General features: G+C 41.6%; 1 protein-coding gene across 7 annotated transcripts; it reads left to right on the top strand.

The window, feature by feature from the left end:
* Window positions 1–4,362: 4,362 nt before the first annotated feature.
* PPP2R5E (protein phosphatase 2 regulatory subunit B'epsilon) lies at window positions 4,363–118,124 on the top strand. 7 transcript variants are annotated; one of them, XM_050952630.1, is made up of 15 exons: window positions 4,363–4,713; window positions 7,772–7,935; window positions 76,409–76,605; window positions 93,767–93,868; window positions 96,101–96,193; window positions 103,378–103,508; window positions 103,606–103,665; window positions 104,287–104,395; window positions 105,302–105,355; window positions 105,460–105,510; window positions 106,963–107,082; window positions 108,048–108,175; window positions 110,284–110,385; window positions 111,009–111,152; window positions 113,579–118,124. In XM_050952630.1, the coding sequence occupies exons 2-15, from the start codon at window positions 7,779–7,781 to the stop codon at window positions 113,676–113,678; spliced, it is 1,548 nt and encodes a 515-aa protein (XP_050808587.1). In that variant the 5' UTR covers window positions 4,363–4,713; window positions 7,772–7,778; the 3' UTR covers window positions 113,679–118,124. The 7 variants fall into 7 exon arrangements, with proteins under 7 accessions (XP_050808587.1, XP_050808585.1, XP_050808586.1 ...); XM_050952626.1 differs by having other exon boundaries at window positions 4,631–4,713; window positions 7,775–7,935; XM_050952628.1 differs by lacking the exon at window positions 111,009–111,152 and having other exon boundaries at window positions 4,628–4,713.
* Window positions 118,125–144,179: the final 26,055 nt, after the last annotated feature.

Here is a 144,179-nt window from a genome sequence, read left to right on the forward strand (position 1 = left end):
AACCCCGCAGCCCCACCCCCACCCCATGCATTTTGTTATGTACACCACCTCCATATTGGTGCACATAACAAAATTCATCCCGCACATGCATGTAAAAAATTAGAGGGAACACTGGTCACAGCACACTATTACTGAAAAATTGCTCACTCTCTCATTTTTTCTGTATGAAATTTTAGTTTGTACAGACTTAGCTTGTGCTTTTTACGTAGCCTGTTGTAAAACCAGGCAAATATCTAGATGAGTTGATGTACTGCATTGAATACCTCTGTGTATCCCCAAGGGTAACGTACCCCTGGTTGAGAACCACTACTTTATAGAGCATTATATAACTCTCAGTATGGACACACAAACCAGATGAAGTAGCCAAATAAAACTGTTTACTACCAAACAGAGCAAGACTTCCACAATGTTATCCATTCAGTGACCTTGTCTTTGGTAAAAGTTTTTAGATAAAGTTTACAGAGGGTTCTTCCCTTGTGCCAATCCGGGAAGGCAGCACTGGGCAGTGTGGCTTCCCTTTTCACATATTTAATTCATATTCTGTACCACAGACAGGTCCATGAACCCTAGATAGTGGATATTTAGTCATGCTTTGGAACTTCTAGGCAGACCAAATCTGGGAGTAATTGTTGCAGAGTAGGCTTTGCCCACCAGTATTGTTTTAGCACTATAGATGTTGAGCTGGACAGACCATTCTCCACAGAGCATTAGTGCCTATTGAAAACAAAACAAATGACCTTCGAAAATTTCTTTTAAAATCTGTTTTAAAGGCTTATAGTTGAACTTTCCTGAAAAAAAAAAATTAATTGGGCTCACATTGTGCAGCACGAATTGAACAGTGCAGTTATAGAGAACACCTCTCTCTATCATGACAACCTGGGATGTTTGAGATGACAGTCCTTCACCTTGTTCACTTAAGATAGGGATATATCAGTGGAGGAGTGCTACAGTCCAATAGAGTGCTTTTTCTGCCCCTAAACCTTTAGGGCACATTGAAAGGTTTATATATGAATACAGGCTTTTCCTTGAAGATGTTGCGGGTTCTCAGCTTTACTTGGTGCTGCTTATTTGGTAGCTTTTATTCTTGCTAACTATACATTTGTGAATTTTTAGGATTTTCTATATTGCTGCCTAGACACCAGAATATGTAATTTCTTGGAAATACAGATTTCACAAAATGTAAATCAAGCATTAAATGAAAAAAAGTTGCTGTGTCCCTTTAACATGACAACAGCTGTTCATGAGGGTGCAGACAAATCTCCCTGCACATTTGAGGACAAGATTCGTATTTCTCTTAAAGGAATACAAGAACTCATAGGACATGACCAGGAAAGAAAAGAAAAAATCTGTAAGAAAAAGGAAAGAAGAGTTGTGGAAAATCTGCTGGCCAGAAGACAAAGAAAAAGTAAGTCTCATTTATACATTGTTAGGTCTCCTGATTTTGAGATGCTCATCACCACATCAGACTGATAAATATTACAAAAAACAGTATAAACATGCTGGTAGCAGTCAAAATGGAAATAGCGAGTCCTTGTACAGCAATTTTTTAGTTATATGGAATACATAATTTAAATGTGATTTATTCATTTTCTAATATAAATATTATTAGATTACATAAACTTAACTTCTATAAAATAGTCTCATGACCTTCCTCTCTTGCTGTCTGCAGAGATGTGGATTGCAGTAGCCCTTCTATCACTAGGAACTTAGTTTAAGAATAATAACCTCTTATATACTGCCTTTCATCTGTAGATATCAAAGTACTTTACACAAAGGAGGTAAATATTATCCCCATTTAACAGATGAGAAAATTAAAGCATAGACAGGTTTAGTAACTTGCCTGTGGTCCCCAGCAGGCTAGTGGTCAATGTCTCCTGAGCCTCACTCCAGTGCTCTATACATGATCCAAATAGCATGGAGGACACTGAATTTGGATAACGCAGAGAATTTTAATTAATAGACATGGAGGGACATAACTATGTGAAACTCTCTGTTAACTGAAATAGTGAAGTCCTTCCCTCTATTAGAGGCTTGCACCGGTGTAACAAAAACTGATCTAGTTATACTGGTGCAAACCCCTAGAATAGATTCACTTAAACCAATTTAGCTTAATACCATACATTACTACAGTAAGGTAAATTGGTTGAAGTGGATTTAAAGTGATTTAAGTGTATCTGTATTAGGGGTTTGCTCCTCTGTAACTAAATGTTTTATAGTTCCATCAATAAAAGTTTTCTAATGTAGTTAAGATCTAAAGTCTATATTGTAGGGTTTTTTTTAAATAAAAGTTTTCTGGGGACATGACAAGCTAGGTAGTTTGCTACCTTTTTGTCCCATTACAGGAAATGACAATTGCTTGGTTGTCCACCTGTATAGCAATGAGAAGAATGAAGCTTTAAATATTTCATGGCTCTCACACTAAGTCAGTTTCCTAGCAAGGAAGCTGGCAATCAGCTCCTCAACTCTTCCTGTATTTAGTGTGGCACTACTGTATACTCCTTGATTATTGGGGAGACAATTATAAAGAACAAATGGGATGAGGGAAGACAAACGGAAAATGAGGCAAAGAACATCTATGTGGTCTTAATACTAGTAGCTACCCTGATTTTCAGTACGTTACCCATGCTTACGAACTACAAACATGTACTTTTTAGTAACTCACAAAAAAAAAATTAATTCACTCTTAAATAGTTCAAAGAGCAACTTTTTCAAAAAATACCTGTTAGAGGAGCAAGTGAAGGTGGGAGAGGGAGGATGACTACCTATATATATTAACAGTTGTTATAGCATTATACTCCCAGCCACTGTCTTGTGAAGTCAGTAAGGTTTGACCTTACTTTGTCATAGAATATCAGGGTTGGAAGGGACCTCAGGAAGTCATCTAGTCCAACCCCCTTCTCAAAGTAGGACCAATCCCCAACTAAATCATCCCAGCCAGGGCTTTGTCAAGCCTGACCTTAAAAACCTCTAAGGAAGGAGATTCCACCACCTCCCTAGGTAACCCATTCCAGTGCTTCACCACCCTCCTGGTGAAAAAGTTTTTCCTAATATCCAACCTAAACCTCCCCCACTGCAACTTGAGACCATCACTCCTTGTTCTGTGAGAACAAGGAATAATTTTGTCAAAATCATGGGGGAAATATTGCATTATATTTATAACATGAGACATATATATTTAACTATAATATGAAAGTTATTAGCTATTATTAAAAATACTCACTTTGTTGCACACATATATTTGTACCCATTAAAAAAACCCAATCCTTAGAAAACCCCAAGCTGACTGCGCTGGGAAGCCCAAGTGCCCTGTACCATAAGATGTGGAGGGCTGGCATAAATCTTATAACTTGGAGAATTCAGCAAATGTCTTCCCCATTTTTATTTTCACAATGGCGGGGGGAGGGAGGATGTTAAACAATACTTTTTAAAAGCAGTTTTATTTCTTCAGTTACAGGATATAAATTCACATTTATTCAGCACCTTTCCCTGCAGTCCTTGTCACGTACCCGGGTATGGTGTGACACTACACAGACCACAGGGAGAACAGCTGGGCAGCTCAGCTCACCCCACCGCCACACACGTGTGAGGCAGCGACGCCACAGGGGGAGTGGAGAGACGGAGGCAGAACATATTTATCCCGGCTGGACTACACGGTTCATGGCCCTCCCCTGCAGAGCGGGGCTCGGCCAGCAGCGCCTCCCCGCAGAAGGGCTGTGGAGCGCCCCGGGCTCTGTCGGGGAGGGCTCCGCTTTACCTTGCAGGCAGCCCCTCCTCGCTCGGCCGGGTGCGGGGGCCGGCGGGCCTTGCCCTTTCCGAAGGGGGGGTCTCTTTTCGGGGCGCGCCTTCCAGCACATAGGCCTGGGTGCCAGCTCCGCAGCAGGGCATGGGTCTCCCCGAGCTGCACGGCCGGGCGGGCAGCGCTACCCGGTCCGAGGCCTTGCTGGCGGCCTGCTCCCTGGGCAGGGAGAGTGGGCGAGGAGCCCAGTGGAGCACCGCCAGCCCCTGGGCGGGGAGGGAGAGCCCAGCTCCTCCTTCCTGGGCGCCGCCTGGCTCAGCGGCAGCGCCCGGTGTGCACCGCAGCCCCCGTCCCGTTCTGTACCTCTGCCGGCGGCGGCGCTCCCACATCCCGGCGGCGGGCGCCAATGAGGCGGCGCGCCCCGGCGGCGGCAGGCTGAGTGGGCGTGTGCGGGGGGCGGGCTGTGGGCGGCGGCGGCAGTAGCAGGGTTGGTTGTGTGTGTGCCATGGCCGGAGCCCAGTGAGAGTGGCTGACAATAGGAGCCAGCGAGCCTGAGCGCGACCCCGACACAGCCGGGACCCCTAGCTTCCCAGCCAGCCACCGGCAGAGGAGGCCATCAGCGCCAGCCGCCGCGCCCGCCCGCCCGCTCTACCGCGGCTCCTCTCCGCTCGGCCCGCGCTCGGCCGCCTCTCCGCAGGCCCCTCCGCCGGGAATGTGAGTGAGGCAGCAGCCATCGCAGGCTGGGGCCCGCGCCGAGCGCACGGGACTGAGCGGAGCCCGAGCAGCCGCCTGCCCCTGAACCCGCCGCCAACGCCGCCCTGCGCTGAGGAGGCCGCCGCCGCCGCCGCCGAGGCCTACAGGCTCCTGCAGCTGCAGGGACCCAGCCCGGCGCGCACAACGCTCCGGCCGCTGCCGCCAAGCCCAGCTCACTCCGCCTTCTCCTCCTCGGCTCCGAATTCTCTGCCAGGAGGGGCAAGGTAACTTCACCCCCAGCCCCGAGCGGGCAGCCACCCGGCCGCGGCGCGGGGGAAGGGCTGTGGGGGGAGCGGGAGGATCGGGGGGCGCTAGAGAAGATGGGGACCACGGGGCGGGGGTGGGAAAGGACAGAGTCCAGCTGGGCTCCTTATCCCCTGGTGGATGGAAATGACATCCCACAACACCCGTCAGAATGCAGCTAATTACACCCCTGCTTTCGCGGAGTGCTTAGTGGAGGCGCTTGCAGTGACATCCATCGGTATTTTCACATTCACTCGCGTTTCCTCGTATTGTCCCCAGCGGTGACAGTGTCTAGTGTATGTCGCTGTGCATTTACCAAAATATTTAAAAATTTCCCGTGTTATAAATAAACACTTTCGTATTGAGAAAGCTATAGCTATAAATGCAGTTATCCAGCGCTTGTGCTGCACTCGATAAATAACCTCATTCCCCCACACATGGAAATAGTGTTTTTCAGTGCATTTAAATGATCATTTAGGGATGTGAAAAAGGGATCAGTGTTTAATGTAATGTTGTAAAGGCTGGATGTAGTCTTGTTGAATTAGAATTAGAGTTTAATAATTTATAAATGAGGTGAGAGAAACTGTTAATAAATTTACAGCAGAGAAGTGTGGGTAAAGTGTGTTGCTGACAGAATGATCCTGCAATTTGAATGATCTGTTGTAATATTTGTCCCTTAATGTTGTTAGCAATTCCATTTTGAGACTGTACAAACATTTCTGGATAAATGGTTAGATTTTTCAATAGTTACACCAGTGATAAGGAGATGAAAACATTTTTTTTTAATGAGGCAAAATAGGACTAACAAATCTAGAATCTAAGTGTCATTTTTTGTTGATGTTTCCAGAATCCTGCTGACGTAACAGGTAACTTTTTGTGTTTGTATATTTTGAGGGACTCTTCTTCTCTACCCTTACTTAGGAATCACAGATTGGTTTGTTGAGGTGAAAGTATATATCCATTTCTCCATATAGTTTGTCTGACTTTCCCATGAATCTTGAATAGGGCCTTGATGCCATGGGTGATGTTGGCATCTGTTACAGTTGGTAAATAACATCTGTTTCAAGTATAGAAGTGTGTTGCTCATAGTCTATTAAATGTAGGATGTATTATTTGGGATAATAATGAAGCCACACCTGAGGAAAAATTAAGTTGGTACAATAAGAATTGTTTTTAGATGATGCCAGCTTCACTGTCCAATATCAATGGATTCCTCTTGGTTCCTTTAAGAAGTTATGTATTTTATATTTTCAATAGACTTTATGTCTGTGTGTGTGTATATATACACACATAAATGAAACCCTCTCAACTTAAATATGTGGAAAATTAATAGCTCTCATTTTTCTAAACATACATAATTTAAAAAAATCATACTTATAAAGTATTTTGCATAATAAGAAAAATCCAAATAATGTTGATTTAAATTATTTATGAATCGGATCAGTCCCCAAATATTTTAACAAAATGAGGACTTCAAGCTGCACTGCAGGTTGCAAAATCATCTCCCATCAGCAATAGTAGTCCTTTTGGATAATTGGAATCAGTGGACATTGTGCTCTCAGGACCTACCAAAAACATGCTCTGAGGCCCTGATCCTGCAAACATTAGTCAAGTTAAATGTGTGTAAATGTGAGTAGCCCCACTGATTAAAGTTGAACACCTGTAAGTGTTTGCTGGATCTGGGGCTAAATCTTTTTTCTTAAATCTGTTCTTTCCACTTCACTGAGAAAATGTGGTATAACTTTTTTGACTGAGAAGGTAAGCCTGGTAAAAATCAAGAATTTGGTTGTTGAATTAACCATTTTAGTATTTTCTTTTAATCTTCCAGAAGTAGCCTGGAATATGCTCCAGAAATATTAGAATGTGAAAAAGGAATTTGCAAAGAGATTTACAATATGAAAGCTGGATATTTCTAGAGTGGAGAATAAATAAGTGACAAGTTACAGGATTATCTACACTTAAAAGGTAGCAGTGGTGCAGCTGCATCATTACAGCATGCACTGTAGAGCTTCAGCGAAGATGATACCTACACTGATGGGAGGGCATCTCCTGTCAGAGTAGGTACTCCACCTTAACATAGCTACCGCCTCTCTGGAACAGGTGAGCCAGGACCCCCTTTGACATAGCACTGTCTACTCGAGAGTTAGGTCAGTATAACTGCATCCTCATGGAGGTGGATTTTCCACACCCCGAGGGATGTAGTCACACCAGCATAACTTGCTAGTGTAGACCAAACCTAAGTCTATCAAGTCTAGTGAACTTTCTTTGGTTTTAAAGCATAGCAGTATATTTTAATGAACTTAATGTTTCCACAAAACACACACCTTTCTTTATGGATAGTAAACTGAATTTTATTTCTGTTTTTAATTGTCCTAGAAAATAGTTGCGACTTTAGTATTAAAATTTTTATTATTTTTGAGCGCCTAGAAGTGTGCATGGTGCTTTGTGAAAACAAGTAAAAGATATTTTGTGACCCAAAAAACTTGTGATCTAAGGTTTTGATCCTGCAGACAGGTCTACACAGGCATACTCCTGGACCTCTGTCGAGTTCTAGAGACATAAGCTGATCTCGGTGGATACACAGGTGTCTACATGTGGATCTGATCGCAGAATCAGTGCCTAAATTCAGACATGATGTAGAAAGTGAGGACCATAGACGAAATGGAGAGGATGGACAATAATTACAATAGTACCATGAAGCTACACCTCTACCCCGATATAACGCGACCCTATATAACATGAATTTGGATATAACACGGTAAAGCAGTACTCCGGCAGATCAAAGCAAGTTTGATATAACGCGGTTTCACCTATAATGTGGTAAGATTTTTTTGCCTCCCGAAGACAGCATTATATAGGGGTAGAGGTGTACTTCATAAGATCTATATGTAAATTGATGGACCATCTCTCTTTGATGTCAGAAGTGAGTTTTTAGGAGAGATGTGAATGAGGAGAAGGAGGTGTCTCTTGACAAACTCGTTTAATCTTTACCTGTTTTCATCCACTGGGAATGTATTTATAATGTTTGTTTCCCTTCAGTAGGGATATGTCCGCAGCACCAACCACTCCTCCGTCAGTGGATAAAGTAGACGGATTTTCTCGGAAGTCCGTCAGAAAAGCCAGACAGAAGAGGTCACAAAGCTCCTCCCAGTTTAGGTCTCAGGGCAAGCCTATTGAATTAACTCCTCTGCCTCTTCTAAAAGGTAAGGCTCAAGACCAGTTATATGATTAAAACATTTTTATTTTACAACAGACATCTAAATTCTGATAAAAAGTATTGTTGTAACAGAAATTTGAGGGGGAATTTGGCCTGTGAGTGAGAAACAGTTCATGCCGTACAAGGATTTATTAAGCTAAAAAAATTGGCATCAGTTAATATATTTAAAATGAAAACTTGCATCTGTGAATGGATATGTGTTTACTGTTTGCCATAGTTGTGGAAGTTCTGAATGCTAATACTAACAGAACCATTGCTGGCAGTCTGAAGGCATACAAGCTTTTTGCACATATTTTAGGTTATCAACCTTTAACATTTAATCCAATGTGGCAATAGTTTTTAAATGAGATGATTCATTAGCAGGTGTGAACAATATTAATTTAGCATTGAATTCTCTGATCTGCCAAGCACTTTCTGCGGGGAGCTAAGTGCTCTCAACTCCCACTGATTTTTAGTACAAGTCTGGGGGGCAGCGCAGTTTTTAGAATTATGTCCTTGCAGGGAAAAGGACCAGTGTATTTTTCATTTTCTCATTCATTCAGCCTTCCAAAACTGTTTTTGAAGAGGTTTATGTGGTCAAATGCAGATTTCTACATTTTATCATTCTTTTTGTTTACAAATGAAGAAAATAAGTACAGTTAACTAAAGTTAATATTAGAGTTGGTCATTGTGGTAGTTGATATTGGAGTTCATAATTCTGGACATTGTCAAGGGTTAGTAGGTTTAGGCCTATCACCTTTGTTTTGTTTTGCAGATATGTACATTTCCCACATCCCTTCTCTCTACCTGTCTGATACTTTTGTAATTAGTCAAAGTATTTAAAATATGTAAAGGACCTGCTCTGACCAGAATCCTTCCACCCTGTTTGCTCACAAGAATGCAGTAGACACATGAAAAATACACACATATATATGCATCTATCAATTGAGAGAAAAACAGGTTGCCTGAATTCTTGTTAGTGGATTACTCAATGGAGTTGTCATTTATTTAACATGTCGGAGAACCTTTTTTTGTGGAGCTTCTAGGGTTTTTAACATCAGGAGCCAAATAACTTTTTTAAAATAGTATTTGAATGGCAGGTTAAATTTTCGGCCTGTCATCCTTGACACTTTCCTTTTGAAATACCTACGGCTCTGGTTCATAAAGAGGGACAATTTGCCCTTTGGTTAAAATGACTAAAATTTGGAAATTAAATAGATATACATTTTATATAAAAAGAACAAACTGTTGCTGCTACTGTTATTTCTTATTTGTATTGCAGTGGTTCCTTGTGATTCATTCAAAGAACGCACTAGGTACTTTATGCACATATAACAAAAATTTGGTCTCTACTATCTAAGGCCCCAGCCCTGCAAACACTTACTCATGGTAGTCAAGTTTAGAATGTGTAAGTGTTTGCAGGGTTGGGTCCTAACTGTAACTGCAAGAGACTGTGTGTGAATCTGACAAACATAGAGCATTAAGTATTGGTGAGAGAATTACGATTAGTGTAATAAGCAGTAGTAACAGTGCCCTGTCTTACAAACTGAAGATTTGATCTTGTAAGTTATTTCTCATTGATTTGATGGGGAAGCCTTCATGCTGACACAAGGGTCCACCTGTGATGATTCATTTGTGGGATTTGGGCCTAATACTGCAGCTTCAGATAGGTTATATCCCTATTGAAGGGACACCATCAACTAAAATTCACACTTTTGCTAGAATATACTTTATTTATTATTGTTACCAGTAATACCCAATATTACTAAACCTGAAAGGAGTGAAAAATATGAATACATATTTAACTTTTACTTACCATGTGCATTGCCAACCCTTCATGTATAGTCAGTTTCACCATTTCCCTTGGATAGGCTGTTAGGTCCCAATTCTGCAAACTGTTTGTCTTGTCTTTAACTTGAAACACAAGGGTAATTCCATGGACTTCAGTAAATTTCCCATTGACTTAATAATTTCCCCTTTTGTTTGTATAGTTCTCTCGAATAGGAATAAGAACATTAATAAGAGCAGGTGATTTAAGATATTGGTAGATTTTATGGATTCCTGTGTTGCAGGGGTGGCCAAACTTAGTAACTCTCTGAGCCACATATGACAATCTTCAGAAGTTCGAGAGCCGGGGCACGCCTGCTGGGAGTTGCTGGGGGAGCTGCTGCTTTTTCTGATGCCTGTCCATGAAGAGTTACTACCTGGGAGCTGCAGAGAAGAGCCACTGAGGGATAGGCTCTGACTCCGTGGGTGCTGGAGCACCAATGGGGAAAAAAATGGTGGGAGCTCAGCACCCCCGTGGATCAGCTCCTCTCCCTCCCCCAGCGCCTCCCAAGGGGGCGTGATTCAAGCTGTCGGGGTGGGGGACCTTTAAATTGTGCCCTCCCATTCTCAGCAGGCACCAATCATCTGTGGCAGAAGCCCCTAGCCCCACCAGCCTGCTGTAGGGAAGAAGCCCAAGCTCCCTCTCCCCTGCCCCGCTCTGATAAGTGGAGAATTGGTGGGTGTTGGGGGCTCCGCGAGCCGCACTTTTACTGTAAAAGAGCTGCAGGCGGCTCATGAGCCACAGTTTGACCACCTTGATAGTATAGTGTGAGTTCTGACTACCTTGGAGGCTGCCTTCTTGCCCTTTAAAAGGGGCTGTTGAGATCGTCAGAGCTGATAGTCCACTAGATTTGAGAGCTTGTGGGAGAGCAGTCTCGATGGAGAGACCTCATCTCAGGGATTTATGTTCCCATCTCAATCCAGTAGTCCAGCAACACAGCTTTAATTTGTTGATCTTCAAGTCTTGTCTGTTTAATCATGAAAGAATTGGTTTTGCTTGTGTGGTGTGTGATTTTTTTGTTTGTTTGTGTGGTTTTTGTTTGGAGGTTATTTTGTTTTAATTAACATTGGGTTGCCTCACACATTGTGTTGGTCTTATTGTAAACATATCTAGAAGTAGATCAATATGGGTGCAAGCTACAAAGGAGAAGTTGGTGAGAAGAAGGTAGAAAAATATACTGTATATATATTTTAAATATCAAGCACTGAAACCTAACCAAAATGCTGCTAGACTTTCCAGACTCTTTCCAGTGCTGCCTTATACTCGAATGTGCGCTTAAGAATGCGCCAAGTGGTGTACACTGAAATTGGATAGGAAAAGAATGTAGTGCACACTGTTTTTTCTGTCATTAAAAATGTGTCTAGTTTCATCAAGTAAAGCAATTAATTTCTCAGGGAAGATGAGGTACGTGACAAGTGTGAAGTTTTAAATTCAAACTAATTTGTATTACCAGGACACATTTAAAGTACTTCAGGAATAAACACCCCCCCCCCAGCCCATTCCATATTCTTTGATACGTTAGTAAAATTCTGTTTGCCTGCTCTTTGTTTTTCCAAGGGCAGATCTACACTTAAAATGCTATAGTGGCACTGCTGTAGCACTTTGGGGAAGATGCTACTACACTGACAGGAGAGCTTTTCCTATTGGTGTAGTTAATCCACCTCCATGAGAGGCGGTAGCTGTGTCAGTAAGAGAAGCTCTTTCATTGACATAGTGCTGTCTACACCATGGATTAGGTCAGTATAACTGCCTCACCCAGGGGTGTGGATTTTTCACACCCCTGAATGACGTAGTTATACCGATGAAAATTTATTGTGTAGACTTGGCCTAAAACTATTTCACATTTAGGCTGACAACAAGAACTTTCAGTTCAAAGATTAATTTTAATTTTGGAAAAGTTTTACTTTGCCCAAAACAGAGGGAAAGTCCGTCACCAATCACAATAGCTTTGCTACTGCAATATTATGAAATTTATTAAGGTTCTAATACATTTATCAGATTGTTTAATACCATGGAAACTATTTCTGTAACAGCAAAAAGGAAGCACTGTATACTGAAAACGGAACATTTTGTTTCATGTTCTGTTATATATATGATTTATTGTATTGTTTTCTTTACAGGTGAAGTTTTATTATGATCTTCTTATAAAAGGCTATCTTTAGGCTAAGTGCTGAAGGTGTTACTGAGGCAAAAATCCCAACAAGTTCAATGGGAGTTTTGCCTGGGTAAGGACTGTGGGATGTGGTTTTGGTTTTTCCAAGTATAACGACATTTGATCTCTTCTTTGTCTTATCGTAAGAATATTATTTATCTACCCTCATTATTATGTCATAATCCCTAATCCTGCAACAATCACATGTATATATTATTATTATTATTATAGTGAAAAACTTAGCTCTTACCTTAGTATTTCTGTTGATTTCATTGGGAATGGATTACTTTGCATTTATATGGTAATTTTCACTTTAGTTACTTGGAATGCTTTACAAATGTCAATACCTTAATAAGTGCCTAAGCAAGATACTTATTTCTAATGTACGGGTGGAGAAACTGGGGACACAGTGATTCAGTTACTTTCCCCGAGATCACACAGTGCAGTAGTGGCACAATTGGGAATAGAGCCAGAACTCCTGACTTACAGTCCTGTGATCTCTCCATTAGACAATCTTCTTGTATAATCGTAAATATTTGGGATTTAGTTGTGCTTTTCATCTTCAAATGCTAACTAAGATACCAGTCCTGCAATTGAATCTGCATATGTAGAACCTTGGGACCCTTTCAGAGGCTCATTGACTTCAGTGGCCTGCTTGTGGGCGGAAGGGTCCATCTACATCAAGAGGTGGACAAACTACGGCCTGTGGGCCACATCTGGCCCGCAGGACCCTCTTGCCCGGCCCCCTGAGCTTCTGCCCTGGGAGGCTAGTCCCTGGCCCCTCCCCTGCACTTCCTCCTTCCCCCGCTATTGGTGCAATGCTCTGGGTGGCGGGCTGCGAGCTCTTGCCATGGAGCGCAGCTGCAGAGCCCGGGCTGTAGTGCCACCAGCCACTGGTGCCTCAGGCAGCGCGGTAAGGAGGCGGGAACTGGGGGGAGTTTGGATACAAGGCAAGGGAGTTCGGGGTGGTGGTCAGGGAGCAGGGGTGTGGATAGGCATCGGGGTGGTCAGGAGATGGGGAAGGGGGGGGGTTGAATGTGTGCAAAGGTCCCGGGGGGCAGTGAGGAAGGAGGGGGGTTTTGGAAGGAGTGATGGGGGACAGTCGGGGCAGGGGTTCTGGGGGCAGTCAGGGAGGAAGGGGTGTATGAATGGGGCAGGAGTCCTGGGAGGGGCAGTCAGGAATGAGAGGAGGGGTTGAATGGGGCGGCGGGGGCAATCAGATGGGGGGGGTTCCAGGGACGGTCAGGGGACAGGGAGTGGAGGTGTGTGTGGATGGGGCAGAGATCGCGGGAGGGGGTCATCGGGGTGAGAAGGAGGGGGCAGGGGCCGGGCCATGCCTGCCTCTTTGGGGAGGCACAGCCTCCCCATACAATTTCCAGAACCCGATGTGGCCCTCAGGCCAAAAAGTTTGCCCACTCCGATCTACATACAAGGATTATGGCCCCAATCCTTATCTCTATGCTTTACCCCTGTGTCTTAAACTTTTACAGTTTTATCCCATGTCTTAAACTTTTACAGTTTTATTTTAAATACTTGTAAACATTACTTCATGGGTTTTCTTCAAATCTGTGGTGAAACTCCATCCATTTTCTTCCATTTTCCTGCTCTCTTGTTACTGCATGTGGATTGTTTAAATTGAATTTTTGCATTTGTATATCTGATAGTTATGGAGAGTCTGTTAAAGATGTCTTTAGCTGTCTCTAAAATTTGTGTGCTTTTGGAACATTCCATAAGTGAACTAAATTCCCTTTTTTTGAAACATTTAATATTTGTCTGTTGACTGGGTGTTCTGCTTGATCTCAAAGGCCCTATCGTTCATATCAGCCTAAAAAAATAAAGCTTTGAGGCTTCTTCCATTTTAATTTATATTCCCTTTGCTGTCATGATATCTTAGATGAAAGGCTAAAAATGGAAGTTAATTGTGAGTGATATGAAGAATTGAACATCCACAGAAATGATGTAATTTTCTTCCATATCTCTGGTAATGTTAAATGTGTGTGTAATTGTTTTCCTTTTTTTATTTTTCATTATGTATTCACAGGTAAATAGGTATAGTATAATGGGATACACTAGAAAAAGCCACTGATCCAAAACCTATCAGGAGCTCATATCTGTAAAAGTACTGGGGGTGGGGGGGGAAGACTACACACCTTTACTACCCCACCTACTTAATACTTAGTTAAAGGCAATTTACCATGGGGCAAATGCTGCTCCTTTCACTGGTTTAAGTTGCTGTGTAGTGAGGAGACTACTCATTCTGTTTTCTTCATTAGGCACTGTATTCCTTTTGAGAAGATGCTAAAAGAACGATTGCACCTTTCCTTTTTTAAAGTCATTGTTTTTTTTAGATTAAAGGTAACTCATATTCACCCAGTCTCTTCCATCAAACCTTTGTTCTTTCTTTGGCCCATTCCTTCAAAGACTTAGTTGTGTGTACTTCACATGTGAGTAGTTCAGTTGACTCCAATGGGATGTTAATAGGAGTGTTTAAAGGATTAGGGTCTTGGTGAGTGACAGGTTAATATTGATAACCTAAATATAAGCAAATGTCCCCACTTATTACTTCGTCTTTATTTTTGGGGAAGCCCTGTCCTAATTTTAGAGCAAAGATACAAGGGAACTCAATGATGGTCAGAGGGAATAACCTCTACCCTTGTTGGCTGTCTCTAGTCTGTAAAGGAATGATTGGTGATTCCAGATACAGAAAAAGGAGCATCATTTGCCCCTTGGTAAATTGCCTTTAACTAAGTATTAAGTAGGTGGGGTAGTAAAGGTGTGTAGTCTCTTCCCCCCCCCGCCCCAGTACTTTTACAGATATGAGCTCCTGATAGGTTTTGGATCAGTGGCTTTTTCTACTGTGTATACAAATTTGAAAATGTGCATGTTATCATATTTGGTTGTTTAATGAAGCAGCAGGCTTTTCAGCCTTACATAGAATGTATGAATCTCTGCCATTCTGCAGTATTCTTTGTACTATCATTGATTAGCTTTCTGTTAACGTTTGCATTGCTTGAAAAGTAATTATGATTTAATAGTCCTGTTTTTAAAAAGCCTCTTCACTTTTTTGTGCTGCGTTCTTATATTGGTATGTCTTACTATTTTTAAGTCACTATTGATTTCTTGAAAATATTGGGAAAAATTCTCCTCTCCAGTCCATGTGGTGAGTCTTAACTGTGATTTTTCTTTTTAGAATATCAAGTGTGTACATATGGAGCACTCATACTAATGTCAGTTTTGTGCATATAAGGAGCACAGTCTACTTGTGTTGGGATCTTCCTAGAGAACTGGAGAGGAGAGATGCTTTCCAAATATTTTTCAGCAAATTTAAACAGCAAGGAGAAGTAACAGGTGTGGCTGTACAACTTTATTGTTTGTGTTGCTGATTTCTTTGTGCTAGTTATTTAGTAAACATATAGGAAGAGATGGTCCCTGCCAGAAGGAGCTTGCTGTGTAATTTAACATAAGTAAGGTTATGTTTATATCACGGAGGTCATGGAAGTCAAGGAACTTCCAGAGACCTCCATGACATTCTCTGCTTCAGCCCAAGGGACTGCAGAACTCCAGAGCTAGCAGGCAGCAGGCCCCTGGCAGGGTTCCAGTGACAGGTGACAGACTCCTGAGGGGGTCCTCCTCAGGGTTCCAGTGGCGGGCGACAGCCTCGTGCTGGGGGGTGGGGAGAGAATGCCTTGGGCTACAGGCTCTTGGTGTCCCATTTTCTCTTTGGGGAAATATGGTCACTCTGCAGCTCCCAGCTGCTGTAGGAGGAGGGGGAGCCCCCTGCAGCTTCCAGCTGCCACAGGCAGAGAGGAAATCCCACAGCTTCCAGCCACCACCCCGTGGTGGGGGAAACCATGGAGCCAGCAGCAAAAGTCACAGACAGGTCGCAGCTTCCATGAACTTTTGTTTATTGCCCATGACACGTCCATGACTTTTACTAAAAACAACCATGACAAAATCTTAGCCTTAAACATAAGACATGGCCAGTGAATGTGGTGATTAGAAGAGAGGAGGAGGTAACAGCAGTAGGTTAACTTGATAATTATAAGTTAGTTTTGTGGACTGTTTGATTAATCTAAGTCTTTAAAAGTATTGAGTTGTTGTAGTTTAAAAAAAATTATTTTGGCACCTGATCTAGCTGTCGTCACTAGTTGACTGATATTTTGTAATTGGAGGGGGGTTGAGGGAGGATATCGAAGTGTAAGATGAGTATATTTCCAGTGTTAAAATATTCACTTTCAGGACTGATCTCCCAATTAGGGAATTTTAATTAAGCATTCTACTATAAAATTGTATTCAGAAAATGTCTGCTGCTGACGGTGTATGATCAGAAAGATAATTTGAAGTTGTATATTAGGTAGAGAACTGATATGTTTTCAGATTTTGATTAAAATAGTGAAATGTACATAACATTTGCATTCTTAATCCCTTATCTATTTTATGCTGTTTGTTGTAAACAGTAGTTAGATATAAATGTTATAGTTTAAGCTGTGGCAGGGAAACATAATTCTTAAATTACTCTTTTTCCATATGCTCAGGAACAGCTCACAGGATAAATCGTATCTCTTGCCTTGCAGTGTACTTAAAACTAGACTGCCTTGTAATGTATTTAAAACTAGATTTAAACCGGGAAAGTGTAAGGCACATTCTTCTGTGCCACTGAAGCCCATTTTGCCCTGGGGGAGGGGAACAACTTTAAAGGTGTCATAAAGCTTGTGGGCAAGGGTGATAAAGTACACTGTATCAGTTCTCACAGTGGAGAGATGTAAATAGTGGGGGTTTCCCAAAGATCTGTAGTGGGACCAGAGCTGTTCAACACATTCATAAACGATCTGGAAAAGGGGGTAAACAGTGAAGTATCTGGAAACACCTTTTGCAGGCGATAAAAAATTACTCAAGGTACCGGCAGTTAAGTTCAAAGCTGACTGTGAAGATTTACAAGGGGTTCACACTAAACAGAGTGACTGGGAGATGAGATGGCAGATGAAATTCAGTTTTGATAAATTCAAAGTAATGCGTATTGGAAAAAATAATCTCAGCTATACATACAAAATGGTGGGTTCTAAATTAACTGTTAGCACTCAAGAATGAGATCTTGGAGTCACTGGATAGTTCTTGCAAAACGTGCGTTCAGTGTGTGGTGGCAATCAAACAAGCTAACAGATTGTTAGGAACCGTTATGAAAGGTATAAATAATAAAACAGAAAATTTAATAATACCCCTTTATAAATCCGTGGTGTACACACACCTTGAATATTACATGCAGGAATGGTTGCCCCCTCTTAAAAAAGATATGCTAGAATTGGAAAAGATACAGAGAAGGGCAACAAAAGTGATTAGGAGTGTGGAGCAGTTTCCATATGAGGAGAGATTAAAAAGACTGGGACTTTTCAGCTTGGAAAAGAGACAATGAAATGGGAATGTGATAGAGATCTATAAAATCATGAATTGTATTGAGAAAGTGAATAGGGAAGTGTTATCTGCACCTTCACATAACACAGTAATTGGTGGGAAGGGGTCACCCATTGAAATTAATAGCCAGTAGGCTTAAAAAAAACATAAGAAAGTATTCGTTTACACAGTGCATAGTCAACCTGTGGAACTCATCACCATGGGATGTTGTAAAGGCCTAATGTATAACTAGGTTCAAAACAGAATCAGTAAGTTCATGGAGAATAGGTCCATCTATAGCTATTAGCTAAGATGGTTAGGGATACAATTCCATGCTCTGCATGTCCCTAAACTTCTGATTGCCAGAAGCTGGGACTGGACGAGAAGGGGATGGATTACCTGATGATTGCCTGTTCTGTTTATTCCCTCTGAGGCACCTGACATTGGCCATTGTTGGAAGATGTCGGGCTAGATGGACCATTGGTCTGACCCAGTATGGCCTTTCTTATGTTCTAAGGCAGGGGTTCTCAAACTGTGGGGGCGGGACCCCTCAGAGGGTCGCAAGGTTATTACATGGGGGGGAGTCATGAGCTGTCAGCTTGCACCCCAAACCCCACTTTGCCTCCAGCATTTATAATGGTGTTAAATATATAAAAACATATTTTTAATTTAAAAGGAGAGGTCACGCTCAGAGGGTTGCTATGTGAAAGGGGTCACCAGTACAGAAGTTTGAGAACCACTGCATTAAAAACACCTGACAGATATGATGATGATTTTCTTTAAAACTTTTTTTTTTTGTGGGAGTATGTGTTTGAAATTTTGTCCAGGTTCTGCTGGCAAATCTTGTGGATATCTTGGAGCTGTGTGTTGAGGTCTGACAATACACCACCCACTGCCATGCAAAAGAGTGATCTCACTGCTTTGTGTCACTTCATCCTGGCCCTTTTTCTATCACTAGGGACCTCTGCCTCATTTGCGCTGTCATAGGTCAAGTTTAACCCTGGTTTGATTTCTGGATACCAGAACTGTTATATTTTCAGGTTTTAAAATACTTGTTGCAGTCTGGTTCTTTGTGTGTGTTGCTTTCAGGGTTATGCAGGTATTGTTTTGCAGGTTATATTGTATTAGAAAGGGTACTGTGGATTGGATATATATTACTGTAAAATCAACTGGTATTTGGAATAGCTTGGAAATTGGGTCAGAAATGATTCAGGGTCCTTTTATGTAGAAGCTCTAAGCATTGAATGAGAATACATAAACTTCTATTTAGTTTTCTCTAGAAATTGTTTAGATTCTCTTAGGATGTTTTTAAAATTTCTGCAATATGGTTTAGATATGTTGTGAATAATCTTTTTGTAAAGAGACCGATCTCTCCTAGAAATATTGTACAGTTTTAATTTTGAACAGTTAACTCCTGTGGTTAATATGGTAGCATATATTTTCCATTTGTTCAGTTCCATTTGTTTCCCTTTGCGAAGTTTGAAAAACCTGTTGTTACAACCAGGCAAAATGTAGCCAGTGCAGCAAACTTAATTTATTTGCTGGATGTTTTGAGGGCTACATGCTGTAGATGGGAGGCTTATTATCGGAGATATTTTCAAATGGTATTTTAGTGTTAGGCTAGTCTTTGAGGAGAAGACTTACTTTTTCAATTAGACTAGCTGGTCTATGTGGAAAACACTCCTAAATTGGAGGATTAAGACAGTTATCTTTCTCCTCTTCAATTTTCCTTGCCAGGCCCTCGCCCTCTCCTTTCTTTTTATCACTTTTCTTTTCCCCGCTCCTTTTCTGTCCTCTGTGCACCGCAGTGTTTTTGCAGCCACTAGAGGGTGCTATGTTCCCTCGCATGTGAACAATACTATGAATGCTTGGGATGGGTTGGCAGGGGTTCTCAAAACTTCATTGCATTGCAACCCACTTCCAACAACAAAAATTGCTACATGACCCCAGTATCCTGTTTTTATTCTAGCGCCTAGAATCAGGGCCGGCATTTGGGGGCGATAAGCAGGGCAGTTGCTCATGGTCCCCTTCCAGAGGGGCCAAGTGAAGCTAAGTTGCTCATGTGTTGTCTTCGGTCCCAGGTGGTGGGGCTCGGGCTTCAGCTTCTGCCCCTGGTGGCAGGGTGTCTAACAACAGCCCTGGTGACCCCATTAAAAGAAACTCACAACTCACTTTGGGACGTGATCCACAGTTTGAGAACCGCTGGGTTAGAGTGATCCTTCCAATCACAGTCAATAAAATTAGCTGCTTGAGTAAGACAAAATAGTCTGTTCTTCATCTTCCTGAGGTCCACAGATCTGTTACAGTGAGCCTTTCAGTCTGCTTGCAGCTGCTTTGAAGGCTGGACCAGATTTATCAGACCCTTTCAGGAAGGGGTTTGTCTATCCCTCTGAAGAACACGCTAGTTTCATTCTGCCTCCATGGCTTCAATTAGACAGTTCAAGACTTCTCCCTGGCAGAGCTTCTTCCCCCTTTCCTCTTTGATATAATAATTTACCCACTCATTTCTTGAGATTGTGTATTGGCAGAGGGAATAAATGCAGTGTTTCCCTGGTGCTGAGACACTGAGGTGGCTGAAGCCTCTCCTTATCCACATGAAGTGCAGAATGGTGAACAAAGCATGGAAGAGGGAAATGCAAAAACGTGTGCCTCTCCACTACTGCCGTAAATGAGTGCCTGTGTCCACTGTTGGCAGAAACTAGCCCCTTCACAGGCAATTCATTCTGGGCGGGGATCACTCCAGTTACTTCTCCAGGTCAAGGAAAGGCCCACTTGGCTGCAGAGGAGAAGGTGCAGCTGAGGACATGGTCGCTGGTTCCCACTGAGGGGAGCAGTGTCAGAAGAGTGTCCCTAATGCGTTGGGGAAGGTTGCAGGTTTGTGGCAGAGCCATAGCTGTGGAACATGGAACAACTGAACAGTTGCCTCAGATTGTGGATGGAAGACAGTGCGTGAACCAGGGAGATTGTGGTAAGGGGCCTTATAAATAGACCTGTCTGCTTCCGTATACCCTCACTTCCTTCCACTGTACCAGAGCTTCGTTTAGCCCTTATTTTTGTTTGCCCTAAACCAGATGGGGTTTCCCTTGCAGCCTGCTCCAGGATACCCACTAAAGCTGCTGGGTTTGATATAGTTCTTAGCAGGAAAAACAGACTGCAGTGAACCCCTTAATCTTAGAGTAATGAGCACGTGGGATCTTTTCTCTGAGTCAGGCCTAACCTGGGGCCCTTCTATTGTCAGGAGAAGATTTGGGCGCTTGGTTCTATCTCAGGAATAGCCAAAGGAAGTCCTGGCAAGAAAAGGCCTCTCAGAAGAAAAGAGAAGTGAAACCACTGATCATCACTTGGATTGCAAAGAGAATTTTCTCTGTACCCTTCAGACTTGGAAGAAACTAAAAATGCCCCAAGAAAACAGCCTCTGAACACGCATCCAAACTCTCAAGTTTTCCCTACTTTCAGAGAAAGTGCTGGAAAATTGGAAGCGTACATACACAGATGTGTTCCCTTGTTCTCTGTAAGTCTTGGAATCTGATTGTCACAAGCATACCAGATCCATTAAGAATACAGACGTGCCTGAGAAACAGAGACATGATGCAGCTCACTCCTTGATCTGGGACAGGGGTAGGCAACCTATGGCACATGAGCTGATTTTCAGTGGCACTCACACTGCCCGGGTCCTGGCCACCACTCTGGGGGGCTTTACATTTTAATTTAATTTTAAATGAAGCTTCTTAAACATTTTAAAAACCTTATTTACTTTACATACAACAATAGTTTAGTTATATATTATAGACTTATAGAAAGAGACCTTCTAAAAAGGTTAAAATGTATTACTGGCACGCGAAACCTTAAATCAGAGTGAATAAATGAAGACTCGGCACACCACTGCTGAAAGGTTGCTGACCCCTGATCTAGGAGAAGAGCCTTAAGACATAAAATCTCAGGGCAAACTATTCCAGATAATCTTTTTAAAAATTTTTTTTTTTTTTAAAAAGGCTGTTAGCCCCCTCCTTTTTTTCTCTCTAGATGGAAAGACATAGGAAGTTCAAGAGAGAGTGGAATGAAACAATATGCAAGTATTTCCCTTCATATTTCAAACTATGCATCCCTGTAAATACAAACATAATGAATGCTGGGCATGCATAGGGAAACAACGCTAAGCAGATTAACAAAAAGGTTTTGAAATATCTGTCAGTCTACCTATCTATACTGCTCTTTCCTCTCTCAGAAAGGCTAAAGACATTTCCTTTGTAGGAGCTTTCCTAATCAAGGATTTTACAGATAGGAGGGCTGCTGTGACCCTTCAGAAGAAATTACAAAGTGACCTCAGTTGACTTCAGAGCGTCACTGTTCTTTTGCCCAGTCGATCCTAGTATGAACAGGCATGCTTTCTAATTTAAGTACTTACATGGCCCCCATCACTGTAGTATTTGGATGTCTCATAACTTACATCCTATATTTATCCTCACAGTTAGTATTGAGACACCCAAATACTACAGTGATGGGGGCCATGTAAGTACTTAAATTAGAAAGCATGCCTGTTCATACTAGGATCGACTGGGCAAAAGAACAGTGATGCTCTGAGGTCAACTGAGGTCACTTTGTAATTTCTTCTGAAGGGTCACAGCAGCCCTCCTGTCTGTAGAATCCTTGATTAGGAAAGCTCCTACAAGTAGGGTAGTGCTGTCGTCATATATATAATTTTTTTTTTTCAGGTGAGGCACTAAGGCACCGAGAGACTAAGTGACTTGCCAGAGGTCTCTCTCAAAGTTTGTGATGAAACAGGAAACTGACCTGATTCTCCAAACAAATTTGAAAAACACTGAAATTCAAGACAGGCAGAGCTAACTTTTCTATGTTGATGGATTTGAAGAGGCTTGATTACCTGTACGTCCTATTCTCCAAACCCTTAGCAAGTTCCTCTATTTTGCGTTTGTATGGCTTTATTTCTAAAAAAAAAATCTTGCCCTTTGGAATGGTCATAGTTCCCAGGGTGTTCATAAATGTGCTTGTGGTCTTCAGACGAGAAGCCCATGTATACCTTCCCTGGATGAATTGCTAAACTGAACTCAGCCCAGAGACAAAGCATTATGGACAATCAGCATGCAGCTTAGATCCTGGTGGATAATTCTTCATTCTAAATTTAGAGAAGATCCAGATGACTTATGCCAGTTGATTTTTTTACTTCAGAATAGAGTTAGGCATTCTACATTTTAGGGAAGAGGCAAGAGGACTCTTATGGGAAATCAACGAGAGAGAGATCTCAGTACAGTCTCTTTTGCTTGTCTTAAGAACGATGGTATCACATTTATATACACAACAGAAAGTCCAAGCCACATGGTGTCAAGTATCAGAGGGGTAGCCGTGTTAGTCTGGATCTGTAAAAGCAGCAAAGAATCCTTTGGCACCTTACAGACTAACAGATGTTTTGGAGCATGAGCTTTCGTGGGTGAATACCACTTTGTCAGATGCATGTAGTGGAAATTTCCAGGGGCAGGTATATATATGCAGGCAAGCTAGAGATAATGAGGTAGTTCAATCAGGGAGGATGAGGCCCTGTTCTAGCAGTTGAGGTGTGAAAACCAAGGGAGGAGAAACTGGTTCTGTAGTTGGCAAGCCTTTCACAGTCTTTGTTTAATCCTGAGCTGATGGTGTCAAATTTGCAGATGAACTGAAGCTCAGCAGTTTCTCTTTGAAGTCTGGTCCTGAAGTTTTTTTGCTGCAGTATGGCCACCTTAAAGTCTGCGATAGTGTGGCCAGGGAGGTTGAAGTGTTCTCCTACAGGTTTTTGTATATTTCCATTCCAAATATCTGATTTGTGTCCGTTTATCCTTTTCCGTTGCGACTGTCCAGTTTGGCCGATGTACATAGCAGAGGGGCATTGCTGGCATATGATGGCATATATTACATTGGTGGATGTGCAGGTGAATGAACCGGTGATGGTGTGGCTGATCTGGTTAGGTCCTGTGATGGTGTCGCTGGTGTAGATATGTGAGCAGAGTTCGCATCGAGGTTTGTTGCATGGATTGGTTCCTGAGCTAGAGTTCCTATGGTGCGGTGTGCAGTTACTGGTGAGAATATGTTTCAGGTTGGCAGGTTTCCTGTGGGCAGGGACTGGCCTGCCACCCAAGGCCTGTGAAAGTGTGGTATCATTGTCCAGGATGGGTTGTAGATCCCTGAGGATGCGTTGGAGAGGTTTTAGCTGGGGACTGTATGTGATGGCCAGTGAAGTCCTGTTGGTTTCTTTCTTGGGTTTGTCTTGCAGTAGGAGGCTTCTGGGTACACGTCTGGCTCTGTTGATCTGTTTCCTTATTTCCTCGTGTGGGTATTGTAGTTTTGAGAATGCTTGGTGGAGATTTTGTAGGTGTTGGTCTCTGTCTGAGGGGTTAGAGCAGATGCGGTTGTACCTCAGTGCTTGGCTGTGGACAATGGATCGTGTGATGTGCCCAGGATGGAAGCTGGAGGCATGAAGGTAGGCATAGCGGTCGGTAGGTTTTCGGTATAGGGTGGTGTTAATGTGACCATCACTTATTTGCACCGTGGTGTCTAGGAATTGGACCTCCCGTGTAGATTGGTCGAGGCTGAGGTTGATGGTGGGGTGGTGCTGTTGAAATCGTGGTGGAATTTTTCCAGAGTCTCCTTCCCATGGGTCCAGATGATGAAGATGTCATCAATGGTAGCATAGGTAGAGAAGGGGCGTGAGCGGACGAGAGCTGAGGAAGCTTTGTTCCAGGTCAGCTATAAAAATATTGGCATATTGTGGGGCCATGCAGGTGCCCATAGCGGTGCTGCTGATCTGGAGATATATATTGTCATCAAATTTGAAATAGTTGTGTGTGAGGATAAAGGCACAGAGTTCAGCAGCCAGTTGTGCTGTAGCATCATCAGGGATACTGTTCCTGACAGCTTGTATTCCATCTGTGTGTGGGATGTTTGTGTAGAGAGCCTCTACATCCATGGTGGCTAGGATGGTGTTTTCTGGAAGGTCACCAATGCATTGTAGTTTCCTCAGGACATCAGTGGTGTCACGGAGATAACTGGGAGTTCTGGTGGCATAGGGTCTGAGTAGAAAGTCCACATATCCAGACAGTCCTTCAGGGAGAGTGCCAATGCCCGAGATGATGGGGCGTCCAGGATTTCCGGGTTTGTGGATCTTGGGTAGTAGATAGAATAACCCTGGTCGGGGCTCTAAGGGTATGTTGATTTGTTCCGATGTTGGTGTAGGGAGTGTCCTGAGTAGGTGGTGCAGTTTCTTAGTGTATTCCTCAGTGGGATCTGAGGGAAGTGGCCCGTAGAATTTGGTGTTGGAGAGTTGCCTGGCAGCCTCCTTTTGGTAGTCAGACCTGTCTATGATGACAACAGCACCTCCTTTATCAGCCTCTTTGATGGTAACGTCTGGGTGGTTTCTGGGGCTGTGGATGGCATTGCGTTCTGCACGCCTTAGGTTCTGAGGCAAGCGATGTTGTTTTTCCACAATTTCTGCCTGTGCACGTCGGCGGAAGCATTCATTGTAGAGGTCCAGACTGTCATTTCGACCCTCGGGAGGAGTCCATGTGGAGTTCTTCTTCTTGTGCTGTTAGTGAGAGGGTACCTGTGTATCAATGCGCTGTTCAGTGTTGTCCTGAAAGTATTCTTTGAGTCGGAGACGGCGAAAGTAGGCTTCCAGATCGCCGCAGAACTGTATCATGTTGGTGGGGGTGGCAGGGCAGAAAGAGAGTCCCTGAGATAGGACAGACTTTTCTTCTGGGCTGAGAGTGTAGTTGGATAGATTGACGATATTGCTGGGTGGGTTGGGGGTACCACGGTTGTGGCCCCATGAGGCAGGTAGGAGTTTAGACAGCTTACAGTCCTTTTTTCTTTGTAGAGAGGTGAAGTGAGTTGTGTAGATCTCCTGATGTTTTATTTCCTAAATTATTTTAATGTATGGAGTATTTTTATATATTTCCAGGTACGCTGCCCAGGCTATGAAACTGGTGAGGACCTTTGTTCTTTAATGCCAGGGATGCAATATATACTTCAGGGCTGGGCATGTGGCAGATATCAATAACAGAATCTCTTGTTTTCAGTGAAAGAGCTTTTGGCTCTTTGCCCATAATGCAGAGTGGAGACCTAGAATAATGCCTGCCCATCTCTGGATAAGGTGCATTTGAGAAGTTTGGCACTGGTGGATCAGTCTTTGGCCTCAAGCACCTGTGGTGCTACCATGGTGGGCTTACCCAGTTCTTTGTCTTTCAGGGAGACTGCTGGATTCTCTGTGCCTCGTTCCTTCGGAATGTTCCTTCTGGAGCCTATGGAGCAAAGGTTTGCTCACTCCTCAGTAGCCTCATATATAGCAGCTATTTCATGCAGGCCCCTGGTGCAAGTACCATGATCCATGTAAGGATTTCATTCTGTGTCTACATAGGAGTCCCTTTTCTTGGATACTGCCCTTTCCATGGCCTTATTAGCTGTGGAGTCTGAGGTAGACCTCATCCTATAGCCTTTCTCATGGATAGCTTGAAGGATTTTGACCTTCATCTCCATTTCTCTAAAACAGATTCCTTTTGAACTGAATCTATGGTCTCCATGAGGTGACATGCTGTTTGGGCTGCCAAGTTGCCACATTGTCATCCTATTTCCATTGGTAACTTTTTGAATATTGATCTTCGGTTCTTGCATGGCTTACTTTCTCTCTCACTCAGTATCAGTTTTCAGCTGTGTAGGAGGAGGCACTCAGTTTTGTAGGGTAGGACCAGATAGTCTTTGACTCATTTAGGATCAGAGCCGCAAAGTTTGTTTTATGGCTGGATTTTCTGAGGTCAGGGATTTGGTAGGTAACACTCCCTCTCCTTTAGGACATAGGTCCAAATGGATTTAACTTTTCTTTCATCAGCTGGCAGAGTGGTTCATTACCTGGCTTTCCTATTCCTTCCCACTTTTTTTCCCTCCTCACGCAGACTAAAAGAGCTAGTGTCAGGAGGCCAGATGCTGAAGCGTAAGGGACGTTTCATGCAGCTCCACCTAGCTTCTTTGTCCAGGTGCATGTGACTTTCAGATGTTGGGGAGCTGATGTAGTCAATTAGGTTGTCTTTGAATTGAAAAGTGATTGTGGGGTATGACAGCTAAGGTCTAGGCTAGCAGCCTATGTAGTGATAGGTCATATCAGTAGTGTCAGAAATCTTTTCTTTCAGCAGTAGTTATTGGGTTGGTGGTTGGTGTAAGCTCAGGAGGAAAACAACTGTAAAGGAAAGGAGGGAAGGTTGAGAAAAGAGCCCCAGCTGAGGAAAAATCAAGGGTATGAAAAGAGAGGGGTTCCTAATGTCTAAAAAGCCACAGGATGATGCTGAGAAGCTTACCATAAAATGTTATGATAGAGCAGCATCTTGCAACATTGTGTGGTGGAGAGTGGGGCTGGAAGGCACTCTCTTCCGTCTAGCATGGCCATTTCATCAACTGCTCTGTGCCCCAGTTGGCCAATCAAGAAGCCTGTTGCAGGAACCTGGATTTACCCAGTGAGAGACCTCTTCCTCTTAGAGACTGTTTCCACAGGGCAGCACAGGGATATGGCCCTCTCTCTCACTGTTTCCCTGCACTCCCTCTTGACGGGGAAAGTTGGTGTTCCTTAACATGTCTGTCAGGGTTCCCATTCTAGTGAGGCAGGTTAAGAGCATTTCTGACCCACTTTCCCCAAGCACACAACTCCTCCACTCTTAACATCCGTTTAAACCAGGGGTTCTGGGCCCCTCAGGGCATCGCAAGGTTATTAGATGAGGGGTCCCGAGCTGTCAACCTCCACCCCAAACCCCTCTTGCCTCCAGTATTTAAAATGGTGTTAAATATATTAAAAAGTGTGTTTAATTTATTAGGAGGGTCACACTCAGAGACTTGCGATGTGAAAGGAGTCACCAGTTAAAAAAGTTTGAGACCCACTGATTTAAACCTCTGAGAGAGGTGCTCTTTTATACTTCATGTCCATCGGGGCAGCTTTTGTGACAGTCGCATTCATTAGAAGCGTCACCTTGCTAACATCAAACACAAACTATTCATCTTTGCCTTTAAGGCCTTTCATGACATATTCTCACCCTACTGCCTATCTTTTATGTTCTGTCAAGGTTTTGACTCCCACTTCTGCTATGCCAATGATGCTAGCCTTCATCACTCATATGTTAAGATTTCAAACAAACAGCTTTTGCTTTCTGTCATGCCACCTCCTCTGCTTGGGAAGAGATCTCTGTAAACCTGTGTAAAGTCACCTCATTGTGATTTCAATTTCCTCCTTAAAACTCTCCTTTGCTGTGTTGCCTGCAAAAAACTTGATGCTACTTAAGCAGCTTGTATGCTGTGACTGCCTTTTACCATGCTAACTAGGATTGTTTCATTATTTCCTTATGTTCCCCTGTTTGTTTGTGTCTTCCTGCAGTCTCTTGTTTTAGGGTTAGTCTACATTAGAAGCGCTACAGCAGCACTGTAGTGCATCTAATGAAGATGCTGTACGCTGACAGGAGAAAACTCTCCTGTCGGCATAATAAAACTACATCCCTGAGAGGTGGTAGTTCTCCTGCCAACATAATTCTGTCCACCGTGGCGCTTTGGATGTGACACAGGGTATGTCTACAGTACGGGATTATTCCTATTTTACATAAACCGGTTTTGTAAAACAGATTGTATAAAGTCGAGTGCACGTAGCCACACTAAGCACATTAATTTGGCAGTGTGCGTCCATGTACCGAGACTAGTTTCGATTTCCAGAGCATTGCACTGTCGGTAGCTATCCCGTAGCTATCCCATAGTTCCCGCAGTCTCCCCCGCCCATTGGAATTCTGGGTTGAGATCCCAATGCAAAAACAGTGTCGCGGGTGATTCTGGGTATATGTCATCGTCACTCAATCCTTCCTCCGTGAAAGCAACGGCAGACAATCATTTCGCGCCCTTTTTCTCTGGATTGCCCTGGCAGACGCCATAGCACGGCAACCGTATGTGTACTGGATGCTGCTGACAGACGCGGTACTGCAGAGCTACACAGCAGCATTCGTTTGCTTTTGCAAGGTAGCAGAGACGGTTACCATCCCTATTGCACCGTCTGCCATGCCATTGTAAATTGGCGATGAGATGACGGTTATCAGTCGTTCTGTACCGTCTGCTGCTGTCATGGGTGCTCCTGGCTGGCCTCGCTGAGGTTGGCCGGGGGCGCAAGGACAAAAATGGGAATGACTCCCCGGGTCATTCCCTTCTTTATGTTTTGTCTAAAAATAGAGTCAGTCCTGCCTGGAATATGGGGCAAGTGTCCTAGAGAACCAGAGACCACAGCCCCTCCGTGTCAGAGCCCCAGAGATCCCGCAGAAATGAAGAGCGGCATGCCATTCTAGGGGGTGCCCCTGCAACAAACCCACCCGTTGCTTCCCTCCTCCCCCAACCCTCCTGGGCTACCATGGCAGTGTCCCCCCATTTGTGTGATGAAGTAAGAAAGAATGCAGGAATAAGAAACGCTGACTTTTTAGTGAGATAAAATGAGGGGGAGGAAGCCTCCAGCTGCTATCGTAGTTCAGGCAGTACAGAATCTTTTCTTTAGACATGAAGGGGCGTGGGCGAGGCTGCTGATAGAGCTCAGCCTCCAGTTGCTATGATGAAGACGGTTACCAGCCGTTCTGTACCATCTGGCGGGAATGACTGGGAGTCATTCCCATTTTTACCCAGGCGCCCCCAGCCGACCTCACTGAGGCCAGTCAGGAGCACTCACGGGCTGATGATAAAGACGTATATCAGTCATATTGTACCATCTGCCATCCGGAAGGGGATGCTGGTGTTCAGCGCTGCAGCACCCCATCTACCAGCAGCATGCAGTAGACATAGGGTGGCACTGAAAAAAAGCAAGAAATGTTTTTTTTTCCCTTTTCTTTTGGGGGGGGGTGAGAAGGGTGTAATTTGACATATACCCTGTAACACCCGGGAAAATGTTTTTGACCCTTCAGGTATTGGGACCTCAGCCAAGAATGCAAATGCTTTTCAGAGACTGCAGGGACTGTAGGATAGCTGGAGTCCTCAGTACCCCGTCCCTCCCTACAGGAGTGTCCATTTCATTCTTTGGCTTTCCATTACGCTTGTCACACAGCACTGTGCTGTGGACTCTGTCTATCATAAAGTGGAGATTTTTTCAAATGCTTTGTCATTTCGTCTTCTGTAACGGAGCTCTGATAGAATGGATTTGTCTTCCCATACAGCGATCAGATCCAGTATCTCCCATATGGTCCATGCTGGAGCTCTTTTTGGATTTGGGACTGCATCGCCAACTGCGCTGATTAGAGCTCCATGCTGGACAAACAGGAAATGAAATTCAAAAGTTTGCGGGGCTTTTCCTGTCTACTTGGCCAGTGCATACGAGTTCAGATTGCTTTCCAGAGTGGTCACAATGGTGCACTGTGGGATACCGCCCGGAGGCCAATACTGTCGATTTGCGGCCACACTAACCCTAATCCGACATGGCCAATACCGATTTCAGAGCTACTCCTCTTGTCGGGGAGGAGTACAGAAATTGGTTTAAAGAGCCCTTTATATTGATATAAAGGGCCTCGTTGTGTGGATGGGTGCAGGGTTAAATCGGTTTAACGCTGCTAAATCTGTTTTAAACGCGTAGTGTAGACCAGGCCTACATGTCCTGGCTGTGTGAAGTGGCACTTAGTAGATTTGGGAAGCTGAATACCACCATCATCCCCCACATTTGTAACTGGATGTATACTCTTTGAGCCACTTTCAGTCTGCAAAGAAAACCATGGTGCTTTATCTGCATGGAAAGCCATGTTTACTTTATGTACTACCTTGGTATAATCTGCTTTCCCGGGCAGTACTAATTTAGTGTATTTTTCATAACTTACTTTTTGTGACTATAATCCAATTTAAGGCTTTTTCATTATTCTTTTCCACCTTTCTACCGACTGCACTACCTTTCCTACTGTGGTAATTTGGTGTTTCATCAGTGTTCTCATGTACAACAGTAGAAGGTTTTTGGCTAGACCATGGCTTTTTAGACTAAACATATAGTTAATTGCAATAATTTTCTTTGTGCTGCAGCAGACAAACCATTAAAACACATTTCCCTATATACAGAAGGCTGGAAACCTGAGTTTCATTAAGTGCTCTCAACATATTAACCAAGGGCTTTAAAAAATACCTAGTTATTGTTCCTTGAGACTGTTTTGTGATTTTGAGAAAATGCAAATTCCATTATTTCAGCGTTCTTCTATTCAAGGTGTGCTCCCATGTCATATTCATTGCCCTCCATTCAAACATTACTATGAAGACAGAACTATAAATTTTCTGAGCTTCTGTGTAGTACTCATCACTATAGTACAAGAGTGCTTCACAAACAATTAATAGTCTTTTAAAAATCGCTGTGAGGTGAGGCAGTAATATTATCCCCATTTTAAAGGTAGGGAACGGAGACGCAGAGAGATTGAAGTCAAAAGTATCCACTAAGTTTGGCTGTCCAATTTGAGATGCCTAGGACTAATTTTTCAGAGAACTCAGCATTATGTAGCAATGTATATGTTCAAGCACAGCTCCCACTGACCTCAGTTGCAGTTGAGAGTGCTCAACTCTCCTACAAATTAGGCCCCAGTGTTTCCAGCTGGGCAGTAAATAAATGAAGAACACACAATTAGTGACCACCTCTGAAAAGTTTTGTTTAAGTGACTTGATTAGCATCACAGGAATTCTGTGTCCGAGGCAGGGACAGAATCTAATTCTCCAGGGCAACATTCAGCTGTCTTAACCACGAGACCCTTCTTTCACTTCCTTCAGTCACCTACCTCATGCACTTCATACCTTCCAATTTCTTCAACACAAAACTGGGGTCCTACAGATTCATACAGTTTAAGGCCAGAAGGGACTAACATCACTTAATCTGACTTCCTGTTTATCACAGATCATTACATTTAACTCAGCTATCCTTGTATTGAGCTTAACAACTTGTGTTTGACTAAAGCACGCCTTCCACAAAGGTATCCATTCTTGATATGAAGACATCAAGACACAGAGAATCTACCACTCCCCTTGGCAGTTTGTTCCAATGGTTAATCATCCTCACTGTTAAAAAACTGTGCTAATTTCTAACCTGAATTTGTCTAGCTTCAGATTCCTGCCACTGGTTTTTGTTATGCTTTTATTCATTAGGTTAAAGAGCCTTTTAGTATCTGATTTTTTTTCCCTATGAAGGTACATATACGGTGTAATCAGGTCACCTCTCAATCTTCTTTTTTGGTAAACTGAACAGATTGATCTTTTTAAATCTCTCACTGTTACGCATTTTCTCCAGCTCTCAGATAATTTTCTGAGGCTCTTCTCTGCATCAGCTCCAACTTTTAAACATCCTTTTTAAAATCTGGACACCAGAACTGTGCACAGTATTGATCTCACTGATGTTGTATACAGCAGTAAAATCACCTCCCTATGTAGGAGCTGTGAGGGGATGAAGCATGCTCAGTCGCTCAGTCTATAGGGATGTCCCATATGTAGTTCCATCACTTGTAGATATGTGGGGTTGGAGCATGCTCAGTCACTCTGTGGGGATGGTACATGTAGTCTAGTGAGCACTAGAAGCTCTGCGAGACTTAAGTATGATCTGAGATGACAGAATCATCTGTGATTTTAGCTGTTAAACTCTAGCAAGTCTCTGATAACCTGAAAAATGCAATTTTTCAAAGGTTTATAACTCAAGCAAATTTGGGCAGATTTTCACATGGATAGCAAAAAGTATATTCTGACAAAAGGCCACCCACCCCAAATTTAAAGTCCTTACTCCAAAGCCTGGGAGCATTTAAAAGAAAAAGGTCAAAAGAATTTTTTTTAACATGGGCAAAATAATATATTTTCCCCTAGTTTTGGAAACTGCTAAACCATTTTGGCTGAAATTTTCCTTAAAAAAAAAAAAAAAAAAAAATCAGCCTGAGGCAGACAAAACTGCTACATGGAGAATTTCAGCCCAAACAATTGAGGTTTGGCAAAGTTTTATAAGTAACTGAAAACAAGGTCTTATAATGGGAAGTGTCAAGAAATCTTAATAATAGGAAGAGCTGCCAACCCTGCCTATAGTCACATCTGGATTCTTGGATATAGCATAACATGCTTTACAGACTCATTTGCTATTTCTGTGCTTGCATTAGAAAAATGTTTTGCTTCATTATGCTAAAATATCTGCATGGGATTAAAGTTCTTAGCTTCACTGGCAGTCAACCACAATGAAATGGTCATGCAATTGACCTTTGTGAGTAGGTGGGACATAGGCAAGAATAGTTTTAGTGTGGATTGTATTAATGGACTCTTGCCTGTCAGTATTATAGCTCTGGCTATGATTGAAGAATAGACAGCACATAAAGTTTTATTTTTCAGTACCTAGTATATAGTACCTAGCAGACTTCAGATGCACAAAATAAAAAAAAATAAAAAAATACAAGTTTAGAAAATATCAAGAGAGACCCTAAGAAAAACTCCAACCAACCTGAAAACAAGCTAGTTCAAATGTCAAGGGCCCTCCACTGAAAATGCTTAGCCCCACAGATATACAAATCTAGAGACTGTCAGCTCAAGCATCACGTTAGATCTCAATGATCAGGATAATGCCCTGACACAGAGAGAGATTCTAAGATACCTATAAAACTGCCATAAAGGGAACTGCACCCAGAAAAAAAAACGCAGGTCCATGGTCTCTGCTTGAACTACTATTATGGACTACTATAGTGCCTCCTGCACTTGCCCTCTGTGAGGAAAGGGGCTTCTTAAATCCTTTCCTCTATTTCCAGCTATGCCAGAGCAAATGGACTGTAAAATGGCCCTAATGCACCCTGAAAAAAAAAGAAACAGTTGAGATGTAGCTCATTCTATGCATCCCTCCTGCAGCCACAATGCATGAGGAATTCTGGGAACTGGAATGATGGGGCTAGAGAATGTCTACAAACACGTTGGCTTTGCAAAAAGGAAATAAATTAGAGCATCTCTCAGTGCCACTCTAAACTTCACCAGCGACTAAACTAATCTAAGGATAGTGAAGGTGGGATGCATGTCTCCTCTCTCAGTCTTTGCATCAGTGCAAGCATAAATTTGGGGTCCAGTCCTTAGCAAACAATTCCAATGCACAACTCTTCTACTTATAGGGCTCTCACGTATAGTATTGTGAAATGGATTAAATTCTTGTCAGTCTGACTGCTACCCACAGCGCTCCCAATAGCAAAATTGTAAATTGACAAGACTGCAGATCAATTTTCATTCTTTTGGATCTTGGGAAAGATATGAGTAGCCCAGATGCACTGGAGCTATCTTCCTGTAGATATCAGAAGACAGAATTGCATTGTTTTAAATTTTGTTTGTGTTTGGAAGGTTATTTTGACAACCCTAAGGAATAGAAACTTTAATGACAGCTTAAATTCTGCAGAAGCTGATGGTACTTATCCAATACAATGTAACAAATATGAGTGATTTTTCTTCAGCTCAAGGGTGGGAGGGAGAATTATATATTTTACATATATATTTCTAACACAATATGAAAATCAAATCCCAGCCAGCAAAATTTTTGTAAGTACATATTTAAAAATCAAAATAACTCTTGTTTTGTTACTTTTTTCCCCCCCCATTTCTTCCAGTTACTAAAAGGTCTTAGGAACGCAGCTGCTTAATATTTCCAATCCATTTTGGTCCAGATAGCATCTGCCAACCTCTCAGCTACATTTAGTATCCATCTACAAATGTAGACTAGCAGACTTATCCACAGATACTTTATAATGACAGTTGAGTATCATTACCTCCATGTAATTAGTGCTTCATAGCACATGGTTTAGGAATACAGAAAGCACAGTGTGAATTTAAGCAGTGAAGCTAATACCTTGGAAGACTACTTTTGGATGTCCTTTAAGGAATGGTACAAACTCTCAAATACAAAGCTTTAGTTATTTCCTCATTTAGAAATTATATTAAAAAAAAGTTTTATAAGGAAATGTATCCTGTAGAAATTTTGTTTTTTTAATTACATAATTGTGCAAATAAGCTTTATTTCAACTTACATCTCTGCAGAATTTTGAAAAGTATACTATTACACAAATGTGTGTTATCTATTGAAATCTGTGCAGAATTATTTTCTCTCCTGAGTTTTATAATACAGAGCTAGCATTTAAAAAAATCTCTCTTTGTATTTAAGATTCCACTAGTTGTATGAATAGCAAACATTTTTAGGACAGCATGTGCCAGCTTCCCTTAGAATTTCTGATCTTTAACTTATGCTGTAAGATGAACTAGAAAACTCCTGTGGATAGCACATGAATTGTGCCCCCCAAAATAAGTTTTTAGAAGCCATATCTCCTTAACAATTATGCTGTTCTACTAGTGGTCTTCAATCAGAAATCTGTATGCTGTACATCAGTTTGTAGTTTGAATTAAGCCTATGAAAATCCTAAGAAATGTAATATCTGTCAGTTTGCTATTTGAGAAAGTGTATTAACAGATCACTAATAAATTTCCAGTACCAAACAATCTTGTGATATCAGATGAACAATGAAACTTGCCTAAAGTTTAGCAACAGATTTTATAAATTTATTTCATTTCACAACAGTCTAGGATTTCTGTCACTTACCAAAAGTGAAAACAAGTGATACATTTTTAAAAAGAATCTATGAAGTATTAATACTTTAATTACTTACTGAAAAGTCAGTCAGCTAGTAATAAAGGTATAAAGTAATATACCTAAAACTGTCCTATAGAAATCTTTATTTTAAACTAATACATTTTTTAAAAATCTTATTCCAATATTTTTAGTGTTGATTCTCTATGATGGGTGCTCTCAATTTTCTCTCAACACAGTTAATAATTACTAAATTCAAAGGAATGCATCATCCCGGTGGCACTATCAATTTTGGCCAACTTTTAGAGATAAGAGACCGTATATAGCAGCAGTGGGCAACCTACGGCCCACCAGGGTAATCTGATTGCCGGCCATGAGACATTCTGTTGACGTTGACCGTCTGCGGGCACGGCCCCCTGCAGCTCCCAGTGGCTGTGGTTTGCTGTTCATGACCAACGGGAGCCGCGGAAAGTGGAGACGATGAATCACGGCCACTGGGAGCTGCTGGTGGCCGTGCCTGTGGCCAGCCAATGTCAGCAAAATGTCTCGCAGCCTGCAATCAGATTACCCTGATGGGCCGCAGGTTGCCCACCCCTGCTATATAGACTACAGACAATTTTTATTTAAATAGAAATACAAATTTTCCTCTCCATTCTTACAGTAAATCAAAAAAGCAAACAGGCAAAACCAGGCAATCTCTGGTATGGATACACTCCACATTAGAGAGGCCAGAAATTCAAATGTGCTGAAGTTGCTCCTCTAAAAACATTAGTTCCAAGCTAGTACACAAATTTAATGTAATCATAAGTGTTCACTGTTAAAAAATTCTTATTTCATTCTTATGGTGATACCTACCACAGGTCATACTGTTTAAGAGGTCTCTGCCAGAGAATAGTACATTTTTGCCCTTTTTAGGTAAACCGTCCCAGCTCTAGTTCCACTTTATACATTCTAACTAAAAGCAGATCAGCCACCTTTCCTTAATTCCACATATCTCCCACAGAATATGATGTGTGTAACTCACTAATTTAAACAGTTGATAAATGTGTAAAATTAGCAGGTTGAGTAAAATGTTAATTCAATTTATCAAAATGTGAAATGCTGAAAAAAAAACTGATTTGTATTTAAATCTCTTCCACAATAACTAAAACATCACCCGTGTTTAAGTGCTTTACGTAACCCGGGGCTTTATTTCTTCTGTTTGAAATGAATAAAGTTCTATTGATGCTGACTAATTCCATTTCTAATCCTCAGGACCTGTATTCCTTTAAATTGTACCTATCATAATATATTCTCCCCTATCCCCAAGATGTAGTTCCGTAAAGACGAAATAGATTAAAACGTATTGAGGATTATAGATTATAGAGTTAAAAACACAGGCGTGTGGTTCAAATAGCTGAACCTACAAAAAGACATCACATTCTGTTCTCATGATGATATATAAAGATAAAACTGCAGTCTACTAGTACATATTTTACTTTGGACAACTGCATTATTTAAATATAAAACTAAGAATCAAAGTGCAAAAGCAGTACATCGAAACCAAAACAAATTTTACAGCCAATGACACAGTTTCAGTTAATATTCTCATTGTGTCAAGACAATTTCTTCTGTACCAGCATTAGAAATAAAATCTCACTGAATCTTCCATCAAAATCCTACATTTAAAATTAATTTGAATTGTTTTGGTCAGGTAGAGGCCCTGAAACTGAATACTTGCTGAAAGACTACAACAAACAGTGTAAAAATAAATGACAATGTGTCAGACTGGAAAGAGGTGATTAGTGAGGTACTTCAGGGACCAACATTAGGCCCATTCGTTAATATCTTCATTAATGATTTAAAAATAGTAAAACAGCATGTAAATGACGTTTTGAAAACCACCAGCTAATACATCTGAGAAAAATAATTCTAAGCACAGGTATTCAATAGGAGAGAAAAACCTGAAAAGCAATAATGCAGAAAAAAATTGTGAATACCAAATGAGACATGAGCTGGCAATGCAATATGGCAGCAAGAAAGCCCAACGCAATTTGGGACTACACCTCTACCTCGATACAATGCTGTCCTCGGGAGCCAAAAAAATCTTACCGCATTATATTGAACTTGCTTTGATCCACCAGAGTGCTCAGCCCTGTTCCCCCAGAGCACTGCTTTACTGCGTTATATCCAAATTTGTGTTATATCGGGTCAGAGATGTACTTACAAAGAAGTATCACGTCACAAGAACGGAGGTGAATAGAGTTCTTTTCTGTAAGGATGTAGTATGACCACACATTAAACAGTGTTCATTCAAGGGAGTTTTGTCAGAAGGATACAGACAAACTGAAGCAAGTTAAGAAAACAATAAAAATGAAAAGAGAAATATACAGCTACAGGCATATTAGACTCTTGACAAGGAGACAACTGGGTTGTGAGGGGGAATACTGCCATGCCAAAACACTACAAATATTTCAGGAGCATAAACACTAAAGAGAGAGAAAAATTACTCTAGTACAATGGTCTATAACTAACAGCAATGGAACAAAATTAAGAAAGACTATTTAGACTGAATCCTGTGGCACCTTATAGACTAACAGACGTTTTGGAGCATGAGCTTTCCTGGGTGAATGCATTCATCTGACAAAGTGGGTATTCACCCACGAAAGCTCATGCTCCAAAACGTCTGTTAGTCTATAAGGTGCCACAGGATTCTTTGCTACTTTTACAGATCCAGGCTAACACGGCCACCCCTCTGATATTTAGACTGAATATCAGAAAGACGTTCTCATATCAAGCTTTCATAGATTCCAAGGCTAGAAGGGACCATTATGTTAATCTAATCTGACCTGTATAATACAGGCCATAGAATTTACCCGAAATAATTCATTTTCAATTAGAGCACCTCTTTAAAAAAAACAAACAAAAAAACCCAATCTTGACTTAAAAATTACCCGTGATGGAGAATCCAGCATAACCTTCTGTAATTTGTTAATTAGCCCCACAGTTAAAAATTTATGCATTATTTCTGGTCTGAATTGGCTAGCTTCAACCTCCAACCATTGGATCATGTTGTACCTGTCTGCACTACAATGAAGAGCCCATTATCAAATATTCATGCCCCATGTAGAAAACTTATATACTGTGATCAAGTCACCCCTTAATTGTTTCTTTGTTAAGCTAAATAATTTGAGCTCCTTTTGTCTACCACTATAAGGCATGTTTTCCAATCCTTTAATTTGGTTCTTCTCTGACCCCTCTCCAATTTACCAACATCCTTCTTAAACTGTGGGCACCACAACTGAACATACTATTCCAGTAGCAAATTACACTAGTGCCAGATAGATGTAGAACACTCTACTCCTAATTGAGAATCCCTTTTGTATGCATCCAAGCACCACATTTGCTCTTTTGGCCACAGAGTTACACTGAGATCACGTGTTCAGCTGATTATCCATCATGACCTGCAAGTCTTTTTCAGAGTCACTGCTTCCTCAGACAGAATCATGAAATGTACGGCTGGAAGGGACCTTAAGAGGTCATGCACTCCAGCCCCTTGCTCTGAGGCAGGACCAATATACCTAGACCATCCTAGAAGGTGTTTGTCTAACCTCTTCTTAAAAACCTCCAATGACAGGGACTTCACAACCTCATGTGACAGCCTATTCCAGCACTTAACTACCCTTTATAGTTAAAAAGTTCTTCCTAATACTTAACATAAATCTCTCTTGCTGCAGATTAAGCCAATTACTTCTTGTCCTGTTAGAGTCCTGCTGTCATAACTGAACCTACCAATTTACCCTAATTGTGAGCTGGAATGTGGACAAAAGCTTAGGAAATGTTCCAATCACATATAACAGGTGAATATAGATGGGAAAAGTGGCAAAGGAGAAACAGAAAGACTGACTTAGTCAAAACAAAAAGGCCCACTGTTATAACTCAAGGACTGCATTAAGATCATGTCTCATAATTAATTTTCCTATACTACTCGTGTTTAACCAAATTTGGGGTGTTAGAAATTAGGCCTAATTGGTAGACAAAATAGAGAGAAGATGGACTATTCCGCCTAGCACTCCCATTTGAAGTCCTTAAGAGACTAGGCTTTTGAGGTAAAAATCACTTACAGACAGAGACAAAAGACTGTGCACAGGGGTCGAACCTGATGACGTCTCAAGGTCCGTTCCAGCCCTACATTTCTGTGATTCTATGAGAACAGGACAGCGCAAGCGTTACCATCACGGCTGCAACCCCCGTCTCCTAGGAACCCAGGATCCAATAAGACACCATTGTGCCTTCTTCATCCTAATCCAGGGAGATGTCCTGAACAGAATGGGCTAAAGAGAAGGACCTAGATAACATCACCACTTCCACTGGCTCCAGCTAAATTCTGAATACCAACCTGGGATGTGAGACTTTGTTTCCCCTCACACCAATGTGTCCTTTTCCATCCCTAGTTCATTTCTTGTCTTTCCTATCCCTCTCCTTTTTCCTTCTCTCAATAAGAGTCTGGCTTAGCCTGACAAAACTGTATATTTGGCAACACTACTATAAGCCTGTTACCAGAAAGGCAGCTAAAAGAGATGCCTAACTCAGTCTGATGCTGGTAAAATTTTCAGGTCTTGAGTGGCTGCTAAGATTGTGTGCTGTGCCTGTGTTTTTCCAGCAGTGAGAGTCAAAGAGAGAGAGTCTTGTTTTGTTTTCTAGGAAACAGGCTTGGACTTTAACAGCAGTAGCAATGACAGCTCCAGCCTGTCTCAATTAACTTCTATACTAGATCTTGTCTGAGCTTGGAGAAGTGAGAATACTCCCATGTTGCATGCAACACTTTTTGAGTTAGGAAAGTGTCATATATAACCTTTAGAAATTCTGAGGATGTTTTAGTATGATACCATGAGACCTAAAGAATATGTTTATTCTGATTGTTCCCCACGATCAAGTAGTTTTTCTTCTTACACATTATAGATAAGTACTTAAGGAGACGGTCATTGTTCACTAGTGTGATTTGGTGGTCTATAGCAGAAATCAACGAGTATCCCATCTTGTGCTTTATCTGTTAGGATGACAGATAAAGAGCTTTATTAGGCTATGGAATAGTTTAACAAGGGATATGAGATAAGCTTGGGTCATTTAAAACTAGGCTTGACAAAAGACTAATATTTACACTTTGTGAAATGTAGCAAAATGCTTCATTGAGTTGAAGCCTAAAAAAACCTCCCCAATGTCAAACTGCAACTTCTTAAAAAAAAAAAAACAAAAAAAAAAAACAATCTGAGGGGGAAGGGGAAATCACATAGGTATTATTATTCTATATTACAAATGTGACACTGCACCCCATATTCTTCACAGTGATAGTATGATATGATTATGGCATAATTATGATGCATTTTGTACAAGACCAGTCATGTGGGATGTCTTTGGAAAATATATGAATTGCTGAATATGATTATCCCATTTGTATGCATGTAACATTTTTGTATCTAAAGTTAGGAATACTGACTATGTGTCTGTATTTCAATCGTACTTACTCTGGATGACACCCACAACTAGCCTTTCTGGTACAACAATGAAGAAGCCAGAGAGTAATGATGGCCCATCAGCAAAGACAATGGACCCTGGAAGAAATTAACCTTCCTGTGAACATCCAGACAGCTTGTAAGTAATGGCTGTTATGACTCAGCACGTTATGCAAGAGCATGTAACCAGGCCAGGTGATTCTGGACTCCATCTTGGGATGCCAGTGTTTTTTCACAAACTGAGTTTGAGACAAAAGCGTTCCCGCCATATGCTGAAGCTGTATAAGGCAGGGAGTGACATCATCTGTTGTTCACTCTCCACACAAGAGGATTCCTGAAAGCACCTGAGGAACAAAGACTGTACTGCAGGAAGTGCTGGACCCAGGCTAACGACATATCTAGCCTGTGTATGAAAACCTGGGGATTCCAAGCTGCAAAGCAAGTGTAGCTTGTGACTTAAGAATCTGCAATCTGCTTGTACCGTCAGTCAGGTATTAATTCAAATCCTATCTTTCTAGTATGTTACGTTTACTTTGCGTTTTTGTTTATTTACTAGGTAATCTGCTTTGATCTGTTTGCTATCACTTATCACTTAAAATCTATCTTTTACAGTCAATAAACTTATTTTATGTTTTAATCTAAATCAGTAAGTTTGCAGTGAAGTGCTTGGGAATCTTAGGTAAGGGGGCTGTTGTATTTCCTCTCCACATTGAGGGAGGGCCGAACTCTATAAGCTTATGCTGTACAGTTCCCTGTGCAGTGCAAGAAGGTGTAATTTGGGGTTTATACTCCAGTGGAGGGATCCTAAACTGGGAAGTTGATGGTTATTTTGGCTATAGCCTCTCTGTTGTTGGTTCATATAATGGCTCGTCAGAGAACCTGCATGTAACTGCAGCTGGGTGTGTCCCTACCTGTGTGAATGTTGGAGGAAGTGTAGAACCGGGAGCAGGTCTGCAGCTTGTCACAGCAGCACATTGTGAGAGGGAGACAAGGCTGGTGGGTCAGAGGGCCCAGTGGTACCCCAGTTCCAGGTGGTACCCCAGGGGAAACCCGTCACAATGTACTCATGGGGTTTTTCTATAAATCTGGTTTAAACTAATTTTTAAAATCCTCGAGCGTAATATTTCTTTGAAAACCAAGAAACCGCCTTCACCTCTGCTTGTTACTACCAAGAAGGTTCAGCACATTTCACCCTTACTGAAATAATTCTAAACAATGTGAAGGATGATAAAGCACAGAGGAGTTAGATTTACAGAAGAGTTTGTGCACTCCTGTACATCCTGAGAGCTCTATGTAAATCCAGAATGTGACATAGCTTCACTTTTGAAGAACGCAATGGTTTGGATTGGAAATATAGTAACTATCTCCTGCTTCTGGGAAAGACGGTGTGGACCTCATGAAAAACAGAATCAACTTTGAGGGCTAACTTGTACACATGGAAGTGTGACTGGCAGTACAGATGCCATAAGCCTCAGACAGTGATCTTCATCACCTTTCCCTTAGAACCCCCACCAAGGTTTCTCTACCAAAATGAGGAGACATCTGTCTGGAAAGAGGAAGCTTATATACAGAAGAATCCTCTCATGAGCTTGACGGATGAGGGCAGGGCAGCTGCAGCTAATTTACTGAAATTTATATAGAACAGACCAGTTGGAATGAAGGACTGAGGGTTGGCAGAGGAAAAACTGCTCTCTGTTCCTTCAAGAGGAAACTTCAAACGATATGTACTTTTTGTTGATGTATTTTATGTTATACATTTTATTTCTGAAGCAGCTCAAGGAAACGAGGGCTTGATAGAGGAGGCTTTAATCCTGCAAAAAGAGGAGGAGTACTTTTGGCACCTTAGAGACTAACAAATTTATTTCAGCATAAGCTTTCGTGGGCTACAGCTCACTTCTTCAGATGCACAGAGTGGAACACACAGACAGAAAATATTTATACATACAGAGAAATGAAAAGGTGGAAGTACCCATACCAACTGTAAGAGTCCAATCAATTGAGATGAGCTATCGTCAGCAGGAGAAAAAAAAACTTTGAAGTGATAATCCAGATGACCCATAGAAGGTGTGAGGAGAACTTAACATGGGGAAATAGATTCAATTAGTGTAATGACCCAACCATTCCCAGTCTCTGTTTAAACCTAAGTTAATTGTATCTAATTTGCATATTAATTCAAGTTCAGCAGTCTCTCTTTGGAGTCTGTTTTTGAAGTTTTTTTGTTGCAAAATTGCCACCTTCAAGTCTGTCACTGAGTGGTTAGAGAGGTTGAAGTGTTCTCCCACTGGTTTTTGAATGTTATGATTCCAGATGTCAAAAGATTTGTGGCCGAACCGGACAGTCTCTATGCAAAAGAATAAATGGACAATGTACATGGCAGAGGGGCATTGCTGGCACATGATGATATATATCATGTTGGTAGATATGCAGGTGAACGAGCCCCTGATGGCGTGGCTGATGTGACTGTTAAAATAAATTTAAGAAGCTTCTGCTCAGAATGTTTTTTTCCCCTTTTTGTATCAAACTAGAGATTTCTGCAACTTGACTGAGAGTCTCAGAACTGCCACAGGAAGGGACGGCATTGAATCTCTACAGATTCAGCTCCAACACACTCCAGCTCCAACACACAACACACTCTAGCTCCAGATTCAGCTCCAACACACTTATTAATAATGTGTACTACAGTAGCACCTGTATCCAGAACCTCAATCCTGGATAAGAGACCCACCATGCTAGACACTGTACAAACACATAAGCAGCAAATTGCTCCTGCCCCAAAGAGCTTTCCATCCAAGCATAAGGTCGTCTGTACACTACAGTTTGTTAGTTTAACTTATGTCACTCAGGGGTGTGACTGTGGCCTGGTCTACACTACGCGTTTAAACCGAATTTAGCAGCGTTAAACCGATTTAACCCTGCACGCATCCACACAACGAGGCCCTTTATATCGCTATAAAGGGCTCTTTAAACCGGTTTCTGTACTCCTCCCCGACGAGAGAAGTAGCGCTGAAATCGGTATTGCCATGTCGGATTAGGGTTAGTGTGGCCGCAAATCGACGGTATTGGCCTCCGGGCGGTATCCCACAGTGCACCATTGTGACCACTCTGGAAAGCAGTCTGAACTCGAATGCACTGGCCAAGTAGACAGGAAAAGCCCCGCGAACTTTTGAATTTCATTTCCTGTTTGCCCAGCTTGGAGCTCTGATCAGCACGGGTGGCGATGCAGTCCCAAATCCAAAAAGAGCTCCAACATGGACCGTACGGGAGATACTGGATCTGATCGCTGTATGAGAAGACACATCTGTTCTATCAGAGCTCCATTACAGAAGACAAAGTGACAAAACATTTGAAAAAATCTCCAGTCTATGATACAGAGTCCACAGCACAGTGCTGCTTGACAAGCATAACGGAAAGCCAAAGAATGAAATGGACGCTCATGGAGGGAGGGAGGGGGTACTGAGGACTCCAGCTATCCTACAGTCCCCGCAGTCTCTGAAAAGCAATTGCATTCTTGACTGAGGTCCCAATACCTGAAGGGTCAAAAACATTTTCCGGGGTGTTTCAGGGTATATGTTGTCAAATTACACCCTTCCTCCCCCCCAAAAAAGAAAAGGGAAAAAAAAACGTTTCTTGCCTTTTTTCAATGCCATCCTATGTCTACTGCATGCTGCTGGTAGACGGGGTGCTGCAGTGCTGAACACCAGCATCCCCTTCTGGATGGCAAATGGTACAATATGACTGATATCCGTCTTCATCATCAGCCCGTGAGTGCTCCTGACTGGCCTCGGTGAGGTCGACCGGGGGCGCCTGGGTAAAAATGGGAATGACTCCTGGTCATCCCCAGAAGATGGTACAGAACGGCTGGTAACCATCTTCATCATAGCAACTGGAGGCTGAGCTCTATCAGCCCCCCCCCCCCTTCATGTCTAAAGAAAAGATTCTGTACTGCCTGAACTGCCATAGCAGCTGGAGGCTTCCTCCCCCTCATTTTATCTCACTAAAAAGTCAGTGTTGCTTATTCCTGCATTCTTTCTTACTTCATCACACAAATGGGGGGGACACTGCCACGGTAACCAGGGAGGAGGGAAGCAACAGGTGGGTTTGTTGCAGGGGCACTCCCTAGAATGGCATGCAACTCTTCATTTCTGCGGGATCTCTGGGGCTCTGACACGGAGCAGCTGTTCTCTCTGGTTCTCTAGGACACTTGCCCCATATTCCAGGCAGGACTGACTCTATTTTTAGACAAAACATGAAGAAGGGAATGACCCGGGGAGTCATTCCCATTTTTGTCCTTGCGCCCCCGGCCAACCTCAGCGAGGCCAGCCAGGAGCACCCATGACAGCAGCAGACGGTACAGAACGACTGATAACCGTCATCTCATCGCCAATTTACAATGGCATGGCAGACGGTGCAATAGGGATGGTAACCGTCTCTGCTATCTTGCAAAGGCAAACGAATGCTGCTGTGTAGCTCTGCAGTACCGCGTCTGTCAGCAGCATCCAGTGCTCATACAGTGACAGTGACAAAAGGCAAAACGGGCTCCATGGTTGCTATGCTATGGTGTCTGCCAGGGCAATCCAGGGAAAAAGGGCGCGAAATGATTGTCTGCCGTTGCTTTCATGGAGGAAGGATTGAGTTGACAACATTTACCCAGAATCACCTGCGACACTGTTTTTGCATTGGGATCTCAACCCAGAATTCCAATGGGCGGGGGAGACTGCGGGAACTATGAGATAGCTACCCACGGTGCAACGCTCTGGAAATCGACGCTAGCCTTGTTACATGGACGCACACCGCCGAATTAATGTGCTTAGTGTGGCCGTGTGCACTCGACTTTATACAATCTGTTTTACAAAACCATTTTATGTAAAATTGGAATAATCCCGTAGTGTAGACATACCCGTAGATATGTGCCAAACTATCTGTGCTTTGCTAAAGCATAGTTTTTCCGCTGACCCTGTGTTACAGTATGTAGTCACTGACTGTGGTAATGTCTGACACATCTTTTCATTAATTGCCCCAATCAGTTTCTGTGTTTTTTTTTTTTTTTCTAACAAATGGTCTTAAAACTGTAACAAACCAAGCAAATGATCACCAAAAGGTAAGTAAACAAGCCACTGTCACAAAAGTGAAAATGCAATCTTAGAGACACTGATGAGATGTTGAAAAGTCAGTGTCGTATGATTCTGCTAAGTACAAATACCTTAAGTGTTGCTTTCTAATTTTGACATACAGTTGTACTAATTGGGAGATGTGATCAGCAGTGTGCTAGCAAATCTTGACCTCTTAGGGACTTCAAATACACTTTAATATCAGTAATGAATTGCTGAGAGAGAGCTTGTTGGCATATCTTGTGACTGATGGGTCTCATTTTCTGCAAATGCAGAATTGTAACTCAGTTCTGTCTTTCTAAAAGAAAACTTTTGGAGAAATTCTGTTTTAAAAAAAGTTTTAAAAAGTAGTATGTAAAATAGGCAAAGCAAAGGAAAAACAGAATTGCTCAACGTGCCTTTTATGTAAACAATACTCTGTTTTAAAAGGTGGTCAGAGGATAAAGATTCTTTCTCATGCTTAGTTGCTATTGGTTGCATGAGGCCGTCAGCCTTGTGGCTAACAATACGTAGGCATTAATCAGTAACATCACAATTCATGTCCTATCATGTTTTGTTGCTTAATCAGCTTATTGAGCACTGCCCATGCATAAATCGATGTCAATGTAATTTAGGAATGAAATTTTACATTTGTTCACAAGTGTTATTGTGCAGTAATCAAGTGGGTAGGGATTGATCACACACACTCTCTCTCTCTCTGAAAGGACTCTATGTTTATTGTATGTTTACATCCTAAACACTTGAGTGAAGGTGGAGCTGGTAGTTCAGCATGCCAGAGAGCAGCCTTCCACTTAGGACCATGGTTGTGTTTCTTCTTTTGCTTGACGTGTAAGGAACTAGAGGAGATAGACAGAAATATAAATCTGAGTTTACGCATGAGCATCTGAAGAAAGATCAGCAATGCCATTTTTTAACTTTGAAGTACAAAATCTGTCTATATGTAAATATATTTAGAATTATTTTCTTATAATAATACTGTCATTATTGTTTATATGTGGTATTTCAAATAGAATGGAAATGTTTTATTGTAAAATATCTTATTTATAGTGGTGTGATTTTTCAGAAATCCAAGTAAGTTGGAAACGCAAGATACAATATGAAGTAAAAAGGAAGGAAAACAGCATCATTTTTGGATTTTCCCCTTAAGTCTTTGCCTTTGCTATAAAAAAAAAAAAATTGAATGAGAATTTGTTATAAATCTGTGAAGTTTGAGACTGTTTTCTCAAATGCTTGTGTAAATACTTTCTCAAATGCTTGTGTAAATTATTTGTGACTTAGGCACTATAGCTTTCTTCTTTCTAGTGTGATAGTTTTTTTGGGGGGTGGGGGGCAACCATGTGGTAAAATATTGGAGAAAGCATGAGTGTCAATAAAATGGAGAGAGGAAAAAAAATCTGGAAGAATGAAAAAAGGAAATAGGTTGGATTTACTGAAGAAGTCTTTCCATTTCCTTGTGTACATACGATGTCATCTCTCTAGCACATAGACCCTTTGAAACACAAACTATGTCTGAATTTCTAAAGTTGATACCATATTCCTGTCACTATATGCATAACAAATAATAATGTAAATAAAATGGGTGGGGAGGAAGTAGAGGCTGAATAAGACTAAAAGCATGAACAATTTTGACTGTAACGATTGCTTAATTGAAAGGAATTATTTGCCATCCTGTTTGTGTGAGTAGGGAATTGTTTTCGCTTTAGTCACTGTTGAATTATGAATGTAAATCAATATGTATGTCTTACTATTATGTCCACCTCCACCTAATGCACATATTCACAGACGGTGCAGTTCACACAAACATTGGTATATCACTTACTGCGGTACCTTAGTAAACTGAGACTGGGACAGTATCTATGCTGCTGATCCAAGGAATGTGAGTTTCCTTAAAGAGGGGAGGCAGGAAACAGTGTATGAACACTTCTTACATATTTAACTGTAGCTTCCTTCAACTTTAAAAATATTGAAGCATTGCTTCAGATTTTTTTTAATTTTTCAAAAAGTAGATAGTCATTTTGGTGTGAAATTCACACCACATTAGTTTTTATTCCATTTGAATTTTCTGTATAGTTTCCGTTTGGTGTCTCTTACTTTGTTAATAGGAATACTTTGAATATTGGCTCTATCTGAGATTCTTCTTCAAGTGCTTGCTCACGTCGATTCCATTCTAGGTGTGCACACGCCCACGTGTGAGGTCATCGGAGATTTTTGCCTTAGGGGAATCTGTAGGTATATCAGGTGCACCGGCCCTACGCCCTCTCATTTCCTTCTTACCGCCCATGGTGGTTAGTCGGAGAGTTTTATCTCTTCTGACTTTGAGCCTTAGGGCCTTGTAAATAATTGTTTACTGTAGTTGTTAAGTGTAGTTAGAAGTTAGTCCCATTGGGGACTTAGCCCCAGGCGGGGCATGCCCCAGTCCCTGGGGTTTAAGCCCTGCACAGACTGTAACAGGCCTACCATATAATCATAGAATATCAGGGTTGGAAGGGACCTCAGGAAGTCATCTAGTCCAACCCCCTGCTCAAAGCAGGACCAATCACCAACTAAATCATCCCAGCCAGGGCTTTGTCAAGCCTGACCTTAAAAACCTCTAAGGAAGGAGATTCCACTACCTCCCTAGGTAACCCATTCCAGTGCTTCACCACCCTCCTGGTGAAAAAGTTTTTCCTAATATCCAACCTAAACCTCCCCCACTGCAACTTGAGATGATTACTCCTTGTTCCGTCATCTGCTATCACTGAGAACAGTCTAGATCCATCCTCTTTGGAACCCCCTTTCAGGTAGTTGAAAGCAGCTATCAAATCCCCCCTCATTCTTCTCTTCTGTAGACTAAATAATCCCAGGTCCCTCAGCCTCTCCTCATAAGTCACGTGCCCCAGCCCTCTAATAATTTTTGTTGCCCTCTGCTTTACTCTTCTGTGCTTGCATTAGAACATTTTTTTGCTTCATTATGCTAAAATATCTATATGGGATTAAAGTTCTTAGCTTCACTGGCAGTCAACCATAATGAAATGATCATGCAGTTGACCTTTGTGAGTAGGTGGGACATGGGCAAGTGGTAGGGGACCCAAACTTGTGGCGACATTGATGCCTTCCCAAGCTCCCCTGGCATCAAGAGAGCAGAGGCCTCCACCCACATGACTGGTACCACATGTGCCACAGGAAGCAGGAAAGGCTCCCTATGAGGGAAGGCCAGTCGCCAAGACCCTCCTAAAGGAGGTCCCTTGGGATATGAAAGGAAAGGGGTTCTATTCCTGCGACTTCCTAATCCTGAAAGCAAAAGGGGGCCTCAGACTCATTCTGGACCTGCATTGCCTCAACAAGTCTCTCAGGAAGTTGAAGTTTTGCATGGTCTCCGTGGCCTCCATCATCCCCTCTCTGGATGTGGGAGACTGGTATGCTGCCCTCAACTTGAAGGATGCTTATTTCCATATTCCAAGGTCAGAGACATTTCCTCTGTTTCATAGTGGATAGACACCATTTTCAATCCATGGTGCTGCCCTTTTGCCTCTCGGCCCCAAGGTTGTTCACAAAATGTATGGTGCCAGTGGCTGCTTACCTGAGTCAGTCATCAAGATATGGTAAGACCTGGACTCCTCGATGTCTCATCAAGGGCAGGTCTCGGGAATAAGTACAGAGGAGCCTCGATCTGGTGCGTTTCATCTGCTGTGACCTGGGCCTGTTAATAAACAAGAAAAAATCCACCTTAAGGCCAGTCCAGTGAATAGAGTTCATCGGGGTGGTTCTCGACTCCCTGCGAGTCAGAGCCTTCCTTCCGTAAGCACATTTTCAGGCCATGTCAGACCTGATCTCCCATGTGAAGAACCACCTGCTCATTATGGCCCACACCTGCCTACAGTTGTTGGGCCACATGGCTGCATGTACGTATGTGGTCAGTCATGCCTGGCTCCATCTCTGGCCTCTGCAAGCGTGGCTTGCGTCGGTCTACATTCCCAACAGGCCTAAACCGAATAGTCAAGATGGCAGATCACATCTGGTCGTCCCTGGATTGGTGGTTGAATCACAAGTCGGTGTTGGAGGGAGTTTCCTTAGCCGCCATGGCCCCATTGCTGATCCAGGTCTCTGATGCTTTGGACCTGGGCTGGGGAGCCCACCTGGGCGAGCTCAGCACTGAGGGCCTCTGGTTGCGGGATGATCTGGCCTTCCATATTGATGTCAGGGAGCTCAGAGCGGTTTGCCTGGCTTGCCAGGCTTTCTTGCCCCACCTGAATAGTAAGGTAGTGCAAGCCCTGACGGACAATACCACAGCAATGTATTATATCAACAAGAAGGGCAGAGCCAGATCGTCGGCCCTTTGCCAAGAAGCTCTCCGCCTTTGGGACTTTTGTGTGCGGCATGCCATTCATCTGGTAGCCGTGCACCTATCCGGGACCAGAAACGTATTAGCAGATCACCTCAGCAGGATCTTCTCGTCTCACCACAAGTAGTCAGTATAATCTTTCAGAGGTGGGGGACATCCCGGGTGGACCTGTTCACGTCCAAGCAGAACAGGAAATGCCATGTGTTCAGTTTGATTCAGAGGATGAACAGGGGCTCCCTGTCAGACGCGTTTCTCATCCTGTCGTTGGAGGCTCTGATGTATGCCTTCCCGCCAGTGCTGTTGATTCACAGGGTCCTTGTGAAGATCAAGCAGGATAAGGTGAAGGTTATCCTAATACACCCGAGTGGGCTCACCAGCACTGGTTCGGCATGCTGCTGATCCTTTCAGAGCCACCCTGCTGCAGCTATCCTTCTGGCCAGATCTGCTGTCCCAGAACCACAGCAGCCTTCTGCATCTGAACCTGACGGGGCTATGCTTGACAGCATGGCTACTGCATGACTAAACGCAAACCAACAGGAATGCTTGGCCTGGGTTCAGCCGGGCTTGTTGGGTAGCAGGAAACCCTGCACCAGAGTGGCTTACCTGGCCAAATGGAAAAGGTTCACGTGCTGGGCCTTGGAATGGCATATCCAGGCCTCACAGGCCTTGCTTCAGGAGTTCCTGGATTATCTTCTGCACTTCAAACTTCAAGGTTTGTCCCTGTCATCGATCAGAGTCCACCTGGCCGCTATTTTTGGCTTTCCATCCTCTGTTCCAAGACAGGTTGGTCTTCGCTCACAATATGACGACCTGGTTGAAAGGTCTGGAGCATCTCTACTCGCTCATTTGTGATCCCATCCCTCCCTGGGACCTGAATCTCGTGCTGTCGAGACTCATGGGGCCCCCCCTTCCAGCCCCTGGTTTCCTGCTCTCTCCTGCTCCTTTCCTGGAAGGTTTTGTTCATGGTTGTGATAGCGTTTACCTTGCTTACTTCACAACCACCTTGTACGGTATTCTTTGAGGATAAGGTCCAGCTGGGAATGCACTTGACATTTCTGCCCAGGGTCGTTTCCCAGTTTCATACTGGCCAGGACATATACTTACCTGTCTTCTTTCCAAAGCCTCATATGTCAGATAAAGAATGCAGGCTGCATGTTCTGGATGTCAGGAAGGTGCTGGCCTTTTACATAGACAGAACAAAGCTGTTTCGTAAGTCAACGCAGCTGTTCGTTACAGTGGCAGACAGAATGAAGGGTCACCTCGTGTCTGCTCAAAGAATTTTGTCCTGGATCACTGCCTGTATCTGCTATTGCTATGAGCTGGCAAATGTGCCTCCACCAGCAATCCTGACAGCGCACTTGACCAGGGCACAGGCGTCAACAATGGCCTTCCTGGCACAGGTTCCAATCCAAGAGATCTGTAGAGCTGCTACCTGGTCGTCTGTCCACATGTTCGCATCTCATTATGCACTTACTCAGCAAGCTTGAGACGATGCTGGTTTTGGCAAAGCAGTGCTGCAAGCTGCACGACTGTGAACTCCGAGCCCACCTCTATGGACACTACGTCTGAGTCACCTAGAATGGAATCGACGCGAGCAAACACTTGAAGAAGAAAAAACGGTTACCCATCTTTTTGTCACTGTTCTTCGAGATGTGTTGCTCATGTCCATTCCATTACCTGCCCCTCTGTCGGAGTTGCCGGCAAGAAGGAACTGAGAGGGCCGGCCTGATATACTGGTGCATGAGCACGGCACTCAAGGGGGCACAACAGCCAACCCTACAGATACCACTAAGACAAAAATCTGTGACCACACACGTGGGTGCGCGTGCACCCAGAATAGAGTCGACATGGTGGGTAGCTGGGTTTTTTGGCAGTTCCTTCTAACCCTATGATTCTGTGTTTTCATTGTTGACTGATGTTGCCTAAAAAATGCCTAAAGAAGTAAATCCTGAGAAGATTTGGAAGGGTAGGGTGGCTTTGTTTTTTAAAATAATTGTTGGATTTTAAGTAACTTTTTAATTGTTGTTTACGTTATAACTGAAAGTTTTTTGTGCTGTCCACAGAAGCCTGACATAAGGAGCTAGGCTCATGAAGTGTGATTAGCAGGTAGAGTAGGGCACATGGAATGTGGAGGGAGCTAGCTATACACATACCTGATTGATGGAGGATGGGCAGATGTCCATAAAACCTTCTCTCAGGAGTCACACCTTTCTGTCTGATTTTATCTTTCAGCAGAGGAGGGTTCACGTGCAGCTGCTGACACACAATGACATCTCACCCACAGAAGCCAGCCTTCTATTGCTGGCTTTAACCTCCCTTTTATATACAACTCTTTTACCAAACTACCCTCTTGCAGCACAACCAACTTCTACATCAGATATTTACAACTCCTAGCATTGGGGTGAAAAATAATCTGGTAAATGGTTGTAGTGGCAAGACAAAGGGAGAGAAGAGTTAAGGTTGGGATGCTTGTCTGTGATATTCGGTAATTGTGGTAGTGGTAAGGTGTGTGTGCTTGAGAATAGAGGCCTTCTGTCTGTGTGAGCTGTGATTTGTGTAGCTGTGCGTGTGTGTGTGTGAGAGAGAAAGGAATTGGTATTGGTTTGTGTTGCTGTCAGTGTAATTTAAATTTTTTAGTGGGTGGGCCTGATCCTGAAATATTTTGCCTATGTGGACTTCCGCTTCTGCACAAACACACAGGCATTGAAGATCTACCCCCATCCAAACAAATATTGTTTCTGAGCTGTAAAACCCTTTGTTTTTCAGATTTGGTGGTCCACTAAATCTGCTGTGCTAATCCATAAAGTACTGTATGTTATTGAAAATAAGCCAGTACTTCCTACAGTCTGGATTAGTATTTATGTTTGGAATTACTTCCCCCCCTCATTGTTAACAATGGTGCATTCTACTCTCCTCTGGCAGCCTTATTTTCATAATATAGAATTTTTCAGTTGTGTTTGTGAATCAAACTGATCATTTAACATGTTCAGTTACTATTATTTCTTTTTATATTATCTGATGAATTCAAGCAAGAGGGAGGAAAGTTGACTTAAATTAAGGGCCTGATCCTACATTTATTGTGCACTTGAAATTCCTGCTACTTTGGGAGTTGTAGGTTCTTAGAAATGTAGGATCAGATCTAAATGTAACTGTTTTTGTTGAGCTTGGAAATGAAGTCCCAGTTCTGTGGTCCTTGCTTATGCACATTTTATTCAGATGTGAGTTTTGCATGATTGATGGATTGGACCCAGCATTTTTAAGATTGGTATTAATGTAAATAATTATTAATTGCACGTTGAACTCTTTTTTTTTTCTGTTGTTAATTCTGGCTACAGATTTTTTTTTTTGTACGTAGTAACATTAAATGGCAAGAGCTGTATTCTGCTTTAGGGTTTTCAGAGGGAGCTGCATGTTACCATGGGCAAAATTTGAATCTAAAATGTACAGTGTTGGTATTACATTTATTTCTCTTTGCTCTCAGAAGGAAAAATAAATGCTATTAATATTAATTTTTCTTTCAATAAACTTTTTGTTGACATTTTGGGACAGCTTTTGAGGTCTGTGTTATCATGCCAGGGAGTCTCTCCCCTCCTCCAAAAATCAGAAGTGGAGTAATCTCTAGAGGATTCCAGCATATGATAATTTTCATTGGTGAAATAGGAGCAAATTGGCTTTTAAAGGCAGGGTAAATTTCTAGTTTTCCAAATCTTTGATTCAAAAATTCTAAATCCAGAAGCTTTCCTAGTATTCCTCTGTTTTAAATATACATTCTCTCTATGGAAATGTTTATTGTTTAGAAAAATACACTTCTGCAGTTAAAGCACAAATGGCCATACTGGGTGAGACCAAAGGTCGGTCTAGCCCAGTATCCTGTCTTCCGACAATGACCAATGCCAGATGCCGCAGAGGGAATGAATAGAACAGATAGTCATCAAGTGATCCATCCCATCGCTTCCTAGCTTCTGTCAAACAGAGGCTAGGGACAACATCCATGTCCATCCTGGCTAATAGCATGTATTGCATCCATGTATTACAACAGTAATAAAAAAAACTGATGTTTAACTTTAAAAAGAAATCAATTCAATTGAAATTTCATATGCCACATCTCAGCCCAGCATAGAATATTTTTGGGAGGTTTGGAAAACATTAGAAAAGAAGTTTTCTATGACGCATTAAAAAAAAAAAGGCAATATTTCTGTCATTGGTTGTTTGGCTTGTTATAACTCCAAAATGGCTTCTCTTAGAGACCCCCAAATGTTTAGAGGTGGGTGGAGTTGTTTTGTTTTATATTTTAGTACCCCTCAAAAAAACAGAACAGCTTTTGATAGGGTATACCCCTGCCCCACAGTGCATTAAGAGGGGAAGAGGTTAACTAGGAGCTCATTAGAGTAATGATAAAGAAGATGGGGGAGAGCCACTGATGAGAAAAATTAAGAGAAAGTGCTTGCCCCCATGGGCTCAGGATGTGAGGCAGAACAGGGAAACTGCTACTTAAGAGACTTAGTAAGGTAAGGACAGTTGTTTTTTTTATTCCCCTGTTTAAAACAAGTTTTAAACTATTCATTGCTTGGTGTTACATAATTTTTGCACCAGGTTGGAAAAACACTCGTCTTGAGTTCCTGTACATTAGGCAAGGTAAAACAACGAACACTCATTGCCCCCAAAACAACAACAAAAGAAAAAGAAAAACAAAACATTTGTCCATAGTTGTGTGTACTGTGAAGTAGCAGGATGCAGTATTTTAGTTGGTGTCTTTCATTCCTGTTTCTTGTGACCACAGCTGTACAGAACTATATAAAGAGCTATGTCTAAAGTTATTTATATTTATTAGTATTAAGAAAATAAATGTCTTGCTAACTTGATATGTGTGGCGGGGTGATGGGGTACATGTAGGGCAGGATTAGGGATAGGGAACTGAATGGGATGGAGTTATGACACCCAGTCTTGGGTGGGGAAAATAAAAGTGCCTCGTATTTAGCAGTCAAATTAGAGCAGCATTTCTCCTTTTGGACAACGAGAAAAAGAAAGGAATTCCCTTGTCAGCAGTGTAGCAAAACAAACCAACACAAAAATGCCTGGCTCCTTAGCTTCAGGGTGATTAGTTCCAAGTTCTTTCTGGTCCACATGAGAAAGTGCAGCTCCTTCTTATCAAATGCTATGTTTTCCAATATAAATCCCATTATTATTATGGCTGCCTCTTAATGATCCACAGCTAAAGCCCCTTCCCTCCAGGTTTGGCAGCTCATGCAGTTTCTTCATGGGGTGGAACACGATCTCTTCTTTCTCTCCAGTGAAGAATTTTAATCCCTCCACTATTTAACTGGATTCAGGGTAAATACTCTGTCAAAGGGCTCTGCCTTTAATTTTAAGAAATATTTAGAAACTCTTTTAGCTATAGTCAGATAAAAAAAAATGCTCGTAAACAGCACCTATGTTGGTAAATGTATAGAAAATAATACTCTAAAAGCTATTATTATTTAAGAAAAGGTTGATTTATTTTTTAATGAGCTATTGATCTCTAGCATATTCAAAATTTCTAGACGGTGCCCGTATGTGTATTAAGTTATCTTGCTCTTTGGTTAGTAAAAGTGAGTCATATTCCTCTAAGATGCCCATTTTTCTGGTTTTTATATTTCTTAATATTTAATGATAAATATTGTTTGTTTTGAAATTATCCAAATTAATATTTGAATTTGTCCTCCTAATAGTACAATAAAGCATTACAGTGATTTTCAAATTTCTTATTTGGATTGTTCAGTTATACAATTCTGATTTGTGTTATTCGCCTTTCTCAATGGCTATTCTCCTCCAGTAATACTCACCCAACTAGTCTTTCTCGGTTGTGATCTGTTTTTCAGTTGATACCTACTCACCCTTCTGGTGTGAACCTGTGTTTCCTGATACTCAAGAGGGAAGCAGAGTTACCTCTGTAATAGATAGGAGGAAATACTCTGACACTTCAGCTTGTGTCTCCAGTAACAAGTGGTTGAGAACCACGGAGGGTTCCTGAGCCGTGTAAAACATTGCTTTGTACATTTTATGGACTTTGCTGATATTATGAAGACAGCTTGCTTATATCAAGTATGTAAGAAAGATATCTTTGTACCAAGGCCCCTCTTACAGAATTGTTTGTTTGCCTGTGTGTGTTTCCAGGAGTCCACTCTTCAGTTTTCAGATATCTTAGTTTTTACAGGTTTGTTTATACCTCTTCTAGAATGGCTCCTTGTAAGTTCACGTTTTTGTATAATAGTTCTGGATGTTTTTGTCTAGATGGTCCCTGGTAAGGAATTGTTGGTGCATGGTGAAAAATTGTGGTTGATTTTGTAGCTAAAATGATCTAATATTTTAAATTAACTGATCTATTCCTTTACAACCTTAAATATATAAAATGTTTGTTTTGGAATGTCATTACTTGAAGAAAAATAAAAATATTGATAAGAAAAGTTGTTGTAGAATATTATACAGTAGAACCCAGCTAGTTTGTATTAATGTTGAGGAAACCCATTGGGATTTACTGAATTTGGCATGCAAGCCAGTAAGGGTGAAAGTTACCTCACTTACAGAAAGCCCAAATAATCTGGTGAAGTGCATGGGAACTAGGGAGCTGAAATTCACTCATCCCTAAACCAGGCTCCATGGTATGGGATGGCATGGGATTTGCTCCATTCTATAACTGGAATAGTGTCCACAATCCTTCCATGCTATTTATGTGGGATATTAAGGCAGTGGATTAGTGTAAGTTTAGAAACCATTGCTTCCTTGCTGACCCACCCTGTCTGCACATTGGCTGATGAGACCATCTGTGCCAATGGGTGAGTGGTGTTGGGGCCACCAGCATGTGGGTCCACTGCTGTAGCCCGACTGTAGGATTTCGGTGAGGTAGAGTGCCTTGTGTGCGATCTCTGCGCCAGGCTGAACTTCAATCCAATGAAAATAATAAAATGTATAATTTTAAAAGTACTCTGCTCATACTGTATTAGTAAATGTTGTATATTTTATAAAAACAATGGAGCCTATAAATGAGACCTCCAGAACATTCTTTTTTGAATCTCTGCCGCCAAAGTTGGAAGTGCCATTTTTTGAAATGTGTAAATAACATGTGTAGATAAGTGTTCTTGGTACTGGATTATCTGGCCCTGGGGTTTCCTGAACTTCATAGTGGGCTGAAGAATGCATGTTACCCGTATTCCCACATTGAACTTAGTTCTGGATTTACTGTAGAAAACAAGAATGTGCTGTGGTATAAATGCTGCTTTGACCTGTGTACTGTAGGTGCAAAGACACTTTTGTTAAAATGGCTCTTGTAACATTATTTATATTAGTTCATCATCAGTGTATTTGGATAACCTCATTTACTGAGCAGCACATTTAGACTTACCCCTTTAAGATGTATAAACATATAATGAAATGCAGATTTTCCTGCCAGATGGGTTTCTTCTCCATTTGTTTCTCTGGGAGAGTGCACTACTGATCAGATGGTTCCTTTCCATGATTTGAACAGCTGGCTTACTGCCAGTTAGTCTGTAATGGTAAAGTCCTGTTTCCACTGATTGCAATGGCAGTACTCCCATTCACTCCAATAGGGACAGAGTTTGAACCCAAAGGTGTGTCTACATTGCAAAGGGTGGGTGGGTGGGTGTGTGTGTGTTCTGAACTTGAGTTAGCAAACTCTGGTTAAAATAGCGAAACAGTTTAGATGCTGGAGTTGAAGCCTATAGGGAACCCTGGAGTTGAACTCAAGCTGCTAACTCAAGTTAAAACCTGAGTTGCTTTGTGTTTGCTGTTGTTTTAACCCAGGTTAGCTAACTTGAATTAAAAATTTACCTCTTGTTTTTTCAGTATAGACATACCCTAAGACTTTTGCTGCAACCAAAATATGAATAATGGTGAATTCTCTGAGCGTTGTCAGTGATGTCCGCCTAACATCAGGTTGACCGTCTTTGTATAAAAGTGACTCTGCTAATGGTTAATTTGAGATGAACTGGAGAGGATGGCAGTTTTAGTGTAGCATTTGATAGCTAGAGAGAGATTTTTTTTTTTTGTCTTTGTGTATATGTAATATCTGAAAACAGCAGTTAAGTCTGGTTCGTATTTATTTAGACAGTCTTCTGGGCTCAGGCTCCTAACATCTGGGAATTTTATCAGTAATTATGACAAGGACTCTTTACTGGACTACTGTTGGTTTAGGTTTTTGAAGTTTATTCCTGAGGGAATTCTGTGCCACTGAGCAATGCAGAATCTGTGCAGAAATTAATGTTCTGCACAGAATTTCCTTTCCCCCCCAGAGAAATGGGCTTCAGAGCTACTGGCTGCCACTGGGGGCTGCTGGACCTGGCAGACCTCAGCTCTCAAATAGAAAACACCACTGAGGAGAGGAAAGGAGGGAGCTGCAGGGTTCTGCGCAGCTGCAGTTCCCAGTAGGGTGACCAGATGTCCTGATTTTATAAGGACAGTCCCGATTTTTGGGTCTTTATATAGGCTCCTATTATCCCCCTGACCCCTGTCCTGATTTTTCACATTTTCTGTCTGGTCACCCTAGTTCCCGGCATGCCCTGAAAGGAGGAGACGGTGTGTAGGAAACTCCACACAAGTCAGGGACCCAGCATCAGGCTATTTCTCCCTCTGGATCCCTGGGCTCTGGGAGTGTAGGGGGTGTGGGTGTCTGAGTTGGCAGGTGCCCCATGGCTGGATTCTGGGGGTGGGGGGAGGAGGTGTGAGTGTCGGGGCTGGGGGGGCACAGTTGGGCTCTGGCAGGGAGGGGGTGTGGTTGTCTGGGCTGGGGGGTGCCCTGTGACTGGGGGCAGAGGGTGTTGGTCTCGTCCCCTGGCTTGGCTCTGTGAGGGAGAGGGCAAAGAAACCGGAACTGGGTTGTTATAGGGGTTTCTTTAACTCTCTACTCCTGGGGAAATATTTTTTGTACCTGTATTGTTACAGACATAGTTGCTGATAGTTATTTTGAATTAAATTACCAAAATAATTGAAACTGGTGTGATTATGTAGTGTTATTTTGACAAATAAAATATGCAAAATTTTGCTGAATTTTTAAATTTTTGGCACAGAATTCCCCCAGAAGTAGAAGTTGCATCTCTTTCTACAATGAGTTGGCCCTTATTAAAGTAGTATAATAGCCCTATAATATTAATTTGATAATATGTAAATTTATCCCCATTTACTGTTTAGCAGTGCCAGCTAATGGTTCTGGTTCTGTTGCCTAGCACACAGTGGACATTAATAATACTAATCTAGGTTGTATTAGGTTTGCAATGCAAAACCCCTACTGTGTGGCTAAGAGTGATATCTGTAACTATATAATAATAGTAGGTTGGCATTTGCTGCATCTACATCTGTGTAGTTTCCAGTTAATCTGTAATAAAATAGCTTTTGAATTAATTAAATTTGGTAGAATGTTTAAATAATTAAAACATGCAGGGAAAATTGTTAACGCAACATTAGAATCTGTGTATTTAAAATATTATAGAATACTGATGTCAAATTTCATCATGACCCAGTAATACAGTTTCTGATTTGGAACAGAAACATGCTATAATGAACTTCACTACCCGTGCCTGCCAAGATGCAATGATTATGGCATATGCTTATTTTCACAGTCATGTGTGTAACTTTTACAGATAAATATACAAAGGTAGGCAGGCATGTGTGCGCAGACACACAAATGGCAGGTAAATAGGGAGTACAGCAGATGGACTTGACAGTTATTGGAAAGTTCTGTGTGAATATAATTACTAATACATACTTTAATGTCTAATACTGTATCTTTTGTATTGGGGAATAAACAAAATAAGAGTAAAGGATACTGTATAGGTTTCATTGTGTTCAGTGTACAAAAAGTAATTAAAAACTACCTAAGAAATACTATAATATCTCTCGATGCCACTGAATCTGGGAGAAATCAGCAATGATTGCAAGGAGGAAATATTATAGTTGATTTTTTTAATCACCTATACTGATATTAGGTTTGCCATCGTGGAAAAGGATATTCTCTTAACTAACAGGTGACTTTACCCAAGAGGCTTTTTCTCGCAGTGAGACCTTAAATAGTATAGTATGGGCCTTAAAGATGATCATGGACAAAGAACAGCTGATTGAAGCTGAACCTGAGGAAGATGGAGTCTATGCTGGTGGGCAGATAAAAACATTTTGAAGAGTTTGCAGCCATGGTGCAGTTTTCTATGGTTGAAAGTCTACACCCACAACTGAACAATTCAGTCCATTGCTTAGGAATGAATAGAATAGAATCAAATTTTGGTGGTGGAACTTTGTTCCAAGTGATAACTTGTTCCAGGTATGTTCCTATCCCCCACTTCCGGGAAAAAAATTTTTTGGAAAGCCTTATATTCTAAATCAGGGGTAGGCAACCTATGGCACGTGTGCCGAAGGCGGCACGCAAGCTGATTTTCAGTGGCACTCACACTGCCCAGGTCCTGGCCACAGGTCTGGGGGGCTCTGCATTTTAATTTAATTTTAAATAGAGCTTCTTAAACATTTTAAAAACCTTATTTACTTTACATACAACAATAGTTTAGTTATATATTATAGACTTATAGAAAGAGCTCTTTTAAAAACATTCAAATGTATTATTGGTACGTGAACCCTTAAATTAGAGTGAATAAATGAAGACTCGGCACACCACTTCGAAAGGGTTGCTGACCCCTGTTCTAAATGTATAAACTACCTTAAAAGTTTGCCTACACTATTGGACAGAGGAAAAATGTTTGCATAGATAGTAGCACTTGCCATCAACTGATCTTGGAATTAAAAAAAAAAATTGATTGAGGTTATATAGTCCAGATACATTGCTGAGAGAATTGTTTCAGAACCAGGAGACATTTGTTATCCATTTCATGTTATTTTCTTGTGTCTTGCAGTAGAGTAACGTGCTTAAATCTCAGCTTGAATGATTTAGGAAGTGGAAGGACAAGAATAAGAATGGGTGCATAGAAAATTTGTGACAAAAGAGGGGATCATGTTGCTTTGAAGGAGTCAGTAGTTTTGTGAATATAGGAGGAATTACTCCCATTTTGGTCTGTGCATGTGGGTGACAGTGATTCAGAATTTTTAGTGGAACCTAAAAAAATCATCATTGATGCTTAGGTAATCTTACACAGGTTGGGTTACCAAGATATAAAGTAGAGATGGTAATAGTCTCTCTAAAATTACCAGAATAAACAAACATAGGAATTAAGATTTGTCTTCAAATGTTTATAGTATTGAATGATGTTTTACTATTCTGCCTCTGATTCATTTTGTATTGGATTTGTTTTTCTATAAAATATTGTCTTTCACTTGTTATCAAACTGTAAATGAAGTTTAAAACTAAAAATGTAGAATAGGAAAGAGTGATTAATTTTTTACAGAGCATAGTGTAGTATCATATTTTTAACTCTTACTGGGTTTTTATTTTGAGGAAGAGAGTTGAAGGAAAAAATCCTCTTCTAGAATAAAAAAGGGAGGTTAATTGTTAATGGAATGCAGTCTTTTGATGGCAAGTGCTAACGAACCAGCTCAAACAGCTAGGTAAGTGCCCTATAGGAAATGAGTTGATCTCTCTCCAATTCTTAGTGGAAATAGGTGTTCACATTATAGAAAGCTTTACAGCTACCATTAAATTACCCTATTCCACTGAGCACTAAATTACTGCTTTGCGCCTCTAACCCCAATGTAGACAGTAGTAGTCTTGTATCAAAGAAAAAGGCACTGCAGCTCCCAGTACTGAAACCATTTTGTGAAGAGACAATCTAGATTTTCAGTGCTGTCAGTTCAGTTTTCACAACCATACAGATAGTTGGTTGGTTCTTATTTGTATAAACTTGATACAGGAATTTCATAAGTCTGTAGTATGGATAAAATAAATGCTGCATTTTTAATGCAATAAAAAAAAATCCTGGCAAGGGTCAAAGCCCAATACAATTTTTGCACTCTTAAAAGAGGCATACATATCTTTATAACTTGATCATGGCTTCAAGGACTAATTAATGCATCAGATATGTAAATTAGAATGTGACTTACAGTTTGCCTTTTGGCTCCATTCTGAGTGGAATGCAACTACAAAATTACTGTGATGTGTTGTGGTGATCTGAAATGATTGTCAAACATGTGCACTCAGTCAATTCACTTAATATATAAAGACAGTCACTGTGAAGTGACAGACATAGTGAAAGTGCTACCAATTTTAGACCTACTTGAGCCTTGTCTTGATAGGCATTTGTGCTCTAACAACTGTCATATCCTAGATCAACAGGCAGTTGTACTTTTTGCTGCTGTGGTTTCTAGGTATCAAACTTGCTTGACATTCCTCCCCTGCAGCTTTTATATTTTTGGCCATCTAGGGTACTGGTTTGAACATGAGCGCCCTTCCTCCCTGTTATACATGTTCCATTCCAGCTGCCAGTCCCTCTGAAACATCTTAATTGAGATATTTACTATCAAATTACAACACAAGTACTATTTGCACTTCGTACATATTTTGTTCTCAGGCAAAGTTGGAGTCTGATCCATCCATCCATTGCAGGATTAGCCACCCCTACATGAAAAAGGTGGTACGAGTATATCTCTAACAAGAGTTGAAACAGGATACTCTTGGGGGAATTCAGCGCCACTACAGATACGCAGAATTCATGTCTCAGATTTTTTTTCCACAGAAAATAAATTTCTGCTCAAGAAGTACTTCAGTTCTGCCTTTTGCCCACCAGAGGCTGCTGTCAGCATGAACACAGCTGGCTGTTCTGGAGCCATAGCAGTCTCTGGTGGGTAAAAGGGAGAACTGCAGCACTTCTATGGCATAATGTATTTTCTGGGTGTGTGTGGGGGGAATTCTGTGCGTGCCCAGTGGCGCAGAATTCCCACTGGAGTAGAAGTTCATCACAGCACCCAGCCCACGGAGCCAAGTTAGGATAGAGTGGGGTACACAGGGCTGCTGGGGAGGGGTCACAGACTGGGGTTCTGAATGGCTAGTGGGGGGGACAGACTGGGGTGCAGGCTCAGGAGCTAGTGGGGTGACAGTGTTGAGCTTGGGGATGGGGAGAGGGGCTGCAGGGACACACAGGGATGAGGGAGGGGGCTGCAGAGACCCATGGGAGGTGCAGGGATGGGGCAGATGTGCCTGACTGAATGGGAGAGGCTTGGGGTCAGCCAGGGTCTGCATGGGGGAAGCTTCTCAACTCCCTAACAATTCTGCTGCTCGTCCCCCAAAAAACCTGTTCCATACTTCTCCCACCCACATCCAACAATCCTCTAGGTTCACTCCAGGCTCCTTCCCTGTCCCTCAGCTCCTACTTTATCCCTGACTTCCCTAAGTCTTTGCACCGCTTCTGACAGGTTCAGGAAATACAGTTCTGTATTGTAATTTAAGTGAATTATTCAAAGTTCTGTACAGTAACTTCTCACTTAAAGTCGTCCCAGTTAACATCATTTCATTGTTACATTGCTGATCAATTAGAGAACATGCTCATTTAAAGTTGTGCAATACTCCCTTATAACATTGTTTGGCAGCTGCCTGCTTTGTCTACTGCTTGCAGGAAGAGCAGCCTGTTGCAGCTAGCTGGTGGGGACTTGGAACCAGGGTGGACCAGTAGCCCCCCTAAGTTCCCTATGTGGCAGCTGCCCAACAGTTCAGCTGTCCCTCCCCTCACTGCTGTGCTGCTCCTACCCTCTGTCTTGAAGCTGCTCCCCAGAGCCTCCTGCTTCCTCTGCGGGGGGTGGGGGGTGAGGAGCGGGGGGCACTAAAGTCAAGGTATCCCCCTGCCCCCTGCTCCTGCACTCCGCTTACCCCATTTTCCATAGAGCTGGGGGGGGACACAGAACAGGGCTCAGGGCAGAGGGAGTTAGAGTGGGGTCAGCATACTTAAAGGAGCAATGCGCATCTCTCTCTCTCACATGCAGTTTGTGTCTCTGCCATGCTGTCTCCCCTCCCTTCATTCGTGCTGCCTTGTAGAATGTGAGGCTACATTAACAATGAGTAAACCCTTTTGGGGAAATTGTGAGGGTTAGGTTCCCACAGAATGCCTTACTGCTAAATGATGAACTAGCAATTGGCTGGGAAATTGGATTCGCTTAACATCGTTTCACTTAAAGTGGCATTTTTCAGGAACATAACTACAACCTTAACCAAGGAGTTACTGTATTAATATGCCTAGTAAGGAATCTATTTGTCAAAAAAAATTACCATAATCTTTTTTGGGGAGGGGGGGTGGTCTGTGTTGTTACAGATATATTGCTGACAGATATTTTGAAATAAATTACCAAAATAATTGAAACTGTCATGATTATATTGTGTTATTTTAACAAATAAAATTTGCAGAATTTGGCAGAATTTTAAAATATTGTGCACAGAATTTTTAATTTTTTGGTGCAGAGTTCCCCCAGGAGTAACATTAACTCAAGACCAATACCCAGGTTGACACTGTGTCAAGTTTAAAAGTCAAGCATCAGAGCTTTAAAGACAATTTCAATATTGAAGCTTCAGGTGCAGAGACTTGATTTTGTAGAGTCAAAGATGAATCGAAACAGAACATAAATCAAAATTATCTTGGAGGCTTTAAAGAAGCATCTTGTCATCAAGTAACCACATTTTACTGGCTCGAAGAAGCTTTTAGCAGAAGTTCGGAAGACTGATAAAAGCATACAGCACTGATAAGAAAAAAATAAGTTTCATTGCAGAATAGCTGGAGCAGGAACCTCTACATTCTGGTGTGCAGCTTTTGCAAGGAACTCCTATGCTGATTTCAGTCAGGGGTCCATTTAGAAGGTTATATTAGGGATGAGGCACTGACAGTTGGAATGGCCTCTGAGATGTAGGGCAAGGAGTGATATGTGCTGAGTTACTGGTGCTTCAGAGGGCCAAAAACCCCAAAGGCAGAGATTATTCATGGCCTGTCTTGCGTTCAAGGTGCAATATACTTGATAGGAGAAACTTGTGAGATCTTCAGAGAAGTAAAATTGCAAGTCAGTAATTTTCCTTTATGATCACTAGTCTAGGACAATCGTATTGTTCTACAGCTCAGGAAGACCCAAAGCCTGATCTGGAGAAATAGAATTTGATTATTGCCTTCCATACAAATTGTTTATCTGTATTTAAAATACCTGGCTGAATCAACAGGCCTGAGCCTAAAAATTAACATCTGCTCTCAGCTTAAACTCACTATCTTCTTCAAGTAATGTCTCTATGAGTGCTCCACTGTAGGGGTGTCTGCGTCCCTGTGCTGCTGGTCGGAGAACTTTGGTAGCAGCCGCCATTCAGCCTGCACGAGGCAAACCAATGCTGTGGGTGAGGAAACCTTCCACAGTTCCTTCTCAACAGGAGTTGTCCCAGTGGGTGGCAGAGGCACTGCAGATACCATTACCAGAGACCAAGTCGCACCACAAACTAGTGAACATTTTACATTCTTCTGTCTTGTCCAGAGTAGCCCTCCCTGTTAATGAGGTACTCTTGGACCCTACCAAACTCATATGGCAGAACCCTGTGTCAGTAAGAGGGCCAACAAAAATTATTATGTGCTTGTGAAAGACACGGAATTTTTCTTCTCCGACCTACCTCCCAACTTGAAGACGGTACACGTAGTTAACTCAAAAGCCTGCGAGCACCATTTCAAATCCACTCCCTATGACAAGGACTGGAAGTGCCTGGACCTTTTTGGCAGGAAAACATACTCTTCAGCCACTCTTCAGTTCTGCATTGTGAACTATCAAGCCTTAATGCCGAAATATGATTGCCAGAGCTATTCAAAACTTAATTCCTTTATTGAGCGTGTCCCAGATTTGCACAAGGAACAATTCAAGGCCATGGTCAACAAAGACCTACTGGTGCCAAATACATCTCTCCAGTCTGCACTCTGACAGAGCGGCACATTCATCTCTGATGCCATCATGATGAGATGAGCCCTTGGCTGCACCTCTTAAGCTTCCCAAAAGAGGTTCAAACAACTGTGGAGGGATCTGCCTTTTCACGGGACAAAACTATTTGCTGAAAGGACTGAATTGTCCCTCCACACCTTAAAAGACTCCAGGGCTACTCTTTGATCCCTCGGGATCTACACACCTGGGTATAAGAGAAAGTACAGCCATCAGTTGTCATTCAAATCCTATTTGTCGCGATATCCATTTCAAAGGTCATATGAACCTCGGAGGAAGAAGTCCAGGTTCCCCAGACAGAAACCCTCGGGATCTCAATCTACTTCCTCTCAACCTTCCTCCTCAAAGCAACAGTTTTGACAAGTTGGTTGAGGTGCCCATAGACCACTCTCCTCAACACCGACTGATGTTGGAAAACCTCACCCATCTCTGTGGATGCCATCTCACCCCATTCTGCAGCCTCTGGGAATGGATAATCTCCAACAAATAGGTGCTGGAGATTATTTGAGAGGGTACTCCACGACTTTCGCCTCCCTCCTTCCCAATAAACATCCCCGACCCTCTTCAGGGACCCTTCTCCTAAGAGCCTGCTACGACAGGAGGTAAGCCATCTCTTCAACATAGGAGCCAGAGAGCCAGTGCCCAAACATCTAAGTGGTAAAGGCTTCTACTCATTCCTGATACTGAAGAAAAAGGGAGTATGGCGACCCATTCTAGACCTCAGAGTGCACAACAAATTTGTCAAGGCTCAGAAATTCAAGATGATCACATTAGCAATAATTATTCCAAGATTAGAAAAAAGAGACTGGTTCTCAGCCCTTGACCCTTCCACATTTCTATCATACCAAGTCACGGACGAGACCTCAGGTTTACACTAGGCCAAGACCACTGCCAGTACAGAATACTCCCTTTTGGCCTCTCACTGGCCCCCCAGAGTATTCTCCAATGTCTTCTCCATAGTGGCAGCCCACTTATACTCTCAGGGAATTATGATTATCCTTACCTGGACGATTGTCTTTTCAGGGCACATTCCCTTCACCAAAGCCCTATGAATCAGCCATTTATTTCAGAATCTGGGCTTTCAAATTAATGCACAAAAATTGACATTAACTCTGGTACAGAGGTTAACATTTATAGGACCTGACCTCAACTCTGTCCATGTGAGGGGGTTCCTCCCACATCACTGATTCCTCAGCCTCTTCATGCTTCTAGAGACAGCCCCCAGTTTTTGGCCAGACACTGCCTCCAGCTTCTGTTAACATTAGTTATAGCTCATGCAACACTGCACATGAGTTGCCTCCAAGGGTGGTTTGGTTTGATTTACAGACTGAACAGAGACAACATAAACAAACTGCTGTCGGTGCTCACCAAATCAAACAATCCTTAAATTGGTGGAAAGACCCAGTAAACATCTGCAGAGGAATTACATTTGTTCAGCCTTCTCTTTCGCTACCCCTGACCACTGATGCATCCCTCATAGGATGGGGCACGCACATCTCAATGATCTCACAGTGCAGGGCAAATGGTTTCCATCCAAGACATGCCGTCACATCAACCTGCTTGAACTCAGAGCAGTCAGAAGTGTGTGTGCTCACTTCCTCCTGCTGATCAGAGGCATGCACACAAAAATCATTATGGACAATATAGCCTGCATATATTACATAAACCCACAAGAAGGTGCAAGATCACCCTCCATGTGCATGAAAGCACTAAAGCTATGGAACTGCTGCATTTCCCACAATATCAACAGTCTACCTACCGGGTGTGTACAACACAACAGTGGAGAGTCTCAGCCGCAAATTCCCACATGATCATGAATGAGTGATGTATGTCGTGGAGTATCACTGAATCGTCTGACAATGGGGAACACCTGCAATAGACCTGTTTGCCACTTACCAGAACAAGAAACGTCCATAGTACTGCTCCAGAGCAGGGATTGGATTACACTCCCTGGGGGATGCTCTTCTCCTCTAATGGGACAAGGGCTGCCTTTACACCTTTCCCCCCATTCCACTGGAAATAAAAAGAGAAAAAGCGAATATCATATTGATTGCTCCCACCTGGTCCAGACACACATGGTATCCGTACCTGTCACAACTGGTGTTTTGTCCACCATGACTCTTCCAATGACTCCTTACCTTCTGTTGCAGAACAAGAGACACTCTCTCCATCCCAGCCTGTGGATACTGCAGCTCAAAGCCTGGCTCCTTTGTGGTTCAAGCACATAAAGACATCTTGCTCTGAGAAGATACAGGAAGTGTTATTACACAGGAGAAGAGTAGCTAACTGTTATACCTACCTAAAAAAGTGGACTAGATTTTGAATATGGTGCCAGCCCAAAAGCGTCACTCTGGATGCAGCCACTCTACCTGTAATCTGTTGACTCTCAAGAAATGGACTTTCTATTAGCTCACTAAAAGTCCGCTTAACAGCAATTGCGACCTTCCACCAGCAAGTAGAAGGGTACTCAGTTTTCTCCCACCTGACTACGAAGAGGGTTCTCAAAGGCAATGTGAACCTCTTTACTCAACCCAGGCTTCCCTGCACAATGGGATCTCAATCTAGTGTTAAAAGGACTGAATAAGCTGCCATTTGAACCCATGGCCGCTTGCTTTTTAACTCACCTTCCCATGAAGATGGCGTTCCTGATCGCTATAACCTTGGCAAGAAGGACAAGGAAGATGCGGGTCCAGTGGCACATATCACCTTCACAGTGTTCTTTCCTGACAAAGTCATGCTTAGACACATCCGAAGTTCACTCCCAAGGTCATTTACGCATTTCACGTGAAACAATTTATTCATCTTCCAAGCTTTTATCCCAAGCCTCATCAGGATAATAGGGAAGCCATCCTCCATATGCGCGACATGAGGAGAACCGTGGTCTTCTATATGGACAGGACAAGATTTTTTTTTAGAAAATCTCTGAGACTATTCCTCTCCATTGCAGATAGATCAAAAGGTACAGCGATTTCTGTGAGATCTGTCTCCTCGTCCATCACCTACTCCAAAGGTATCTGTATATCAGAAATCTGCAGAGCAGCTACTGAGGCATCTGCACATACCTTCACAGAACACTGTGCCGTTCTGGGGAACTCTGCTGCAGATGCCAGATTTGGTGCCACAGTGCTATCATCTATAACAGACTCAACTCCAAAGCCCCAGCCTCCAGTGGGGAGGGGCACTGCTTGGGAGTCACTTACAGTGGAGCACCCATAGGGACACTACTCGAAGAAGAGGAAGTTACTCACCTTGTGCATTAATGATGGTTCTTCGAGATGGTTTATATCTACATGAGTAATGTTGGTGCCAGTTAACCCTACATTTTTGGCTCAGAGTACCTAAACTCTGCCCAGCTTGTATAATGGTTAAATATATGTAGAGAGTGGAGTTGGGGAACAGCTTTGAAAAGGCAGCCTATTATAGATGAGTGATTACTGACTCCATAAAGCATTCAAAATATTGTCAGTTAGCTATGAAAATTAAATGAAAGTAATCAGGCAGATTACTTCTCAGAAGTGTGTGTGTGTGTGTGTGTGTGTGTGTGCGCGCGCGCACGTGTATGTGGAAGAGAGAGAGAAAAATATACATACTTCGTCGTAACTTTTGACTGAAATTCTATTTTAAAAAATATCTGTGTAAGTATGTATCTTTTTACATAACTGGTCTGCTTTCTTTATTTGGAATAAAAAGAAGGTATGCTAGATTCTATTCTTCCTTGCTTATCAATAATAAAATTGTTTTGTAAATTCCAGTTACTGGGCCAGTTGATTGGCAGGACAAATCCATTGGCAAAAATAGTGATGTAGATATATACAAATGATGGGGAAATTTGGCTTTCATAATACACCTCCACCTCAGTATAACGTGACCCGATATAATGCGGTAAAGCAGTGCTCCGGGGGTGGGGGGGTTCGCACTCCGGTGGATCAAAGCAAGTTTGATATAACGCAGTTTCACATATAACACGGTAAGATATTTTGGTTCCCGAGGACAGCGCTATATCGAGGTAGAGGTGTACTTATAACTGGTGGTGATGCACAAGAAAGAAAGGAAGAATCCATCTTGGCTTTCAGATCCCCTGAAGTTTTCAGGGCTGATAGTTGGCAAAATACCTTTTCACATGTAAGTTGAGCATGTTTAATCTGGATATCATTGAGATGCTATCGTATGGGGCAATGCCATTTTTAGAGTCACTTCAGAATAGGACTGCACTTGATTATTCAGCTATAAATAATTTTAATACTTCTGTGTAGTGCTTTATTATTTTCATAGACTTATAGTAGTCTAAATTTATTTAAATATAATAATATTTAATCTCTCTGGAAATGGGTAATCCTATGACCAAATACTTGCATAACAACAGCACCAATGTCAAAAAGCATACCATGGCTGACAAGAATCCGCATTATAAAGTAGTTTGATTCATTTGACCCAAGGAAAATATGCATTAGAGAGAAATACCTTAAAATCCCCAAAATACAATATTTCTACAGGACGTAGGTTTTAAGTAGATACAGTAATAAATGGATTGCACTAGATCTGGAATGTCTATATGGAATACACTTTGGTTTTTACTGTTAATAATCTGATACTGAAATGATTTCACCTTTTGGGGAAAGTATGTGAATAGAGAGTTCTCCTGTGTTTGGAAGGCATAAATAAGATCCGACAGCTAATGCTGGTTAAAACATTTATTCTTAATTACTAGTTCTGTTTTCCTCTTGGCTATGGAATTTGTTTTGCATTCAATTTGTGTTTTGTATTTTTTTCAAGCTTAATATATCACACAAAATTTCTAAGGTGTAAGAAAGCAATATTTATTGTTTATGCATAAGATAATTCATGTAGTGAATGTAGTGAAAGTAATAGCTGTCTTCAAAACATTTAGAGGATGAAGTTAGTACTAATGAAAACTACTTAATCTGGTAGCATTGATTTGGAGCAATCATAGTATAGGTGAGTATTTTGCAGTTTTTACTGCACATGTTCCAAACATTTCATTTGCAATCTGCAACCCTTTTGTTTGTTCTATTCGTAGGCCCCTGTTGAGTAGAGACTGCCAATCTGTCCCAGATTGTATGATGGTTTTGTAATTTTTAAAATGACTAGTGTCACCGTAACTCACTTTCATTTGTGACCTTAAGAAGGATTTGAAGCCAGCTCTCTGAAAGTGAACAGCTAGTGCACAAATTCATTCTACCCAATCCTCAAGAAGATACTTTTAAATTTGTTCATAAAATGTATGTTCTGTATCAAGAGTGTCATATTATGTAAATAGAAAAGTGTTGTTCTACAGTATATTTTATAAAGCATTGGTGTGTCCACAATAATACTATAATGTCAAATTTTGATCACCATCTTTGAACAAAGCAGCAAAGAGTCCTGTGGCACCTTATAGACCAACGGATGTATTGGATCATAAGCTTTCGTGGGTGAATACTCACTTTGTCGGGTGCATCTTTGAACAAAGACATAGTTAAATTTACAAGAATATAGTGTAAGGTAACAAAAATAACAAAGGAAAAAGGATAGATATTGGGATTATTTAGTTTGAGAAAAGCAATTAAAACCTTGCATGACTGAACTATTTAAAATATTTTAGAGTTACTATTCCAGGAGTGCTAATGAGAACTACAGAGAAGGTTGCCCAAGCATTTCTATTATAATGCACTATTTTGATTTGGTTATAACTGTGTGATTCATACTAATTTTTGTTACAGGTTACGATAATTCATAAATTTCAGTGAATTTAATTAATCTGGAAATCCGATATGAAAATATTCTCTTATGTGTTTTAAATAGCTGAAGGGGAAACTGTCAAGTTTTTCACCCCTTAAAGGTCATTTTCTTTAAAGGTTTCAACATGAGGATTCCCTCAACCACCCACCTTTCTTTTTTTTGTTTTTGGTTACTAAAAAGAAAAGCATACCTTCTGGCGTGTCTTAACATACTAGTAATGTCATGCAGCGCCCCCTCCCCCCCACACTTGATTTGTATTTATAGTGTGTTGTAGAGGGGAGGTTGTTTTACAGTAGTCTGTTAGAGCAAACATCTGTCCTTTGTGAGTACCCTGATCTTTATAACTGCAAATAAATAAAACTTGTAATATTCAGTATAACTCATTTTTGAGCTCTAAAAACTTGATAGGGTTTCTTTAGGAAAAAATAAAAACATTTCAAAATTAACTGAAAACAATGGAACTTTCACCTGTTGGGCACAAATTAAATTTGTGTTAATTCATCTCAATCTGTGTTTTATCAATTAATTATGCAAGTTAATTCTTTTTCTTTCTGGAAATTGCAACTTGACTATAGAGGAAGTGATTTCTGTTCTTGTCATGTTTTATTCTTTGACTTCCTCACCTTAACATGCTCTTTTTCAGATATTCCTTATTTCCTTGGCACAATGAAGGTATTATTAAGACAAGTTAGAATCTATTGGGTCTAATCTATCCCTTTGATTTATTATGAGATGATTATTTCTGTGTATCTTGAGAAATCTGCTACTGCTTTGATGTGCTGTAGTGATTTTTCTAAGGTATGTAGTTATGCATGCCAACATACTCCAAGTAAGTATCAATTTCTAATTCATAACTAAAAATCTGTATGTAGTTTTTACCTTATTTTTAGTGCAGATAATTAATATGTGATCAACATTTCAGTGTGGTAAACTGACGGTAATAGTAAACTGGATTTGGAGGTCCATTGGCAGAGAGAGGCTGCCTGTAAGATTATCAGCAGAGAGAAGCTGAGAGTTCCCTTGCCCCATACTATTTTGCACTGAAAGTCTTTCATCATCTCCTCTCCTCTCCAGTCCATCCCTTAGAAAGATTAAAAGATTATACAGCAGCATCTTTGGACCTCTGCTCACAGACGGCAGTCTTTTAAAGAACTGACCTTTCATGATGGAGAACTGAACTGAAGTAGTGGGAACTGGCAACACAAAATAACTTTTTAACATGGAAGATTGATTTGTTGATTTCTGCTGACCCATTTCCTCTTGTGCTGAGCACATCCTGCTTCCCAAAGTCCTTTGTTACCTTTATCCTTAGAGAGTTTTTCGTTCCCTTCCCAACAGAACTGCCAAAAGAAATTTCAAAACTGTGTTACATTCAGTTTTTTCCCAGGAATTGATCACACTTCTAATTGATTGCTTAAATGATGATTTGCTTCTTAAAGGAGGTCTAGATCAAGAAGAGTTTTCACAATTTGTGTACTGATTACAGAAAGTCTATAATGACTTAGTTTTAGTGTTTTCTGATGCAGTGTGTCTTGCATAGGATTATCTAGGTTTCTTTGTAGTTTCAGGTTTGGAAAATACAATTTATTTTCTCCCCAAGATTTCAATTGAGAGAACTTTGAATGAGATTGACAATTATTGCCTTTTTAACCCCTGATTTTAGTTTAAGGTTTCCCAGCATTGTAATTTATAGCAAGTTTAGATGAACTATGTAACATGTTCTGGGGCTTAAGCTTAGGAACCATTTTTTGTGTTAATTTTCCTTTAGACAGACATAGTGAGTGTCAATATACATAGGCGCTGACTTCCTCTCTACCAAGGGGGTGCTCAACCCCTCTCCGCCGCAGGCCTGCCCTCACTCCACCACTTCCTCCAAGCCCCCACTCATGCCCCACCTCTTCATGACCCCGCTCCACCCCGGCATCTTCTGCTGCCCATGACTGGTATCCTGGCTGCTTCTCCCTTGCCCAGAGTTCCAGCTGCTGGCCGAGACCTCATATAAAACTTGAGGGTGCTGCAGCACCTCCTGCACTCCTAGTTCCTCGCCTGTGTCAACTCCTTAATGGTTAACAGTTTAACCAATAGAATTTTAAGGTTACATGGTTACTATTTTTAAACCCTATTTATATCCCTATTGCTGGTGGATGCTAAGCACCTGCTAATTTTTTTCCGTGGGTGCTCCAGGGCTGGAGCATCTGTGGAGTCAGTGCCTATGCTAATAAAGACCCATACCCCTACCTTCCCATCCACTGTAAAACAGATACACAATTTATATAAAAATAGATGCACTCATTTACGTTTTATTGATGCAATATGCAAGTTGCAAAGAAACGTAATGAATTATAAAAAGTTTTGAAACAGATTACAGTCTAGAACGAAGCATTATATATGTTGTGGAAATAACACTGCAATACACCTAAATACAATAGATACCAACTACCCCATTTGAACCATAGCTTATGTTTTGGAAGAGATTGTTAGTGCCTATCTCAGAGAAGACTGGGTTCTAGAACCCCTCAAACACACTGTACTTAGGCAGCTACTAAAGAAGAAAGTTCTGAACTCCAGTCAGCCACCTCCCAGTCTGACTCTTGAAGTTCTTTTTTGTGAAAGGTCATCAAGAAAATGGCAACATGAAAATATAACGGATATCTAGCTCCCTGAGGCCCCTGGCCTTATTTGGTGACATTTCAGACTGGAAGTGGTACGAATGGACGTTGTTGATCTTCTTGTGCAATGGGCAGAGGCCAGATACCTTTATTGATATCCCTTGACTTGTTATCAGATTTCAGCACTTGCTGACACAGCTGTGTAACTTTATCAAGATGACTGGAATAGCTTTAAAATGGTGTTCTGCTCATTGCTTCTGGTGGTTTTTAGAAGGTGGTGATGGTTGGCTGCTCCATCTCAAAGGTTCTTATTTGTGGAGATTTGCAAGACTCCAGTCTGTCACATCTTCTGTTCAACATCTATACAGAGCCTCTAGGAATGTATTGTGTGGAATTAGATGATGATATAAATTGCAGTATCATTAGTACACTGCTGACACCTATCTGGCATCTTCTTCTTTGACTCAGGCATGGGTGTTGCAGAGCTCACTAAATGCCTAGCAGAATCTGAAATCGGGAATAAAACCATCTGCAATTCAGCTTGTCCACGACAGGGGTTATTCTGTGTAGCAAAGAGGTTGAGGATCTGATGGAATCTATAATTGCTCCATAAGCACTACACATACAGGAAGAAATTGCAGAGTGTATTGAGCTTTGCCATGTCAGATTTATATATTTTAGTGCAGAATGTCAGCCATATCGCTAATTACATATTCATTGTTTCTACAGCAATCCAATATCTTCACTGCTTTTTTTTTTTTTTTTTTTTTTTTAAGATTATACTAACAAAAAATAATGTGTAGTGGATTAGGAAGCATCTCTTATTCAGCACTTTAAAATAAAATACATTTGTGCAGTTCTTTAGTCCATTAATATGAATTTGAGCCTTTAATAATTTGTTTTGCAAGGATTTACTTTTGTAAAATTCACAAATTTTTTAAACATGAAATTAGGCATAGGTATAATTTTAATTTAAATCTTCAATTAATCTGCTTTATTCCAAAATAAACTACACTTATTAATTTCCCATGTTTTCCAACTGTTCCTTAACCTGATCAGCACTATACCCTGAAGATTAAAAAACAAAACAAAAAACATACCAGTGGGCCAAATGCTGGCCCTCCTTTATATTTGTGCATCCCTGTTTAAGAAATGTTACTATGTAAAAGATATGACTTGTATTAAGAGAAGAAAGTGTGATATAGTTGATCTTTTGCAGATTATTAAAACAGTACACGTTACAAAAGTATGGAGTGTTATACTGTTTCTAGTTGAAAGCTGAATAGAGTAAGCTTGTATGCTTTATTTGTTGCATTTCTTTGAAGATCACTAAATCCATCCTACTGTGTAAACCTCTTGAGCTAAGCTGCAGTTTCTTAAAAAAAAACAAACGAACAAAAAAACATTGAGGTGGGAGGTAAGGCGGCAGCCTTCCTCAGTTGTTTGTCATCCTTTCTGTTTAATATCAAGGTTCTGTTCTATAATTTTTCTATTATCATCATTAGCCCCTTGTGTACATGAAAATCAGATAAACTAAATTTACTAGATATTCTTTTGAAATCATGTTTAATAAGGTAACTAACCTGCCACTGTGAATAAAATAGAAACTGTCAAGAGTTTGAGCACATTTATGGTAGTGCTGTTGAGTCCATTTTTATTTCATGTAGTTTTGCTAAGCGACTGATCCAGTAAGGCTGGCAAAACAGAAAAGCAGCAAATATATACGCACTTACTTTATCAGCCAAGAATACTTGGGTGTTCAAATATAAACTATATGTAAAGGATAGCATATTCTGTTGCTTTGGCAGGATTCTATAACAGAAAAGCTTCATTGACTACTGCAAAATTACAATTGATTTTATTACAGAAAGTGTCAACATGGGAATAAAAATTAATGGGACTATGAAAATTTGTTTGGAAAGTCATAGATTTATTCGGATGGTGTTGCTGTATGGTACAGCACTTTTTTGAAATATAAAGATAGAAATATCAAGTTTTAGAACGTTCTTCCTTCTTTACAATGTTAGCTAACTGAGGCTCTGATCCTGTGAGGTGCTTAGCATCCTCAGATTCCAGTGAAGTCGGTGGTACTCGATTTCTGAGCAGCTTGCAGGATCAGGTCTTATACGTAGGTGTGTTTATACTCTCCTCTAAGTCTTGGAGAGCTGATAAATGTGACTTTTAAAAGCAAAAAATTAAATATAGTGGTACATGCGGTATCCAAGATCTCAACTACTGTATACTGATGAAATTTCTATAAAGGGTTTAATTGTTAGGTTGAGCACTGTTTTATGAAAACTGTATGGAACACTGCTTTCTTTTGAAATTGCTCTTCAAAAAGAATTCCTATTTCATATAAAAAGATGCCAGACTCACAAAGATTTCCTTTCTTGTTTCATAGACGTTCCATCTTCAGAGCAGCCTGAACTGTTCCTAAAGAAACTTCAGCAGTGCTGTGTAATTTTTGACTTCATGGACACACTATCAGACCTTAAAATGAAAGAATACAAGCGCTCCACTCTTAATGAACTGGTGGACTACATTACAATAAGCAGAGGCTGTTTGACAGAGCAGACTTACCCCGAAGTAGTTAGAATGGTGAGTTTCTTCTTTACTGTGGACACTTTAGATCCACATACAATGCCAGCTACATATTGGGGGCCAAAGTGAACCCTGGAATAAGCGGACTAAATGTGACCTTGGGTTTGTATTTTCTAGTAGACGTCACCAGAGGATACTACTTCTAAGACCAATAAAACTCAAATTTTCACTTGCAGTGAAGTGAAATCAAATTAGGACATCAAAACACGAGTGTCAAATATGTAGAAAAGTATACCCAGAGCAATTCAAATTTCAGCATTCAGAACATGAAGTAGACACAAACTCATTGTGCTTTTTTTCCTAGTGAAACAGAATGGAGTAATTTTAGAATGTTTGTCTTTATTTTTTGTAAGATAGTTTTTATCTTTAAGTCTAATAAAATCTCATCACAAAGGAACTTTGTCACTTTTGCCATGTAACTGAGCATTGAAAAGTGATGCATAGGATCAACATTAAAATTGCAGTGCTTTGCTCTTTAGATTCATAGCAACTACAATTAAGAGGTCACCAGGAGTTCCCAATGGTAGTGGTAATCTTATTAATAAATTATTAGCTAACACAAGTACCTTCAACATCAGTGCTGAACGACCACCAGATAGCATAAAGTGAAGAACATTCATTGCAAGCTTTAAGATAGATATGATAAAATCTTACTAAATTGCCACCTGAAGCAAAAGACAGATATTCAGAAATAGATTTTGTGGTGTTGGTTCTATACTGGTATTATGTGATCATTGAATCTGGTAATAGACACACACTCGTGGAGAACTATGATTAAATTTAATTTGCAGCATGCATCCACCTTTTTTTGTTACACGCAAGTTGTACACAAATACATACCTACTCTAGTGATTATCTGAATTATGTAGAAGTATATGTTTTATACCATTGGAATATGTATTTGTGTGTGTGTGATTTGTGTTATGTGTATTTCATATATATGAAATATACAAAAAAACTGCATTAAAAGAATGCTAAGGTTTCGTATGGAAACTTAATCCTGGCATTTGCTAACATCTGAGTACTTGTTTTTGCTACATTCACATTGTTAATGCACCTTTTTATGTAATTATAAAAATGCATTGCATGGGCAACGCTAATTTGGCCTTCTTATGCATGTGCATTATGTTACAATCTAGAATTATATGATCACATACTGTTTTTTTTCACAGGACCCCTGCCTTATTCAGTACACAGGAGGGATGGTGCTTACTCAGTGAACAGAAGCTATTCAATATCATGTTTTATCCTCATTGTTCCATGTGTGGCCCCATGCCTTATTTACTGTATACTATTCAAACCCTGCTATGAATATAGAATTATTAATTTTCTCCTGGGTGTTTCTGTGGTGCTCATCCCTGTAGTATCAGAGTGCTTCACAAACATTAATTAATTTATCTTCATAAAACTGCTGTGAGGCCAGGAGGTGGTATTCCCTTTTCAGAAATGACAAACTGAGACAGAGAGATTAAGGTCAAAAGTATCCAGTAATTTTGGATGCCCAAGGCTTGACTTTTTTCAGAGAACTTAGCATTTTTTATCATTTTTATTTGCTCAGAGCAGAGTTTTCATTGACTTCAGTTGCAGCTGAGAGTGCTCATCACTTCTGCAAATCAGGCAAGTGCAAGTTGGGCATTCAGAAAGTCAGTGATCACTTGTGAAAAGTTTAGTTTAAGTGATGTCCCCAGCATCACATAGGAATTCTTTGGCAAAGGCAGGAATCGAATCCAGTTCCTCGGGGCAGCATTCAGCTGCCTTAACTATGAAAAGATTCTTTCTTTTCTTGCAGTTCCCTTCCTCACTTACTGTACACCTTCCAATTTCTACAACAAATGAAGAAAGGGGTCCTACAGACCAGTGGTTCTCAACCTTTCCAGACCACTGTACCCCTTTCAGGAGTCTGTTTTGCCTCACATAATCCAAGTTTCACCTAATTGAAAAATGACTTGCTTACAAAATTAGACATAAAAATACAAAAGTACCAAAGCACACTATTACTGAAAAAGTGCTTACTTTTGCATTTTTACCATATAATTATAAAATAAATCGATTGGAATATAAATATTGTACTTACATTTCAGTGTATAGTATATAGAACAGTATAAAAGTCATTGTATGAAATTCTTATTTGTACTGACTTCGCTAATGCTTTTTATGTAGCCTGGTGTAAAACTAGGCAAATTATCTAGATTAGTTGATGTACCGCCAGGTAGACCTCTGCATACACCCCCGGGGTATGTGTACCCCTATTTGACAACCTCTGCTGTCAACCACAGCTTCCTTTTCTGTGCAGATTCAGTCCCTGAGCTTGGTTCATCCTGTGCACTGAAGGGAGGGTGGGGTACCTGTAGGAAAAAACAATTGTCTTCCATGTAATTAAAGGCTATGATAATAAAGGCATACACACAAGGGGAGCAAATTAAGATTTTACAGGCAATCACAATTCTATCATTTCCTATCTTCTGAGTACTTGATTTTAACGTTCTTTTAAAGGTAGCTTTTTGTATGTGATATTTTTAAACAAAAAACCTGAAAAAACAAATTTAATCACGTTGAACCATGTCTGAATCACGTGGAAGTTGAGCATTAGGAACTTTATATCCACAGCACTGGCTTCTGCCTCTTGGCATCAGGGACTAACTGATTGCAGTACTGGGTTTTCATTTTCTGCTGTCGACTGGCATGTCCTTGTCTGAGTCCCAGTCTTCATCCTTACCCTCAGCTCCATGTCCCAGATCTAACTGCTCGCTTCTCTGCATTCTGGTCAAGCTAGTTCCTCCTCCTGCTCACTGCTTGGATGCCAACAGGGAACATTGTGACCACAGGAGTAACAGTCTTTGTTCCTATGCCTGGTATTACAGCAGTTCTTGGCTGCCAGGAGGAGGAAATGCAGTGAAAGTCCTGCTTAGTCCCTGCATGCTCAGTGAAGACAATTTTTGAGGTATCTAGCTGCAAAACTGGCTCATAATTTGGCCGAATTTGGGCAGATTTTCATAGGGACAACAAAAATTCACACCGTTGGCAACAGGACAACCCTTTTGCCAAATTTCAGGTCCCTTCTCCAAAACATGGAGGTGCTATAGCTTCTCAATAAAATGGTTATAAAAATATTTTAACATGGGCAAATCAACATTTTTTCCCATACTCCTGCATCAGAATTGTTTTTGTTGAAATTTTCAAAGAAACCTCAGCCTAAGGAAGATGCGTGGCTTGGAAAATTTCAGCCCAAATGGTTAAAGTATGGCAAAGTTATAAGCGAAAGAAAACAAGATCTTATGTTGGAAAGTGTCAGGTATTGCTACCTACGCCAGCTATAAAGTGCACACACACTTTGCAGATGTATTCTGTGTAAGTGTTATGCATGATGATGTGGCATAGAGTATAAAGGTTTTTAAAACATGCTTGGGTCATGTTGCTCATGAGTGTTGAATCCATGAGTGAATTATGCAGGTCATCCCAAATGAGTGCTAACAAATATTTTTTGCTATACCACACCAGCATGTATTTCATATATGCTACATATTTTACAGGAAAGCTATCTTAGACATGTAGTGTTTTTTTTCATCACTTTGCCAGCAAAAACCAAACTCCCTTTGTACCATGAATCCAGCTGTACAAGCCTTAGAGGAGGAGACAATCCCTCAACATTACCTAAAATAGATGTTTAGTGCACAGTGTTTCCCCTTGGCTAAGCAGTAGTCAATTTTGGAACCTTGCAGCAGGTCACTTTCAGTTGCCGGAGAAAAATTGATGATGTGAAGTCAGGTATAGTATAACTTGTTTATTTACAATATGTATATGAGTCCTGTTATTCTTAAACTGAGATAGATCTAACTGTGTGAAGGCAGCTTTGTACGCCCATTCAGTGACCATGAACAGCCACAAGGAACAGCTGCTTTTGTGCATGTTCCTCCAGGTCTCCAGCTATCCTCCCAACTGCCATTGATCTTCCCTTTCTGGCTGACCTGTCATGATCCAGTCAGGAGCCAGGAGAACAGCAGCAGATTCACCCTTAGTAAATTCATCACACTGCTCTGTGTTGACTGCGCAGCACATTCATCACAATAATATTTTGATGTTAAGGTATGATATCTTAAGACCTACCAAAACTAAACATAAATGCTATTTGGAAAACTTGGTGAAGTATTCTCTTTACTGTGATGTCTAGCATTCATTTCTAGCACTTTTGGGTTGCAGCATACCCATCCAGGAAAGAATATTGGCCATCCTGGCCTTTGGGCCAGTGTAATCTTGTGTGGGAGGGGTGGAATTCGATATCTGGAGGGGATGGGAAGGGAATCAATGTTAAGACTGATTTTTTTAAAAAAAGGAGAAGCAAGGAGAGGATAAAAAAAGCACCTCTTTGAGCTGAAGGTTTGACATGCTAGTTGTCGTACAGAGGAATAGTGGTTAAAGTGCTGGTCACTTGCTGCTAGTCTTGATTATCTGGAGGCATCTGACTTTAAAATTATATTATATATGGAAAAGCTTTTTAGGTCATTTATAGTTTTCTAAAATGCACTAGTTGTAATTTTTCTCTGCCTATAAAACCTGAAAAGTTGATTTATGATACTAAGGCAGCCTGGCTTTATAGATAAAGTGATATAAAATCCATTACTAATAATATTATTTTAAAACTCTCTTGAAAATGTTTCTAATTTTTTTTGGTAGAATACATGTTGCTAGTGGTATGGTATAAAGGTTTTATGGGCACTCATTTGGGATGATCAGCATAGCTTACTCATGGATCTGCGGCCTGCAACTCATGCAGTTCATGGTATTTAAAACTTAATGCTGTGGTCCAATATTCTGTATGTTCTCTCTCGCTCTCGTTTTTGTGTTTGTGTTCGCTCCCACCCCCTTTACGTTTATCAGTCTGTTTTTTAACCAACCTGCTTTGCTTGTTTTAACTTTCGAAGCTATGCTAACTTTTGGAATTTGTATTGATGGGGAAAAAGTCTTATTAGTGGTCACCTGACATATGAGGCCTTATAGGAATTATCAGTATCACTTCCAGTAGAAGAATAACGGGCACTTGTGCTAATGGAAATCGGAGGATTTATTCAGAAGGAGTGTATTGTACAAAGCCCGCTTCCCCTGTAGTTTTTGGTGTGTCATTTAGTGAGCATTTTACATCCTTTAGATTTCAGCTGGTCTGAAGAAAAAGGCCGTTACCACTTAAAACAGTGTATGCAAAAGAAAATGTCAGAGATAACAGTTTTATGGACAAAATAATATGGCACTTAATCTGAAATAATTTACCACTGTCTGAACAAAATTTGCAAGCTTAGAATAAAGTAATGATGGTGATTTTGCTCTTAGATTAAGCACTGTTAGTTGAATAAAATGAATGTTTGTATTAGCTGTGCATTATCCTGCAGTGTGCTTGTAGGGCTTTTTATGCTTTCAAAAGCTTAACATGTAGATTGAGAAACTGACTGTTTCTATTAAAAAAGGCAGATGGGTGGGAAAAATGACTTTTGGTTAAATTTAAATCCTTGAATGAATTTCTGTGGTAGGTGCCCATTCTTTCCTTTGCAGATTATAAACCTCCCTCTCCAAACATTTGCTGTAGTGTTTATGCTTTAACCCAGGGTAACTAACACGCTACATTTTATTGACTGGATAATGAAACTCAGTTGTGATACATAACTTTCAGAAAAATGTTCCTTTACTACCTGACTCTTAAATGCAAAATTTGACCATAGTGCACTAGGTGTCTTCCTGAACTTTTCTATCATTACAAATTAAGTGCAATGAAAAAATTAACCTGCATAGGCAAAATTAGACTCAAATCAGGTCTATTCTGGCAGTCCTGGTCAAAAGGCGGCTGAACAGCACAGGGACAGGCAGGAATCTGTTGTAAATAACGAAGTCAAACATCAGATAAATTATCAGAGGGGTAGCCATGTTAGTCTGGATCTGTAAAAGCAGCAAAGAATCCTGTGGCACCTTATAGACTAACAGACGTTTTGGAGCATGAGCTTTCGTGGGTGAATACCCACTTCGTCAGATGCATGTGCATGCATCTGACGAAGTGGGTATTCACCCACGAAAGCTCATCCTCCAAAACGTCTGTTAGTCTATAAGGTGCCACAGGATTCTTTGCTGCTTTTATCAGAGAAATTATCGCTTACCAAACAATACATCCAAAGAACCAGATGCTGATCTCTGTTCCCGTGGTATGAATCTGGAATGATTTAATTGACTTCATTCTGGGTTTACACTTGCGGAAAGAGATCAGAGTCTGGTTCAGCTAATGTAACAGAAATGAGAGACCTAATAGATAAAGCTAATCCTGGTTAAAGCTAATATCAAACACCTGGTATACAAGGCAAACAAAGCCAAACAAGGCAGTTGTTGAGGAATCCTTTTTAAGTGAAGGCGCTAGCAGTCATACTTACCATAATTGTGAATTTCTTCATTTTCATTAGCTTTGCTTATGATTAGTAGTGGACCCTGGCCTCAAAATCCAGATCCGATTTCAAATGTTCCCAAGTTTAAAGGCTGGTTGAATCAGCAGATGTACTGCAAATCTGTACCTCTTTAGTATTAACATTTTTAAAAATAACTTGTTTTGTGTGTTTTCTCTGTAGTTTTTTTGGGGAAAAAATCAGATTAGATTTACACAATATCAAGTTTAAATAAAATAAATAAAATAATAGAATTTTCCAATAATGAATAGTGACAAATTTTGGCTAAAATATTTATCTTAACGTCATTTGAGAAGGTTTGTGACAAGTTACGAAATATCAAGGTGCCAGAGTCATTGCCTGAAAGATTGCAGTGCTAAAATTACAAGAGTACACAAAGAGTGTTTTGAAACCACCTAAGAACTCTGTATTCTTGAACTCCATTTTTGAGTTTTTCTTTTCAGGAATAAAATGTTACTGCAGAGCTAGGATCCTCTGAACCTAATAATGAATTTGTAATGGAAGTCCCCAGATAGCTTTAACTAACTGCAAAGTTACCCAAGGCATTTATGAGATATTGAAATTTACAGAAGATGTAGCTATAAAATATGAATTTGAAGAAGTAATTTTAAATTTCTGCTTGAGGATTGTCAGGTGATACTGGCAGTAGAAGCAAGAACAGAAAAGAAAAGAAAACAATGTGTTCACACTGAACCTAACCCTTTCACACATTTTATTTGTTTTAAATATAATTGACAGCAAACTGATTAGTTGGATGCCAATTACTCAGTACTTGTTAAAGAAGCATCCTCAGCTTGAAATCCAGTTGTTTTCAGACAATGGATTATAAGTAGTTTCAGCTACTACACTTGCCCCGGGAGTTTTCCTACCAATTTTTGTGGTTTTAGAATAAGATTTGCTTATTTTTAGAATGTTTTTTTTTCCTGACTCATATTTGTGTGGGTTATTTGCTCAGCCCAAGAAACTGATTATACCGGAGAAATGATTTTCCTGATTATACAGGAGAAATTATGAAACTGACTATGTACAGCTTTTAAATGAGCAAAGTAAATAAACTGGAAAAACAAATTAGAAAAAAATGTTGTGCTTCTTTGAGTAATGGTCCCTATTGTATTCTACTGTGACTTACACGTGTGTACTGTGTGCCTGAGCCAGAGAATTTGAAAGTAGTGTCCATTGGTCCGCACATGCACCCGGGTCCACCTTGCATCTCTGACCGAGGGAATAAAAGGTGGTACAGACTAATCATCTCTTCAGTTTCTTCTCACCACCAGGTTGGAATCTAGAGTGTCCGCAGCTTTGACTTCATCCAGTTTGGGTACCAGACTATGCCCAGTACGCTGGGCTTCAGACTGAGTTTCCTGACCATGATCCTTCTCAGTCAGTGATGACCACCAATGATGCCTGTACTGCCTTGGGGAAGCTCACATTGCGGCAAGTGTATGCCTATCTCATTCCTCAGCTGTATTCAAGAAGGGCGGGATCTTTGTCTCCATAAATGCCTCATGGAGAAGGCGATGAGGCCCCAATCGGACCCAGGCTGGCTAAACCCAGCCCCCATACATTCACTTGATTCAGCAAGGAGTGCACTTCCTGCTGCGAAATGCAACTCTGATACGGTAGAATCCATCCTCACAGGCCTCATAGCAGGGCCTTGTTGGGAAGCTAGGAAGCACTCTCATAAGCATGAGATTAAGTGTTCCTTTAAGTTCACTTCAAAGGAGTTGGACTTGACTGTAAGCAAGCCTACCAGCTCAGTCCGAGAGGACTTAGGATGTTTTAAGTCCTAGAGACACAACAAGGAAGCCCACAAGCATTGGACTACATCAGTTCCAAACTGTGTCCTGTCAGTACTGTCATCCCCGACTCCAAACCCTGGGATCCATCTACACTGATGAAGACCAATCACTGCCAACTCTGGATACCACCCTTCTCACCAACTCTGGATACCACCCTTCTCACCAGCTCTGGATACCACCCTTCTCACCAGCTCTGGATACCACCCTTCTCACCAACTCTGGATACCACCCTTCTCACCAGCTCTGATGACCTGGACAAGCAGAGTCCCCCTCACACTGGAGAGGTCTGAATGTGTTGCCACCCCACAAGATGTCTTCACCCTCCCAGATCCAGAATCCTCTCCTCCATTGGGACCCTCTGTTTCCCAGGATATAATATCTTTTCAGAGAGAACCAGTTATGCAGTGGAGCCTGTTAAGCTCCCGTATGCAGAATACGCCTCCCCTCCAATGGAGCTGGACTCAGCCTTCTGCTCAGGAGATTCAGAGCCATTGGCTGAATTGCTCTTCCCTTACCATACTTATCCTCCACCACCTAAAAGACCTGCACAGGTTCAGGATTAACCTCTGCTTCATCTAGCTTAGAGCTGCTGGTACCACATGCCTATCAGCCCCTCTTACTGGCCATGTTGGGGGCCTTGGTATCTAGTTGATCCCATCTGCTAGGGAGTCACCCATTGCCTCCCCTCTAAGGGGATGCTCAGGTCTACTTCGAGATCCGACAGAGGAGGAAGAATAGTATGCTCTGGTTCTGCCAGAACCAGCAAGATTGCCATCATCATTTCCAGATGAAACAGTGACTTTTGCACCCCCTCATCACCATGACTTCAGGTGGTTCCAGGACCTTCTCCACGGAGTTGCTGGAAAGCTTCAGATTCTCCTTGAGGTGGTCCAGGACTCCTAGCACAAACTGTTAGCCAACCTGCACACCTCTGGAACTAACAGGGCTCCAGCGGGATTTAAAGGGCCTGGGGCTCCCCACTGCAGCCGGAGCCCCAGACCCTTTAAAGCGCCACCGGAGCCCCACTGCTACTGCGCTATACGCGAACCCATGTTATATCGGGTCACGTTATAGCGGGGTAGAAGTGTATATGCTGATCGTTCCCCAGCTGTACCCAAGAAGGTGGGAACTTTTGTCTCCACAAATACTTCATAGAGAAGGTCAAGAGGCCCCAATCGGACCCAGGCTGGGGAACCTCCCTGTACATCCGCTTGATTCAGCAAAGAGTGCTCTTCCTGCTCCAAAGTGTAACTCTGTGATGCTACATCTTCCGTCTTCATTGGGAGTCTGCATAAATATAGAAAAATCTGTTCTCACCCTTACATAAACTCTGGACTTCATCATGACAATCCTAAATTCTATCACTGCAAAGGCATACCTGCCCATGGACAGGTTCCAGACCATGAACAATATCATAGTTCATGGCACAAGTAGCCCTCGAGTACCGCTCAAAAGACATCTGTCCCTACTCAGTCACATAGCTTTCTTGATCACATAGCAGGCATTTCTTTCAAATTCTCTAGCTCAAGGCACATGGTGCACATGCTTAACCCACAGTGGAATATGGATGGGACCACATATCTCAAAGAAACTCCTGTTACAGGTAAGTAACCAGCTCTTAGAGTTACTGTAACTTTAATTGTTACAATTAGGGCTGTCACGATTAATAACGCAATTAAAATTAATGGTGCTGTTAAATAACAATAGAATACAATTCATTTTAAATATTTTTGGATGTTTACTACATTTTCAAATACACCTCTACCCCACATAACGTGACCCGATATAACACGGGTTCACGTATAGCGTGGTAGCAGCGGGGCTCTGGCTGCTGCGGGGAGCCCCGGAGCTCTAGAGCCCTGCCGCCCCTACCCCGATATAATGGAGTTTCAGCTATAACACGGTAGGGATTTTTGGCTCCCCACGACTGCGTTATAGCGGGGTAGAGGTGTATATTAATTTCAGTTACAACACAGAATACGAAGTGTACGGTGCTGACTTATATTTATTTTTATTACAAATATTTGCACTGTAAAAAAATATACTTTTCAGTTCATCTCATACAAGTTCTCTAGTGCAATCTCTTTATCATGAAAGTTGAACTTACAAATGTAGAATTATGTACAAAAAAACTGCATTCAAAAATAAAACAATGTAAAACTTTAGAGCCTACAAGTCCACTCAATCCTACTTCTTGGGCAGCCAGTCACTCAGAGAAACAAGGTTGGTTACAATTTGCAGGAGATAATGCTGTCTGTTTGTTGTTTACAGTGTCACCTGAAAGTGAGAACAGGCATTTGCATGACACTGTTGTAGCTGGTGTTCCAAGATATTTACATGCCATATGTGCTAAAGATTTATATGTTCCTTCATGCTTCAATCACCATTGCAGAGGACGTGCTTCCATGCTGATGATGGGTTCTGCTTGATAACGATCCAAAGCAGTGCAAACTGATGCATGTTAATTTTCATCATCTGAGTCAGAGGCCACCAGTAGAAGGTTGATTTTCTTTTTCGGTGGTTTGGGTTCTGTAATTTCCGTATCAGTGTGTTGCACTTTTGAGACTTCTAAAAGCATGCTCCATACCTCATCCCTTTCAGATTTTGGATGGCACTTCAGATTCTTAAACCTTGGGTCGAGTGCTGTAGCTATTTTTAGAAATCTCACATCGGTACCTTCTTTACCTTTTGTCAAATCTGCTGTGAAAATGTTCTTAAAATGAACATGTGCTGGGTCATCATCCAAGACTGCTATAACATGAAGTATATACAGAATGCGAGTAAAGCAGGTCAGGAGACATACAGTTCTACCCCCCAGGAGTTCAGTCATAAATTTAATTGACGCATTATTTTTTTAATGAGCATCATCAGCATGTCCTCTGGAATCGTGGCCGAAGCATGAAGGGGCATACAAATGTTTAAGATACCTGGGATGTAAATACCTTGCGGTGCTAGCTACAAAAGTGCCATGCGAACGCCTGTTCTCATTTTCAGGTGATCTTGTAAATAAGAAGCAGTCAGCAATATCTCCCATCACTGTAAACTAACTTGTTTGTCTTAGCGATTGGCAGAATAAGAAGTAGGACTGAGTGGACTTGTAGGCTCTAAAGTTTTACAGTGTTTTGGTTTTGAGTGCAGTTATGTAACCAAAAAAAAATCTGCATTTGTAAGTTACACTTTCACGATAAAGAGATTGCATTTCAGTACTTGTATGAGGTGAATTGAAAAATACTGTTTCTTTTGTTTATCATTTTTACAGTGCATATATTTGTAATAAAAATAATATAAAGTGAGCACTATGCACTTCGTATTCTGTTATAATTTAAATCAATATTGAAAATTGTAGAAAAACATCAAATATGTAATACATTTCAGTTGGTATTCTATTGTTATAAGTAGAATTAATCACGATTAATTTTTTTGAGTTAACTGCGATTAATTGACAGCCCTAGTTACAATTGTAGCTAAAAAAATGAAGTATGATTTTGAAGTCCATGGTAGTTCTTTAAATGTTTAAATGCTTATAGTTTGTATATTTATGCAAGTGTAATGAGAATCTTCCTTTTTTCAGTATTTTTATTTCACTTTTTCAAGTGTACAGAATTGAACTGAAGTATTTCTTTTCCTTCAGCTATTTGCAGTTTGAAATATGTCTTGTGATATCACCTAATTTCTCGAGATCGTGCAACTCCAAACTTCGTCACTTTACCTTGTGCCAGTTGCACAGCAGGTAGCAAGGTGTTTCATCACTCAGTCATAATAGTGAAAAAATAAAATAGTAAAGTTTGAAAAGTGTAGTTATTTGTGTGAACTGATGCAAACATTATGAAAAGGTTCGCAATCTGTTAAGTACTGCGGCTCTTTCCCATCAAGTTATGGGCTTATCCAGTCAGAATGGCTTCAGATATTTGTAATACGTATGCACAAGTTACTGTGTACGTGCTATATTTATATATTTGGGGGGAGTCTATCTCCCATTTACAACAGGGGATGATGAGAGAAGATGTAAATTCACCAGTCACTAATGGGAGAATTTAGACTCCTATATGTTTCTACTGCAGTGACAATATATTTAAAGATCTGTTTGGTTTACTTAGTCCAAACTCCCTTTTCATTTCAGAATAAAGTTTGGCATGTACCCAATTCAGAAAAAAAGTAGTACGAAGTATTGAAATAAATTGAAATTGAGCTCAGTCTGACATTTTTAGTTACAGCCAGGTACAAGCAATACTTTTGGGGGGAACTTGGGACACTATATGCCATGCTCTAGTTTGGTGGGGGAGGGGAGACTTGACTTGAAAAGGTTATTGTGGCTTTTGTTTTGTTTGTTTGTTTTTTTGGGGGGGGGTGTTTTGTGGGCATTCAGCCCTAACCTCAGACAGGTTCTGTTTGGTATTTAAAAAGTAATTTCAGTTACAAATATCTTGGTAAAATCTTGCAACATATTGCCTATTAATATATATTTGGAGTTACATTGAAGTGGTTGATTGGTAGAGCTGGTCAATATTTTGTCAATTTCTGAATTAGAAAAAAAATCAGGAAAAATTTTTATTTGAAATTTACTCCCCTCACTTTTTTTTTCTAAATTAGAGTTGGTTGGAATTTAAAAAGAAAAAAAATGATTGTGGTGAGGAATCTTGGAAAAAGTTTTGAAACAGATTTTCCCTTTTGTTCCCCATGCATCTCTACTTTGAAGCCATTCTACTGTATTGTCAAAGATCTATATCTCAGCAGCTCCAGACTAATGAACAGGCTGTGAATTGATGCATACATGTAAATGAACCATTACACTGTGTTTATGATTCATGCAGTAGTAGTCTTCATTCTTTCAGTTGCCTGCATTTCAATCCTTTGCGTGATACTTAGAAGAAGTACAGTGTGTTCCAAGGATTGGCGCACTTCATTGATTTTAAAAATGAGGTGCCTACTGTAACAGTTCACGTTATCTTTTTAGACTTATAATTACTTGTGGACATCAGTTTAATGACAATTGGAACTCTTCACCATCAGGATAACTTGTCTGTCTGTTTTCTTGACCAAGTCATCTAAATGTTGCCTCTATTTATAACATCAACTTCTTCATTCCTAATGTGGACAAGAAAAATTAAAGGAAACTACACATCTTTTTCAGTTGTGGTTGTACCTTTTACTTCAACTTACTCTTATCTACTCTCTTTCTTGCATGCACAAATGGATTTGGATGCATTTTATGCACGTGGCACTCGGCCTTTACTTGGATTTTACAGTATATGCTTATTCAAAAATAATTTTGCTTTTGTAATAAGCTTACAGTATTCAGGTGCCAGTGTTGGCCTTTAACTAGTTGTGGCTAAAACCTTTTTCTCCCATTTCTTGCTCCAGCAATCAGCACAGATAAATGCATCAGTATTTGTTTTCCTTTTTAAAAGGTCCAGGCCCTGTATGCGTAGGACTTACACTTATTTCATTTCCTACAGATCAGACCCTTTTGATTCTTAAATATAGTGCTTTCTCTTTTAACTTACTGTAGCAGGGTGGACTTCTGCTCTGGGAGAGAAGGGGTTAAAACAGCCCTGGCAAGGGGCTGTAGCTGGAGCCAGAAGCCTGGGCTGATGATGGGAGTGGCTGCAGCTGGGGGCCACGCCCCAAACTGAGCCACAAGGCTGTATAAGAAGGCTAGGGGAGCAAGAAGCAAAGGAGTCTCTCTCTGACTGGAGAGAGAGACAGGCCTGGCTGCTTGGGAACTCACCCAGGGGACCTAGAGGAAGGCAGGGCTGGGGAAAAGCCTTAGGAGCTGAGAAGCCCTAGGCCAGCAACTCCCCAGGCTGCAGGGTGTAATTCTAGGCCTGCAAGGTACTGGGCTTGCAGAGGGGCAGCCGGAGGGTGGGTAAAGGCAGCCAGGCCAAAACCCCTTTGTCTATGATGAGTGGCTGATACTGCAGTCTGCCCCAGGGCTTGGGGGCTAAACAATGAATGGGAAGCAGTGAATAGTGAGGCAAGTGGGGATAGTGGGGTGGGGTTCCCCTGGGAGGGGAGAGACCCAGTTAAAGGGGCACCGGGGTCCAGGAGGGGCCCGGGGCCAGCAGAGGATAGGTGGATCACCGGCCTGCAGAGGGCGCTCCGTAGCTGGAATCCAGCTAATTACCCGAAGTAACCAGCAGGAGGCACTGCGGGGGCGAGGCCACACGTTTACACGTACCATTATTTTTAACAAGTTGACACTTGCTGTTTACTGGTAGTGGGAAGATATGTGCACTCAGTCTTGCCCAGTCTCTTTTCCAGTTGCTAGTTAATTTTAGAGTTGCAAGATAGGTTACTTGTCTTTCAAGAATGTGATTTCAGCACCCAAATAGTTGGTTTATGCCCTCAAACTCTGCCCATTGCTTGTCTTCATCTCATCAAGTACTAAAGAACAATAAGACAGTGAGCCCCCATTTTTTCCGGTAACCCTGTTTATGGCTTCCATGTACTTGAAATAGGTTGTAATTTTTCAGTACGAGCGTTGCATACAATATTTAGAACTGTGCAGATGCTTTGTTAACAGTGGGTCAATAAGTACTTTCCCAGTGATGTGGTATGTTGCCCACAAATGTGGGTTTGTAATGGAAATAGTGGCATAACTATAGTGATACTAGATAACACCGCTATAATAAGTTTGTGAATAATAATTAAATGATTCCATCTTGACATGCAACTTTGAATGAATGAATGAATTGCTTTGACTCGATATGTAAGGTTTGACATGTGTGATCATGTTTTGAACAATAAAGAAGAATGCAGCTATCTTGAAGAGTTCTTGATCACTCTTTGGAAACCTAGCATCATTCGGTATAACTAAAATGAGATCTTAATTTAAGTAAAATTAGTTGGACATTAACTATCCCATGATCCCTGAAATTTAAATTACTTTGCCTTTAACAATAGTATGTTAATAAGGAAATGCTGTTGTGTCAGAACTGAGAGAGTTTGTTGATTCAATGTCTGTATGGAAATCCTTTTAAAAAAAAAAAAACGTAGTTATCCAAAGAAAGGGCAGCTGATATGTCTAAATACGTTGTATAATTTTTTAGCTTAACATAAGACTGGCCATACTGGGTCAGACAAATCATCCATCTTGCGTAGTATCCTGTCTTCCAGCTGTGGTTGATGCCAGATGCTTCAGAGGGAGTGAACAGATGAGGGCAATTTATCGAGTGACCCATCCCCTGTCGTTCAGTCCCAGCTTCTAGTAGTTAGAGCAGTGATGGGCAACCCATTTATGATCCAGATGAGACTGGAAACTGTGTCATGGAGGATCTTGTAAGTGAACAGTACCAAATTGAACTTAAAAAACAATAACCTCTGTATCCCCCAAAAATAAACCCCTCAAAATCCCCAAAGCTCACATGGAGAATGACTCATGATAAATGCTAGTAACCAGTTAGCAAGTATACATTGAATCCAATATCTGCTGTCACATAACAGGGTGCAGGCTACTAATGGCCACATCTGTCAATGTTGAATGCCATGTGACAGGAAGCAAAGATTTGTGTATATCATGAAAGCTGCAGTAAAAGTCACTGTGCTTCACTATTACTGTAGCTAAACACACCCTCTTGTGGTGAGAAGAAGGAAGTCCAGTCATAACCCATCTGTTTCCTCTGTTCCACACTTTCATTCACTGATTGCTTTATTAATCCTTCTCCCTCAGTTGTTACTGATGTTCCTTTTTTCTTCTCTTTGTTCTGTTTACAATGAGTGTCCCACGCTGTCTTGCACTGTTTCAGCCTTCCTGCTTTTTTCCTTGTTCCACTTTCTTTTCTTTTTTCGTAGTTAAATCTTTTACTAGTACTAATTGTAATCTGAAGTGCACTTGATGCTGCCTTTAACAACGTATTGATTGTTTTTATGCTTTTGACATTAAAGTAACTCTGCATGTTAAATTACCAATATGCTGAAAATATAACTTGCAGATCTGCTTTTGAAACTTTCTTCTGACTTATCACAGGTCACTGAATTACAAGAGTAAAAAGCTAGGTACAGAGACAAGAATGTTCAAGAAAGATTCATTGTGTATCTCACAACCTTCAGCAAAACCTCTGCTTAGTTTAACCAGAGAGGATAAAGGGGATCAGTGTGAGTCATGTATAGACTGGATCAGGACATAACATGCTGCTATTTTCACCTATTTGATAACCCAGTTAGGTCTGGGATGAACACCAGAGAAGAGGGAAAAGATTGCAATTTATCCTAGCTGTTGTGCAAAGCTTTCACCACATTCAGTAGTGTAATTAACCTAGAAAAGCTGCCTCAGTAAGCCAAGCAGTCTCAGCAAAGCACTTCTAATTAGGTTTAAGTAGAACAAAACCTCCATGAACTAAAATATGTGATAAGTGACAAGCAAATAGTATTTATTGCTCCCAATTTGTGCCAAATATACAACTTAGTACTAAGTGTGCAGAGACACTAGAAACTATGCCAAATGAGGCTCCCTGATACATCCCACTAATATTCTCTCTGTGAAGGAAAATAACAAGGTTATATGGAAACCCTCATATTTTTACATCTGCTTATAGCGCATTCCTATTGATTCTAAATACCCATGCCCTAGACCTTTCAGATTACTGCCCTTTGTTTGAATTTTGCTCAGCTGGGCTAGGAGTAAGGAGATGAAGGGCTCTTCAAGGGAGAAACAGGCAATCAGTGAAATGGCAGCCTGTGAGGTGCTCTTGGAACTCCATTATGAAGAAGGGACAAAGTTTTTTAAGGAAGAGGAGACCGTGGCAGGCAACAAGTTCATTAGGTTACTTAGTACTGCACAATTTCTAATGTGAATTAAGCAAAAGAAGTGCTGCCAGTCTCACACCCGTAGCGGATATATAGAGTATACATAAACAAAGTTCTGGTGCCTGGAAATGACTACTATTTCAGAAACAGCTCTTAATTTTCTTTTCTTTTGCTTTTTAGGTATCTTGCAATATATTTAGAACTCTCCCACCCAGTGACAGCAATGAATTTGATCCAGAAGAAGATGAACCCACCCTTGAGGCATCATGGCCACATTTACAGGTATTAAAATTATTAAATATAATCTGAGAACAAATCTGTATCACAGCTTGATATGTGTGATGTTTCCCTACACCGTTTGAATTGGTTCATAAGATATAGAAATCATTGTTATACCTTCCTAACACTGCTCTTTGCTACAGCTGGAGTACCTATGAAGATAAAAGAGCCTTTGTAATGTTTTCAGGACCTTCCTGATCAAGTCAGGGACTTAAATTCAGCTCAGGACTGAGAGTGGCCCATATTTTCCTATTTTCCTTCACTGCATTAAAAAAAATATTGTGGAGAATTGCACCTGTTCTACACTTGTACACAGTACTTCTTAGCAGCTTCTGCAGGAGCAGGGGAATGAAACTAATGTGATCTTAGTCAGTTTCACTCTGCTGGGCCATTAGAAAATTGCTACTATGCAGAAGAAGCATACATGAGCCCTTGTTGCTAGTCAGGAGGATGAGGGAGAATATAAATGTTAGTCTGCTTCCCTTTTCCCTCCTAACAATGTATAGCCTTGTCTTCAAGAATTCATAGCAGAGCAGAGCATACTCTCTCTGCTATACATCCTCCTTGTGGGATGTATAGGTATGCCGTCAAATATCAATGCCAAATATATTTAATGTACAGGAAAACAAACTCATTTCACAGAGAGGGTCAGAAGCTTCAGAAGCTTCTGGACCAAATTAACCACTGGCAGAAGTAATTATACGTTCCATTGATATCAAAGGGGCTATGTCCATTTATGTCACAGGTAAATTGGGTTCTCCTCTCTCCAGTTTAGAACAGGTCAGAGCCCGAACACCAGAGAGAGAGAGAGGAATCTGGGAGTTGCTATGAGTACAAGGGTATGATTGATCTCTACCTAGAGTAAGGAACTGGTTTGAAACTTTTATGCAGGGCTCCAACTCTGCCTATGAGAGATTTGATAAATCACAAAATATTCTCATCCCAGAACTTAGAAACTGTCTCCTTTCTCTGTTTATACTTAAAATCTCACAAAAATACTATAGTATATTAAATCCTTTGGGATGGTGGGCGCTGTACAAACGCAGAACAAAAAGACAATTCTGGCCATAAAGAGTTTACAATCTAAGTATAAGTCAAGACAACAGATGGGTACAGACAGATGGCAGAGTACAAGGAAACAATGAGACAATATTGGTCAGCATGATAGGGAGGGGAGCGGCTATAGATTTACTTAGAAAATAGATGGTTTACACAGTAAAATTAACCTCACTGCTTGTCAGGGAGTTGATAGAAGTGCTTTCCTGTTGACCTACTGTTGAAGTATATAGAGTTCTTGCACTTTTCCTTACTTCTGACCTCCCAGTTGTTTCCTTCAAGAAGAAATCACTAACTCTCAATAAGGCAAAGCAGCCACAGTATCATGTTATAGGGGAGTTTGCATGGAAAAGCTGTAGATTCCTTTAAAATTCATTTTTAGCTTGCCTTTTTCTCTCAACACCAGTATTTATCCTTTCAAAAACTGGAAGGGAGCACATTTTAAAATGGTTGGTCTCCTAGGAAAGGTGTGATAGGGAGAATTGACAGCAGTCTATAACTCATCTATCTACTCATAGCTGCTTTTCTAAGAGAGCTAGGTAATATCTGTTACACTTTGCTTCCTTCTGCCTTGTTACATGCTGCTTATATACTATCTGAATGGGTCTGGTCAGTTGCAGTCCCTTCTGAATTATATAGGCAGATATGGACTTTTGTGAAAGCAGTATCTCTAGTCCAGGGCTAATTCTCCTCAGCAAGTTGGATCTCATTCTGCATTAGTCTGCAGTGTTTCAATCTGTAGCAGAATGCTGCAGTGAACAGTTTCTAATTACAATTAAATGTTTCCATACTGTTTCATCAACCCTCTCAAAATCATAATGGCTTTATTTTGTATGATTTCAGGAGTCCAGAGAACAGTGAGAATGTGCTTGCCAATTGCTCCAGAAAGCTGTACAACTCAATGAACAAGCATTACAAGATGATAATGCCTGTTCTTAGTGGGAATCAAGATGAAATTCCTCTGACTTAGGGTCAAATGATCAAGATTAACATGTTATGATTATGTAATTAATTCTAGCTCTAAACAAACACCTTAATAAATTTAAAAAAAAAATATCCATAAGGTCTTTCAAAACACAGGCATTTTCTATTCTAGTGCATTAGGAAAAAAAGCTGGGAAACTTTACAAATAAAAATAAAATAAAATCATAGAATAAACTGTGATTTTGTTTCTTGCAGCTTGTATATGAGTTTTTCATACGATTTTTGGAAAGCCAAGAATTCCAACCTAGCATTGCCAAAAAGTACATAGATCAGAAATTTGTATTACAGGTAAGCAGGCTCATTTTCTTTAAAACTGTCAGCATGCTTTTGATACTTAATATTAATGATTTTTTTTTTATTCCTAAAACCAGTTTATTCGAAAGTAAAATGTGTAACTCTTTCACCTTTCCATAATAACGGATAAGTGGGTAACAATAAAAGAGATTCAGACCAGCAGAGGGAGGAATATCGATCCATCACAGAAGTTCAGACTAGGTGATCCACAATGATGCCTTCTGACACTGGAGTGAGACTGTCTAGCCATCATTTAATTTTGTCTCTACATTTTATTTTGTTAACTCACTTAAGAAATTTGACTTACAAGTTGCATAACGCAATTGAAATTGTGGCAGTTTAAAATAAAAGTTTGGCCATAGACTTTGATACATAGTATTTATAGATTATAAAAAAAAATCTATTAAATAGAGATTGTTTGTTTTATGCCTGAAATTTGACTGGCTTTAAAATTGTTAAAATATCACTTTTAAAATATGGAAATATTTTCTCATTCTGGCTCAATAGCTGTTTGAGAGCTGACAGAAAGGACAAAAGTTCATTAAGAAAACTCATTCCTAGAGCTGCACTGAAAACACTGATGCTGTGGTGGTCGTGGTGGAAATAAATCTAAAGGCCATGTTAAGTTTAAGGTCTGTTAGAAGCACAGGAAGGGAAGTATCAATAATGGGCGGAAAAAAACTTGCATTCTTCAACAATTTAGTTCTATCTTAGTCATGTGGTTGCCACCAGCATGACTCAACTGAGGAGGCCATCAGTCCTGCCAGTGGTAGCCAGTCTGGAGTTCTGCACCTAGTTCTTTGTCTTCCTAGTGTGCAGGCTGGCTTCCCTGTGCATTCTGAGGAACTAGGTTTCTTCCACACCTCAGCAAAGCTTTGCATAATATGGGAAGGTAAAGAAAACTTTGTCCAGGAAGAGGACCCGAAAGTACCCTACTTTGCCTCTTCCCTACAACTTTCAGCAGTGGGTCCATTTGTCTTTCGTGCTTCTCTCCAATACCATGGACTTGTGTGGAATCTCTGAATACAACCAGAAAGAGAACCTCTAGGAGGACCAAGAGTTAGATAGGAGTCATGCTAGAAGTGATAGGAGATACTTTGCCTTTCCCAGGATCTCTTTCCCACACATCTTCTTGAGAAAGTCTTTTCATCCATGATGAACAGCCTAGTAAGGATTCTCCGAAAAAGCTTCCCAAGAGAGCCCTTTCTTTCCCTAACCCCCGCAATAGTCTCTTCCACCCTAGGGCCAAAAAAAAGCATAATTCTTCATTTTGCCTCCTTCCTTTTAGGTAGAGGGGTCTCCTGGAGAGGATGGAGAATAATTGCTGCTGTGTTGAAGTCCCATCCCCATTCATTAGCAAACTCTAAGGTCACTCTGAAAGACTAGGGGGTGGGGGTATTTTAAATCATATATTGCTACAAAACTTGAATATCTCTTCAGAAATTCACAAAGGAGGAGGTGAGGCTCTGCTTTCTTTTCTCCGAAGTAGGGCCTCAGAATTGATTCTGCCTTTCGGATAATGATGAAGGAAATGTGGTGAGTCTCTCTTGATTTTTATGCCCATCTTGCCAAAGAACCTTAGAATCTGTATTCTTCACCCAGACTTCCATGTATGATCTCTCACCTAAAGGTAGATTCAGCAGTGGCTTCCTAACCTAAGCTAATACACCTGCCTAGGGAAGCCAGTATCTCCATGTTGACTGATCAGCAAGGTGGAAGAGGTGGCTAAACAATGATTTCAGTTGAAGGTGACTCTGATCACTACTGCAGCCTATGGCTCATCTGCCTAGACTGGCCATTCTGTGCCTCGTGGAGATCCAAGAAGACAAAGTTGCTTGCTTCAAGGCTTTCTTTAGGGGATATTTGGTATGAGACTACTGTTCACTTCTTTTCCTTTCAGACCTAGCCAAATCATTGTGGAGAGAATCCTGGTGCCCTACTCTCCATTTTAGAGAAACATTGCTTCTGTACTCTTGTTATATGTTTCTACCCTTACTCAGCATGCTAGATATGCTTATCCCTCATGTTTCTTCCTCAGGACACTCACCTTTGTCATCCTTTCATAATGTTGCACTAGTGTATGAATGTGGATCAAAAGAAGGATTTTGGCATCTGGTCATCCATAATGGTATACCAAATGAAAGAGTGGTAACTATTAGGAGAGGGAATTTTAAAACGAGAAATAGTACACATTTAAATGTGTATGAGACAGTATATCACAATGCCTGTTGAGAATCAGATTATTCTTGCCTTGTGGTTTAGGTGATAGACTTCTTAAAAATAGCTGTGTACCTTTTTTTAGATAGAATGAGTATTAATTCAAATGAATGTTTTGTCTAAATCACAAGTTAAGCCTCAATTTGTAAAAAGTAAATTTCGGATTTAAAATTGACTGGCCTGTTAAAGCCATATTGCACTTGCAATCGTATATTTAAGGTCAGTTTAGTTTTAGAATTATAACTTTATAAGGATTTGTTAGGTTGCTGTAAGACATTTATACTAGACAGCAACTGAAACTTTTATAAAATTCAACCTGTTCAATGAATATTGTTCCATGGTAATTTTCACCTATGACATTCTTTTACTTATGTTTTCATTGTTGAATTTGTTTTTAAAATTTGAGAAACTTTAATGAAGTTATTCCTAGTGAGGAATGGCTTTAATTTCAGAATGAGAAAAATACCAGTCACTTTTTATATGTACTTATTTACAAACCTAATGCTGTGTCATTGGATGTTTAGAGTTTAACATTTCATTTCGAAAGATGTCTTACATCTATTCTGGAATGTAAGGCAGAGCTTGCTAAGAGACATAACAATTAAGTATCCCCTACCCATATGTTCTGCTCTAGGTGTCTCTTTAGCAATTTGTACTTCACATTTCTAGTTATAATTAATATAAAGGTATCATAATAATCATGTAAAAGCAGCAAAGAATCCTGTGGCACCTTATAGACTAACAGACGTTTTGGAGCATGAGCTTTCGTGGGTGAATACCCACTTCGTCAGATGCATGTCACGAAAGCTCATGCTCCAAAACGTCTGTTAGTCTATAAGGTGCCACAGGATTCTTTGCTGCTTTTAGAGATCCAGACTAACACGGCTACCCCTCTGATAATAATCATGCAAATTATGGAAATCATTCAACCTGTCCTTAAAAATAACCCTTTGTTATTTTGTTAAAACCTAAAGACAAATTGGATATCATATATCAGAACATGTCTTTTTACTATGTTTTGAGCCCTGTAATTGAAATTGATACTGACAAGCGTAAACAATGTTTCCCAAAGGGATCTGTGCAATAAAACTGAAAATCTAAACATTTTGCCTGTACAACCAATTCACAGTCAAAAAGTTAAAATCCTGTTGTATCTGCAACATTTCCTGCTATTTTCTATCTTAGGTGAAATTCAGAATTTTTTGGAATGGAAGGCAGTTATTTATGTATGTGTAATTTGGTGGGTTTTTTTTTTCTTTTAGGGCAGAACTAATTCAACATAGTGATTTTGTGTATAACCTCTCTAGCACAGCTGACAAAACTCATAATTTCCCTCATGAAATTGCCATTTCATATCCTTCACTGCAGGGAATACTGTATTAATCATCACAAGCTATGGAACTATCCAAAGCAGTAAAACAGTTAGGAAGCTCACATGCATCTGTCACAGACTTGAATGTTCTAAACCACAGGTCTTGAACATGTACCTATCTTCACTCTCTTTTATACCCTGAATTGTGCAAGGAGAATGCTGTGATTGTTGTAGAAAAGAAAATGTGCAATATGTGGATGCAGAATAAATAGTGAAACAACTGCCATAGAGATAAGAGAAGTTACAGTAAAACAGCCTAAGCCCATAAGGGTGTTCAGGACTATGATGGCAATAATGCAACAAGGGTAAAACTCACCTGTGCAGGAGACAGAATTTTTGCAGGGGCTAGTCTAAGACTGTGGAACAAACTCCCACAAATTAAAGACTGTCACAGACCTCACCACCTTTCATTCTAACTGCAAGAGGCACTCCTTCTCTTATGTAAACACAGAGCAAAAAACTCTGCCAAAACATACTAGTACTCTGCAAGTATAGTTTTCCCCTTGAGGAAAGGATGAAACAGAGAATGAACCTCATGTGACAATTGTTAGTCATTTTTTATAATGCGCTAGTGGAAGGCACTCAGATATTACAGTGATGATGGCAGTACAAGAACCTACGTAGTATAGAATTGAATGAAATCAGAGCAAGTACAAGAGTCTGGGGTCATGGGGAATCTGCAATATTGAACACATACCACTAAGGTTATCGGGGGAAAAAATATTATTTTACTGCTTATGCAGTCCACCTTTCCAGCTGGATGTGACTACGAAATGGGGCCTGTGACATACTATTTTCCACTCATCTGAAATCTGATCATTAGAATTGATGATTCAGATTGCCCTAATTTCTACAGGTAAGAGCTTTGATACATACAGTGTTTGCCTTGTAAAAGAGAGCAATGTTATTTTTAAATTGTTAGAACCTTCCATCACTATGAGAGAAATGTCAGATTACAAATCTGGGGGGCGGAGGGTGTTCTTTATAAAAGGCAGTCCATATCAAATATATAAACTAAAAATCAAGATATTATCTTAAAAAGACACCTAATTGAAATCTGATAAGATTGGCTGACCTGTTGTTGACCTTTGATTGTAAAAATTGTTTAAAGTTGTGATTTTTGTGTGTGTGTAGCATGGGGGTTATATTCAGCTATTTATAATGATCGAGTATGCCAGACTTTAATATTTTAGTTCCTTAGGAACATGTAAATTAATGGTGAGTCATCCCATTACAAGCATCTGTCATATAAGACCCCAATCCTGCAAAGATAGTTGCAGGTTGATCCCTCTGCAGAGCCCTATTGATGTTTGGTCTCTGTCCAGGCAAAGTGATCTGCACGTATGCATCTCTTTACAGAATTAGAGCCTTGAATTACAAGTATTATGTGATCAGGGTCCAGATTTTTAAAGGTATTTAGGCATTACTTGCACTCATGTTGCAAAGCCAAACTGATTTAGGAGCCTGAATATCACGTTCAAAAGTGATTTTGGCACTTAGAAGCCAAAATTCCATTAATAGTTGATGGGATTTGGACTCCTAAGTGCCTAATTCATTTAAGAAAATGAGATTTAGGCTCCTAAATCAGTTAGACGTTGCAATGCTGAGTGAAGCAATTCTAAAATACCTTTAAAAATCTGGGCCCAAGTAACTAATGTTTTTATATTAAAGGGACAGTTAATAAGGACAGTACCGTCAAACACAAGTAACTATTCAGTAAATCTAAGGCAATTTGAATTTGTTTTCTACCATCCAACTTAATGTTTTGTTTCCACTGGTAGCTTTTGATTAACAGACACAGCTCTTTGGAGAACAGTCTTTGTAGTTCGTACAAATGGGAGACAACTCCTCCTAGTTGTCAACAATACACTGCTTTATTTATTTTTTGTCACTTTGAGATTTCCTTATTTATTTTTTTTTATTTCACTCCAAATCCTGTCTATTACGGTCAGAGCAGATTATTTCAACTGCCAAGGCTCTAAATATTTGCTTTCTTCTGGAAGCCTTGCCTACCTTCTGTGTGTTTTGAATAGTCATATTGAATTATTTTTCTTTTCACTTTATTGCTTACCTTGGTCGGTCCCCCCCATCCACTTTGTTTTGACAATACACTGTTGTTGTGTTGTAGCTTCCACTATCTGCTTAAATATGTCTTCTTAAACATAAGAACATTATACACCTGAAGTCAGAGTTTAATGTTTTTGGCCACTCGTAATACGATTGTGCTGTTTTTTCCTTCTAAGTATATACAGTAACATGCCCTAAAACCATATGTTAATTAATATTCTCTGAACAGCTGAAAAGAATCTGTTTAAACTGTGATTTTCCTTTTCCTTTTTTAGAGAACTTTTGAAAGTGTCTGCAATTTCTTGTGGCTGACTAAAGTCAGGAGCCCAATTATACAGTTTCTTTAACTATTTTTAGATTACTATTTTCTATAGTGTAAATATTACATTTTATTAGATTTTTCCCTCCACTAACTATACATTGTCTTTAACACTTCTATATCTGCATATATTTTTTATTATTCTAGTTATTGTTGTTCAGATCAAAGGTGGTGATATGACATTTTAGACACAATTAAGAAAAACATGGTCCCAGCAACAAGGAGCATGCCATAGGTGCACTGGGAAACAAAAATCTTTGATTTGTGAGAGATCACCAGTTTTATTGGTATTCCCCATATTAAGCACTGAGGTTATCTCTCAACCCAATAGACTGTAGAATCAAAGAAATATTTTAAGTGCAGCCACTGTGAAATCAACATAAGATAAAGTATACATACAGAACCGTAAACTGTGGGTGGTGGGAGTGATGCGTATAGGAGAGATGATGGAATCAATAGGGAAAGGGAAGCTCTTCCTTAGAGGATAATATTTAAAACCCCTGACCAAACATTGGTCAAACTGTTTGTTTAAAAGTTTTGAAATTGAATTAAAAATAGAAAAAACAGCTTGAGAGAGTTGGTAGTGTTCATAAAACACAAGTGGGCTCAAAAGTCATGCATTACATATATGTACCATGTATGCCTGTCTCAGTTCAGGCCCTTAAAAATTTTGGGCATTAAATTGACATGACTGTGTTAATGAATTGGTATTCATATTTTGCAACTAAGCTCTTTTTTACCATCTCTGGAATGTCACCAGTCCAAGTCCTCTGCTTAACAAGAAAGAATTGGAATAATTGATAAACGTTTTCATATATTTACAGGCTTGACTGTGGCAACTTGAGTTATAAACACTCCACAGTACATTTTCTACAGAGTGCATTGGCTGGTATTCACACAGTTGACTGAATACCTCATCTCTGTGTTGACTCCTTTCAAGTTTAATTAGCTCCTTTTCAGTTTCTGTATTTGTCAAAAGTTTTATTTTAATATATTTAGATTTTAATTCTTTTAATACAGAGTTTTATTGTGTATTTATTTTATTTTTGTTAAGAATGAAGGCAACAAATTTGTGTGGCAGTTGTGTGCCCTCACACATATGCAGTCTAGCTCATCATATGTAAACTGTGTAAGATTTTTAAAATAAAGCCAATTCACATTTCTTATTAGTCATCTGATTCTTAAATTGTTTTTTTACAACAGCTTTTGGAGCTGTTTGACAGTGAAGACCCTCGAGAACGGGACTACCTAAAAACAGTCTTACACAGAATTTATGGCAAGTTTCTTGGTCTTAGAGCATTTATCCGAAAACAGATTAACAATATTTTTCTACGGTAAGTTTTTGGGGCAAAGTTGTTGGGTTATAAATGTTTTAAGAAACTAAATATTTATTTATTTATTTATTTATTTATTTTTAACTTTATTTGGTAGGTTTGTTTATGAAACTGAACACTTCAATGGTGTAGCTGAACTACTGGAAATATTAGGAAGGTAAATTCATCTTTATATAATAATCCATCTCAGACAGCTATGCTGAAAATTTCAGGAGTCAATGGAAAATATAACCCTAAGCTCTGATCCTGAAAACAGACCTGTGCACATGCTTAACTTTAAGCACAGATTAAGTCTTAGCATGCCTCTTTGCAAAGAGGATTTGTGTGCACATTACAAAGTACAATTTTTTTCTTACATTGTTCGTTGTGCACTCATTTTGACTTGTACATTGCAAATTTTGTTTGAGCACACTAAACAGTTATTAGTGTGTTGGTTTCAGTGGGTTGCTAGTCAGTCTAATTGTAGTTCAACAGTCAGTTCCCAAAGAGCATCTTAAACTCATTAATTTACCAACCAAATAGGCACGATCATACATATTAGGCAACAAAACTATATGACTGATCACATAGTTATTCTCATGTCATTGCTATATAGTAGTTATGCTCTGACTAGAATGAACTGTACCTTGAACAGTAGCTAGTGCAAACGTTCAGCACATAGTAGGATAATACCTGCAGTCTGTCGTCTTGTGTAATTACTTTGATAAAAACTACTTGTTCAGACCACAAGTAAATTTTCTGTGATGTCGCTAATCAATGTTTCTTTTCTTATTTCTAGTATTATCAATGGTTTTGCTTTACCTCTTAAAGCTGAGCATAAACAGTTTCTGGTGAAGGTGCTGATTCCTTTACATACTGTCAGGAGTTTATCACTCTTCCATGCACAGGTAGAAATTATAAAAAACATTTTCTGCTTGGTTAAAACAGAACAGTATGCTTGATTGCTTTGGAAATCTTTTGCTTAGCCAAAAAAAATCTTCTGGAAAAAAAAAAAAAAAAAAAACAAAACCCTGCAGAAAACTTTTGTCATATGGAATAAAAATGAAACAGATAAGTATTTGGTAGACTTAATACATTCTGTAGAATAAATCTGGTGGAATTTATAGATAGATAGATATCTGGGTTTCAGATAACCTTTGTCTACCTGTAAGATATTGTCTAGCACTGAAACTCTGGAGGCTTTCCTCCAGACTCACAATCTTTCTTCCCCTCTAATGAGCCTATCTTCTCCACTCATCCTGATTCTGCAGCCAGAGGTCTCAGTTGTTTTTGATTCTTGCACTGTCATCTGTCTAGTCTTTCTATCTTGGTAATTCTTTACACACTCACCCTCTTTGCACTTCGGCTCTAAATTGATCCTAATTTCTGCACTCTGGCCTTGGTTTCTTAGTCTTTTGTGCCAGTTTTTGGCTGTGTTGGCTCATCTCATGTAAGTCGTCATTATGCTGATGCTGCTAAAAGTGTAAAAGAAACACATTCACAGAACAATGAGCCTTTCACAATGTTGCTTACATGAGTACAGTTGGAACCCATAAAGTTCAAATGGTTTCAAAATGTACTTGGACATATTCTTTCTTCACTTTTCGTTTGTTTGTTTGTTCTTTGCTGTTGACTGTGGCTTGGATGCAGTTTCAAATTCCCCTGACTCACAGTTTAAAATAGGATTTACGATTTAGAATAATATGCATAATGAACTGTTCTGATTCCTTGTTCTTTTTAATACTAAACATGTCTTTTGAGTTCTCAGTAAAAACGTCATAATTTCATGTGTATATATTTTTTCCCCTTCACAGCTGGCATATTGTATAGTACAGTTTCTGGAGAAAGATCCTTCACTCACAGAGCCAGTAAATATTTCTTTGGTTGTTTTTTTATATCTTAAACATCCAGTTTTCCCAGCTGTGAAATTGTAAAATTTAATGTAAAATTTGCTTTCTCATTTGTAATTCAGGTCATTAGAGGTTTAATGAAATTCTGGCCGAAAACCTGCAGTCAGAAAGAGGTAAGTTCTATGTTGCTGTTAAGACTTTAATAAAGGGGTTTGATAGTTCTACAGATAAATGTTAAAGATACTTTTCTCCCAGGAACATCTAAAGAGTTTCAGGTAAATAATATAGACAATTCTTAAATGCTATTGTAGATTTTGGTGTCTGTTTAGCTCCTACAGGTGATTATCTGTCTTCAGACTGTCCTGTGTTGGACATAATTTTGACAATAAAGAGAGGTGTCAAGCTGATGATAGTCATCAGCTCTTTTGGCAAGTTAAGCATTATATTGTAGTATGCCAATATAAGTGTTCTTTCACGAGGGAGTGACTCTTCATATGAAGAGAGCAAAAGTGAATGTTGTGGATTTATACGGAAAAATTCTATTACAAGTTGCAACAGTTTGTGTCAAGCCTACATTTTCAGAGTTGGGCTAGAGGTATTTTAGCTTCTAATGTAGATTGGCAATTAGTTGCATGATTACCTGATTTTGCAAATCTGAGTTTACACACTGATGTTTATGGGCATAACATGAGCATCTTTGTTTTGTCCCAAAAGACAAGCAATTAAAGATGGATCCTTTAATTAGCAGGGAAAAATCCTGGCCCATTGAAAATGAGAGCTTTGCCATGGTGTTCACTGGGACCAGAAATTCACCGCAGGTACCCAGTGTCATCTGTACATTCCTTAGGGCAAAGACCATGCATTATAATCTGTAAATAGAACACTAAGCATGTGTTGTTGTTCAGCAAATAATAATAGATCAGAGGCAAGATCCAGGAACTACTAAATATAGAATTAGTCACTCAGTTTGGGATTTAATACTATGAGATGCTGAGAATGGAAGCTAATAGAAGTTGAGGATGTTCAACACCTTGCAGGTCAAATGCGTTTTTTTTTTTTTTAAACCATGATTCGAATGTAGTCTTGTCTTCTCCCTCTTGCTTATGTTCACTCTCCCACTTAGCAGCCATTATTATTTCACAAATCCTTCAGCACTTCAGAGTCATTTGAACCTCTCTGTTCCTAGAGGAACAAATATGTCATATGGATGTGTAAGGTGTGTGCAGGATTAGGGCCTAAATCGGAGGGGTTGAGGGGGCTGTTATAGCGCTTGTAACCTACAGAAACATACCTATTGCTGTATGAATACAACTATGATTAGCTCTAAGTTCATTGCAAATTAGCTGCAGAAATTGGTTCCTGTTGTTTAATTGTGTTTAGTCTTAGAGTACAAAATTTTGAAAACTTGTTCTCTAATTTTGCACCTGCTGTTAATTGTGGGGGCAAATCCTGAAATTTAGATATCTTAACTATCTGACTTCATCAGTAAATAAAGTGGGTGACTACATTCTGTTGTTTGTGCCTGTAGAATTAGAGGATGGGTTGAGACCTGTTTGGAAACTTAGTCGATAAATTGCAAATACAAGAGTTGAGGAGTTCTGAATTTAACAATTAGTTGTGTCTAGGTCATGTTCCTTGGGGAGCTGGAGGAGATCTTGGATGTGATTGAACCGTCACAATTTGTCAAAATTCAGGAACCTTTATTTAAACAAATTGCCAAGTGTGTTTCAAGTCCTCACTTTCAGGTCAGTAATACAAGTACCTTTTTTTAAAAACAGGAATATAATTTCTAAAATCTTGGGAATATACAAAACAGATGCCTAAATGCTGAGTTTGCATTGTGCTGATTAGAACATACTATTTATATATCCATGGACGGGTTTGTTACAGTAGCAGTCCCTACACTCAGGAAAGATTGAAATAGAAAAAAGGTGAGACTCCAAGGGTGAGATCTTAGAGTCCATTCACATAACAGCACAAAACTTGCATCTCAAGGTAAAGGAGGGCTAAGGTGGGTTGAGGGAAAGGGCATGTTAGAGGCAGGGTGACAGGATGCAGTGCTTCAGTGATTCTAAGCAGTGATCCTTACCTGTCGGGGTAGGCATGGAGGCTGCTGCAACTCAGAGAGCCCTCAGGGCAGTCTGAATTATCCCAGCAGCTGCTCTAGCCCCTAGAGTAGCCTAGAATCAGGAGGGTGCAATCCTAGCTTAAAGCCACCTTAGCCCAACCCCCTCTTGCCCTGGGCTTCAATCCTGCCAAATGTTGAGCACCTCTTGTGAGATACTCCATACTTTTGGCTCCCTTTGATTTCTCTGGCAGACAAGGATTTGAAGCAAGCCTCAGCAGGTACTCTGCACTTACCCTGGGTTCAGGTCACATGACTCTGACCATAAAAGTGATCCAAATAGATTTTAGTTCATACGTAACCTTTCACCAAATAAGAAATTACAATGAAATCAGACACTGAATACACACATTAATTTTAACATTAATCATGTTTTAAATTTATTTTATATTTACCTTAAAAGACCACCTTACATTAAAACAAGTTATGCCCTGGATAAAATAGAGATTTCATTGAGAAAGTAATGATAACCCATTGATTGGCTCTGATGCTATTTGTTTTGTGGCATATTTTCTGTAAAATATAGCAAATTTATAGATAACGGATTTTTTGCTAATGGGTTTTGTTCCTCCCTCCCCATCAAAGGTGGCAGAAAGGGCGCTGTATTATTGGAATAATGAATATATCATGAGTTTGATAGAAGAGAACTCCAACGTTATACTTCCCGTCATGTTTTCCAGTCTTTATAGGATTTCCAAAGAACACTGGAATCCGTAAGTTTTGGCATTCTCTTTCATCTGTCCACTTGCTGAAACCTATATATTCAACCCTGGAATTCCAGATAAAGAAAACATGAAATAGCACCAAATTCAGACTTGATGTAAACAGATGCCACTCTATTAAAGCCAATGGGATTTAAACCAGAGCTGAATTTGGCTCAGAATATTGTTAAATTATCTGACATGCACAAAATCTGAACTCTGTAAAAAAGCAGCAGTGCAGATTGTTTTATTTCCAAAATATGTTAAGGCAGCTAATGTAATATTTTTTAAATTTTTGTATTTTTTTCATCATAAATACAAAAACAATAGAAATAAAATATTGCATAATTACCAAGAAAAAATGTCATGTACCAACGTTTCTAATGCTCTGTCAATACATTTCTATAAACTGGTTTACGTGATAAGTCTAACTGTAAATTGGCCTGGACATACCCCTTGATCTTAAGACATCTCTGTAGATACATAATAATATTTTGAGTGGTGTCGTATAATCAGTGGCAGCAGCATTTTTGTAAACAGTAGCCGGTGCACACACATTTCAGTAGATTATGTTTAGAAGTGTATTCAAAGACAATGACAGCTATTAAGTCGGTATTAATCAACAGTTAGCTCACAACGAGATCCAAGTTATTTGCTAATATAGAGAACCTAAATTCTCAAACTCCACTGCTGCTGTACACTATTAAAAAAAGACATGTTCATCTTGACATGATCAAGATGATGTACCTGTCCTATTTATCTGGTTTTTGTGTGTGTATGTGTTTTTTACAATAGTCTAGGGCGGTGGTTTTCAAAGTTCAGGTTGCAAGGCACTGAGTCGCATTGCTCAGCACCCAGGGACCCTGGCAGCTGGCTAGTAAGAACTAGTAGTCTCTACCTGTTCTGACACCACGCTGTGCCCTGGAAGTGGCCAGCAGCAGGTCCAGCCAATGGGAATTGCGGGGATGGTGCTTGCAGGCAGGAGCCGTGTGGAGCTGCTTGTGTGCCTCTGCCCAGGAGCTGGACCTGCTGCTGGTCGCCTCCGGGGCGCAGTGTGGTCAGTGGTGCCAGGATAGGCTGGAAGCCTGCCTCTGCATCCCAGCTGCGCCGCTGACCAGGAGCTGCTGGACATAAGCCCACACCCCAATCCCCTGCCCCTGCCCCAGCCCTGAGCCCCCTCCTGTACCCCAACCCCCCCAGCCCAGAACCCGTACCTCCAGTCCAGAGTCCTGACCCCCTCCCACACCCCAACCCCTTGCCCCAGCCCTGAACCCCCCTCCCACACCTGAAACCCCTCATCCCTCACTCTGTTGGGTCATGGGCATCAACAGTTTTCTTCAACTGGGTTGCCAGAAAGAGTTTGAAAACCACTGGTCTAGGGAAACATGTAATTAGATGTACAGTTATAATAAGATGTCACCCATTTACTACCTGGGTTGGTGGATAGCATTTAGTAATCACATCACAAAATGTAATGCTCAGATCATTTTTAGCATGCACGCTGCACTCTTGTACTGTGAAAATTTGTGATAAAGTAAAATTTTGTTTCTTAGAATTCTTCCTCAAAGATTTTTTCTTTTTCCAATGGACTTGTTTTCTTTTTACATGTACTAAAGTGAAATGATCATGAAACGTACAAATCCAAGGGAATCTTTCACATATCTCATACTTGGGTTCTTTACTTTGAGATATTCATACTTTATTCAAAGCATCTATTGAACCTTTTTTCTGTGCATCCTTCACATTTGATGTTTAGATTTTAATTACTTCTGCTAGAATAACAATTCTGATCATTGGATTACATTCAGAATTGCTGCACTGCATGGTGAAATATCTGCAGTTGTATGTGCTAGCTGTCTGTTACCTGTAACAGGTGGGGATTTGTTCTCTCCATTTAAACGATAAAAAATGATGAGAGCTTGATTCTCACTTCACATAAGTATGTTAATTAGGAGTAACTTCTCTGAAGTCAAAGAAGTTACATCACTATAACTAGTAGGAGATTAGAATCAGGTTCAGCAGTTCCAAGAAGAAAGTTCAGGAAAGTGTGTAAATTATTTTTGTTCATATTCAATTTCAACTGAAACTAATAGATTCCTTATCTTTTTTGTATTTCACAGGGCTATTGTGGCTTTAGTCTACAATGTGTTGAAGGCATTTATGGAAATGAACAGCACCATGTTTGACGAGCTGACAGCCACTTACAAGTCAGATCGTCAGCGGTAACTTTTTAAAGCTTTTTTGTCAGCTGTGCATAAGGCCTGCTGTTTAATTTTTTCCTCACATTTTGCTGTGATTGCATAATTTCACACATAATTGATTGCAATGCCTCATTTTTTTCTGCATGCTCATTAGCCTTCTCCTTGCAAGATGCCAGATAATATCATGAATAGGTGGTTGTTTTCTCCCCTATGAAATACAGTACCCGTTGCGTAGCTTGTGGATCTACATTCCTCACAGAACTCCTTTTGGCACCACATTCCAAAAGACTTAAATGTATCAAGATTTTCAGTAATAAAAGAACAAGGGTTTAAAGATATCACTTCGCTTAAAGGCTTCCAAAAGGGTGGAGGTTGGACATGAGGGGTTTCCTCAACACGTGACTCACCATAAGACCCATCCTACTTATCCTGCATGTGGTCTTAAGCCTAAGTGGCACCTTTCAGCCCTTTCAGTTTTTCCTTTTTCACGGATCTTGATATAGCTGAGTCCTTTAGAGTGCAGGATCCAGTAGATGCACCATTCATACAATCATTAGTTGCACCCTAGTAAAATGTTTTTTTGTCTATTTTCCTTAATCTTCATTCTCCAATTATAGTGCATCGTCTTTTGTCTAAAATTTCAGCTTATCCAAAGCGGCAGGTGAAAAAAATGAGGAAACTTCGGGAACTCCGAGCAGTTTGCGACTTCGTTTAAGTCATGCCTTTTGTGTGACTCGGGGTTCCCACAAGCAAAGTGAAGGGTACTGTATGTCATCAAACCTTGTTAGGTTAGTATAGCCTCTGAAGTCTTTTGGAGGCCATGATACTGTTGAATTATGTGACCAGGTTCATAGTTCACCTTCCTTTTGATAAGCTTTGCTTTTATATGTAATAAAATACAATGTTTTATACATTTAAAAATCTGCTTTGATGGGTTAGATGGTGCACTGGATTAATGACTGCACTAACATGTTATTTCTGGAGTCCTGGGTTTAAACCTGAGCCAAATCATAGGTGACTTGATGGTTTTTGTTGAGGCCCTGGTAGACAAGGTTCAGTCTGTCAGACTAGCTGACATCATCACTGTACAGTTTGTAGTGTGTGCAACACAGAATCCTAGGACTAGGGGTCTGATACAGGAAGGTTCTGAGAAGCCTCAGCTACTACTGAAATCGATGAATGCTGGAGGGACTTTTTATCTCATGAGGCATTCAGAGTTTCACAGGATCAGACCCTGCCATAGCATATATGTTGCAGGTAATGACTGTGTGGAAGAGCTTTCTTAGCACTTGCTTACATAACCTCTACTTTATCTAGGGCTGATGCTGATCTTTTAAATACATTTATTTATAAATTATTATTTTAATATGTATACTGAAATGTAAAAAATGGGATAACTTCAAATATTAAACCATGTTTAATATTAACAATTAAACAATCACCATTTGCTGAGATAAAGACTTCTTAGGGTTCTGTGGACAAACATGGGCAAGTATTCAAACATCTTTTCCATAGGAGATTAGATTTTCGTTTACTAAGTGCTGGTGCAAAATTCATTAGTATTTGGAAGGAGTGTTGTAGGTAGAAGTGGTAAATAGTTCAGTAAGAACTTGATAATGGGAACCCTCAGAATGAAATTCTGGTGTAAGAACACACATTTCAAAGGGCACAGTCCAGTTGACTTCAGTGGTATTACTCACAGGATCAGGGCCTAGGAATAGAAATAAATTATAATAGACTTACTTTGGGTTCCCCAGTAGAACAAAGTTTACAAAAATAAGACTGATGTGTAGCCAGGTTATTTAGAATTTGTTAGGGCTAAAGTTTTCAGTGTCAATGAATAATAATAGATCAAACATAGGTGAACTAATGAGGTAACCTACTTAAATATTTTAGAAAGAAAAGATATATGATACAGTGATTAGATAATATAATGATAAATTTCTGGTAAGTGTATTCATCATTTCTTATATTTAGTTTTGAATATTTTTCAGTAGCTATGTGTAATGAAAGTAGAAATTATGGATGAAAACAAATGTTTGTTTCTAACCAAGAATGGTGTTAAAAGATACGGTCAAATGACAGGCTGCATACATTTAGTCAAAAAGCAAAGTGAGATGAATTTCCCAGGTAGCAAGTTGTACCAGCATAAAGCTTCTAAATCAGTGGAATAGTTTAAGAAACTTTGCAGTGTGACAAGTTGGGAATCTAGATATCAGTACCCTAGAAGCCATGATGTTTATATTCCCATTGGACCTGATCCTGCAAGGTGAGTTAAGCAAAAATTGAAAGCTCTCCCCAACTTGTAGCATCAAGACCATACGTATTCCATGTGTTGTAGTTGTTATCAGAACACATTGACTTAATTTTATACTTATTTAAAAGCAATTACAACATTATGTCCCCACATTGTAGCATAAGGACCATATTAACTCCAAATAACTAGTGACAAAGAGATAAAACTCAGAGAATAAACACATTAAGAAAGTTCTAGTTTAGTTTTTTAATTTTTGTTGGGTTTCCCCTGAAACCTCTTCCACTCAGTTCCCCAAGAACTCAGTTGAACTACAATCTTGTCACTCTGATTCCTTTATTAATTAGGCAGTGCAATCTGTTGGTAAAGCAAACATTGCACAGATTATTTTGTATTGATTCAGTAGGAATAAAGACAAATGCATTGAATGAGGGTCAGATCCTGTAACTGAATTCACACTAGGTGCACTGGGATGGAGCATTGCTGAAGTTAATCTGGCCTTGTTTGAGAGAATAGGCTAGGGTTAACTTTAATGAAAGCAAGAGAGACCCTAATATCCTTCTTTAAACAAACAAATAAACTTGAAATTGTGAAATAGAACTTGGCCAAAAAGTATATATTAATCTGAAATGTAATATATTTGCTCCATAAAATATTTTAATATAATTCTAATATGAACGAGCTATTTTTGCTCTACTGTAAAAGTAACATAAGTAAAGATATTTTTAACTGTTTTTTATTATACCCCATCATCTGTTTCTTAGTTTTGTTCAGCATTTTTGATGTAGATAAACTAAAATTTGGAGTAAAAAATGTGTACTGAAAATAAATATACATTAGGGAAAAATGCACGTGCATTAGAAAAATTATTGCTCATAGCTTATATCAAATAAGTATTTTTGGATAGGTACTTTTAAAGCTTCCTTTGCTATTAACACTTCATTTTATTTTATCTGCTAGTGAGAAGAAGAAAGAGAAGGAACGTGAAGAACTGTGGAAAAAACTGGAGGATTTGGAGTTAAAGAGAGGTCTTAGACGTGATGGAATAATTCCAACTTAACAAAAGAAACAAAGCAGCATTATTAACCTGTGGAGTCACACATTTATGTAGTAGAAGATGGAGCAACAGTTTTCTGTATTGTGCAACTTTACAGTAGATTTCACATTTGTTTCATTATTACAACAGCACTGTATATAACTGTCTCTAAGTAAAGGAAAAAATAAGGACTTTTCTCCAAAGTTTGGACAGCAGATGAACTCCTCAGAACTTTGCAACATAATCATTGTTTTGACCCTTCTTTAAATCCAGTCTTCAAAGATCTGTTGATGAAAATTGCTATGTCAAAATTTCATTGTCAGGACCTGTTCCTTATTTATCATTAGCAGAGAGTATGATGCAACTTTCAAATGTGAACAATCTTAAATTTAGCTTGCCTTTCTGCTAAACTGTTAAATGTATTTATAGAAAAAGAGAAAAAAAATTGTCATTTCCTTTTGAGTTTGTGTAACATCCTCCCTCTCTGGATAACTTTACTGTAATTTGATGTTTTTTTCCCTTTTGCACATCTTCATAAGTTGAATGTCCATGCAGATCAGGGCCATGAAAAATATAGGCCCCTAAGGTTTTGTTTACTGGTGTGAGTATCTTTCTGGTACCAGGCTAGCACTGGTACTCCTTCAGTTTAAACATTAGGAGTAAAAATAAAGAGATGACAAACATAGTAGGGAAGGAAATTTCAGATTAATGCATCAATTTATTGTGAATCCACGCTGTCTTGAATCCTTTGAAAATGGGCAATAGTAACACCAAGAACTTCAGTACTTAACCAGTATTAGTTACATGTCATTGGACACACATACCAGAGCTGTTTTGGTAATACTAATGGCTAAATGATTACTATATACATTTTATTGGACCATTTTGAAATTATAACGACAAACGCTAAACAGTACAAGCATGAAATTGATCTCCAGTGGTCATGGGTCTAATTGGGAACAGAGCTGAGCAAACAGTTTGGACTGTTTGGAGTTGTTGCCTTACTTTTTAATATGTATTTATAAAATATTCCAGCAAAAGAGGATGTAGCCTCTAAAAACATACTATAGTGTTTTTGTGACTGTAGTACTATTACTCATCATAGCACCAGCCCTATGGTTTTAGCTGGAAAGGATTCTGGATAATATACTTCTGCATTCTGAAGTGGATGCTCATTCCTAACTACTGTATTTGTTACCAAAAGTGGTTCTACAAATGCTACTGAAAAAAAATTCTGGAAATCCTAATGTCCTGAGTATTAATAATAAAGTTTAAAATGCTTTTATATCAAAGGTGCATTGTGACCAAATTGTTTAAAAGCAAAACAAGAGGGCTGTATTATAAGTATGCATTATTGGCTATCTGCTTTGTATTTGAAAGTGGAATCTTACATCTTTGATCGTTAAAATGCTGATAAGACTTATGTACAGTATATATTTAGCTAATGCAGTTGCATTATTTTATACCGAAAGGTATGTGTTTCAGGATTTTTCTCCAGGATGCTTTTGAACTGTTATAGACATATAACAACAGTGAGCTGATAATCCTAAACCGTCAATCCAGCAGTATTTATGGTATAAAGCTGACTTGGTGTTCATGAGTCTTTGTGTTAGTTGCAAACATGAACTTATGACCTGTTGCCATTGATAGAAATACAGTATAAGTATGAGCTTGTATATTTTTCTTCCTACCATTCAAATATACAGTAGAATTTGAGGTTTTCTTGTTTCCAGATGCAAAAAAATAAAAATGGGAGGGGAGCAGGAATCCAATCCCATTTTACTGACTCTTTCAGGATTATCAGGTCACAGTTTGTACACATGAGTCTGCGCATTGGATGTTGTAAATGCAACAACTTTGTAAAAACTTGACACTGTTAATTCTGAAAAAAGAACAGAAGTAAACTAGTCATATGCAACACAAAACATCACGACATGGTTTAATGGGATTAATATAAGCCTCTTATAAGAACACTGACTGGGACTCAATGTAAACTTGGCAGATACAGTCAGTGAAACATTTTATTTTAAAAGTGCTGGAACAAAGGTGCAAGCTCAAATCTGAAGATTAAATAAATTTATAACAAATCGTCCCTTAACCCTTTGATTTTTGGCAGCCTTTTTGTTTCTACTACAGGTTGGGGTTATGTTTAGTAGTTTGACTATGTCTGAAATTAACCTGCTGTATGAGAGGGTGCATTTAAACTCGTGCCTGACTACACTGGGTTAAATGGTCAACAATTATGATGGGAAGAAATCTTGGTGTTTCCATTTTTTTTTCTGCCTGGTGGAATGAAAAGAAATAATGTGACATTAGAAAAAGACACCTTGTCCTGTACTTAGAATTTAGGTGAGTGTTGACCATTCTTGGATGTTCTTGGTTTCAGCGTGACCTACTGGAATTGATGATACAAAATGGATGAGAACCTAGCTGGTTGCAATATTTTATTACCTCTAATGGGGGATACTGGGGAGTATCTAAAGTGATTTTCACTTCCACGATGAAATGTTTCTTAAATTGAATGAGGTTATGTGATGTTAGTCATGCAACTCTAAAAAGGTGAGGTCATTCTGAGGTTGTACTCTGTGATGTACTTAAAGAAGCACTTGCCATAGTACTACAGAATCCACGCAATCCACTGTTGGCTGCAACCCACAGGCAATATACTGCTCCTGTCCCACTAAAGTCCATGGGAGGTTTATGCAAAGATAAAGGCAGCATATGGATGTAAGTCAATAGTGATCAGTGCATCTGTTCGTTTGTGATTTTGTTTGCTTCATGGTTTTGAGAAACTACTTTTTTTGTTAGTTTTTTGTAGACTGCTAGCATTACAGTTGATGGGAGATCACTCATGGCTTGTACCATATTGGTTACAGGGGAAAGGATTGAATGTTGTCAGGTAAAAGTAATGAACTACATTTTCAAAACTAGAGCATTGCATGGGGATGTAACAGCTGTTAAAGTTCTTCTTGCATACTTTAAGTTGAGCATGCATTGCTTTCTTCATCTTGCAAGCTTTCCTTATTGTTTTCTTTTTATTGCTATTGAATGTTTTTTGTCTCTCTTCCAAATCTTTGAATGCTTTAAATAAAAGTACTCTAATGCCATTGGAGTATTTGCAAGCAGGGTTACTGTAAATTAATCTTGGTTTTGTTAGCATAAATAGAAGGATTTAATTTATTTTTACTTCCTTCTATATACGGAACAATCCAGGATGCAGAGCCCAGAACTGTTTGAGCTAGAATTGAAGCAGCTGTACTTATGTTGTACATGTGTAAGTATAGCCTCAGGCTCTCTTACACTATGGAAAAAGAAAATGTATTACGAGCTTTAAAAGCTTTTTTATAGTTTTGTGGGAGAGTTGGAGAACTGGATAGATATTTCCTCCCCCAGTGCACCTCATTTTCCTTTCAGTTGGGAGCACACAACTGGCTTAGAAGGCAGAGATGCCCTTTTTTCAATACTGAGAGTTGCTCTGTGACAAAATGAGGGTGATAAACAGGCATGATGGAAGAATGTTTTTATTTGCACATTAATATTTTTATTTTTGTATCGTGGCTCATCAGCTTTCCAAAATAGCTGTGCAATGAGCCACAAACTAGTTTTTCTAGTAGGTATTGGCAGTGAGTTTTTTATATTCCCCAATATTTTCCTTTCAGAGTCTGGATAAAAGGATTGTGTATCCTCGAAGCAAAATTCAGCCAATTATGATTTATGAGAAAGTTTTATCCAAGTGCTGCTTACTAGCCACAGAAGCAGCAGCATCTGTTCAAGGGAAACAGACATTCTATCATGACCTCTCTGAACGCAGGTTTATTTTTATTTGTTTGGATCACTTACTGTAAATACATTATAATCATAACCTCATGTATTGATGAGGGTTTTTCAAATATAAATAGTACCAATACATTTCTTGTCATCCTATTTTTTGATTGTAGTATAAAGAATGACCTGCTCATGCTTTTTGTTTAAAAATTAGCATTAGAGTAATAGATTTCTTGATATTTTAGTATTTCATTGTTTAAGCAGGAGAGGGCAGCAAAAGTTCATTTCCCACTCTTTCCCCTTCCCCACCCCCCAAGAATGCCATGATCCGTTACTGTTTTTAAATCTAGATGCAGTTAAACTATTGGGTGGGTGGAGAAATAAAACATTTTTATATATATGAAAAGTTGCTTATGGAAATATATAGACTGGTCTAACCAGACCATGAAAATGTCTTCTATGCTACAGCAAGGTGGGAATAAAAAGAAAAATCTTCCACCTCTGGGTAAAGTGAAGCAGGTCTTAAAGACTTGGATTCAAAATGTCATTCTTTGGACATCGTTTACTTTCTTAAAAATGCTATTAAAGAAAGAAACTCAAACTCAGTGGTGCTCCCAGATATAAATGTGTATCCTTTCTCTTTTGCACATGTACAAGAGACTCTGTACTATGGGTGCATCTAATAAAAAAGCAATGAAGTGTTTTCCAGGCGCGTGGCTTTTTTTCCCCTGTCTATACTTCACATGCCTTTTCAGCAATGGTCTTCCAGCCATTGGATATCATTTCTTGTACATGTCAAACATTAAGGTATCTCAGTGATGGAAAGATGTTGAGTTCATGAGACAGGAATGTTAAGGCTCTGTGAGAATTTCCATTATAAGCTCCCAGTTTTCTTTTGCGAGTGTGATGATTGGTCCTCTTAATTGCAACCACATCTGAGTCTAACGGAGACCTTAAAACCATTGGATATGGGAGCATAGGCACTGGTTCTGTGGCATGCTTCCACTAACCCCTGTCGACCTTGAGCTCTGCAGGTGTGCTCTTCATGATACCATTCTGCCCCTTCAATCTCTGATCCAGTCTGCACTGTCCTATTCATTTCTCCCAGCCAGAATCTGCAGTTCTTCACAGACACAGCCCAGGAAGATGGGGATGAACCCAAGCAGAGGCCAGTGGGCGGATCCTGTTAGTGTGTGACTGCTTCAGGAGTTGTGCAACCATGGAAGTCAAAAGACAAGCAGTGGAGGCACAGGGATCCCTTCCAGATGGCACTGGGCTCAGCTAATCCTCTGGGATCTGTGGATTGAACCCCTTTCATGTTCCGTAAGGGGGTCAGGGCAGGGGGTAGCCTGTGTCATAAGGAATGATCATTTGCCCAATAATCTTGATTTAAAGGTTTTAAATCCTTAGGTAAATTATTCCATTGGTTAGTTAACCTCTGTTAGAAATGGGTGCCTTATTTCATCTCTCAATTTGTCTAGCTTCAGCTTCCAATCATTGGCTCTTGTTATACCTTTTTCTACTAGAATGAAAAGCCCTCTCCTGTCAGAAATCTTGTCCCTACGTAAGGACTGTGATCAAGGCACCTCTTAACCTTCTCTTAGATTAAGCTTCTTTAGTCTCTCGTAAAATGTGTTTTCCAGTCCTTGGAAGGTTTTCCAGTCCAGTTGTAAGAAATTAATATCTTCAGTGAGTTACTGCTCCGTGGGGATTTCTCTGTTGATTATTGTTCAAATAGGAAATAATCTTTAAGGACTCAGAGGTATTTAAAAAATGCTTCTTCGTATTTGCAGTACTAGTACTATAGGGCTTGTCTACATCGCCCTGCAGTTCAGACTGCAGGGCTGGGAATTGCAGAGCACTCTAACATGCTGCGCTGTGACTACCCCATGTGGACACTGCAGGCGTGAACCAAAAGGTACCTGGTTAACGTTAACATGGGCCTCTTTCAAACAGGTAACCTAAACACAGGTATCTTTTAGCTCGCTCCAGCAGCATCCACGTGAGGCAGTTACAGCACAATTCTTTGGTGCACGCTGCAGTCCGCACACCCATAGTCTGCAGTGCAGCCCAATGTAGACATAGCCATAGTTAGCTAATCCCCTGAACCTCAAATTTCCTTCCCACAAATTCTCAGTTTCTCAGTCAGCAGCCGACCTTCATTCCATGTTAAATTCAGGATTACCCCACAGATTATGGGCTGCCCTCAATCATAAGTAGGGCCCTACCAAATTCATGGTCATAAAAAATGCATCACAGACCATGAAATTGGTTCCTGTGAAATCTGGTCTTTTGCATGCTTTTTACCCTATACTATACAGCAGGGCTGGCTCCAGGCACCAGCTAAAGAAGCAGGTGCTTGGAGTGTCCAATACCAAGGGGCAGTCCTCCGGCCGCTATTGGGGCGGTAGGTCCGGGTCTTCAGTGGCAATTCAGCAGCAGGTCCCTCACTCTCTCTAGCAGTGAAGGACCAGCTGCCAAATTGCCGCTTAAGAGTGAAGCGGAGTGATTGCACTGCCGCAGCTTTTTTTTTTTTTTTGTGTGCCGCTTGGGGTGGCAGAAAACCTGTAGCCGGCCCTGCTGTATAGGTCTCACAGGGGAGACCAGTTTTTCTCAAAAGGGAGTTGCAGGGAGGTCACAAGGTTATTTTAGGGGGGTTGCAGTATTGCCACTCTTTTATCCTGCCTTCAGAGGTGGGTGGCTGGAGACTGGCACCTGTTGGGTGGGAGCCAAGATCTGAAGGCAGTTGCCGCCAACAACAGCACACAAGTAAAGATGCCAATACCATGCCAGGCCCCCTTACTTCTGCACTGCTGCTCTCCAGCTGCCCAGCTCTGAAGGCACCACTGCCACCACCAGCAGCACAGAAGTAAGCCCCCCCCTACAATAACCTTGTGAACCCCCCTCCCCCACAACTCCTTCTTGGGTCAGGACCCCTACAATTACACCACCCTGAACTTGCAGATTTAAATGGCTGAAATCATAAAATTAACAATTTTTTAAATCCTATGACTGTGAAATTGACCAAAAGGGACTGTGGGTTTGGTAGGCCCTCGTCACAAGTCCAGGGGTACCTCTGTACACTATGGGCTTTTACTCTCGGAGACGAGAAGTCTGTATTAAAACATTTTCAGTTTAACATACATTGTAACATCACTTGTGGCATTAATTCAGAAACTGCTTAAAGGTCTTGAGTTAGCAGCTGAAATTATCTTGTTTTAAGAATAAATGCTGAAGCCAAAGAGAGTACGTTGTAAATTTGCTAATAAACATTTTGAAAGAAGCCATGCTAACAACTGTTTGCTGTGACCTGACACTTTTTTGAAGCCGATTGCAGCCCAGGCACGTGAAAATCACATTACATTGAAATTTTTTTAAGTTGTTTCTCAGCGTTATCATTATTTCAATCCTTTTATTTTACATCAGACTAATGTGTTTTCCAATAAGCTGGAAATGTCTGTTTCCCAAATGCCATTGCCTCTTTTATGCAGACAAAGAAATACGGCACTCTGTAAAGTTTGACGGCTGCACTGATCAAATTAGATGCAGCTAATTTTTAAAAAATCTGATTGAATAATCTGTTATTTGAAAGAAGTAGATGTAGGCCCCGTTGCTGTGGGGATGCACCACTAGGATGCTCTAGTAAAAGTAACAGAAGCCACAACTATATTAAATGGCTCGTTTTCAACGCTTACGTGATAATATGGTTGGTGGACTGTCCTTACCATTCCTTTCCTGTATTGACTTGTGTGTCATCTCAGTCTGTGGGGCAGGAAGGCCACCATCATGTCCATAATGTCAGGGAGGAACTTGCCAAAGGGGGGTCCAGAATCCTTCCATCTTCATTAGCGGCAGGGCTGGATTTAGGAACTGTATGATTGATTGGGAGCCTAGATCGGGATTTAGCTCGTTTGTGGACTCGTTATTGGGATAAGGAGTTGAGGACTGCAGCTTTGAAATGAGCTGACCATCAACCCGTTTAGTTTAATGTTACAAGTTCACCTCCGCTTTTTCTGGTGCAGCAGGCACATCCGATTGGTCTGTTCACAGGTGGACACAATTTCATTCAGATATTTTCTTACCAGTAATACTATACAACTGTTGGATATGATAACCTTTTGCTAGACCAGTGGGACATTATACTCATCTATTGACACAATGACTCCCCAGCACACACTGCAGAGGTCCCCTTGGCTGTACAGATGAAATGCTTGGGATGGAAGGGTTGCAGATTTAAACCAAAAGATATACCAACACTGATAGTTCTTGAAACTAGGACAGGCATCTGCATTACATAATATTTGGAAGTTCAGACTTGTTAATGGATAAGGCCCTACCAAATTCACAGTCCGTTTTGGTCAATATCACAGCCATAGGATGTTAAAAATAGTAAATTTCATGATTTCAGTTATTTAAATTTAAATGAAATTTCACAGTGTTGTAATTATAGGGATCCTGACCCAAAAACGAGTTGTGGGGGGTCACGGTACTGCTATCCTTACCTCTGCACTGCTGCAGGTGGCGGCGCTACCTTCAAAGCTTGGTAGCTGGAGAGCGGTGGCTGCTGGCAGGGATCCCAGCTCTGAAGGCAGAGCCGCTGCCAGCAGCAGCGCAGAAGTAAGGATGGCATGGGATGGTATTGCCACTTTTTATTTCTGCCCTGCTGCCTGCAGAGCTGGGCCCTCAGTCAGCAGCTGCCATTCTCCGGCCGCCCAGTTCTGAAGGCAGCAGCGCGGAAGTAAGGTGACATGGTCTGGTATTGCCACCCTTCTATGCTGCTGCTGGTAGGGTGCTGCCTTCAGGGCTGGGCATCTGGCCAACAGCCACTGCTCTCCAGCTGCCCAGCTCTGAAGGCAGCACAGAAGTAAAGGTGGCAATACTGTTACCCCACACAACTCCCTTTTGGGTTTGGACCCCTAATTTGAGAAACGCTGGTCTCCTTGTGAAATCTGTATAGTATAGGCTAAAAGCACACACAAGACCAGATTTCATGGTCTGTGACACAGTTTTCACAGCCATGAATTTGGCAGAGCCCTATTGATGGAGCTGCTACACTAAGGGCTGCTATTTATTGTATCTCAAAGTAAACTGAAAATTGGCAGAAATACACTCTTGGTTTGCTTGAGTGAGGAAATGCGGAATTCAGACAGTGTTAATTAGTTATTAGTTCACAGGCTATTTCACAGGCACAAAGGGATATTATCCGCATTTGCTCTACATGACATTCCTCAGACAATAGTTGATTCACATAGTTTGTATTATAGAGTAGATTCCAAGTGTCAATTATAATTGAACTAATATAGTTCTTAGGAGTATGAAGGAAACAGTGTTTCCTTCTGTAACTCAGTAATGCACACAATCGCATTTTAATGATATGCCATTAAGTGATACATGTTCAACAAGGCTCAGCTTGTCAAGATTTTAACAACAGTGCCAAACCAAACATATGGAACAAAGTGGAGGTACCTATGACCACATGTTAGCAGGAGGGAGAGGTTGAAGATCAGGGAAGAGGTCAAGTATTTTGGTAATCTCCAAACCTGAGAGATTCCCCTACTATGTAGTTTTGCTGGTCTCAGAGCTGATGTGAAAGGTCTTGAATATCAAGATTCCTGTCAGGTGTGGTACAGGGTTTGTTCCGAACTGATATCAGGACATAGTTGTGTCTGCTCCAGCAGAGGCCATTTCTAAGTGACTCTTCTATTTAAAATGGTTTCATGTCATAAGCCTCAGTTCCCTCTGAAATTTCCAGTCTGGATCATTAAAAGAATATTTGCCTATCTCAAAATGTGTTGCCACATATTTGAATATGCAAACCTGTAGGTTTTCCCCTCCACTGAGAGCTCTAAAGAGTTCACAAATACATTTTTAAAACTGACCTCTCATTTTGCCATTGCTTAAAATAGTGTTACAATAAATCTGACAGACCAATTAAAGATACATTGAGATCTGTGATTTGGAAGTTTTAGTCTCAACTTAGACAGGGGCTCCAATAGATTTTAGCTGACTGTTTCAGTGCTATAATTTCCATGCATTCTCAAAAAAGCTACTTATCTGATAACTAGCAACCAAGTTGCTCGAGTCTCTTGATCCTAAAAATCACACTGTCATTTATAGAATGTGAGTGAAATTTAAAGGGAAGCATGCTGCGGCAGAAATATTCAAGACTACTGTAGAGAAGGATAGTGGCCTTCACCAGTTCCTCTCTAGATGAATCCCTTCAACTTGGATTCCTTGGGCTCCAAAGGTTTGGAAATTGAAGTGTTCTTCGAGTGCTTGCTCATATCCATTCCAGTTAGGTGTGCACGCGCTGCGTGCACGTTCATCGGAAGATTTTTACCCTAGCAACCCTTGGTGGGTCGGCTGGGCACCCCCTGGAGTGGCACCGCATATATACCCCTGTCGACCCAACCGCCCCTCAGTTCCTTCTTACTGCCCGTGTCGGTCGTTGGAACTGTGGAATGCGGTTGTACTGACCTCCACCTCCCTAGCTACTCGTAGTTCTCTAGTTATTTTGTTGTGTATATAGTTATAGTTAATTTTTATTGTTCATAGTTAGTGTATAGTTAAGAGGGGTTCAGGGATTAGCCCCTTCCCCGCACCCGGTGCCGGGGCCTATGCCCGGTTCACCAGGTTTCAAACCGTGCTCGGCCTGTCATAAGGTGATGCCGACCGGGGATCCACACAAGTCCTGCCTTAAGTGCCTCGGGGAATCTCACCTGGCAGATAAGTGTCACATTTGCAAGGCTTTTAAGTTGAGAACAAAAAAGGAGCGGGACTTTCGGCTAAAGCAGCTCCTCATGGAGGCGTCGCTTACCCCTCCGCCTTCGGCACCGAGCGCTGGTCAATCGGCGGGTAGAAGCACCTCCTCGGTACCGGACCGCGCCGGTACTGCCAAGGCTTCTCGGCACCGGCCGTCGCCGGCACCGAAGTCGACTCGGCACCACTCCTTCTCCCCGAGGTCGAGAAAGCCTAAGACTCCTGCTGCTTCCGTGCCACCTGCACTGCAACCAGAGAGCTCGTTTAAGTCAGATCGCCTGGCACCGACACCTGCCGCAGCACCAACAACGTCGGCACCGTCAATTCCGGTCCCACGAGGGCCATCGAGTCCGGTGCCTGACAGCTCCCCAGCATGTGCCGTGGTTGAGTTTACTATTCCTTCCATGCTGGAGACATTCTCAGTGGCGAGGGATCTGATTGCCATGACAGAGTCGACGCTGCCTCAACCCCCGGCACCGCCAGTGTGGGTAATACAGTCTATCGGCAAGCCTGTCTTGATAAGACCATCCTCTGTTGGCACAGCAGAGCAGCACCGTTCACAATCACAGTCCCGCAGATGCTCCAGGTCCTGTTGGTGCTCCCGCTCCCGAAGTTGCTCGCAGTCCCGGTACTGTTCTCCTCCTCGGTACCGGTTACACTCGCGCCACCGGTCAGTATCCCGTTCACCGGCCTGCTACTCTCGACAGTGTTCCAGCTCCCGGCTCAGTCGACTTCCCAGCACTGCTCCGGTCGCAGATCCTGGTGCCGAGTAGGGCAAGGTCCGCTAGAGACAGAGACTCTGCCCAGGGCTTTTCAGCACCTCCATGGCCATTCAGACACGCACCAGTATCGTCCTACGCGGACAGCTCTTATGCTCAGGACCACGATTCTGATGTGCCCACCAGAGTCTTCCAAGAGACTCAGGCCCAGGACCAAGGACCCCATCAGTGGTCTTTCTGGACACCTTGGGCGTACCACCAGGCCCAAAGCATACCAGTAGTTCCGTCCCACTCTGTCTCATCAGAGCACCGAGTGCCAGAGGCGACGGTTAGCTGTCCCTCTCCGACTGCTGCAGAGGAAGCCCCAGTTCACCCACTGGACTCCCAGGTTCCTCTGGAGCAGGAGATCACCCAAGAGCAACAGGCCACCCAGGACCTGCTCGTCGCCAGCATCTCCTCTTCCTCTTCTCCAGATGAGGCGGTGGCAGGAACATCCTCCTCGGGCCCTCCTCCAATCGACCTGAGAGCCCATCAGGACCTCCTAAGGAGGGTAGCACTCAATATGAACCTCCAGGTGGAGGAGGTCCCGGAGGTAGAGGACCCGGTAGTGGACATTCTATTGGCGGATGCCCCCACTAGAGTGGCCCTACCATTTATTTGGACCATCCAGGCGAATGCCGATACTATATGGCAGTCCCCAGCCTCTATCCCTCCTGCGGCCAGGGGAGTCGAGCGTAAATATATGGTGCTCTCTAAAGGGTACGAATACTTGTATGTCCATCCTCCTCCCTGCTCACAAGTCGTCCAGTCCGTTAATGAGAGGGAATTGCGTGGCCGGCAGGCGCCAGCCCTGAAATCGAAGGAGACTAAGCGAATGGACCTACTCGGCTGCAAGGTGTACTCGGCAGGGGCCCTACAGCTCCGGGTGGCAAATCAACAAGCCTTGCTTAGCCGCTATAATTATAACACCTGGGTGGTGGTGGGTAAGTTTACGGAGCTTCTCCCTCAAGACTCTCGCCAAGAGTTCGCTTCCCTCTTGGAGGAAGGAAAAAAGGTGACCCAAACTTCCCTCCAGGCCTCGTTAGATGCAGCAGACTCAGCAGCCAGGACTCTGGCCTCGGATGTTGCCATGAGGCGCATCTCATGGCTTCAGGTTTCAAACCTCCCACTGGAGCTGCAGTATACCATTCAGGACTTGCCATTTGATGGTAAAGGCCTCTTCTCGGAAAAGATTGACCCCAGGCTGCAAAGCCTGAAGGACAACAGGGTCATAATGTGCTCTCTCGGCATGCAGACGCTGGTGACCCAACGCAGGCCTTTCCGTCCCCAGACTCACCACCCATACTCTGTGCCTAGACAAAGACAGGACTTTGGCAGGCGGTGCGGCCAAGGTGGTCTCAGACGACAGTCAGGACCCCAAGGGGGCCAAAATCAAGGTCCCTTGAAACCACCACCGGGACCGAAGACGAACTTTTGAAGGTGCGCCCGAGGGCGGCGTACCGGTTACATGCCAGGATCCCTCTCCTCCCTTCTCCAACCATCTCTCCTATTTCCTCCCGGCGTGGTCCCAGTTAACTTCAGATTGCTGTGTCCTACGCACGGTGGAGTATGGGTACCACCTCCAATTTATTTCAACCCCGCTCTCCCACCCTCCCACCCTGTCCATCTTCAGGGACCCTTCTCACGAGCAATCCCTCTTACAAGAGGTGCAGACGCTCCTCACCATAGGAGCTATAGAGGAGGTACCAATGGACGAAAGGGGCAAGGGTTTTACTCCCATTATTTCCTAATCCCCAAGTCGAAGGGAGGTCTCAGACCTATCCTAGACCTGCGAGGACTCAACCAGTTTATGATAAAGTTGAAGTTCCGCATGGTATCCCTGGGGACCATTATCCCATCCTTGGATCCTGGAGACTGGTATGCCGCCCTCGATATGAAGGACGTGTACTTTCACATCGCCATCTTTCCTCCGCACAGGCGATACCTCCACTTTGTAGCCAACCGTCAGCACTTCCAGTATACGGTCCTGCCGTTTGGCCTTTCTACAGCCCCAAGGGTATTTACAAAGTGTATGGCTGTAGTCGCCGCCTACCTCCACCGATGTTGGATACACGTTTTTCCATATCTGGACGATTGGCTCATCTGAGGGGCCTCCGAGACACAAGTCACTTAGCATGTGGGCATCGTCAAGGACCTGTTCACACGTCTAGGCCTGATGATCAATATAGAAAAATCCACTCTGGTTCCCACACAGAGGTTAGACTTCATAGGAGCTATCCTGGACTCCAATCTAGCCAGAGCCTGCTTACCATAGCCGCAGTTTCAGGCGATGGCAAAAATCATCCGGGATCTACAGAATTTCCTGATGACCTTGGCTCGCACTTGTCTCAGTCTCCTGGGTCACATGGCTACCTGCACGTTTGTAACAAAACACGCCAGGCTCCGCCTCCGTCCTCTCCAAGTTTGGCTCAACTCAGTATACCACCCGGGCAGGGACCCAATAGACACGATAGTCACCATTCCTTCGAGCACCCTAGGCTCCCTAGAATGGTGGCTAACTCCCTCCCTGGTATGTGCAGGGATGCCGTTCCATCCGCCCAACCCTCAGTGTCCCTGACGACGGACGCATCATCTCTCAGCTGGGGTGCTCACCTCGGTCACCTTCGTACTCAAGGCCTTTGGTCTTCTCAGGAGCTGCCATTACACATAAATGTCCGAGAACTGAAAGCAGTCCGCCTGGCGTGCCAGGCATTCCAGCAACAGTTGCGAGGCCGGTGTGTCTCAGTGTTTACAGACAACACAATGGCCATGTACTACATAAACAAACAGGGAGGGACACGGTCCTCCCCCCTTTGTCAGGAGGCCATCCAACTCTGGGACTTTTGCATAGCCCACTCGATCTGGTAGCATCCTTTCTCCCAGGCATTCAGAACACCCTGGCGGATCGACTCAGCAGGTCTTTCCTGTCTCTCGAGTAGTCGATCCACCCGGATGTTATGCATTTTGTTTTCCAGAAGTGGGGATTTCCCCACATAGACCTGTTCGCTTCCTGCGAGAACAGGAAATGCCAGATGTTCTGCTCCTTCCAAGGTCTCTCCCCGGGATCGATCTTGGACGCTTTCCTGATGCCATGGAAGAGCCAGCTCCTTTATGCCTTCCCACCATTCCTGCTGGTTCACAAGGTCCTGCTGAAACTCCGCATGGACAGAGTGCACATCATCATGATCGCTCCAGCGTGGCCCAGGCAGCACTGGTACACCACGTTGCTCGACCTGTCAATAGCCAACCCAATTACCCTGCCGCTCCACCCAGACCTCATAACTCAGGACCATGGCAGGCTTCGCCACCTGGACCTGCAGGCTCTTCACCTCACGGCGTGGCTGCTGCGTGGCTAAACCAGTCAGAGTTACGTTGCTCTGAATCAGTACGACAAGTTCTGGGTAGCAGGAAGCCTTCCACCCGGTCAACGTACCTGGCCAAGTGGAATCGTTTCTCCTGCTGGTGCCAAATACTTAATCTTACTCCCACTGAGGTCTCGATCCCCTCTATTTTGGACTACCTCTGGTCTCTCAAACAGCAGGGCCTAGCAGTATCGTCACTGAGGGTACACTTGGCAGCCATCTCTACCTTCCACCCAGGCAAAGGTAGTCGTTCCGTGTTCTCACATCCTATGGTTTTGAGGTTCCTCAAGGGCTTGGAGCGCTTATACCTTCAAGTACGCCGCCCAGTCCCGACCTGGGACCTCAACCTGGTTTTAACCAGACTTATGTCTCCGCCATTCGAGCTGTTAGCAACTTGCTCGCTACTAAACCTGTCTTGGAAGACAGCTTTCCTTGTCGCCATTACATCGGCCAGACGAGTCTCCAAGCTTAGGGCTCTTACAGTGGATCCGCCGTACACTGTGTTCCACAAACACAAGGTGCAGTTGCGACCACACCCGGCTTTCCTCCCTAAGGTGGTTTCAGCCTTTCATGTAAACCAGGACATCTTTCTCCTGGTCTTCTTCCTGAAGCCACACTCAACGCGACAGGAGCAACAATTGCACTCGCTGGATGTCCGTAGAGTGCTCGCATTTTATATTGAGTGGACAAAACTGTTTTGTAAAATGCCCCAACTCTTTGTCGTGGTAGCAGACCGAATGAAAGACCTACCTGTTTCCTCTCAGAGGATCTCATCTTGGGTGACGGCGTGCATCTGCACTTGTTATGGTTTGGCTCATATTTCCCCAAGCCACATCACCCCGCATTCTACCAGGGCTCAGGCTTCATCTGCTGCCTTCCTGGCTCGCGTACCTATCCAGGAGATATGTCGCGCAGCTACCTGGTCCTCGGTCCACACCTTTGCTTCGCATTATGCTCTAGTTCAACAGTCAAGAGATGATGCAGCCTTTGGCTCAGCAGTTTTGCACTGTGCCACATCTCACTCCGACCCCGCTGCCTAGGTAAGGCTTGGGAATCACCTAACTGGAATGGATATGAGCAAGCACTCGAAGAAGAAAAGACAGTTACTCACCTTTGTAACTGTTATTCTTCGAGATGTGTTGCTCATATCCTTTCCAAACGGTTGGGTCGGCAGGGGTATATATCCGGCGCTATGCCGGCGCCACTCCAGGGGGCACCCAGCCGACCCACCGAGTGTTGCTAGGGTAAAAATCTTCCGACGAATGTGCACGTGGCGCACACACACCTAACTGGAATGGACATGAGCAACACATCTCGAAGAATAACAGTTACAAAGGTGAGTAACCGTCTTTTTTGAAAAACAATCGCATATGACGCTATGGGAAGCTGAGCTTTCTTTCATCACTGTGGTTGGAAAAGGTTTCTCGCCTACATGATTTTTCTCTTGCTGCAGAGCAAACATTGCTGTTACTCTGACTGTTGTTACAGGTGACTTCTACACAGAAGCCAAACCAGAAGGTGACAAAGCTGCTCTCCAGGCCTAACATTTATATCTTTTCTCCTGGAATAAGCTCAGGTATGTTCTGCATACAACAACGCTGTTAGCTGTGCCTCACATCCCCCTGTTTAAACCGGAAGTCAACAGCCACTTGTCGCTAAGTCTAAACTGACTCAGTGCTCCCAGGATCACCATGCCCTGAACAAACCTCTCACTTCCCTTAAGCCCTCCCAGGAACATCCTGGCTTTCTCCTTGTCAGGGGTAAATAATGGTATATTGGGATGTAACACACAGGATCCATACAAGCTCTACTCCATCACAGTCTGATTGCTAAAGTATTTATGATGAAAATCATTAGCTGCTGACTATTGAAATTATTAGCAAATACAATCTGGAGAGTCGGGGTTAGCACATAAGAAAAATCCAATAGTGTTGCTGAGCTCGATTTTAATTTTCAAAGTATGAAAGCATCAGAGGGGTGACCAGCCAGGTCTAATGCTGTTTTAATCCCACCTGTGTGTGCATTGTCGGTATAATTCTGTTAGTCTTAATCTTGACCTATTAACACTCCACACAAAACACATTTTATAGTTTCTTGTGTGAGAAATTCAAGTGCACTCATAAAAAAAAAAAAAGTGTCTACACTTTGCAGTATAAAGTCCCGGCAAAGGGGAATTGGGAAACCCGGATCCAAAGGAAAAATACTCTTTCAGCAGCAGCCCCTTGGTTTATATCAAGGACCTCAGATTCATTTTCAATCCTCTTGATTCAATCAGGGGGCTCATCCATAGGGCCTGATCCTGTGAGGGGCCAAGCATTCACAACTCCATAATTCAATAAGAGCTGCAAGTGCTTCACATATTGCAAGCGATGCTCAGGACCGCACAGTAGTCTCCAAATCTCATTCCTAGGAAAAGAGATTAGTTAATTTGATAACTCATAAAAGACCCATCCCCACTTTATTCTTTTACCAGCTCATAAACAGTAAACTCGATAAATCCATAGCCATTAAAACTGCTTTCTGTTTTCCCCTATTAAAATACCAAGCCAATTTCAAATCCTTGGCAATGAAATATGTGCAGTCTATAACTTAATGGAACAGCATTCAACTCATTATCAGGATGTTTGGCTTAATTTCCAGGGAAAACAGAACCTATGAATGAGCTATTTAAAGTCATAATGGCTTTTTCTTTTGATCAGGTTTCAATTAGTCACTAATGTAAGAAATCCTGCATTAGCTTCATCACGGCAGGCTGGGAGTGTTAGCGTAAAATGATGATGATTTTCCATGTAAACATGATTCCAAGGATAACAGGTCAACCAACCTTAACAGGTTGTAAAAGTGTAGTCCCAGGGCAAGGCTGGAAAAAAAATATACTGAGAATGTTTGTTTAATAAACAGATCAAAATATTGGGTTTAATGTAGGCACTTCCTCCTGAACAGACTTTTCCAGTCCTTGAGATGTCCAAAACATAGTGGAGTGAGGTGAGGTAGAGGCTGAAATGTAAGCTTTCTACAGAAACATGGAAATCAGATGAAATAATATACTTTTCTTCAGTATTGGCTTTTTCCCCTGTTCATTGCCAAGTTGAGAAGGCTTGAAGTCCAAAATCACAGGTTTCTCAGGGTCCAAACATATTTTCCTCCACTAGAATTTTTTAAAATGGAATGGTTTTCAGTGACATGCACATTCTACCATGTTCCTCCATTTCTTCATCCCAATGTCCTTGGCAGTAAGTTTTCAACATGATGTGCTATCTCAGTAGTTCCCCAGTCTGAAAATGTACCCCAGCTATCCAGCAGAGCATTGTTCTGGGTCTGAGATTAAGCTGTTTTAATCACAAGAATAGAAAAATGCAACTTCCCTGTTGGCTAAACTAAAAAGAAAATCTCCCCCTCCCCCCTCCTTAAAATGTTTGCACTTCAACCACTAAGTTAGCTCTTCTCGGACAGTTTGTGAGAGGGAAGACCAGAGAACAGAACCTTGATGAGAGAGGTCTGGTCCAGCCTTTTTAGGAACTGTGAGATTAATCCTGCTCTCATTGAAATAAATAGTAGCAGGATAAAGGCATATGACATTATGGCGACAATGTGATCTCATGTTCATATGAGAACACCTTGATACAAAACTGACTAAGTTGTACTCCTTATGAAAACAAAGCTCAAAAGAGTGGGGAGAAAATCACACCTCTAACCCTAACCTGTGCCCAATGTTAAACCAGTGAAAGCAGGGTACTTGTGACAGGGTCAGGCCAGATGGCTACAGGAGAGTGATCGAAGGCAGATATATTAGCCCCAGGTTAAGTAGGTCTCCTTTCCCTGGGTAAGGTAACAGGGAAAGTTCCAGAACAATCAGGAGTGTTCTGGAAACAATTAAGGCAGACAGGCTGATTAGAACACCTGCAGCCAATCAAGAAGCTGCAAGAATCAATTAAGGCAGGCTAATCAGGGCACCTGGGTTTAAAAAGGATCTCACTTCAGTCAGTGATGTGCGTGCGAGGAGCTGGGAGCAAGAGGCGCAAGGAACTAAGTGAGAGGGTGTGCTGCTGGAGGACTGAGGAGTACAAGCATTATCAGACACCAGGAGGAAAGTCCTGTGGTAAGGATAAAAATGATGTTTGGAGGAGGCCATGGGGATGTAGCCCAGGGAGTTGTAGCTTTCGTGCAGCTGTTACAGGAGGCACTCTAGACAGCTGTGATCCACAGGGCCCTGGGCTGGAACTTGGAGTAGAGGGCAGGCCTGGGTTCCCCCCAAACCTCCCAACTCCTGATCAGACACAGGAGGAGTTGACCCAGACTGTGGGTTCTACCAGAGGGGAAGATCTCTGAGGTGAGCAAATCCGCCAATAAGCGCAGGACCCACCAAGGTAGAGGAGGAACTTTGTGACATTGTGTAACATCATCTCCTACTCTGTGTATTCCAGATAATGGGTCCATGAATGTTCTTCATACATACACAAAATTCAGACTGAATTGGGAAACCTATCTCACGTGCTGCATATCTTATAACATGCACCTGACAAGGCTGTAGAAAAATTGCTTGTTAATATATTGTAGTATTTGAGATGTAGCTGTGATCATGTAGTCAGACTGCAGTGTAATGCATCAACGTATGGGAGTCTGTCAGGCTGTCTGTATACAACTCAATAAAACTATGGGACAAATGAAATCATGCCTGACTGTAAAAAGGACACGTTTGTGAACAGGAAACCTTTGCAACAAACTGTTGTGTTTCTGCAGCTGTGTGAACCAAAAGGAAATCTTGTAATTCTCCTTTCTGTGACTGTCCCCTTTAAATGTAGGGGACCGTCCCTTTCAGTTACATGGAATCCTGTCATTTTGTGATGAGATGCAGAATGTTACCGAGTGAGTCACTGTTCTCTCTCTCTTTCAGAAACTTTTTCTGGCTTCTCTGAAAAGTCATCTAGACTGAAAATGATCTGTTTAGCTTTTGGTGTAAGGCACAACAAAGTGAGATCTTCCCAGGGAGTCTGTGAGAGGGAAGGCCATGAAACAGAAACTTTATAAGAGCGGTCTCTACAGGACTTGGCACAGGAGAGAATCTGAACCAAAAATTCTACTGACTGAACTTTACACTCCCTTTTTTATACGTTCATAAAGGACCTAATTCTGGACCCTTTGATATCAATGGTAAAACTCTCATTGATCTCAATGGTGCAGAAAAGTCCCAAAGAGAGATCTTTATATTTGAAATTCCAAAACTTTTGCCACACTGAATATCTTTTCCATTCAGGGCTTGCATATAAAAACCTTTTCCATTTTGATTTTGCTGGTTCTACCTTTCCCCTTGTTATGTGGAGAGGACCTCTCTCAAACTAGGAAAAACTTTTCATGGGTGACCACTGAGTTGGTGCACATTGCTGCACATTTCCAACATCCAAAGGGCCCCAACCTATAAAGTGCGATTTCCCAAGGCAATCATGTTGGCCTAACTCTGCCCCCATTGATTTCAATGGGAATTAGGCCAATGCTGAGCTTCTCTGAAAAGCTCACCTCCAAAGTATGCAGCTGCTGAGTCATGAAAAATCCATAGGATATGGGAAGATCCACAAGCTGAATTGCAAAAGACCATCATAGAACCCTAAAGCGAGAGACTTTTAAATATACTCCTACCTGACACTCCTTGATGAGATGAATCGTAAATTTGAATTTCCTGTGTTATGTACAGTCTCAAGGAGAATGTCTCAAGATCTTTCCTACTGTACAGAAACCAGGGGTCTCCTGAGGCTATTGATAGGCAGCAGGTTTAATACAAACAAGAGAACATACTTTTTCACACACCACACAATTAACCTGTGCAACTCATTGTTGTGATGGCCAAAAGTATAACAAGGTTCACTTAAGAACTAGATAAGTTCATGGAGGATAGGTCTATCAATGATTATTAGCTAAGATGATCAAGGATGCAACCCCATGCTCAGGTTGATCCTAAACCTCTGACTGCCAATAAAATGATCTGAAGCATGAAACATCTTGTTAGACCATCAAATGTTTACGAATTAATCTCTGGTTTGGAAGTCTCTCTAAATGAGAAACATTTTGTTCTTATCAGGTTTTATCTGTCTAATATGATTAATTCAGACATAACCCATGAATAACACTGAATAAAAGACGCACTTAAGGGAAAGCAAAGGTGTTTAGCAACAGCACCATGAAATTGAATTCACAGTTCTTTCAGTTAATCTGTACTGAGCAAGAGACGAAAATTGACTTCTACCTGAACCTCCAATGCTCATGCTTAGAAAAAGCAGATCTCTTATATTTGTGAAATCATAACTAAATTGTGATCAATGACGTGTTTATCAGTGACATAAAAAACACCTGGAGGGAAGAGTTCTATATACGGAACTACTGCACATATGCAGTAACTGTTCTAGCCCTCCATGATGGAGTTGTCAGATGTACGATCGCTTTTGAAGAAGCAGGGTGAACAACTAGTGAAAAATGTTTTGCTAAGCAACACTGCACCTGCTATAGCCTCAGTTTGCAAGTGGCTTTTCGAGGTGGATTGTAACAATAAAGAGGTAAATGCTGCTGGGAAGCATAGGGCAGATATAAAAGTGAACGATGCTTTCAGTGTGGTCTCTATGTGCTAGTTTCTAAAAGGGTATAATGAGCTGGCTTCAGTGGAGTTACATCAGCATAAAACGGGGATACCACAGCGTTGACTCAGGCCCAAAATATTTTACGTACAGGAAAAGGGCACCCAAACCAACATCTACAGCCTTTTTATGCTTTATCCTAATCTACGCTCCTACTTTTTCTCAATGTTGTTGTGGTCTGTGAAACAAACTGGGATGCTCCTTACACTCATTTTCTTGTCTTTTTATCACCTTTCCTACCAATTTAGGATCAAGTTCTCGTTTCTCATGTTGTTTACTCTGTTTAGGGTATTTATTCCTACCTTCCTAACCAGTAGATAAGCCCTTAGCTTCTGAAACCCTTGCTAGGATGAAACGTACTTGAAGTAGCTTTACAAATCTATAGCTCTTAGACTTTGTAGTGATGGGCACTTCAGAAATATCTAAACTAGAAACACACTATATTTAACACTCCCCATGAGCAAACAATAATAAATTATTCTTCTTCGAGTGCTTGCTCATATCCATTCCAAGTAGGTGTGCGCGTGCTGCGTGCACGTTCGTCGGAAGATTTTCTACCCTAGCAACACCCGGTGGGTTGGCTGGGCGCCCCCAGGCGTGGCGCCGCTATGGCACCAAATATATACCCCTGCCGACCTGTCCGCTCCTCAGTTCCTTCTTACCGCCCATGTCTGTCGTTGGAACAGTGGAGCGCAGCTTAGCTGATCTCCACTTCCCTAGCTATTCACTCGTTCTAGTTCTATTGTGTATATAGTTTTATAGTTTTAGTTAACACTTCTAATAACCTTTGGTAAGCCTAGTTAGTGTATATAGTTCAGAGGGTTGGGGATTAGCCCTTTCCCCTCTCCCGGTGCCCAGGCCCATGCCTGGTTCACCGGACTTCAAACCGTGCTCGGCCAGCCGGCGGCCGATGCCAATGGGAAACCGCCACAACTCCTGCCTGAAGTGCCTGGGGGAATCCCACCTGACAGATAAGTGACGGATTTGCAAGTCCTTCAAGCCGCGGACAAAGAAGGAGCGGGACTTTCGTCTAAAGCAGCTCGTAATGGAAGTGGCCCTCACACCTCCATCTTCAGCACTGAGCGCCGCACAGTCCATGCCGGGGAGAAGTGCACCGGAGAGCGCTGGCACTGCCAAGATGCCCTGGCACCAGCCGTCATCGGCCCAGAAACCAGCCCGGTACCGCTCCCTCTCCCTGCGTGCCAAAAAGGCCAAAGCTCCTGCGGCTCCAATATCTACACCGCAGTCTGAGCAGCAGCCAAAACCGAGTCACCCGGCACCAACAGCTGCCATGGCACGAGCAATCTCGGCACCGTTGATTCTGGCCAGGCAAGAGCCGTCGAGTCCGGTGCATGACAGCTCCCCGGCACACGCCGAGGTCGAACTTATTGTTCCCACCACGCCAGAGACCTTTTCAACGGCGAGGGAACTCATTGCCCTAACGGAGCCCACCCTGCCCTAACCCCCGGCACCGCCGGTGTGGGTTATTGCGTTAGCAGGGAAGCCTGCCTTAGTCACCTTCCATCGACGCCGCAGGCAGGCACCACTCGAGATCGAGGTCTCGCCAACGCTCCCGATCCTGCCACTGGTCCTGATCTCGACGCCACTCGCAGTCCCGGTACCGATCTCCTTCTCGGCACCGTCGTACTCGCAGTACCGTTCAAGATCCCGCTCTCCGGACCGATACTCCAGACGGTGGTCCAGCTCCCAGCACCATTCACGCCACAGCCACTCCCACCATAGAGCTTCACTATCCTGGTCGATCTCCCGGCACCACGCTGGTCACAGATCCCGGTCAACCTCTCGGCACCGGTACAACTCCCGGTACCGCTCTCCTGTGAGGCATGACGTTCGATACCCTACGCACAGGGCTCCTCCTCACGTGCACTCTGCTCCCCCATGGCCATCACGGCACCCGTCTGAGTCTTTGCACGCTGATAGCATCATATATGGAGATTCAGAAATGCAGAGCCGTGTCCTCCAGGAGCCTCAGGGCACAGAACAAGCACCTCAGTGGTCCTTCTGGACGCCTTGGGCATATCACCAGGCCCAAGGTGAACCCATGGTTCCATCTCATTCTGCCCCATGGGAACATCAGGCACCAGAGGCCACTGTTAGCTGCCCTCCTCCAGTGGGTACGGATGACTTGGCTCTTGCGCCAGATCCTCAGGTGTTCCAGGACCCTAATGCTCCTCCAGAAGAGGAGTCACTCAACGAGCCAACCGTGCTGGGTCTGTCGTCCTCCTCTTCGCCAGACGAGGCAGTAGCCGGTACTTCTACATCGGGCCCGCTCCCGATCAACCTCCGAGCCCACCAGGACCTTCTCTGGCGAGTCGCCTTAAACATCAACCTTCAGGTGGAGGAGGTCCCGGAGGTGGAAAACCCAGTCATAGACATACTGTCAGCGGATGCCCCAACTCGCGTGGCTCTGCCATTCATCCATTCCATCCAGGCCAAAGCAGACACCATTTGGCAATTCCCGGCATCTATCCCTCCCACGGCCAGAGGTGTGGAAAGGAAATACATGGTACCCTCTAAAGGGTATGAATACTTTTATACCCATCCTCCTCCATGCTCTCTGGTCATTCAATCTGTAAATGAGAGAGAGCGCCATGGCCAGCAAGCCCCTGCCCCAAAATCGTGGGAGGCTAGAAGGATGGATCTACTGGGGCGTAAAGTTTACTCCGCTGGAGGCCTCCAACTGCGGGTGGCTAACCAACAGGCTCTGCTCAGCAGGTATAATTATAATACCTGGCAATCGGTGGGTAAGTTCGCTGAACTGGTCCCACAGGACTCCCGCCCGGAATTCCAAGCCCTTCTGGAGGAAGGGAAGAAAGTGGCATGGACTTCTCTGCAGGCCTCACTCGATGCTGCTGATTTGGCGGCCAGAACCGTGGCCTTGGGGATTACAATGCGGAGAATATCGTGGTTGCAGGTATCAGGCCTACCTCCTGAACTGCAACACACTATTCAGGACTTTTCTTTTGATGGTCAGGGCCTTTTCTGTCAGAAAACGGACCCTAGACTCCAGAGTCTCAAAGACAATCGCGTCATCATGCATTCCCTCGGGATGCATACTCCGCAAACCCAACGGAGGTCCTTCTGTACACAGCCTCAACGCCCTTATCCCCCGCCCAGATCACGACAAGACTTTAGCAGGAGGCGTGGTTGCGGGAACTGCAGACGGCTATTGGGTTCCCAAAGGGGCCAGAATAACAGTTTACCGCCCAGGCAGGGACGCTATAGACATGATCGTCACCGTTCCTCAGAGCGTCTTAGGCTCCCTCAACTGGTGGCTAACACCTTCCCTGGTGTGTGCAGGGATGCCGTTCCAACCGAGACAGCCCTCAGTGTCCCTAATGACGGACGCGTCATCTCTCGGCTGGGGGGCACACCTAGGCCATCGTCGCACGCAAGGCCTCTGGTCATCTCAAGAACTAGTGTTGCACATAAACGTCCGCGAGCTGAGAGCAGTTCACCTCGCATGCCAGACGTTCCAACATCATCTGCAAGGCCGTTGTGTTCTAGTACTCACGGACAACACAACAGCAATGCACTACATAAACAAACAGGGAGGGACTCGATCCTTCCCCCTTTGTCAGAAGGTGATCCAACTGTGGGAATTTTGCATAGCCCACTCTATAGACCTTGTAGCGTCCTTCCTCCCAGGGGTCCGGAACACTCTGGCAGACCATCTCAGCAGATCCTTTCTCTCCCACGAGTGGTCACTCCTCCCGGACATTGTACATTCCATCTTCCAGAAGTGGGGCTTTCCCCACATAGACCTATTCGCTTCCCGCAACAACAGGAAGTGTCAGAGGTTTTGCTTCTTCCAGGGTCTTGCCCTGGGCTCAATATCGGATGCCTTCCTAATCTCTTGGGAGAACCATCTACTTTACGCCTTTCCACCTTTTCCAATGGTGCACAGGGTTCTCGTAAAGCTTCGCAGGGACAGGGCTCGGCTGATCCTGATCGCCTCTGCGTGGCCCCGACAACATTGGTACACCACGTTGCTGGACCACTCGATAGCCAACCCAATCCCCCTACCCTTTCATCAGGATCTGATAACGCAGGACCACGGCAGGCTTCTCCACCCAGACCTACAATCCCTCCATCTAACAGCGTGGCTCCTGCATGGTTGACCTAATCGGAGTTACGATGCTCTGCCCCGGTGCAAGAGATACTCCTGGGTAGCAGGAAATCTTCTACGCGGTCTACTTACTTAGCCAAGTGGAAATGGTTTTCCTGCTGGTGTCACTCACAGAATGTTGCCCCTGCGGAGGTTCCTATCCCTACTATTTTGGACTACCTCTGGTACCTAAAACAACAAGGCCTCGCTATCTCATCTCTGCGAGTGCACTTGGAGGCTATTTCTACTTTCCACCCCGGAGAAGGTACTTACTCTGTCTTCTCCCACCCTATGGTCTCGAGGTTCCTCAAAGGCCTGGAGCATCTATAACCCTTAGTATGACACCCCGACCCTTCCTGGGAACTCAATTTAGTTCTGACAAGACTTACGCTCCCCCTGTTCGAGCCATTGGCAACCTGCTCACTCCTATATTTATCATGGAAAACAGCCTTCCTTGTAGCTATTACATCGGCTAGGAGAGTCTCTGAGCTTTGGGCTCTGATGGTGGACCCGCCATACACGGTGTTCCACAAGGACAAGGTGCAGCTCCGCCCACATCCAACGTTCCTCCCTAAAGTGGTCTTGGTTTTCCATCTCAACCAGGACATATTCCTATCGGTCTTCTTTCCCAAACCTCATACATCTTGTAGGGAGCAGCAGTTACATTCGCTCGATGTCCGTAGGGTGCTCGCCTTCTATATTGACCGTATGAGGCCCTTCCGCAAAACGCCCCAACTCTTTGTTGCAGTGGCGGACTGGATGAAAGGTCAGCCCGTCTCTTCTCAGAGGATTTCATCCTGGATAACTGCATGCATCCGCACTTGCTACGAGCTAGCTCATACCTCTCTGGGTCATATTACCGCACATTCTACCGGGGCCCAGGCCTCGTCGGCCGCCTTTTTAGCTCGAGTACCTATTCAGGAGATATGTCGAGCAGCTACGTGGTCTTCAATACACACCTTTACTTCCCATTATGCCCTGGTGCAGCAGTCCAGAGATGATGCAGCCTTCGGTTTGGCAGTTTTGCATTCTGCAGTTTCTCACTCTGACCCCACTGCCTAGGTAAGGCTTGGGATTCACCTACTTGGAATGGATATGAGCAAGCACTCGAAGAAGAAAAGACGGTTACTCACCTTTGTAACTGTTGTTCTTAGAGATGTGTTACTCATATCCATTCCAAAACCCGCCCTCCTTCCCCACTGTCGGAGTAGCCGGCAAGAAGGAACTGAGGAGCGGACGGGTCGGTAGGGGTATATATTCAGTGCCATAGCAGCGCCATGCCAGGGGGCGCCCAGCCGATCCACCGGGTGTTGCTAGGGTAGAAAATCTTCCGACGAACGTGCACGCGGCGCGCGCACACCTACTTGGAATGGATATGAGCAACACATCTCGAAGAACAACAGTTACAAAGGTGAGTAACTGTCTTTTCATGGAAGGCACTGTCTCTGTGTCCTCTACAGGCCAAGCACAATATTAGTTCTAGATAAATAATAACCCTTATGGAAAGCTTGTGTGAAACAGGATAGAGCATCTCTCTGGAGGTCTTTCAAGTTGTCCTGTACAGTTTCACAGACAACTGAGTCCATTTTAAAGATTTCTGTAGGATGGTTCAATAAAACCTATAGGTTCAAGAAACCTCCTACTCTGTTAAATTCTATGGGCCAGATCCTCAGCTAGTGGAAATCTACATAGACAAATGTCTCCATCAAGAGAACTATCTAAGGTGCTCATTTGACACACACAGACACCCAGTACCAAAGTATTTGAGTGCCTTACAATCTTTTAATGAATTTTTCCTTGCAACACCTCTGTGAGGTAGGACAGTGCTGTTAGATCCATTTTCCAGTTAATAAACTGAGGCACAGAAAGCCCAAGTGACTTATCCAAGGTCACACAGGAAGTAGGGAATTGGCCTGGGATCCAGGAGACCCTGATTCCACACCCTAGCCACTGGACCATCCTTCCTCTCATGGTGTAATCTCTCTCTTGTCATATTCTCTTCCCTTTCCAAGGCAACGATGTCATTGTCATTCCTGTGATTCTCTTAAGCATATCACATGACTAAACTATTCCCAAGTTATTTTTGCTATGCTTGCATTTCATTAGATGCTGAGACCCCATTTAAAAAACCCAAGTTCTATAACTTCAAGAGGGCAAATTCTGCCTTTAAGCACATAAGGCCCTGGTCCTACAAGCTGCTTTGTGTGAGCTGCCCCCTGTGCAGTGACGTTGGAACAATTTGTATAGCAGGGGTTGTGAAAGCCATTGAACAAAACTGTTAACGCTGTATATGATGGAAACTACTTCAAGCCAAGGGGTGCAGTAGCGCCCCTGCCCCTGTGCCCACATGGAGCCCTATTGAGATCAGTGTGGCTCCATGTGGATGCCTCAGTCTCAAGCAATAAAGCATAACTTGCAGGATCAGGGATTTAAACTGGAAATCACCTGAGCTGCCAAGTTGAAATCCAGATCCAGATTTTCCCAGAGATTGTGGGGTGGTCAAGCTCCGGGGGTTGATTTGATCTGTTTCAGAGATTCTTGGCCTATTGTTGTTTAGGGCTATGCCTGTTGGGAGCCTGGCTCTGAACCTCTCCAGAGTCTGGGGCTGTTCACGGATTACGTTTTTTCCCTCCAGATGGTAGATTTTGACTGGTATAGTAGCTTTGTGAGATCATTGGTATTGGAGTCAATGGAGGAGACAGTTAGATGCTTTGTTTCAAGAGGCCTCAGTTCCAGCTCTGCATGTAAATTTCACTGATCACCAAGGCAATCTGGAAAACAGAGCATGAAAACCAGTGGGGATACATGTCGGAACAATGTGTCTGTTTTCTGGTGCACTGGACATGAACAATAGGGAAATTAATGAATTAAGATAACGTATCTTTGAACTGCTGTAGTGTGATTATGGAGCTTCATCTTCAACTTTTGAGCCTAGAGAAGGGGATTACTGGAGTTATGTCATTGCCCAGCAGGCTGTCAGAAAAGCTTAACACCCTCTTTTCAAAAGACCATTAGAGGAAAGCTATGGAACGCAGAAATGATTTGAGTTCAATTGCTTATTGTCAGGTATAATTTACATAGTACCTACATTTATTTGGCAATATGTTCCAAGTTCCAGTTAAATGAGAGTAGATTTCCAGGTAATTACATGGGTTAGAAACACTGCACCCAATTCTGATTTTACCTGCATTGGCCTTGCACAGGTGGACTCAGGTGGAACTGAACTCTTGAATTATACTGGACTAGATGTGACCAGACTTGGGGCCAATGAAAGTCAAATAAAACAAGCAAGAGATTTTGGCTCCAGCAGGTCTAAGTGCACACATCATCTCAAAAGTTGGAAACTGGGGTTGCAGGTGTCTCATTTCACGTAGTGCCCAATACTTGAATCTGTTACATTAGTACATATTTGATAACTATCATAGAATTATAGAAGAACAGGGTTGGAAGAGACTTCAGGAGGTCATCTAGTCCAACCCTTGCTCAAAGCAGGACCAACACCAACTAAATCATCCCAGCCAGGGCTTTGTCAAGACAAAACCAGAAAAAAGAGCTGCAATACTTAAGGTTTAGATTCCAGTTCCTTAAAAATATAAAGCTAAGTGACATGAAATATTACAATTTGAGCATATTTGTCCACTCTTCTAGGTGTTTGATGTGTTGTGTTTTGTTTATGGCAATATGCAGCATGTGAAAAATGGCTTCCATACAGTTCATGCAGGAAAAATCATCGTAACGATATGCAAAGTTCGTGGAACAATGATCTTTTTTCCCTTTTGAACAGCAACTAGTGGATCTAACCCTGCGAGCATTGCTCAGGCAATATTTCCTGTTGAGTTTGCCTTGTTTAGGATTAAACAGTAAATAAAGAGCAGTATTGATCTTGGAAGCTTTGGTTTACAGGGTAATTTGGTTTCTGAGTCCCCTAAGTTTTGCCTTGAATTGTGGAGTTCAAAAGAGACCCAAATTAAAAGGGAACCAGGAATTTTTGCATGGATTTGATGCAAAGCAACAGTTAGTTTGAGTTCTTGAAGGTTTGAAAACCTTTGATGAATCTGGGCTGAGTTTAGAATTTGTGTCACACTACCCACCTGCACTAATTTAAAAAGCTCTAGTGAATTGCAGGTTTGCTTTGGGGGTGCTGAGTTCAGGAAAATCAGCCAATTTTTATTTACAGTATTTTTCCCCTGAATGTTTTCCCAAGGTGTCATTAAAATGTGCAAATGATGCTTTGAAGAGCTGAAAGAGAATTACAGGTTGGTTGTTGAATGCTACTCATTAGGTAGGCCGAGGTAAAATTTACAAAAGTGCTCAGGTAAAATATCTCTCTACTGAGCCCAATAACTTGTTTGACTAAAACATATCTTCCAGAGAAGTATTCAGTCTTGATCTGAAGACAACACAAAGGTAAGATAATGAACTCATTCGGCCATGTCTACGCTTACAGTTTTGCAGCGCTGGTAGTTACAGCTGTGTTCGTACAGCTGTGTAGGGCCAGCGCTGCAGTGTGGCCACACTGACAGCTACCAGCGCTGCAGTGTGGCCACATTTGCAGCACTTGCAGCGCTGTTGGGAGTGGTGCATTGTGGGCAACTATCCCACAGAGCACCTCGTCCCATTTTGGCGCTGTGGCTTGTGGGAAGGGGAAGGAAGTGTGCGGGTCTTTCCGCTTCCTGTTCCAACGCCCCGTGGTGCTTTGCTACACATTCCGAGCAGTTTGGCGGCATTGTGAGTCTGCAGTGCGATTTATGCGATTTTTGTTACAAATGGAGCCTGAGCTGCTGAGGACCTTGCTGATGAATGTTGCCAGCACATCACGCATGGCAGTGGAGCTATTCCTTCAGCTGCAAAGTGACAGTGAGGAGTCAGACGATGATATTGAAATGCCTGACGCTCAAGACACTCAATTGCTTGTGGCAGTAACAGACGTGCTTAGCACCCTGGAATGGCGCCTTTGGGCTCAGGAAACCAGCACTCAGTGGTGGGATCACATCGTCCTGCAAGCATGGGATGACGAGCAGTGGCTGCAGAACTTTCGGATGAGAAAAGCCACTTTCATGGGACTGTGTGCTGAGCTCGCCCCTACCCTACGGTGCAGGGACACGAGATTGAGAGCTGCCCTGCCAGTG

The sequence above is a fragment of the Gopherus flavomarginatus genome, chromosome 5 (assembly GCF_025201925.1).
Source record: "Gopherus flavomarginatus isolate rGopFla2 chromosome 5, rGopFla2.mat.asm, whole genome shotgun sequence".
NCBI classification, from domain to species: domain Eukaryota; kingdom Metazoa; phylum Chordata; order Testudines; family Testudinidae; genus Gopherus; species Gopherus flavomarginatus.

What these genes read in the sequence shown, in the direction of transcription:
- PPP2R5E (XM_050952630.1), top strand. Translation starts at nt 7,779, where the DNA reads ATGTCCGCAGCACCAACCACTCCTCCGTCAGTGGATAAAGTAGACGGA. An exon ending in TCCTCTGCCTCTTCTAAAAG is followed by an intron (nt 7,936 to 76,408) that starts GTAAGGCTCAAG and finishes CTTGTTTCATAG; the next exon opens with ACGTTCCATCTTCAGAGCAG. An exon ending in ATCAGAAATTTGTATTACAG is followed by an intron (nt 96,194 to 103,377) that starts GTAAGCAGGCTC and finishes TTTTTACAACAG; the next exon opens with CTTTTGGAGCTGTTTGACAG.